At 38.5% G+C, this 144,179-nt stretch overlaps 8 protein-coding genes and 1 pseudogene across 9 annotated transcripts in view; 6 read left to right on the top strand and 3 right to left on the bottom strand.

Moving 5' to 3' along the window:
• The window catches only part of LOC127635803 (beta-adrenergic receptor kinase 2), a 68,886-nt gene extending 48,869 nt beyond the window's left edge, over positions 1-20,017 (bottom strand). Inside the window, exons 1-2 of the mRNA XM_052116034.1 lie at positions 17,787-20,017; positions 3,394-3,470 (exon numbers count right to left, since the gene is read on the bottom strand). Coding sequence (XP_051971994.1) covers positions 3,394-3,470; positions 17,787-17,899 — 190 coding nt within the window. The 5' untranslated portion in view covers positions 17,900-20,017. The remainder of the gene's footprint in view (positions 1-3,393; positions 3,471-17,786) is intronic.
• Positions 20,018-22,565: 2,548 nt separating this feature from the next.
• On the bottom strand, positions 22,566-26,680 carry LOC127635904 (beta-crystallin A4-like). Its single transcript, XM_052116189.1, has 6 exons — positions 26,608-26,680; positions 25,919-25,962; positions 25,486-25,604; positions 24,673-24,814; positions 24,169-24,311; positions 22,566-22,792 (listed from the first exon to the last, which is right to left on the bottom strand). Exons 2-6 carry the CDS (start codon positions 25,955-25,957, stop codon positions 22,645-22,647), a joined length of 591 nt encoding a protein of 196 aa, XP_051972149.1. The 5' UTR covers positions 25,958-25,962; positions 26,608-26,680; the 3' UTR covers positions 22,566-22,644.
• A 2,287-nt stretch (positions 26,681-28,967) lies between these two features.
• LOC127635870 (beta-crystallin B1-like) lies at positions 28,968-31,756 on the top strand. The gene is made up of 6 exons (XM_052116133.1): positions 28,968-29,112; positions 29,473-29,619; positions 30,083-30,201; positions 30,455-30,587; positions 30,691-30,833; positions 31,371-31,756. Exons 2-6 carry the CDS (start codon positions 29,494-29,496, stop codon positions 31,546-31,548), a joined length of 699 nt encoding a protein of 232 aa, XP_051972093.1. The 5' UTR covers positions 28,968-29,112; positions 29,473-29,493; the 3' UTR covers positions 31,549-31,756.
• Positions 31,757-33,045: 1,289 nt separating this feature from the next.
• Positions 33,046-39,342, top strand: LOC127635983 (short-chain specific acyl-CoA dehydrogenase, mitochondrial-like). Its single transcript, XM_052116315.1, has 10 exons — positions 33,046-33,097; positions 34,879-35,042; positions 35,139-35,288; positions 35,731-35,842; positions 36,083-36,234; positions 36,436-36,606; positions 38,035-38,172; positions 38,303-38,398; positions 38,687-38,743; positions 38,846-39,342. Exons 1-10 carry the CDS (start codon positions 33,070-33,072, stop codon positions 38,996-38,998), a joined length of 1,221 nt encoding a protein of 406 aa, XP_051972275.1. The 5' UTR covers positions 33,046-33,069; the 3' UTR covers positions 38,999-39,342.
• Positions 39,343-45,069: 5,727 nt separating this feature from the next.
• LOC127635715 (claudin-4-like) lies at positions 45,070-46,735 on the bottom strand. The gene has a single exon (XM_052115940.1). The coding sequence runs from the start codon at positions 46,580-46,582 to the stop codon at positions 45,935-45,937; it is 648 nt and encodes a 215-aa protein (XP_051971900.1). The 5' UTR covers positions 46,583-46,735; the 3' UTR covers positions 45,070-45,934.
• A 14,907-nt stretch (positions 46,736-61,642) lies between these two features.
• On the top strand, positions 61,643-77,493 carry LOC127636113 (septin-5-like). The gene is made up of 11 exons (XM_052116511.1): positions 61,643-61,736; positions 63,444-63,534; positions 63,986-64,072; positions 65,523-65,646; positions 66,001-66,135; positions 71,183-71,300; positions 71,473-71,574; positions 74,722-74,818; positions 75,048-75,183; positions 75,728-75,827; positions 76,134-77,493. Exons 2-11 carry the CDS (start codon positions 63,525-63,527, stop codon positions 76,194-76,196), a joined length of 972 nt encoding a protein of 323 aa, XP_051972471.1. The 5' UTR covers positions 61,643-61,736; positions 63,444-63,524; the 3' UTR covers positions 76,197-77,493.
• A 9,411-nt stretch (positions 77,494-86,904) lies between these two features.
• LOC127636045 (multiple C2 and transmembrane domain-containing protein 1-like) lies at positions 86,905-127,063 on the top strand. 2 transcript variants are annotated; one of them, XM_052116410.1, is made up of 20 exons: positions 86,905-87,550; positions 95,409-95,523; positions 95,731-95,873; positions 95,967-96,046; positions 96,226-96,349; positions 98,831-99,001; positions 99,321-99,451; positions 99,644-99,830; positions 101,144-101,237; positions 103,585-103,687; positions 104,891-104,993; positions 105,349-105,450; positions 105,600-105,674; positions 112,744-112,863; positions 115,775-115,894; positions 118,738-118,785; positions 123,535-123,644; positions 123,750-123,859; positions 123,983-124,080; positions 124,159-127,063. In XM_052116410.1, exons 1-20 carry the CDS (start codon positions 87,089-87,091, stop codon positions 124,228-124,230), a joined length of 2,568 nt encoding a protein of 855 aa, XP_051972370.1. In that variant the 5' UTR covers positions 86,905-87,088; the 3' UTR covers positions 124,231-127,063. The 2 variants fall into 2 exon arrangements, with proteins under 2 accessions (XP_051972370.1, XP_051972371.1); XM_052116411.1 differs by lacking the exon at positions 86,905-87,550 and adding an exon at positions 90,164-90,314.
• A 2,897-nt stretch (positions 127,064-129,960) lies between these two features.
• tlr8b (toll-like receptor 8b) lies at positions 129,961-134,643 on the top strand. Its single transcript, XM_052116421.1, has one exon. The coding sequence runs from the start codon at positions 129,961-129,963 to the stop codon at positions 132,982-132,984; it is 3,024 nt and encodes a 1,007-aa protein (XP_051972381.1). The 3' UTR covers positions 132,985-134,643.
• Positions 134,644-136,795: 2,152 nt separating this feature from the next.
• Positions 136,796-139,807, top strand: LOC127635768 (uncharacterized; annotated as a pseudogene).
• Positions 139,808-144,179: the final 4,372 nt, after the last annotated feature.

Raw genomic sequence — 144,179 nt, 5'->3', positions numbered from 1 at the left:
CCTGCAGTTCTTTCTTCTGATTGCAAAAAATGCCACCTGGAAACCCAGCAGGAATGGATAACTTAGTATCATCTAACATTCATTTGGTAATCCATTAAACTTGAAATGCCACAGCAAGCAAGGTTCAAACACAAAGACAGAAGGGAGGCATTTGATTATGCAACCAGCCCCTGAGTCATTATCTCCATCCACTGCTTTGATGCAAAACCGAGAAATTTGTCTTTCAAATTCGGCACGGTGAACTAGCGGCACTGCAGACAACTTTGGTTTGCTGCTTCGCAAGTCTCATCAAAGAGGACCTGGGATGTTAGCAATGCATTTCAGATATTTGCATTAGTGTATGTTTTGCTTTCACTTAATTCGTGTATTTTGTTGTTGTCATTTTGCCCCACTGACAAATGACATGTGCATTTGTGTTTATTGCGGCTTTCAAACGGACTTGCTTCCCTGTTAGAATCACGAACAGGATTCCCATATTCACCAGGATGGGAAAAGAACTCACTGTGGGTTTCCGATCCCATACTTCAACACAATGTTCATTAATATGGCATTCACAACCCTTATATAATGGGATTGATTTGCATTTACAATTATATCTTAATATAAGAATGTATGACTATTAATGAAATGCCATGACAATTCTAACAATCTGAATGTTCATTAACTATCTGTTATTTACAGAGAATCTGTAAACATTATTTAATGTTAAACTAGGTATCATGAACTAACAATGAACAACATTTTGTAATAAAGCATTCTCATTCTTGGATATTACATGGTGCTATGGAATACTCTATTCTGATTGTTCAGTGGCACCATATTGCGGTCTTATATCTCTGAGTAGCAACGCTTCCATTTGTTCTTTTTTGGTTAGTAACCGTGCAATAAGCGAATAAAGTACAGTCAGGCAGTTATAGCAAAATAAACCCCACTGCTTTGCGTTGGGGTCCTGATCAGCCGGTCACAGTTTAATTTGCGATAACAACCGGCAGACTGTACATATATACATATATATATAGATAGATAGATAGATAGATAGATAGAGCGTTCATTTATAAATATTCTATTGTTCAATGTTAGCTAAAAGTTAGTTTATATTGTTATCTCCTTTACACATACGATAAACTGGTGTGATTACACTAGGCTGGGCTCTGAGGGGTACAATCAAACTACTGCAATCTGCATGCATGCTTCCGTTTACCAGCAGAGAGGGACTGAAATGGTCGCCAATGAATCAGCTGCTCAAATAGTCTTTTTAGCATCACAATATCTTTATTTCTTATGTTACAAAGCTGACTGTTTTAATGCTACGCTGCAGCAATGTTTTCTGATGTCAGACGAAGAATACATAAACAAGTTTGTCCACTTGAGCCTTCTGCCATTCTGTCTGAAACTCATTCTCAACACTTCCAGGGCTGGGAATGTGGAAGGGCTAGTTTTTTTAGAAACTTCTATGGTTACACTGCAATGTAAACAATCTGGTAGCACGCAAACACGACAATCGCATTCGCGATTATCATAATCAAGCATTATAACCATAAAAAAAATCACATAATATATTTGATAATATATTGGTGCATCTGCTGTGAAGTGTATGGTGAATTGGTGCACGGGTAATTGAGTAATAGAGTCCTTGTTCTGCACCAGCTACTCGAGTATTAAAAACACTACTCTAATATCGCAAATACATTTTCCTTTACGCATTTGCCTGCCATGAGTACTGCTGAAATACACCCTTTCCCTCTGAATCACTCACCAAATCTCACCGGTGCAATCGAGTCACTTTTCATTCACACAGTTATTTTCTGGGATCCATTCAACTTAAATATTGTTATAATTTGTATAAAAATTATAATAATGATAATAATACATTATTATTATTATTATTATTGACTTTTAGAATTTTAAATACAAAAGTAATACATTTCAATTGAGCACCTTTAACTTGAAAACCCTCTGGCTTTTATTTTGACATTCTGAACTCTCCAGGAAGTCCTGTATGTGTCTGTTTGTAGACAAGTTCACAGTAGTTTAATTCTTATTCAAAATCTGGTAAAATGCTCCTCCGGTGCCATTCTAAATGCATATTATTAGTGAACTGAACTATTGAGCATCTACATCGGAGATGTTGTTTGTGAGTACCGCTCAAATATTGCGTACCGCTGTGAAGGCTAAAAATAGTTGCGAGTGCAAGCACCTTGCGCATGCTTATGTGTGTCAACAGAGCAGCGGCATTCACTAACGTGCTGGCGTTGCACGTGCATACTATATATTTACTTATTAAACACAGCCTTTTGAAATTCACAGAGTTATTGCACGTCTTCAAGTGGCTTTGAATAAAATGCATGAGTCATATGAACTACTTCAATGGTGTTTATATGGTTCTTTTATATAATTTTTAGAGCTTGACATTAACGAGCATGACTAACACAAAGTATCAGATTTGGATCAGGCTCATCGAACTGATAACCGATCAGTCTAAAACCGGCAGTATCGGAGCCGAAAACCGATCCAGGTATCAGATCGGTGCAAAAAAAAAAAGACAGCAGCAAACTTAACCGGAGTCTGGTTCATTTCCATCTCCCAACCATGAAACTTGGCTTTTTTAATTTTGTTGGCCACATAGCATTAAAATGAAAGCTGACAAGATTGTCAAGCAAGGTGCTATGTTGTAATGTATGTATGATGTATGAAGGATGAAATGTGATGTATGAAGGATGAAATGTGAAATGAAGCATGAAATACATAAAATGTGAGAGAAGAAAGTGAGCAAGAGATAGAGAGAGAAACCACTGTGCAAATCCTCACTTGGGACCTTTTAGACACAGAAGTAAGTAAAAATTAATGTTAATCAAAGTCTGGGGCTGCCTGCCGTGTTCCCATGGTGCCTTCACAGCTCATGCTTCACACTTCACAGCAAATGTCTTTTTTTTTTTTTCCAGAAGCTCAGAGTGGAAAAAACCTTGCTTTAACACATGTACCAGAGGTTATTTGGGTATACGCATTCATCAAAATACAACACAAGCGCATTTTTACAACATGTCATTTGAAAAAGTGTTAACTGTTCAGGTGACTAATAGAGAAAAGCAGACGTAGCTGCCAGTGATTACAAACAAAGTCGTCTTTGACTCCAACAGATAAATGTTAAGATCCACCAAGATCCTTATTCAACTTCATGCCGATTAAAATGTCCTTTGTAAGTGCCTGTGGTGCTTTCAAGATGCTTTTTCAAATAATTACTCTCACGCCCCCTGAATAATGGTAATTTCCAGAAGCTGTAACTCTTTTTGAACAAGTGAAAAGAAATGACAACAAGAATGTGTAATGTAACCTCTTGTTCACTGACAATACAAATCTTGTTCAAACAGTCATGTAGGATTCAAGAAAACTCACCAATCTTCTGGTTGAATATTTTGTCAAAGGTCAGTTCTTCCCTTTGCTCCAGGTACTTCTGCATAACACTCCGAATACTGTGAATACATAAGAAAAACAAAGAATGGATTTTGATTTTATCTTTATTCATAGTTCCTACATCTTGTATAAGAAAGGGAGAACTGGGTTTGAGTGCTCGTGGGACTCTTGGAGGTTTTGCGTAAAGTCATCCTCCCATGTTGCCCTTCCACCCTGATCCCAACCTTAGCTTTGGACTCTCCAAAACCACCTGCTCAACTCTCTGCCCGTCGTTTCCCAAAGGAGGGCACTGCCGATCTGCCCTGGGAGAGGGTGTTAATGAGCAGCAAGTTTGGGAGACTGAATCAATTAGCACCCCCTCCAAGGGCTCATTATCGCCCAACCACGGCCCCACAGTGTCAGGGTGCAGGTCAGGGGAGATAAAGCTGTCCCTGAACACACTTCTGCAGTCCTGGATCAGACACTGGCACCCCTGTAGTGAGTGACCAGACATTTTGTCGAAAACAGCCAGTGCTGATTTCTGGATTACTTACTATAAATAAAGTTAGTCGTTATATAGAATTTTCACTAATATATATATATATATATATATATATATATATATATATATATATTATATATTTGCATTCATTTTTCTAGCAAAATGAAACCATATCCATATGTGAAAGCACTAAAGGAATGCTCCAAGTTCAATCCAATTTATGCTAAATCAACAGCATTTATGACATGTTGTTTACCACAAATCATTATTTTGACATCACTCATTTATAATAATAATTTTTTAAAAAGCAGTTACATTATGGCACTGACAATGGAAGTGAATTGGGCCAGTCCAGAAACACTAAAATACACACAATTTCTAAAGTATAGCTACAAGATGTAAACATTATACAGAAAAAGAGATTTTAACACACTGAAATCATGTTCACAAGTAATATCGGGATTATGGTGTTTCATTGTCATGGCAATAAAGTTGTAATCAGGGTTGTGCAATATTCAGAATTTCAATTCATGAGTTGGAATTTGAATTGGCCACACCCACAGGAAGTTGAATTGAAATTTGAATGATAGGAAGTGAAATTTACTGCAATTCAAGAAATTCAGCAGTCACACTGCACAATTTCAATAGTCCAAGACACATTTCGTGACAAATCATTGTGTTTTAATTATGTAATATGCCCATTTATTAACTTAGAAATAGTATTTCTCTCTTAAAAAAATGAATAAAATCATTAGATTTAGTTGTTAAAATTAAAATAGCCATCAAAAGATTTAGTTGTTGAATTAATAAACTATGTTTAAGTAACACTTTAAGCAAATTAACTGAACTTAACTGTCAACCTACCATGACTTACATACTAGCTGTACATATTTTTACAAATGTATCTTCATTAATTAATTTAAATTCAGTAACTTTAAGAATATGTATTAAACTCTGTTGACTTCGTCCTGTAACAATTGCTTCTTTATTTACACCGTTTTAAACTTTTCAAAATTCGGAACATCTCGTGTCCATTTTTAAACATATATTTCATGAAGAGCAATGTGTTTGTGGTCTTAAAACCAATAGTAAAGGGCATTTTGATCATTTTGTGTAGTCAAGTACTCGTCAAGTACTCGGGCGAGAGGGGTGCATAGACATACATGTATGTACATATATGTTACATGTCTTTGGCTTCTGCATAGCGTGTCGTTGTTCCATTGTCTATTCATTATTACAGGCTGTTATAATGTAGTCTGTTACAATAAGTACAAAAGAGGTCATAAACAAAATATAATGCATGATATTTTGTCATTATTTAAAGACTCACTGACCAATTCATTGAAACAATGTTCACAATCCACATTCCCATGTGAAATAAAAAAAGAAAGTTTGATAAGAAATATGTAGAACAAGTTGTTTATTACCAAATATTGTTACATTGATTAAAATATTGTAAATCAATGCTCCTAAAAATCTTCTGGCCAAATACCATCTATTCAGGGGCCTGGGTAGCTCAGCGAGTATTTACGTTGACTGCCACCCCTGGAGTCACGAGTTTGAATCCAGGGTGTGTTGAGTGACTCAGCCAGGTCTCCTAAGCAAACAAATTGGCCCGGATGAAGGTAGGATACATTCACATGGGGTAACCTCCTTGTAGTCACAATTTGTGGTTCTCGCTCTCAATGGGGCATGTGGTAAGTTGAGCGTGGATCACGGAGAGTAGCATGAGCCTCCAAATATTGTGAGTCTCCGTGGTGTCATGCACAGTGAGCCACGTGATAAGATGCACGGATTGACTGACTGAGACTTGTCCTCTGCCATCCGGATTGAGGTGAGTAACCGCAGCACCCCGAGGACCTACTAAGTAGTGGGAATTTGGCATTCCAATTTGGGGAGAAAAAGGGGATTAAAAATAAAAATAAAAAAATGGTACCACCAAGTCACCACTAATGTTAACCGAAATATTTTTTCAGCATTCGGCAGATATACATTTTTAATGTAGTCTTAAGGATTGTGAGCAACATACACAATGCCATATTTGATTAATATCAATATTCCTGTAGTTTACACAATCAGCAAGAGTGTGTTTCTAACATCAATATTAACATATAGAAGTTTTGCAATCCAGTTCAAACAAACTTCTATATATATTTAGAAATTTGGAGCTTAGGTATTTGCTAGACCCTGATTTTCATCTCAGCCCCCATAAAATGATGCAGCTAGCATCACCCTTAAAAATATGTGATAATGCGCATGTGATTATGAAAACAGTGGCTGCAGTAAGCTATCTGAGGTTCACTTTCCTCTGAATCATGCCCTTACCAGTCATTAACTTTAAAACTGGTAAACTAAGTATTTCCTTCCCTCTAGTCATAGGTGGACTCTGACATAGCGGCAATGTTCGTCACTGCCTTGCGAACAAATGTCAGATGTGCGCTCCATTTCTCTGTGCCTCATCCGAGCAATCTTCCAGTGAAATCAAAAACAAAATACAGCCAAATACAACCCAGTGTCTGAGTCAAAAGCACTATTTAATATCATAGACTTCAAGGAAGTCTGAGAATGTGTAAACGGAATAAAGCCTCATTCGCATTACTATTTATTGTTCTGTTTTCTGCATTGGAAAAATATTGTGGTATTGTAGAGACATCAGCGCAGCAGAGCGCATCTAGAACATTAAATTTTTACATCCTGCACTGCCAATGTAAAAAAAAAAAAAGAAAAGAAAAAGGTTGGCTATCTTAAATACATATTATAATTGAAATTATACATTAGAAATAAAACATGGAGAACATTTCAATAAAATGTATATATCTATTTTTTTTTATGTAAATATCCTGGGCGTGCTGCGTACCACCTGAGGTCACTCTGTGAACCACTGGTTTGAGAACCACTGATGTAAATGAAAAAGATTAAATATTCTTTCTCTCATTCATTTAGTGAAAAACGGTATAGTAAACACCCCTTGATTACTTTTTAAAGTTTTGTTTTAAATCGTTACGTTTTTTTCTTTTTTTGACATTTTAATGTATATGGCTGCAAAGGTGTTTAGTTGAAATGATATCATCAGAGCAAATAGCCTACAGAAATATTGAGAAGGAGACATCTGATTATCTTCAAAAAGTCTAAAAAATATTATACAGATTTTTCTTACCAGGCCCTAATTATAAACCGTATACTTGAGTAGCTAAACCTCAAGCTCTTTTAAGAAATAAACACATTTTTCATTTATTCATGACAACATGTTTTACCCAGGCAGTGCATTCATATTTCATCACCTGGCCTACATTATTATGACACATTAACTGGCCTTCAGCATCTCAAAAGTGGTATCTAGTGCAAAACCTCTGACTAATGGATGCAATTTAAAGGCAGGATTGCACAGCAGCAGGAGATATTGCATTTGACCACAACATCCTCGACCCCTTGGTGCCTCACTCTCTCTCTTTCTACCAAATCAGACACATCCATCTCTTTGTCTGTATGTCTGAAATCCCATCAGTTCTGTTCTACGGTCCATCCGCCTTTTACGTCTACATGACTAAAACAATCTCCACTCTCTTCGACTCGTCTCGCTGTCAAACAATTCCGCCGGCTCCCCCAGCTCCTTAACAGTTACAGTCATGCTCTCAAAATCTCACCTCTCTGCCAGCGGGCTCAGGACTGGCCCGAGGAGAATGTAGCAGAGCCGCGCTATCTATTGCCGTCAAGGGACAAAGTACCTTCTATTAAATAACATCCTTCCCTTCTTTATTGCCACTATTGTTCTATCAGCTTATTTTTATGTGTACTATCATTTTAAAGGAATAGTTCACACAAAAATGTTGCTCCAAACTTGGATGATTATGGCCTGCAATTCACTTCTGATAGATCTGAGGTCATTGCATTCTTAGTGAGGAGCAAAATCCGTAATAATTTAACAGCCAAAATTTTACCAAATTCTCACCTCAAGGCCCCATCACTTTCATGGCAAAGTACTACTTCTTTGATTCTTCACTCAGCCAAAAAGAAGTCAGAAAAAGATGAGAAACAACATACTGTTCGCGAACATTCAGACACTGGCCACACCATGGTAGGGGGCGTTTAGAGGTCCTTTTGAAAAACATAAGGACACAAAGACTACAGGTACAGTATTTTCCATTCCTATGTTCCAGAAATAAAGTTGCACTTGACTATAAGTCGGTCCGGGTCAAAACTAGGTATTGTTGACAGAAATAAAACACAGATAAGTTGGATCTGTGGATAAGCTGCACAGACAGAGAATGCATAAGGCAGGCACTGGGACCCGGGAGCAGCCGCCAGACTTCCCTTCAGCCGCTCAAACGCACTCCATGAAGATTACAGTAGCTCAGAATCTACACATCGTATCACTGTATATCGGCTTGTTTTGAAAGGAGAATTTGCCGTTTCATGAAATAAATGCAACAGTGAGCCACATCTGTTTATTACATCAGTAACTCAAACAAATAAACAGCTTTTAGTCTGAGTAAATCCGAATGCTTGTTGTATTCTATTCCTTCATTAATGTTAGCGACTGTCTAACTGTGGATATTTCTGATATTTGTAACTCTGTTTGCAATCACACATTAATTATCCGGTTCACATCCTGAATATTTTTACTACAAGTGTGAGGAAAACTTATTTTATGGGCATGTGAGGAGTTGCGTTTGACAGCGGTCTAGAATTTGTTCTAAAAATAATGATGAAAAATATTTAAACTGGGATGCATAAAGTACTTTGTAAAGACAAAATACTCTGAATAGGCACCTTTAAACGCTAACTCCATCTCTATGATTGATGTTTTATTGCACGTTTGTTTGACCGGCCGACATCAGTTATGTATAAATTAGTCGATTCAGACTACAAGTTGCATGACCTTTCAGAAGATTCAATTTTGATTCATATTCCGGAAAATACGGTACATGTAAAACATCAAATAATATGATATTACAATGTGTTATCAATGACTCATTCTATTTTCGATTGCACTCTGTAACTTGTAATTGATGATGTCAATGATACTACTGCATAGATGGGTGTATAAAAGAGTGTTAACTATGCAGAATACAGACAAAAGAATGATAGGCATATCTCACTTTGGACAGATGAGTGAATGGCTTTCAGCTGCAGATGGCAAAGAGTGAATTGGCACTTATAAGCATTTGAGTAGATTTGATTCCTTTAGAGTCCAACAAAAATAAATAAAATAATTATATTAAATCACACAACATGTTTTTGGAAAATATCTCTGCGTGAACGATCCAACAAATGTAACTTAGTTTGCCCCAGCCCTCTAATAACTCTGCACGCCTGTATGTTCTTGTGACTGATCTTAAATAACTGAACAGAAATTAGCTGTCGGCCTCACTACCAATGACGTGACCAATGACAGTAAAAGGTGTTTAGCAGCCGGTAAGACGTTTTCCTGAAAGTTCAGCCTGGCAAGCCGTTATGAACCACAGAAACAAACTCAAAAACACCTTAGTTTTGGCCAGAAATGTTTTCCTAATGACGTCACACCCTTTTGTTCTTCGATTTCTTAGAAAGTTTGCAGGGGCCTTAAATCTCACAAGTGTCGAAGCTATATTTTTATTCAGATGGAAAGATTTTTTTTAAGTAGACAGCAAAAACCTTTTCTTCAGTCACTTACAATAATACAAGCAGTTGTGTCACGTACTACATTTCTTGTTGATGGCAAACACCTTTAACAAATACTTAAACAGATAGTTAAAATGATAATTCACCCCCAAAATTAAAGCTCTGTCATGTTGTTTCAAGACCAGATGATATTCTCTTGATATTCACAGTTAAGCAGAATGTTTGTCCCTGTCTGAGATTAGCATTCTGCCTAAAATCTTTTCAAATCCACTGATGAATGTAAGGCAAATAAGTTTGCAAAAATAATGTGAGCAAAATGTGGGCAAAATGATCAAAAACAAATTATAAATTACAATTTGTAAAATGTATATTTTAGTAAAAAAAAAAAAAAAAACAACTTCAGCTAATAAATCAATATCCAGCTCTAGTACAAAAGCTATTTTATTGTTCTTACAATAAATATTTCAGCTGAACAATTGAACGAATTGGATGTCTTAAACACAACGGATTTAGCAGCGATGCACTGATCGTACCAATATTCAGGGCCGATTTTAATTTTTATTGTAGCAAGCACTTAATCACACACTGCCACACAACAGCCCATCACACACCTGAATGAGCACACACTAGCTCAGCACTCGAAGCATGACACCGTGGCCATTGGCGGGTGAATTATTGGCATTTATAAGCATTTGCAAATTTACACTTTCAGACGTGCAGTAATTCAGATGAACATGCCACTTTATTTTATATGTATGAAAAAGGTGGATGAGTATTAAGGTGCCCATTTTCAAAAGTCATGGCAGTAATTCTGACTTGCTGTGCAGATAAAGACGCAATAATATTAAAATTTTAATGTCAGCTGATTCTTGAACTGACGTTGTTTTCTTAGTCTACAAGAGGGCTCATTAAATACATAAACCATACAGCACCAATATATTATTGCATAGAGCATGTAAAAAAAAAAAAAAAAAAAAAAAAAGAGCATTCCATTTTCAATTAATGTTCATAAAATAAATAAAAAGTTTTAGTCAGTTCCTATTCTCAAAATTAAACGTTCAATAAGCAGTCCACATGGTGTTACACTGGCACTGATGCCACATTATACTACCCCAGACTCGAGCTTCATAATAACGGTAAAATACCATATTGTTTTTAATTCATTACAGTTGTATGTAGAGTAGCAATATTCCCAGATAGCAGTGGTATTCGGCTGAACTCGATGGTGAATTGGCTCAGACTATGAGCACAGGCCAGGGGCTGTTCAATCACAGAATGGAACAGAATGTGAGAATCGAGACACACATTTCCAAGTTGAACATCTTTCCTGACAAAGCATTTAAAAAACTCATTGCTTAATCTGAGAAATGCTTATGAGTGAGCTAGATGCAACGGCCATGTACCTCCACCAACTTTAAGGGGCTGTTCACACCGTACACTTTTGCAACCATCCATTTGCTTTTCTATTACTTTTTAGCACAAGAACACGATCGATCTAAAGTCATCGTCAGTGCTTTGCACACATCCAAAATTCGAATACAGTTTTAGCATTAAAATGTGCATTTTTTTTCCTTAAATTAGACAAATATTCAAATTTTTATTTGACAGTCCTACTGTTAAGTAAACTGGTGGGATTCTCAATCAAGACATAATTGAATATATGCTACGGCAACAATCCAAATATATCCATCTGCTACACCAATGTTAATAATGATTCCACTGATTATAGTACTTAGCAACGCAAGTCACATTAAAAACTTCACACTAATTAATTAATTATGTTACCTGTCATCTTGGGCGTAGATGTCGCCTCTGTCAATCTTGTTGAGCAATGTTAGAACATTGGATTGCATTACGTTGTATGTTTAAATGCGTAAAAGCTGTACCCAAACACTGCAACGCTCTATGTTTGTTTGTGGGCAGGTGAGATAGTCAAGTAAAACTACCACATAGCTACATAACCTGTTATGTCACCATTCAGTTCTCAAGTCTGGAAAAGCGGGGCCAGTTTGCGATAGGCTCCAGATTGCCCCGGCCGTATATCAGCCGAGAACAGGCTTGGCACGAATCCATCACCATATCGGTGGAAAAAGGCTGTCAGTGTCATCAAACATGCATGCTGTGCTATCCAGGAGATCTCAATCTCTCATCAGTCACTCATCCCAGTGCTATTTTGTGAGAACCCCGATTTAAATCAGTGATAGGCCTATGTTTGTCGCAACACCAATAATAACTGTAATAACAGTTAAACCTTCAATAAAGGCACTGCGTCTTCAAGCAGTTGAAAGAAATGTTTTCAAATGACAGAATATTCATGACAAAAAAAAATCATGATTAAAATTGAGCAAATTTAAAAAGGGATTATCATTTTCACAATTATCGTGCAGCCCTACTTACAGTCCATTCAATACTGAAAAGTATCGATAAATAACAGTTTCATATGATACAAAACCAACTATTTTACCCAAAATGTGTATGCTCTTACCCAAAATGCATATTTATGCTTATTAGAGGATTGTGTTATTTGTCCCGCGTTACCTGTATTGAAATTAGTTACAATCGTGTCTCCCGAGTACTGCATGAGGAGCGCTACTTGAAAGACGCGAGGAGTTGGCACCTATGGAGAGCATTCCAAATCGCTCTCTCATGAGGCTCCATTCCAGTTAGGATGCTGCCATATAACACTGCCTATGTAGACAGGAGACAGCAATACAGCTCACTATGTTTTGGAACAGACCCATATCCCAGTATGTCACATTGATCTTTGAGAGTAAAAACCTAACTATTCATAGGCCATACTGTTTGTTTGTTTTTTAACCAAAAAATGTTTTTGCTTTCACAATTAATGCAAGTTAAATGTTATTTTACACTGTGGGGAATAAACATAACTGCAGCATATAACTTGTAAAGTGTGGCAGGGGGCACTTATTGGTGATCGGATCGGTATCGGCTATTAAAATATCAGTGATCAAATTTGCTGATCAGTGCACTAATAGCCTTTTGGATTTAATTTATATTGATACGTACATTTTTTTATTACACACAGAAAAAAATAAGCATCAACTTTATACAACGTGGTAAAATTAGGTAATTAAGTATAAACCATTGGTTTTCCATATAGGTGTTTTCATGCTTATGACTGAAATTCTGATGGCTAAATTTAATGAATGATTGGCCGAAAAATATTGGTGGCAGATACATGTGCATCCCTCCATCCATCCATCCATCCATCCATCCATCCATCGTCAACCGCTTATCCTGTGTACAGGGTCGCGGGGGCCTGGAGCCTATCCCAGCTAACATTGGGCGAAAGGCGGGGGACACCCTGGACAGGTCGCCAGTCCACATGTGCATCCCTATTAAAATAAAATCTCTTACTCCTCTAAGTTGGATCATTATTGCATTCACAGTGAGATATCAATAAGAAATAATTTAATAATGCTAACTGAACAACAGCAAACAAGTACTAGAATGTCAAACAAGGAGAGTTTGACGTTAAACGGCTCAACCGTTCCAGGGACATGTTAGTACGAAGGTGCAGCTTGGGCATGGCAATTATGGAGCCTGTAATAATGCTAATAATGGGGACACTGATGTCAACAGCTAATGCTTTCACTCAATCTGTGGTAATGCCGCCCTGCTGTGGACTACAGTAATCTTTCAGAGCAAACAGAGCCACTAAAGCAGACTAATCACAATGAGAAGCGGATGTATGGCTTTTACACTTTGCTGAATGGAAAAGCCAACTCCTCTTAGCGTTTCAGATTCGTAACCAACATCATCAGCGGAAGCTAAATAGCCCAACGGCATATGCATTACTTCGGCCCAGAGAGAGACATTTAGATTAGCCGTGGCATAGGAAGGAAGATGATTATCAATAAATTAATCTTGCCTCTAGTTTACTCTGCCTGTTTTCTGATGCTGGCCATCTCTGTCACACGCAACAAATGGCCTATACCGAACACTTCACACTCCTTAAAAAATGCATACAAATCATTCGCTGAATGTATTAGCACGTTTATGTAGTCTTATAACAAACAAAAAGAATAGTGATTAAATAAGGAATTACGGCCACCAAGGACACATCAAGTTCTTGGAATTGCAGATCATCCAAAAACCTAATAAAATCAAGCGCTTAAAATGTTGATGTACAGGATCGGCACCAAAGATAGTCTTGGTTCAAGCCATTTTAGACCTTTTACGTAATTCAAAAGAATTTCTTTGACGCCAAAGGTGGCATGATTTAAATTGTGTCTGCATGCAACAGAACAATCAAAACCATTAAGCCAAAGCCTTGATTGCTGACACTGAGGTTTATGTATGCAACTGTAATAAACAAGCAAAGCAATCTATAATAAAACAAACAAAACCCTTGCAATCTATACCATAATGCCAGGGAAGAGTACTCCGTACCACTGACTGGCCTACTTTAAACTTGTTTTGCCACTAAGATATACATTTGCTCAAAGCTTAAAAGCCTAAATTAAAGAACTATACTGAGAGATCACGAATCACTTTTAAGTGTTGCGTTATTTTAGAAACTTTAAAAGGAATATTCTACGTTCAATTCAAGTTAAGCTCTATCAAAAGCATTTGTCGGGCATAATGTTAATTAACACATTATTTTGGCTCATCCCTCCTTTTCCTTAAAATAAATAAATAAATAAATAAATAAATAAATAACTTACAATGGAAGTGAATGGGGCCGATTTTGAAGAGGGTTTAAAAGGCAGAATGTTGAGCTTATAATTGTATAAAGCACTTACCGCATTCATTCTGTTAAAACGTTTTAGTTGTAAAGTTGCTTACATTGTTGTTTTTATGGTCGTTTTAGGGTTTACCGTGCTGTCATCATTACTGATGTGCTGAACGACTAATTTTACTGACATTTAAATAGACATTTTGAAGTCGACTAGTCTAAAAAGAAACCAACCTTCAGAAAATATTAAATAAAAAGTGTTTACTGTATGTGACCCATTTAAAATACTTAATCTATTCCAAATCTGAAGCTAAATTCCACTGAAAAGGGGCATTTATCTGCAATGTGCTCGCCTTGCATTATGATCATTGTACATTAAATATAGAACATGACATGCATTCACTGAATCAACATTAGCGAATATTTAATGGGCATATTTATTGAATATTATTGAAAGAATAGTGCAGGACCAATAGAGCAACACAGTCTGTTCGAAATGGAATTCACCCCGTAAAAGTAACTTAACATATTTAAACAGTTAGGACATTGTTGAATATAATTAACTGGTAGATTAAACCAAATCTACAATAGAGGGGAAAAAAATACGGCGACAAGTCATGCGTATTTCCTGATGTGCATTCGTGCATTAGCCATTGATCTAATATGGCAGCTGTTTGGTAAATAACGTTAACTAATAACAGTTAATAAATAGGTCTATGATGTAGCCTTCAATAAACCTTATGTATTCTAAACATGACGTGCACACAGAATAAAAGATAGTTTAACCAGTTAAGCAGTCGGCACCTCATTGAAATTAAACAAAGTTATTAAAATAAAGTAATTTCCTAAGCTACTTACTCAAAAGCATAAATTTTTTGATGAGCAAAATTAAAACGTTGTGACAGGGCAGAGGGCGGCCTAGTAATTCCAGTGTCGACTAGCAGCATAAGAACCATTTAGTCCACTAGTCTCGCACATCCCTGGTCATCATCATGGCAAATAAGTTGTAAAATTGGATACAATTTCACACATAAATGACTATATCACACTATAATCATGTTAACATTCATATTGGTTACATCTTGTGGGGCTATACTTGTTAAACTGAGTTTTAAACATATTTTAGTGTGCTTAACTTGTATTGAACCCAAAATATTCCTTTGAAAACGTTCCAACTACTGCAATTCAAACTAATTTCCCAAAGTTCAAGCTATATTGAGACACATGCATATGTGTAAACTGTACAATAGAACCTTCTTTGTGTTGAACTACAGGCTATACATTGTAAACTGTCAGTTGTATCACCATAGTGATCCCATGGGATGTGCATACTATGAAATGAGAAATACCATTTCCGTTTGCTGGCCAACAGGCCCCAGTTTGTTACCAAAAGCAGGCCTTAAATTCATTTACAATGTGCAGGGCAGTAAACGGACAAATAACTACACAAACAGGAACAGAATAGTTGATTTATTCACCTTTACAGATTTTGGACTGTGCTAATAAAACAAAAATCCAATACCGGTACACACAAGGGGCTCTTTACATGATATCTGAGTAGAGGTACCATCAAACAAAGTTATTAAAAGTCAACATATTGAATTATCTCTGTGTGTGTGATAGCTGGAACACAAGCTAGACTATAAGATATTGTCTGCTTTATCCTTCACAATGCCTAACCATTAAAAATAAGCTCACAACACAGAGCATTTGTATGCCCTGTTGAGTATGTCAAGTCAATTTTCGACCTGTTTGCAGTGAATCTACAAATCTACAAATCTACAGGTGATAACAGCCATTGATTTACATTGGGAAACATTTCCCAGAAGGTCTCAGAAAGTGCTGAACGACCTTATAAAACCTTAAAACACTGCACAAAATTCTTGAAATTGGCATTTTCAAGAGGAAAACCCCAATAATTAGCATTTTTTTTAAAAAGTCAACCCTTACAAAAAAAAAAAAACAGTACTGTGGAGATATACACTGCAGCCAGAAGTTTTTAATAATGTACAGATTTTGCTCTTATGGAAAGAAATTGGTACTTTTATTCACCAAAGTGATCACAATGTATAGTCAGGACATTAATAACATGAAAAATTACTATTACAGTTTAAAAAAAAAAAAAAATTATATCTGAACTTCTGAAAATACTTGAATGTGTTCTCGTCAAAAAAATCCTCTATGTGCAGCAATGACAGCTTTGCAGATCCTTGCCATTCTAGCTGTCAGTTTGTCCAGATACTCAGGTGACCTTTCACCCCACACTTCCTGTAGCACTTGCCATAGATGTGGCTGTCTTGTCGGGCACTTCTCACACACCGTACAGTCTAGCTGATCCCACAAAAGCTCAATGGGCTTAAGATCCATAACACTCTTTTCCAATTATCTGTTGTCCAATGTCTGTGTTTCTTAGCCCGCTCGAACCTTTTCGTTTTCTGTTTCAAAAGTGTCTTTTGCTTTGCACTTCTTCCCATAAGGCCTCCTGAGTCTTCTCTTTACTGATGTACATGAAACTGATGTTGAGCGGGTAGAATTCAATGAAGCTGTCAGCTGAGGACATGAGGCATCTATTTCTCAAATTAGAGAATCTGAAATACTTATCCTATTTTATTTTTTTTGTACATCTGGTCTTCCACATCTCTTTCTGTCCTTGTTAGAGCCAGTTGTCCTTTGTCTTTGAAGACTGTAGTGTACACCTTTGTATGAAATCTTTTATTTGCAACTTCAAGCATTGCTGAATAATTTCATTCCTCAAAACAAAGATGGACTGATGAGTTTCTAGTGAAAGCCGTTTCTTTTTTTTGTGCCATTTTTGACCTAATATTGACCTTAAGACATGTCAGTCTATTGCATACTCTGGCAACTCTAAAACAAAATGTTAAGATTCATTTAATGAACCAAATAACTTTCAGCAGTGTTTGATATAATGGCAAGTGATTTTCTAGTACCAAATTAGCAATTTAGCATGAATACTCAAGATGCTGGAAATGGATCCTGTCTAGATTTGATCAAAAATGATGTTTCTGTTTTTTTTTTTTACATCAGTAATGTCCTGACTATACTTTGTGATCAGGTGAATGCCATTTTGGTGAATTAAAGTACCAGTTTCCTTCCGTAACATCAAAATCTGTACATTATTCCAAACTTTTGGCCACCAGTGTAATAAGTATAATGATGGTATCAGAACACATTCACCATGTACTAATATTGTACTTAAAAAACAATATTGACATTTTGTGTAATTATTATAATTAGAATAAAACGGTGTTTACTTTTTTTATTTTAAGAATTTTCTAAAACAGTACTAGCTATTATTATGGTACATGTCCACAAATCATGGTAGTATTACAGACATACCCCAAAACCAATACCTTATCAAAAAGACTAAAAAATAAATGGTAGTTTAAAGTTAAAGCAAGCAGTAAACAAACTATTCTATGATGACATAAGAACAGGCCATTGATGTGGATGGTGACTGAGAATTTCTGGCGAACAAACTGTTAACAAGATATTTATACTGTAGAACAAAGCGAAATGTGGCCAAAATTAACAAAGCATGTCTAAATTAAAGACTGGCCGACTCGTTTCGCTTACCTGGGTTCGGGAAGGATTATTTTCTTGCTCGCCCGGGCCGCTGGAGTCGATTTACTCTTCTCCATCGCCATCAGGTAGCTGACATCGGCGAGAACCGCTTCGAGGTCCGCCATCTTCAAGCTCTCTGGGTCGAACCAAGTCGCTAACGGTACCAGAACCAGCCGTGAAAGAATGCGCACGCGGGGCGCTCAGACGGGTGGATTCAGCACGAGACGAGCGCGGGAGCTGTGACGGAGGTGATGATGATGATGCGCGAGCGAGGCGCGAACATCGGGGGTTTTATTTTATTATTTCCTTTATTGTCGCGAGTCCCTCAGAAATCAGCCATCGTTGCTAATACAGGCGAAAATGGTATAAAGTAAATAATAATAAATAAAAACTCGAAATTTCTCGTTATCGATGAAGCAACGTCGCCCTCAGGTCCAGTCTAGCAGCAGAAATGGCTTGTTTCAGAGAGGAAGAATATACATGGCATGCCTTTCAGGTCGGGAAATATCCAAAACAACAATTCTAGATGCTGATAACGATAAAGCAATGCTTGCCAGCAGATGCCCACCACCACCTCCACCAACCCACCCCCTTTGGGTGAGTGTAACGCGAGAAACCCACCTGCTAGTGTAATGACCATCCAAAAAAAAATAATAAATGACAAGTTAATTTGAGGCACCGTGCATGCAAATGAGGTGGCACGTTAACTACAAATGCATGCAAACTGGCCTTATGTGTTGCAAATGAGATCAAGCCCCACAACGTCAAGAAAAACTACTAGAATCAAAAACAATTGCACCCAAAACAACGCAATCCCATTCAAATTAATACGCACATTGGTATAGCAAACAACGCCTATAAGGGAGGCTATTTATATATATGTGATATCTTTAAGATATTACAAAATAAAAAGCAAGCCAGCTCGCTTAAAAAAAAAAAAAGGAAAAATCACAAAGAGGTGAAAATGGACGACTTGTGTGCGCCAATGTTTTGCAGCGCTTCCCTGTTTAATCACATTTGCCAGCTGACAGCAGCACACGAACGCACCACAAATAATAAAGGTAATATGTATCTTCTTCTTCTTACAACGCGGAAAGATGGTGGAAATCTGAAGCCCAATGGTTTTAGGTGCGACACGGGTTAGACTATTTCCTGAATATAAAAAAAATGTTAAAGAAACCAGTTGAGTAGGTTTAGCCTAATATCCGTCAAGATCTAAACAGCATTTGTATATATATGATGTGCATGTAAATGTATATAGGCTATATCCTGGTCATATCACAATTTATGTAGGTTGATGGTTGAGATCTGTCTGTCCCTCCTCTTTCTTTTGCTATAAAGCTCTGATCCGATATGTTGCACTGATCTCACAAGCCAATTAAAGGGCCAAAATTAACGCCTAATAATTAATTAAATTGGCAGATGTTTTTGTTTGAACTCAAATCTGCATTTAAGCCCATTGCAGCGTTAAAATAGCTTGTGCAATGAGACAGTTTGCCTGCTTGTTTTTTTTTTATTAATTAAATGAGATATGTGCTATAAGCAAGAATGGTTGAAACATCGCTCTACTGTAACCTACAGACGAGAGGGGGGCGCTAGAAAAGGAAATAAGCAAATGTGAACGAAAACAATCCGAGTTTCCTTTTTTAAAAAAAAAAAAAAAAGAACAAATTAAAATCGTGATGGTGCCACAAAACGTTGTCCGATGAAACAGCAAGGCTGAAACATACACACAAACAGTTACTGTGATGTCGGTCCACAAGAAGTAAATAGAAAGAGTTTGCCCTGAAATATCTGTGCTAGATCATGCGGAACTTCACATGTACGGCTGTGCGTCTCAAACGCAAGCTTGTATGGACGAAACTGAGTTTCATAAGAACAACACGACGTGGCTTTTAACCCCAATATGTTTCTTCACGACCCGTTCTGGCGTTTGCAACGCACGTTCCTCCGGGAGACTGTTTTGATTTTGATTGATCGACGTTATTGCCGAAAGAAACGACTCTTTTCTTTTCCATCCGCGTTTGAGTCGAAGATCCAAGTGTTCGTCTCTTCCGACATCGTTCAACAAAAACACAATATCCGTCCACATAAAACCCTCCCGTCCGATTCAGTTCAGATCCACTGGGAAAGAATGCCTCTTGATATTTTCCCGTGATTAATCCAGATGGGAATATATTACTATTTTACAGTTTTTTTTTTAGTGCTTGGTGTGAGCTGAGCCCCCACGGCGCGTCGTGAAGTAAAATTCAGGCTCTTCTCAGAGCTACACTTCCTTCCAGTGGGGGGTTCGACGCAAAACACGGCACTGGAGTAGCAAAACACGGCACTGGAGTAGCAAAACACGGCACTGGAGTAGCAAAACACGGCACTGGAGTAGCAAAACCGACACTGGTGTAGCAAAACACGGCACTGGAGTAGCAAAACCGACACTGGTGTAGCAAAACCAGGCACTGGAGTAGCAAAACCGACACTGGTGTAGCAAAACCAGGCACTGGAGTAGCAAAACCAGGCACTGGAGTAGCAAAACACGGCACTGGAGTAGCAAAACACGGCACTGGAGTAGCAAAACACGGCACTGGAGTAGCAAAACACGGCACTGGAGTTGCAAAACACGGCACTGGAGTAGCAAAACACGGCACTGGAGTAGCAAAACCGACACTGGAGTAGCAAAACCAGGCACTGGAGTAGCAAAACACGGCACTGGAGTAGCAAAACACGGCACTGGAGTAGCAAAACACGGCACTGGAGTTGCAAAACACGGCACTGGTGTAGCAAAACACAGCACTGGTGTAGCAAAAACAACACTGGTGTAGCAAACCCAGGCACTGGAGTAGCAAAACACGGCACTGGAGTAGCAAAACACGGCACTGGTGTAGCAAAACACGGCACTGGAGTAGCAAAACACGGCACTGGAGTAGCAAAACACGGCACTGGTGTAGCAAAACACGGCACTGGAGTAGCAAAACACGGCACTGGTGTAGCAAAACACGGCACTGGTGTAGCAAAACACAGCACTGGTGTAGCAAAAACAACACTGGTGTAGCACACTTTGCACTACTTTGCAAACGCCAGAACGGGTCGTGAAGAAGCATATTAAAAGCCACGTCATGTTGTTGTTCTTATGAATCTCAAAGTTTCGTCCATAAAAGCTTGCGTTTGAGACGCACAGCCGTACATGTGAAGTTCCGCAAACTCTTTCTATTTACTTTTTGTGGACCGACACCACAGTAACTGTTTGTGTGTATGTTTCAGCATTGCCGTTTCATCGGACTATGTTTTGTGGCACCATTGCAATTTTTTTTTTTTTATAAAAAGGAAACTCGTATTGCTTTCGTTCACATTTGCTTATTTCATTTTCTAGCGCCCCCCTCTTATCTGTAAGTTACAGTAGAGCGATGTTTAAACCATTCTTGCTTATAGCACATATCTCATTTAATGGAGTAGCAAAACCCATCGCTGGAGTAACAAAACATGGCACTGAAGTAGAAAACACGGCACTGGAGAAAACACGGCACTGGAGTAGCACAACCAGACGGGACCGGACTCCGTTTGAGCTGGACGTGAAATGAAAACTCAAGCAAAGACGACTCTGGACTGTGAAAGAGTCTTGAATCTCTGTCCGTTTTATTTTAGAGACTTTTGTGTAAAATATAAGTTTAATTTTATATTTCCTCTCTTAAAATCCTTATATATGTTGTTAATAATTTTCTAAATACATTTTTTCTTCATTTTGTTTGCCTCTTGCTTTTCAATATATCTGTCTTTGACTACAGGCATCAAAAATGAAAAGCATATGAAATTTCGAATCCTACTAGTGAACGATTGCCTCGTGCATATTAATTAGATCGTGCTGACGTTGCTTAGTAACCTTCCTCAAACGCCCAGTCAGGTTACATTATTAATATTCATGAGCCACGCTTTACCCATAAAAGCATTATTTAATTCGCTGTCTGACAAACGCCCACTTACCTTGCAACGAATCAGTTAGGCATGAACGTCACATTACGTAATTAATATTCATGAGTCATGCCTACGTCATAGTAGGATTCTGTGAAGTGGTTATTGCTGGCTGCGAAATGTTATCCAACATATCCAAGTAAGCGCATCCCACCTCCTTTATCAACACCGCATCAACAACAAGTGTTTTATTGTTTTGGCATGTCTTTTTTTTTTAGTTCCTGCAACACTTACGATTTAAGTTGACCATTTAAACTTATTTTTAAGTGCAGATTAAGTAATGTTTTGGAGAGTATTTGTTTATTTATGCTAAAGAGTGCAATAAAAATATTTAGCTCCTCGTTAGACTTCATTATAATACTGCCGACCTGTCTTGGCTCTCATAGTTTGGCTGGTTAGTTTATTGCTCTCTCTGGCGGAAAATAGATGGAACTACATTGTTTCATTAAAAAAAGATAGCAAATGACCAAAGTACTGGCACAGAGCAGAGGCGCAAAACCCCTGTAGGCTATGTATGCAACGCATAGGGGAGCCATATAAGGGGGGGAAATTTAAGTGTTACATATACCTTTGAAAATGGGTAGTTGCGCCACTGGAACAGAGTATACCTGTATAGGTGCTTATTAGCTGGGTACTGATAAAAGGTTCCCTCTAACATCAATTTTAAACCATTTGTAATAAAATTGTAATTTTTCATTATCCATACAAAGATGCTTAATGGCCTGTTTGAAAAAAACGTCCAGTTTGGTTACAACATAAGCTTTCATCGCTGTAACTTTGAGGTTTTATTAAATGTACCCTTTTGGACACAGATCTATAACAGGAGGTCAGTGAAGTTTAAGAAAGACAATTTATTTAGCATGGGGCAGAAAGGGACATGAGAGTTTTGGCAGGGAGAGGAAGAAATCGGTTACTGCTGGATACGGCGGATGGACTGGATCTGAGGGGTCTGGGAATGGGAGCCAAACTCTCTGAACTGCTTGTACTCCCCACAGTGGCGATCACACTCCATGATGTACTGGTATCCACGATAACCGGGGAACTGGTAGCACACAAACCTGTTGCATGCAGATTTAAAAAAAGACAGTGGTGAACAATCAAATACTTGATCAGATGCTTAAAGGTGCACTCAGTCATTTTTTACCCATTAAAAAAGTTTCACTCCTAAAGAAATTAATTGTAATTTTGAAACATATGTAAGTGTGACGAACAGGAGGGCATAGCCAGGCCGTGATGGAGCACGGCCGGTGCTGAATCAGCTGATCAAGTATCGTCACTGTAAGTCCAAGATGACACAAGCAATGAGTTACTGAGTGCACCTTTAAAAAAAGAAAACAGATTTTAACCATAAGGAAAAGTGCCAGTGTCTCTGCATATTTAAGGTAAAGACTCTTTTAGGACTTTTTAATGTAAACGAAAGATCAAGTCATTACAAAGCTCTTTTTTTTCTTTCTGATTTTCTCCCCTTTTTCTCCCCAATTTGGAATTCCCAATGCGCTCTAAGTCCTCGTGGTGGCGTAGCGACTCGGCTCAATCCGGCTTGCGGAGGACGAATCTCAGCTGCCTCCGCGCCTGAGACCATCAACCCGTGCAGCTTATCACGTGACTTGTTGAGCGCGTTACCGCGGAGACATAGCGTGTGGAGGCTTCACGCCATTCTCTGCGGCATCCACGCACAACTCACCACACGCCCCACCGAGTGAACCACAATATAGCGACCCCATGTGACTCTATCCTCCCTAGCAACCGGGCCAGTTTGGTTGCTTAAGATACTTGGCTGGAGTCACTCAGCACACCCTGGATTCGAACTCACAACTCCATGGGTGGTAGTCAGCGTCTTTACTCGTGACACCCAGGCCCCAAAAAGCACTTTTTTTTTTTCTTTTTTTACATTTGACCTGTATGACTGGTATTGATAAGATGTTTTTTAAGCATTTTTATAATGTTATATATTATGAGATGGCTTAAACATCAGACTTTATGGAAAAAACATTATATGGACAAAACAAAAATTGCTGAAAAGAACAACAAACTGAAATAACAATAGTAAAATACTGTCTAGTTAAAATAATTAAGGCATGTTTTTTTCTAACAGGCTTTCACTAAACACCCCAAATACCATATTACTACATTAATGTTTACAGCACTACCATTAGGGCTTGTTAAAAAATATCTCAATATCAAAATCACAAGGTTGATAATTCAATTTCACTTTAAAGAGCAATTGATCCACATAGTTTGGGCATATTTTATTAATATTTTTAGATTGTACAATGTTAGAAGCTTCCCTGTGTAATTTACAACATTAGCTGAGAATATCATTAATGTGTAAGCAAAACTGATATTATAACTAAATTACACCTAAATTAATCAGAATCGGAATTTAACACTTTATTACAAATACTTTTGAAAATAGGTCCAATCAGATACTCACGCTCCAGACTGAACACGCAGAGAACCCACTTCGTTGTTGCACCATCCCATGGCCTGCAGAGAGGGGTAGTCATCACTGAGCTCTCCCTTACGGCCCAGGAAGTTCTCCTTCTCATAGATTGTCATTCTGCACTCCCTGTGGTTCTGTATAGAGTTAATTCAAAATTACTGTCAGTCAATGAAATGGAGAATCTGACCACAAAACAAAACAATAATAGTCCTATTTACTGTTTGAATTGACTGTTTATCACTTGCTGGTTTAAATATGAATAAATAATAATAACTTAATAATAACCCTACTGTACATTAACAATCAATAATGTCTGCTCTGGATATTGTACTGAAGATACTGTACTAATGTAACCGATACATTGCAAAAGAGGCTTCTGTTGAAAACAGGTTTATCAAGTAAATGTCAGAAAAGTCAGGATGGCTCTTTTTTGAAGTGGCCTGAAACACGATTCTAAAGTTGAGGACTGAAAAATGAGATGCTTTGTAAACCTACAGCGCAGGAAATAGGTCTAAAAGAGGTCATCCTCTCGATGTGGTAAGCATTGCTTCCCCCAAAGGCATCGCACTGAGGGTACTCTCCACGCTCCAGCACAAACTGCTGACCCTGGTAAGAGCCGTGCTCGTAGCCAACCCACCTGATGAAAAGCAAATGTTAAAGACAAGAGAATGACATGAATGATATTTCAAATCACATGGCTTGTAAGGAGGAGTATTGCTTTTAGTTTTCTCAGCCATATGACTTTTTAACCTGGGTGACAAATTCCCATGGACTAGACATTGAGGAAGGGACCCGAGCCATCTCGGCCAGAATATCATAGATACGTGGGGGTGGGCTCTTTCAACTTGGGCAAGTAAGCAACTGCCCTAAAATAACTTGGCAGCCATCTAGTCACCACTCAGAACCCCCTAACAACCCCGTAGCAACATGGTAAAACACTGAGTGCACTTTAGAATTCACATAGCAACACCTTGGTAACCGCTCACAACACCATAGCATCATGTCAAAAAGCGCCACTCGAAAATTCTTCAGATAATGTAAAAATCTAGTTCTAGACTCATCTTTTTGAGGTTTAAAACAGCAGATTTTCAGATTATCGACATTTTATAGCTTTTCATATTTATTGCAATACCAAGGCAAATCATGGTTTGTGTGACCTTTGCATACATTGAAGTTTAACAAAGTCACTGAACTCTTATTGAACACAAATCTCAAAATTAGGGGTGGACGCATTCTCCTCGACGACTACGGTGGTAAAAAAATGACCCAATGAGATATTTTGCACAGATTGGAAGAGAAAATACTCACGCGCCACTCTCCACTCTCAATGAGCGAATGGTCTCAAAACCGAACTCCATGACATTGCAGCACTCAGAGGTGAACTCGTGGTGGCGACCCTGGAAGCATTCCTCATCATACACGATGATCTGGAAGACAGAGGTTGGGCACCTTTAAATATTTCAAGGGCACAATTAAAGATTTGCATTTTAGGGAGATGACTAAATGGGATATGAACTAACTTGAAATACCAGAGGACGTTTATGGAGAGATTCATACTTTGAACTATTGCACAGAGACAGTTGTAGCCGAAAAAGTAGGAATTTTAGTGTCAAATTATGACTAAATCCAAAGGATATCCCAGTTCACAGTATTTCTGAAAGTAATTGCAAATATGTTTTGGACTTATGTAAGTTTTTGAAAATAAAACTTGTTTTGAGTGACAGCTCTTTGTCAAGCATACCTTCCAATGTCCAGAGAACTTGGTGCAATGGTGAGTCATCTTGTCTGAGTTGAAAACAATTGTTAAATTGGTAAAAGCAGTTCAAAGTTGCACAGATTAAATGTATAATTAGGCTATAAAACAAATTGCATCCCATTTCTTGCTATAACTACAAAATATAGTGATGACAAGCAAATGTCCATTGCATACCAGTGAACCAGCATCCCACAAAAGTTCACCAACACTAACATGTGCTCAAAAAAACTTGTAGAATGCATAAAATATCACAAACAAACATCATATCCTGATGGTGCTACCACCAAATATGGACATATCCAAAGCAAAGCATGCAAAAAGACTAAAACACAACTTCCCAGATGTTGGAAAAGCATGCAGGTGACCAACTAAATGGGACTATTTTTAAAGCAAAATTCGGCATGCATGCTATTTTGATAACATATATTTTGATAACATATGACCATCAAAGTCATTCTCAAGTTAACAGACCAAACAGGACTGTCTCTCTAAAAGCATTTAAAGGCAAAAATGAGGCCTGACACCTGATGTTGGTATCTATAACTCCAACCTTGCCTAGGAGCAGGACTGGTGGCAGTATAAATGTGTTTGAGGGAGGTGGGCACGGAGAACAGGGCCGGCAGTGGCTGTTTACAAGGGATGGGGAGCCGAAGCAAGAGCAGACAAGAACTCACCTCGCTTCGATGCCCTTGGGACGTCCTGATGTGAGAGTGAGAGCTGGCATGTGCATCTACCCTTTTAAAGCCTCCCCTGGCAAAGGGCCCAATGAAAGCCCCGGCTCAGCATCGAGGGAGGGGCCTGCCATTGTCCGGCTGACAAAGGAGGGGTTAAATCTATACAGCTGTAGAACTGCAAACACCACAGTATTCCCAGGGCCAATCTCTGCATCCAGGCCTATATTTGTGTATGAACCTGGGCTTACATTTCTTACACACATACAGTATATGTTTAGGGTTGGCACTGATCTGAGACAGTGACGTGTAGCAAGGGAAGGTGGAGTTGAAATGTGGTAGTTTTGTCTCCAATCCATTTTGATGCTGTTGTTTATCTCAGTAAATGCGAGTACTCGTGAGTGGGTGTGAAAAGAATGATTACCCGTAGAGGTTACCACCTGTTTTATTGTATTCCGTAATGTACCTGGAGGTTCAAATACATCATTGGATGTTATTAGGATATCATGTCCTAAAAGAGACTTTGTTTTGCTGTATGAAATATTTATACATTTCACAATGTGTTGTATGCAATAGTTTATTTTGGGAATAACAAATGTGCAATTAAACATGACATTGACATTTAGCATGAAAGCACTGCAGACCATCTAGCTCTCGTTTGGCAAAACAATAATAATAATACAATATGTATATAATAACTGTATGCTGCCCTCTAGTCTGGTGGCTCAGTGGGTAGCACTGTTGCTTCACAGCAAGAAGGTCCCTGGCTTGAGTCCCGGGTTTCCCAGGGCCTTTCTGTGTGGAGTTAGCATGTTCTCCCAGTGTTTGTGTGGGTTTCCTCCAGTTTTCCCCACAGTCCAACATGGAATCCACAAAAAAACATGCAGGTTAAGTGAATTGGAAATTCTAAATTGCCCATAGGTGTGAGTGAGATTGTGTATGTCTGTGTGTTGCCCTGTGATGGACTGGCCACCTGTCCAGGGTGTTTCCCTGCCTTTGGCCTAAGACAGCTAGGATAGACTCAAAATTGTATTATTTCAAATATTGAAGCAGTTTAAATAAAGATTGAAGTTGTCCAATCAACAAGTGTTGCTGGTTTCACATTCTCTACCACTGTTTTGCTATTTCCATGGACCTTGTTAAGGAAGTTGCACCAAAATAACTATTTAACATATTTAACATTAGCAAACAAATAGATAACCTTTAAATATCTTTAGGAAAACAAATAATTTGAGCCATTTACAAGCCTTAAATGTGATAGTAAACATTTGTGCTTGTGTGAGACAATATACAGTAGATAAGCATTCATATTTGTTGTTTTTATAAATAAAAATACAGAAATCTTATACGGTGTATTTATAAAAATTGTAGGCTGTCCCTCATATTATTTTGCTTTTAAACATTATGTATTATCATTCAGTAAATCAGTAAAGAGAGATGGACACAAAATACACTGAAGTTGTTACAGTGTTGTTGCAGCATTCATTTGGGAAGATCGTGGCTGTACATCTCAGATAGAGCCGGTTCAAAGAGTGCCTGTGAGATCATGTGGAATTCCATCTGGGATCTTTTCATTGCATAACAATGCCGTTCACAAACTATTTGCCATAAAACAAACAGCATTTAAAGACACAAAAACTATTTAAAATATACCACGGTATATGTCATATTAAATTAATTCTAAAGAATCATAAAAAATGTAATGATGGTAAACTGATGTTAGAAAGAGCATATACGCTCATGAAACATGAAACACATACATACTTTATATTATACCTTTTATATTATATTTAATATACTGTATATTATAAACTTTCACTTAGATACATTATATTTCATATTTTCACATAATCCTTAACTTTGTTGCTATCCTTTCATTTCTTTATGTTAGTAAGTTATACAAAAGCACAATTAAGGTGAGATACAGGTATAGCATTTCACTGCCACAACATGTATGTTTATGTGACAAATTAAAGACTTTTACTTGTCTTTTAATTGCTAAATAATATTGCTAAATGCTTGCTAAGTAATTTGTATCTGTTCATTCTCTTGCTACTTTGCTAGATTTAAACAAACCCATATAAATGTTGTTAGCATCAGTGTAATCCTAGTAAGGTAAACATGTAAAGACCATATTTCTTATGAAAGTCAGGCAAAGTCAGAGAACATGTTAAAAATCTCAGTAGAAATGATTAGCTTTACCTGACCTCTGACCTGTGAATACCTCTCGTTCATATGTAGCTTATAGCACAGAGTGCCTAGGAGGTGAAAGTGCTATTGTCAGGGCTTTCCATTGACAGTAAAATGCTTACAGGCACAGCAGGGAGAGCGTTCTGGACTATGCACTGACCATGCGGCTTTGGCACAGGCAAACTCTGATGACGGGGTGCTTCTATTGTACGCCAAGCCCCTCTATACTCACCTTGCCAGGGTATAAAAGGTTGGGCAGTGGTCAGAAGGGCCAGCACAAGCCAGCCAACCCAGCAAGTCACAGCTGTACTCAAGCAGGTAAGAGGCCAGCAAACACAAATGCATCCAAAAGGGATACAGCAAAAGTGTTCCCAACTTATTCTACAGCAGGGATTCCCTTTCGTACCTGCCTTGATCTTCAAGGCAATCACAACTTATGGATGCAGTAGGAAATCACCCTGGATTCACTTATTTTTCATGCTATTTTTGTATTTGGAGATTGATAGCAACCATTTGAAATATAATCCCAAAGTCCTACCATCCCTCACCCTAACTCCATTCAAATCTGTCAGGTCTTCAAACAGATTTCCCCACTCCCATCACACTGGACTTGTACAGATATTTTGAGTATATCCAAAAATGTCAAGCCTTTCCCACCCTTTGCTCTCTCTCCCACAGACATTCTTGAACTCTTACATCATGTCTCAGACTGCCAAGTCCGCCACCAACCAAGGCACCGATGCCAAGGACAAGGGAGCTCCTGCCCCTTTTGCCACCAGCAAGGCCTCCAAGACCGGAGATCCCGGAATGATGGGCAACTACAGAGTGAGTAGCTATGTCTTGACATAAGTTTTGATTGGCATGGAACCTTAAGTAGATGATTAAAGATTCTACTTCTGTAGAGGAATAGCCTACTTCTATATAATAATGCAACATCCAGTCAAATTACAATGACCTATTCGTAGAAAGCCACTTTCCAAAGTTTAATTCCAACACATCATGCTGTGAATTTTAAGTAAACCCAAAGACCTTGATTATTTGGTTCAGTTGCATTTGATTAGAGTTAGAGTTAAACTCTACAGGAAAGTGGCTCTCCAGGAGCATGAATAAGTAACCATGAGCTAAATTGCTAAATGGTGTTCTAAATGATAGTCTTGCCCGAGCCCAAATTGCTAAATGGTGTTCTAAATGATAGTCTTGCCCGAGCCCAAATTGCTAAATGGTGTTCTAAATGATAGTCTTACCCGAGCCCAATTCCAAGTGTCTTCATCTTCCTGAACTCTTGCAGATCTTCCTGTTCGACCAGGAGAACTTCCAGGGCAAGATGATGGAGGTCCAAAACGAGTGTATGAACGTTTGTGAACGCGGAATGGACAGAGTCCGCAGTATCATTGTTGAGTGCGGCCCGTAAGTCACTATCAAATGGATTCTATCTAATGTGGATGGGAAAAACATAGAGGCTATTTCTAAATGTTGGACATTCCCTGATGAATCATGGATGCCAATGGCAACATCTTTTTCTGACTTGTCGGTACCATCCTTTTCCTCCATACTCATGCTGTTATCCCTCCGTTCCTCTCTTTTTTTCCTCGTCCACGTGTTGCCATCTACTGTCAACATCTGTCTGGTACACATCTCTCCCTACTGTCCATGTCTTCAGCTTTGTTGCCTTCGAGCAGACTAACTTCCGTGGTGAGATGTTCATCCTGGAGAAGGGCGAGTATCCTCGCTGGGACACCTGGTCAAACAGCTACCGCAGTGATTGTCTCATGTCCCTCAGACCCATTCGTATGGTATGAACATTTTGGGGCAACGCAAATTCTGCATTACACATGTTCAATTTAAATGCACGACCTCAGCAAGCTGTATCATTGAAATTTGTTTTGATGCTTCCAGGATCCCCTGGAGCACAAGATCTGCCTGTATGAGCTGTCCGACTTCAAGGGCAACAAGATGGAAATCCAGGAGGATGATGTGCCAACCCTGTGGGCGCATGGCTTCTGTGACAGAGTGGGCAGCGTGAGGGTTCCTGGTGGAGCGTAAGTACCACGTCAAACCTTAAACACAGGGCCACTTCTAGTTGTCAATAATGTGTTTGATTGATGTACACTGCTGGTCACCAGCATTTGTTTTGGATGCTAGCCAAGACTTCTAAACTAGCTTAACCAGCAAGACGTCCTGACACATCATGAATTCCCATGCTGATTGCAGCGGGCTTATGCTAGTTTGGTGCTTGTTTCCTTTGTCGCCTACCTAAGCCATGCTCTCCACATCAGAAAAGGCTAGTCAACCAGCATGGCCTTGATGGTGGACAGCATGGCTAGCTAGTCCACCAGTTAGACTAGCACTAAACCAGCCTTAACCCACCTGAAACAGCATGGAATTTCATATTGGTGTAAGCTAGTCATTTCAGCAGGCCAGAGACTTTTAGCATGATTATTAACACAAAGTACTACAGAAAGCAGTGCAAAAGTACAGACCAATTTGTGTTAAATAATGAGTATGTAACAGGTAGTCTAATAACAATACTACGCTATCTTTTACAAATTCTAACATATTCTTTCTTTTTTTCGAAGTTGGGTGGGATACCAGTACCCTGGCTACAGAGGCTACCAGTATCTGTTTGAGTGTGGCGACTACAGACATTACAACGAGTTCTGCGCCTTCCAGCCTCAGATTCAGTCCATGCGCCGTGTGAGGGACATGCAGTTCCACAAACATGGCTGCTTCAATCTGACCACCGCTAAACAGTAAACTAACCTCACTGAATAGCGTTTAGCCTTCTCATGGGGTTTTTAACACAATATCCTTCCTCCCTTTCTCTGACTTCTCTCCTAAGAATAGATTCATTTAAATTGTTCCGGACATCAAACTGACTTTTTATGATGCCAATAATAAACATGTTTTGGAAAAATAAAAGCTGACTACTCTTTTATTTAAATTTTTTTAATTTTTTTAATATTTTATTAACCCCCCAAAAATAAATAAATAAAAATGCTTGTAACTTTTTGTACACTTTAATTAGTAACATTAAATAAATATATTTTATTATGCAGAAGTTTGGCTAAAAAAATAAAGTATGCTTTAAATGATTAAAATTCATTCTTCGTTTCATTCCTTTTACTCAAAAAAAAAAACTACTGGTACTTTTTTAGTAAACTTTAATAAGTAACATTAAAGAAATAAACACTGATCAGCCACAACATTAAAACCACCTGCCTAATATTGAGTAGGTCCCCCTCGTGCCACCAAACAGCACCAACCCGCTTCTCAGAATAGCATTTCTCACCACAATTGTAAAGAGCAGAACTCCTCTTATCTGAGTTACTGTTGACCTCTTTCATCAACAAGGCATTTCCATCTGCAGAACTGCCGCTCACAGGATGTTTTTTGATTTTGGCACCATTCTGAGTAGATTTTAGAGACTGTTGTGTGTGAAAATCCCAGGAGATCAGCAGTTACAGAAATACTCAAACCAGTCAGTCTGGCACCAACAATCATGCCACGGTCCAAATCACTGAGGTCACATTTTTTCCCCCATTCTGATGGTTGATGTGAACATTAACTGAAGCTCCTGACCCGTATCTGAATGATATTATGCACTGAACTGCTGCCACATGATGGGCTGATTAGATAAGCACATGGATGATTGTTGGTGCCAGATGGGCTGGTTTGAGTATTTCTGTAACTGCTGATCTCCTGGGATTTTCACACAACAGTCTCTAGAATTTACTCAGAATGGTGGCAAAAAAAAAAAAAAAACATCCAGTGAGCAGCAGTTGATGAGAGAGTACAATTGTGGTGAGAAGAATATAATTTCAGAATGCTATTCTCAGATGGGAGTTGGCACTGTTTTGGCAGCAGGAAGGGGTGTAGGTCCCCCCTATTAGCAGGAGGTTTTAATGTTGTGGCGGATCGGTGTATTTTATTACACAAGTGTATACTGTCTAAAGGAAACAGTTTATGCTTTAAATAAAAAAAATGTTTTATATACATTTAATATTTCATCCAGAAAAGAGTTTTTTCACAATGTAGAAATATATAATCTATATGACTATTTATAATATACATATTATATTTAAAAAATATTTTATACATTTCAAATTTCTCCTTTAAGCAATATTATATTTCATTTATGTTTTACCTTTACTCTTTTTTTATTACTCACTCAAAACAAAACAAAAGACCATCATCTTGACGTCATGATCACATGGCACGAGCACACGTTCTCCACTTCCTGTTTGCTGTTACGCAAGAGGAAATATTAGAGCCAAGATGGCGGCGCTTTTCAAAGCACGGAAAGGTCAGTGTCTTCAATGAATATTACTGCATGTTTACACCAGTGTCACTCACAACTCATCATTAGCAAGTGTATATCGCAGGAAGCATTTACAACTACTTTACTAGAGACAATGCAATGACAGCACAAAAAATTAAAGATACATATAATACTCATATGTTGATTTACTCTTTACCTGACAGCTGTCTGTTTTATTCCAAACTTAAGTATCACTCCGGTTGGTTCCCATCTTCATTAGAGACACACTCTGCGCACTAATGATGCATGTACACACACTCATTTTCTAAGTATAAAGCAGATTTGTTTTATTAAAGTTGTTTTCCCCGCCGGTATGATCAGAGGGAGTTTTACCGTGACCTTTCACCTACTTTTATTCTACAGGTTCTGCGCGTGTGTATTGTGCTCTAATATTGTGTGGTTCATACATTTTATTAACAACAAATTACCAAAACCCACCATGTTGATATGGTAACATGGTATTCTTTAAAGCATCTTAGAATATTATGCAAATACCACGGTATTACAGTGTGATGCCAACACTGCATTCATGTATACATGCTCTTGCTGATATTGTCCACCTTTCACCACTATACACTGGAGGCCAATAATGTACAGATTTTGCTGTTTCGGAAGTAAATTTGTACTTTAATTCACCAAACTGACATTCAACTGGTCACAAAGTATAGTCAGGACATTACTGATGTAAAAAAAACAGCACCATCACTATTTGAAAAAATAATAAAATAGTTTTTTTTTTTTTATCAAATCTAGACAGGCCCCATTTCTAAATTTCTCATTTGGTACTAGAAAATCAGTTCCCATTATATCAAATACCATTGAAAGCTATTTGGTTCATTAAATGAAGCTTAACATTGTCTTTGTATTTGTTTTTGAGTTGCCACTGTATGCAGTAGACTGGCATGTCTTAAGGTCAATATTAGGGCAAAAAGGGCAAAAAAGAAACAGCTTTATCTAGGAACTTGTGTCAATCATTGTTTTGAGGAATGAAATTATACAGCAATGCTTGAAATTGGCAAAAAAAAAAAAAATTAAGATTTCATATAAAAAGATGTACACTACATTCTTCAAAGACAACTGGCTCTAGCAAGGACAGAAAGAGATGTGGAAGGCCAAATGTTCAACTAAAAAAGGATAAGTACATCAGAGTCTCTAGTTTGAGAAATCGATGCCTCACATGTCCTCAGCTGACAGCTTCATTGAATTCTACCCACTCAACACCAGTTTCATGTACAACAGTAAAGAGAAGACTCAGGAGGCCTTATGGGTAGAATTGCAAAGAAAAAGACACTTTTGAAACAGAAAAACTAAAAGAAAAGGTTAGAGTGTGCACAACACAGACTTTGGACAACAGATAATTGGAAAGAGTGTTACTGATCTTAACCCCATTGAGCTTTTGTGGGATCAGCTAGACTGTAAGGTGTGTGAGAAGTGCCCGACAAGACAGACACATCTATGGCAAGTGCTACAGGAAGTGTGGGGTGAAATGTCACCTGAGTATCTGACAGCTAGAATGCCAAGGATCTGCAAAGCTGTCATTGCTGCACATGGAGGATTCTTTGATAAGAGCTTTTTTAAGTAATTTAAGTTAAATATTAATATTAAATATTTCAAATTGTAATAGTAATTTTTCACATTATTAACGTCCTGACTATACATTGTGATCAGTTGAATGCCACTTTGGTGAATACAATTACCAGTTTCTTTCCATAAGAGGAAAATCAAAAACGTAAAAAAAAAATCCAAATTCTTTATTTATTCATCAGCTCTGGTCATGGTAGCGGGTCATGGTGCTCGTTGTTTGACCCAGCTTGCAGAGTTGCCAGAATTGCATCAAATGATGAGACAGACATGTAGAGACTATGCTCAAAAGGAACTTGTGCCAATCGCTGCCCAGCTGGATAAAGATCACATGTTCCCAGCCAAGCAGGTAAAAGACACATCAGTTGCAAAGTTCTAAATAATTTAATTGGGCATGTAAGGTTTATTGTAGAAGTCTTTAGTTTTAAAGGTTTAATTTGTTCAGGTACTAGAGCTTGGCGCGATGGGGGTCATGGCTGTAGAGGTACCAGAGAATCTGGGTGGAGCTGGGATGGATTATCTCGCATACAGTCTCGCCGTGGAAGAGCTCAGCAGAGGATGTGCCTCAACTGGAGTCATCGTCAGTGTGAATAATGTGAGTTGCTTTTTATTCTGTTAATGAAAAACTTCATTAATAAATCCTGAACCTTTCGTTAAAGTTGTAGTTAAACAACAAACCGAGCAGTCACAAATAGGAAAGATGGTCAAAAAAAGAGTGGCAATATTCTTCTTTGTATTTCTCTCACAGGCCTTGTCTGGTTCATAATTCACTTCAAAAGCAATATTTTGCACAAACGTATGAAAACCTATTTTATGGAGCAGTAAGATACTATTTTCATGACAAATAACCACATTTTCTCATTTACAATTATTACTGCGCACAGTAATGAAAATGATCCAGTCCTTTTGAAAAATACATCCTCTCTTTTTCTAATTACCGTTATAATTCTATAGGCTTTGCAGCACAAAGCATCATCCTAACATATAGGATTACACATTTAACACAAAAGCAATCTGTTTACATTTCTGCGTTTTAGTCACTGTATCTGGGTCCGATTATGAAGTTTGGCACAGAGGAACAGAAAAAGCAATGGATTACACCCTTCACCACGGGGGAAAAAGTGGGATGTTTTGCTCTGAGTGAGCCAGGTAAAAACAACAGCATTTACATGAGCTGTGAAACACTATAAAGCACTGTTCTACTCCTTTACCCTACCACACTTTCCTTCTAATGACTCGGTTGTAGAGTCTTTTATTGGAATGATTTAGTTTATACGTCTATAGATCCAAAGAGTTGACATGTTTGCAATACCATCAATGACACATGCACAATTGAGTATGTCTGCCTCTATAAAGTGTTGTGCTAAACTTGTTTATTTTGTTTTAAAGGAAACGGCAGTGATGCAGGTGCCGCATCAACATTGGCGCGGAAGGAGGGAGACGAGTGGGTTCTGAATGGAACCAAGGCCTGGATAACCAACTGCTGGGATGCTTCGGCCACGGTTGTATTTGCTACAACAGACAAGAGCCTAAAGCACAAGGTGCGATTTGCATTTTCAATTTTGAATGACCTGATTTGAAAAACATTGATGATGTATAATTGTAATAGAATTGAGGAAAAATGCAAAGAGCTGCAGTTATTTGATTTGAATGTGCATAGTTAAACAGTGAAGGAGAGCTTTCAAATTAGAAGTAATAAAATGTTTATTCTGATTTTGTTTGTGAATGAATCTGAAAATCAGGGAATTAGTGCGTTCCTGGTGCCGATGCCTCATCCGGGGTTGTCTTTAGGGAAGAAAGAGGACAAACTGGGAATTCGGGCTTCATCCACTGCCAATATCATTCTGGAAGACTGTCGTATCCCACTCGGCAACATGCTGGGAGAAAGGGGAATGGGCTTCAAGATTGCAATGGTATGATTTTAGCACACAAGTAATTTATTCTCAAAAATGTAAAAATTGTTCATTAAACTCAATCTATATCCATTCTTACCATCTGCATTTGATCTACTGTAATTGTTTAATTCATGAAGGCTTTGATCCAGTGTTAATCTTGTCAACGAAATTACTGACAAACGTTTGTTGACAAAAGGTTTTTTGATTTTGTCATGAGACAAAAAAAAAGATGTATTATTACTAATCATATGGTTTTTAGGTCAAATAAACTGTTGAGAAAAAATACAATACTGCAAAGATATTAACAATGCACTGACACTGTTTTATACATGTATATTGAAATAATCCAGTCATAGTATGTTGGGGGATTTCCCCACTGAGCACACGTGCAATAAATTTTACTAACATTTTAATGACCTCAAAGTCGTTTCCTTAAAGGGATAGTTCACTCAAAAATTTTTAATTCATAATTTACTCACCCTCATGCCATCACAGATGTCACTCCCCACTTTCGCTTTTACTTCTACATTCTTTTGTTTTTGGTGATTTGCATTCTTCATGCATATCGCCACCTACTGGGCAGAGAGGAGAATTTATGTTAAAAACAGACTTAAATATTGATATTTTTCTCACCGACACTTATCATATCGCTTCTGAAGACATGGATTTAACCACTGGAGTCTTATGGATTACTTTTATTCTCCCTTTATGTCTTTTTGGACCTTCTGATATCAGGTCACCATTTACTTGCATTGAATGGACCAACAGAGCTGAGATATTCTTCTAAAATTTTTTATTTGTGTTCAGCAGAAGAAAGAAAGTCATACACATCTGGGTTGGCATAAGGGTGAGTAAATCATTATTTTTGGGTAAATTATTCCTTTAAAAATCGATCCCTTTAAAAATGGGTTCGATCCCCACAGCCACCACCATTGTGTCCTTGAGCAAGGCACTTAACTCCTGGTTGCTCCGGGGGGATTATCCCTGTAATAAAGGCTCTGTAAGTCACTTGGATAAACCCGTCTTAAATGTAAATGTAAATCATTAAAAATGTTCAACACGTCACAATATCCTAAACTATCAGAACATGAGGAATTCACAACAAAGTAACTTCTAAAAAGTAGCTAATACTTCAGTGTATTCATTATTTGCTCTTATTTCAGGACCTCAGTTTTAAGAACAGTTTTCTGATGCTGTTTTATGAAATATATAAAATTTTAATTTGTTTGATACATGTTCAAATAATTGTAAGTGGTTTATTTGGTTATGTGGTAGTTTTTGTCACTTTGCACATTATCGTCAACTAAAATGTTATTTTTGAAAGACTACAATTATATGACGTTAACATTTTTTACTTTAAAATTTTGATTTGAACATGAAAGTATTTGCTCATTTTCATCAAAAGACAAAACTTACGACAAAGTAAAAATGTAACACTTTTAACAGCAAACTCTGGACAGTGGGCGGATCGGTATAGCAGCACAGGCTCTTGGGATTGCACAGGCGGCGCTGGACTGTGCTGCTGATTACGCTCATAAGAGAACAGCTTTCGGTGCTCCGATTGGGAAACTGCAGGCAATACAGGTAACATACAGGCCATAAAATATCTCTAACACTTCCTTGATGTTTACATTGAGAAAAGAGTGTTTGTTTCATGTTTTAATTTAATATCTGGGATGATAAAGGTTTGCTTTTGTATAAATGTCTCTTTCAGTTCAAATTAGCAGACATGGCTGTAGCTATAGAGAGCGCTCGGCTTCTCACCTGGAAAGCTGCAATTCTGCGGGACGCAAAGAAACCTTTTATGAAGGTTAGTGCATCTTCTCAAGAAGAAATATTGTACTGCTCATGTTAAATGAACTGATGGTTTGGTGTTGGATCTTGTATCATCTAGGGAACAGAATATCTTAAACTCTTTTGACATGGGCCAGTTAAGAAGCAACCACATGGCATCCCACTCCAAAAAACTTAGCAACGGCATAGTAATGTCCTGGGAACCAGAACATCCCAGAATCATGCAACGGGCAAGCATCCTTGACATGTTCTTCTGAAAATGTGCAAATCATGTTTATACTGTATATTTTTCTGTGTTCTCCAGGAAGCTGCAATGGCAAAACTTGCTGCATCTGAGGCTGCAACATTTGTCTCTCATCAGGTAAACACCCTAAAGTTCTTAATGATATGTTGTTTTACTTTTAAAGGAGGAAATGTTCAAAGATCAAAGGTCCACTAACCTGATATTGCATTAAACATGAAGGCCATCCAGGTGCTGGGCGGAATGGGTTACGTAACAGACATGCCTGCTGAGAGACACTACCGAGATGCCCGCATCACAGAAATCTACGAAGGCACCAGCGAGATCCAGAGATTAGTCATTGCAAACAACATTCTTAAAGAATATCAACAGTAGGAGCTGAAGTTCATGTAAACAATGCTGTTACGTCTTTGTGCCTGGAATCTCTGATCTGATCTGATCAGCTACAGACCACCGAACTATGAAGATATAGCCTTGGAAATTTGTTGATCCTTGAGACTGGCTGATTGCAATTTCTTATTTATACCACAAGAGTGCAGTAGAGTGCCTGAAACTTTGCCTTTGGTTGCATTAGGGTGCCACTGAAATAAAAACCTCAGGATTTTGAGGAAAACTAACAAACGTAAATCTTGCTGATTACATTGGGAATGTAAAATGCATATTTGATTGTACATAAACAATGTGTATTTGTATCATTTAACATTTTAATAAAAAAATTTGATTTTGGTTATTAAAAGGAGTATTCCATGTTTGATACAAGTTAAGCTCAATCAACAGCATTTGTGGCGTAATATTGATTACCACAAAAATGTATTTTAACTCGTACCTCCGAGTACTTCTGAAAAATAAAAAACCGAGGATACATTGAGGCACTTACAATGGAAGTGAATGGGGCCAATCCAGAAACATTAAAATACTCACTGTTTCAAAAGTATAGCCTCAAGAAATAAACAATAGTGTGATAAAATCTTTACTAAACTTGTCTGTAAAGTTATAGCCATTTTACAAATTTGTTGCCATGTAAAAAAAAAATTTTTTTTACGGCTGTCGATTTAACGCGTTAATTCAGTGTGATTAAAAAAAAAACACGTCAAAAAAAATTATGCAATTAATCGCAATGCCCCCGGATTGTATTAAGGAAGATTCCTGAGAAATGCAAGCTTGTAGTACCACCTGTTTACTCCTGTAATTGAAATTTCAGCTCAACGCAGTTTATACAGTGAAGAAAGCAACCAGACAGCACAAAACAGACATTCGTTGCGTTCAAACACTTGATGGAGCACAAATTTGAACTAAGGGATCTCAAGATGTGTTCTAAGTGTTAAAGCATATTTAACTTGACACAGCAACCTAAAAATGTTATGTTTATGACGCAACTAGTCCGAGACGCTACACAAACATGTCTGACGCTTGTTGAAATGAATGGGTCCTTAAACAAGCCCTCATAATAAATCTCGAACTCATTGTCAAATTCACTTGTGTAATGGATTGCTGTGAACTGTGTGCCAATGATTGACTTATGATCAATAATATGGTAGTAAACAATACATTGTGTTCTAAAGCTGCTTTTTGTATTGTCTTATCAATGATGAACTCTTCTGCCACAAGAATGTAATGCATTTTAATTATCTGAATATAATTTTTAAATATATAAAGATAACTATGTATAATTATTTAATCACTATATATTTAATTATTGTTATACGAGGGGCTTTCTCAGCAAATATTTGTATATGCGATTAATCGCGGTTAATTAATAGGGACATCGTGTAATTAATTCGATTAAAAATTTTAACAGCCCTAATATTTTTGCATTGTACAAAGAAGGTCCCCTGTATAAGCAGCATTATCTGAGAGATTTATATGTATGCAAAAAAGACATACCTGAAAAAAAGACCAAATGAATTGGGCTTGTGAATCAGAATTGAACTGAATTGGGAATGCCTTATTTACTATTATTTTAAAATGTGGGAAATAGCAATAATTTTCTGATTAACTATTTTTATTGATTCACATATTAAACACAGAAAAACAAAACATATATACACAAAATCAACAATTAACCCCCACTATTACTCTAATATTCCCAAAAATAGTACAGAGCAGGTGGCACATCTGTAAATACCTAAAGAACTGAGATCTGGGAATCCCAAAACATTGAACCAAATTTTCAAAGGATCTCAACACTCAACTCTCACATAGGTCACCTCCCTCACAATCCACACTGATCAGCAGAAAGGGGACTTATTAATACATAGTTTTGGGTTCTGCCATATGCTCGAGGCAACATTTAAATAAATGTTCCACTCTGGAAACTTTTGTCCATACCGAGTGCAAATGTTAGATAACGGGCTGTAATTTAACTTCTCCGGTTAGTTTAATAGAAGGGCTTTGTAATGGCTAAATAGGGGCAAGAACTTCCTGTTCAATATAAAACCAGGGAGGGGCTCTCTCAAGTGGAAGCGACCAATGAGCCAAATGTCTGAGACCGAATGCATAATAATAAAACCCTATCCAGATTAAAGTAATCTGAAATTAATCAATTTGTTTGTACAGACCGACGCTACCAGGTGTCTATAAAGTAACTTAATCCATCCAATAAACATATTTCCAAACCCGTGCATTTCCAAAATCTTAAAAAGACAATCCCATTCTACCACATCAAATGCCTTTTCGGCATCAAGTGAGATGGCAGCGACCAGAGTCTGATCATTTTCCACTGACATTGATGAAATGCTTAATGTTATCAGAAAAGCTGCGGCCCCAAATGAACCCCACCTGATCTGTATGTATAAGAGATGTCTTAACTTTACTTAATCGGTTAGCCAATATTTGAACCTCTAGCTGGATCAGGGAAATTGGATGGTAACTTTCACACTCGCTTGGATCTTTGTCCTTATTAAGAATCAGACATGGAGGAAGCTTTCTATTCTTTAATGATTCTATAAAATCTTGGAGCCAAATCTGTAGCATAAGATCTAAAAAAAACTCCCCAGAGCCTTTCCTGAAGGCAAGGCCTTAATTACCTCGCCAAGCTCCTCCAAGATTATCTCAGAATCAAGATAATTGTTTTGCTAATTTGTCAGTTTAGGGAGTTCTAATGGTTTCACAAAATTTATTATATTTTCATCAGTAGAAGAAGATGTGGAACAAAAAAAAACAAAACAAAAAATCGAGATTAAAAGCATTATTAATATCAATGGCTGAGGTAAAAATGTCACCACCAGCAGATGTCACTGAGGGAATGGTAGAAAAAGACTCTCTATGCTTTGTATCTAGCCAAAAGCTTCCCTGCTTTGTCCCCTGACTAAAAGTAAGACTGTCTTGCCTTGAATGGGAAATAGCAATAATAAATATAGAGTAAGTGACTTTACTGGAAGTGTAGGCATATATGAGATTGCCAATAAAAATAAAATTATATATAGCATCAGATTAACGGTCTTTGGTTGTAATTATATCAGGGGAACCCTTAATAGAACCTTTTTTAGGTTCCACAGAGAATACCGGAGAAGATAACCTTAAATCTTAGCACAATCAACCACTCCAGCATAAAAGGTTTCTTTAGGTATTTGATCTAAACTGAGCAATTAATTTCTTAAAATAATATATTTTCTAATTGCACCATAATAAAGAGTGCACATTTGATTTGTATAATCAACAGTTGCAGTGCAATGTTAGTCTGTGCATCTGTTATTCTGGTGTCTTCTTCCTGAGCCTGCAGAGGAAATGAGTGCTTGACCACATTTGGCTTCACTCCCTCCTGCTGCCGGACTTTAATCTAACGGCCACATCACTGGAGAAAGAGGCGCCATCATTTTTTTAAGCATGTGTGTTTGTGGGAAACCACAGCAGTTTTTGTCATATCAGTGAGTGAGAACTCTTCCTCCAGGACCCTTAAGTAGGTCAAAGTAACAGAATTCCTCTGATCAAAAATTATTATGATGATAATGGCAATATACGTTAAAGGGAAAGTTCACCCAAAAATGAAAATTCTAACATAATTTACTCACCTTCATGCCATCGCAGATGTGTATGACTTTCTTTCTTAAGCAGAACACAAACTGGGATTTTTAGAAGAATATATCAGCTCTGTAGGTCCATACAAACTTTGTAACTCCAAAAATCACATACAGGTGAAACTCGAAAAATTAGAATATTGTGCAAAAGTTCATTAATTTCAGTAATTCAACTTAAAAGGTGAAACTAATATATTATATAGACTCATTACAAGCAAAGTAAGCTATTTCAAGCCGTTATTTGATATAATTTTGATGATTATGGCTTACAGCTTATGAAAACCCCAAATTCAGAATCTCAGAAAATTTGAATATTGTGAAAAGGTTCAGTATTGTAGGCTCAAAGTGTCACACTCTAATCAGCTAAACACCTGCAAAGGGTTCCTGAGCCTTTAAATGGTCTCTCAGTCTGGTTCAGTTGAATTCACAATCATGGGGAAGACTGCTGACCTGACAGTTGTGCAGAAAACCATCATTGACACCCTCCACAAGGAGGGAAAGCCTCAAAAGGTAATTGCAAAAGAAGTTGGATGTTCTCAAAGTGCTGTATCAAAGCACATTAATAGAAAGTTAAGTGGAAGGGAAAAGTGTGGAAGAAAAAGGTGCACAAGCAGCAGGGATGACCGTAGCCTGGAGAGGATTGTCAGGAAAAGGCCATTCAAATGTGTGGGGAGCTTCACAAGGAGTGGACTGAGGCTGCAGTTACTGCATCAAGAGCCACCACACACAGACGGGTCCTGGACATGGGCTTCAAATGTCAAACGTCTTACCTGGGCTAAAGAAAAAAAGAACTGGTCTGTTGCTCAGTGGTCCAAAGTCCTCTTTTCTGATGAGAGCAAATTTTGCATCTCATTTGGAAACCAAGGTCCCAGAGTCTGGAGGAAGAATGGAGAGGCACACAATCCAAGATGCTTGAAGTCCAGTGTGAAGTTTCCACAGTCTGTGTTGGTTTGGGGAGCCATGTCATCGGCTGGTGTTGGTCAACTGTGCTTTATTAAGTCCAGAGTCAACGCAGCCGTCTACCAGGACATTTTAGAACACTTCATGCTTCCTTCAGCAGACAAGCTTTATGGAGATGCTGACTTCATTTTCCAGCAGGACTTGGCACCTGCCCACACTGCCAAAAGTACCAAACCTGGTTCAATGACCATGGTATTACTGTGCTTGATTGGCCAGCAAACTCGCCTGACCTGAACCCCATAGAGAATCTATGGGGCATTGCCAAGAGAAAGATGAGAGACATGAGACCAAACAATGCAGAAGAGCTGAAGGCCGCTATTGAAGCATCTTGGTCTTCCATAACACCTCAGCAGTGCCACAGGCTGATAGCATCCATGCCACGCCGCATTGAGGCAGTAATTAATGCAAAGGGGCCCAAACCAAGTACTGAGTACATATGCATGATTATACTTTTCAGAGGGCTGACATTTCTGTATTTAAAATCCTTTTTTATTGATTTCATGTAATATTCTAATTTTCTGAGATTCTGAATTTGGGGTTTTCATAAGCTATAAGCCATAATCATCAAAATTATATCAAATAAAGGCTTGAAATATCTTACTTTGCTTGTAATGAGTCTATATAATATATTAGTTTCACCTTTTAAGTTGAATTACTGAAATTAATGAACTTTTGCACGATATTCTAATTTTTAGAGTTTCACCTGTAAAGGAAACATAAAAATAACCCCGATGACTCCAGTGGTTCAATCCATATCTTTAGAAGCGATATTATAGGTGTGGGTGAGAAACAGATTTTAAGTCCTTTTTACTCTAAATCTCCACTTTCACTTTTACACCTGAAATTCACACGTGGAGCCTGTTTAGAGTAAAAAGGACTGAAATATTGTTCTGTATATCACCCACCACTATCATATTGCTTCTGAAGATATGGATTACTTTCATGTTTCCTTTATGTGATTTTTGTAGCTACAGATGTCTGATCACCATCACTTACTTACAGAGTCTGACCTACAGAGCAGAGATATTTTTTCTAAAAATCTTCATTTGTGTTCTATAGAAAGAAAGTCATACACATCTGGGATGGCATGGGGGTAAATGATGAGAGTTTTCATTTTTGGGTGAACTATCTCTTATAGGTTCTAGCTTTTGTCATCACATCTTGAACAATGACAAAACTAATATTGAATCCAGAGGTGTCAAGTTTTGCTTAAAATGAATGCACAAAACAACAAGTTGTTGGATGATGTGTTTGTAGTTGTTTTGAATGATCTTGTTTCCTGAAATATCAGATCACGCAATAAGAGTGTAATTGTTAGTACTTCAGGAAGCCACATCTTTACATTGCTTGCTTTGTTTAATTTTTTTTCATTTAAATGTACAGTATTAAACATATCCTGGAATGTTGGTTTATTTTTAAAAAGGGAAATCAGATACAAATGCACTCATAAAAACAAAAACGCGCTGCTTGTACAATACTTTTATTATAAAAGTGTATTATTCAGACACAATGATACGAAGCTTGTTTTATTCAATGGTTTCTATATGAAAAAAAAATATGAAAAAGCTGTAAAAAAAAAAAAGAAATCACAGATAAAATAATGTACACTCAGGAGGTTTAGGTTATCAAATCATGTAGTCCGGAATCTATACGTAGAACAATAGGCATTATTCAGCGTCTTATTGAAGCACACAGACCGTGTCTAATTAGTGCACTCTCATTAAGCGGGACAAAAACATGAATCATTGACCCTCCCTGAAGCCCCATTTTAGCCACAGTGATTAAAAATACTATCATATATAAAGAGACAAAAATACCTGTGTACCTCTATTGCATTATCAACAAGACATAGCCTACAGAAAAATGAGCATATTTAAGTAGCACAAAATACTCTATTAAAACTATTATCAAGTATGTACAGTAACCGAATGCTTGCATGTAGTATGTTACAGCTTAGTACAATCTTGATGTTAGTGACCTGTTGCGTGTAAATGGGAAGTTGTCATGCTATACTTCATCTCAAACTGTTTGTAAACAGCGTTTTCTAGTTCTTGTACTTTTAGTATACATGAAATTGTTTTATGACTTCATATGAAATAAATAATTTATTTGTCACACTGCAGGACAAACTCTTTAAGTGAATTACAAAAAGGTGATTAAAAATGTAACAGAATCTAAAACATACATTTTGCATTAAGCACACATTTGAAACTAAAACCTTGATGTTGAATCTTCAAGTTCATGTCCATAATAAGGGCATGTTGTTGGTCAACTACCCACAACCGAAACAGATGTACAGCCTTCAAAGTCCACCACTTGTCCATTCTGTTGGTGATCACACGTAGTTTCGTTTGTTATAGTCTCCATTTATTGTTGAGCTCTTTGTGGGCACATATTTGAGTGGATACGAGGATTTTTCATCATGTGGACGGGAGAAACACAGAATCACTCCTCCAAACAGAAGCATGGCAGATGCTGCCCATCCAATGTAGAGTGCAGCCCCAATTTCTCTCTTCTTTGAAGGAGGAACATGAGGGTCGTAGAAGTCTGAGATAATGTTGTTGGCCATCCAACACAAGGGCACCAACACAAACAAGCCGGATATTATGAATATGACCCCTCCAGCATTCACCACTTTGGCTTTGAAGGACTCCTTGCTGATGCAGTTGGTGCATTGTGCGCCGGCTATGGTCACCATCAAACCCAGGACGCCCTGCACTGCTGAAATGATCGTCAGAGCCCGAGCAGTCTGCAGGTCTGTGGTCAGTGCCAGGACAGAGTCGTGGAACTTGCACTGCATCTGACCCGTGCTTTGGACCACGCAGGACATCCACAGGCCATCCCAGATGTTCTGCGCCACCACAATGTTGCCCTCAATGAAGGCAGACACTTTCCACATGGGCAACCCACACGCCACCATCACCAAAAGTGTCCCGGTGACACTCAAGCCAAGACCGACAAACTCCAGGCATGCAGAAATCATCTTTGCAACACTTTTTAAAAATGTTATATTTCTTAATGCAAAAGTTACAAAAAGTATTTTAAAGTCAAGCAACTAGATCACGTAATTCAAAACCACATGCAGGTGTTTTGAGCAGAAAAATCTCATTGCTTGGCAGCCACAGTTTGTGAGTAGTAGGAATGTTCTGCTTGAGTAAGCAGGGAGGATGCTGTTATAGTACACTTGTTGAACAAAAGAGTCAGATCCAGCCAATCAGAGCCCAGGAGGTCTCCCAACAGCCAACAGAAGTGAGAGGCTCTAGACAAAAACTGCATAACGGGAAACTGCTTCACTCTGAGTTATTATGGATGGAACATAATGGAAGCGTGATGTCTTTGCCTTGCTGGAATTCTTTGGGAAGAAAAGTTCCAAAAGTTTGTACCACAGTTATCATATGTGCATGTGTTTATCTCAAGACGATTTTCCCTAAAACTCTCTAGTAATTTTAGAACCAGTTTCATAGTGGCTTAAGACCAACGCGTCCTTGCGGAGGAAAAAGACTCCTCCTCCAAGAGACGATTATCGCAAGCCCTTTAGTCATTTCATCACGCGCAGGAGATGAAATATGAACAATTCAGTTTTCACTAGTTAAAAAACTTTTTTTTTAAATCAGGGATGGAATTACTACAAGTGAACGTGTACATTTGCACTAAAAAAAAATTATATATAAAATTACTTAAATAATCGTGGAAATACACATTCTTGATATTACATTTATTTATTTCAACTAGTAAAGTAACAATAAATAAATAAATACTAGTGGACAATCACTAGTGGAATTCAGACCCGTAGCCAGCATAGTGGAAGGAGGGATTCTTTTTTTCAAAAAGTGGACATTTTTGCAGTTTTCCCCTCATTTTGTATTTAATTATGTGACTAATTAATTGTGACTTTTTATGCACTCATTTGTGCTGGATTAGCTTGTCTGTTGTATCTTAACGAGCACGATTTTTGATGCACTGAAAATATTTACTACTATGTCAAATTGATTACCAAGTATAACAACCGTACCGTGTTTGGCAGTCTTTTTGAACACATGTCTCTCTGCTTTCTCTTCCGTCTCTCCTGCTCTTTTCGCCCCATACTCACTATACAGCTGGATGTCGTTGGCCTCACTGATTCAGCGCGGTAAAGTTTGACGTTCGACATCCATTGGACATTCGGGTTCGTAGATTTAAGGGACCGTCTAAAAACTCCACGCACTACGCTAAAACATAGGAGATGTCCACTCATTCATTTAATTCACGTGCAAGTTATACATGAAAACAAAACAACAACTGTAAAAATACATTTTCACATTCAGAATGTTCTAATATCTTCACAGAGGACAGACAGACATACTACAGGTGATATTATTACAATATGATCAATTATATAAGTACAGTAATCAATTTTAGAGGATAGAAGGACTTACTACTTAATCACTAAAATAAAAAAAAAATTAAAAAAAGAGAAAATATAATTTTGGTGAATTTTAATGATTTTTTTTCTATAAAATTATTGATTACTGTACATATATAATTGATGATACTGTAATAATTTTACCTGTAGTAAGTTCATATATCCTCTGGGAAGTTACCACAGCCTTTAAAATTAGAATACATAATTTTGGTGAATTTGAGTTATTATTGTTCTTTAATAAGTAACTGATTACTTATATAATTAAGCATACTGTAATATATCACCTGTAGTATGTCTGTCTGTCCTCTGGAAAGTTATTAGAACATTCTGAATGTGAAAATGTATTTTACAGTTGTTGTTTTGTTTTCATGTATAACTTGAGCGGACATCTCCTATGTTTTAGCGTAGTGAGTGGAGTTTTCAGACGGTCCCTTACATCTGCGAAACTGAATATCGAACTTTACCGCGCTCACAGATTTCAGTTGCTGCGCATGTAACTCCTGTAAAGGATGATATTAATGAATACAAAAAAAAAAAAAAAAAAAAAAAAATGGACTTAAATTCTGGACCTTTGGCATTCTGGACCTTCTTACTAGTAAAAATGATAAATTGTGATATACATAATTGCACTGTTACAAGTGCAAATATCCATTCCTAATATCCTTTGAAATGGCTAAATTCCTTTGATATTTCTAAATCCGTTTCAATATATTATATTTAGAAAAAGAACATTTGTTTTAAAAAACAATTTAGCCTATTTAATATTTACACATTTCAATTTCATAACAAAATTCAATCAAATGGAACTGCTTAATCTTTAACTAAATTCAATCAATAATTATGTTATATATTTTTATTAATTTAATATTGTTAAACTTCAATTTCAATTTGATGGAATTTTGTTATGAAATTGAAATGCGTAAATCTTAAAAAAAAAAATAGGCAATTTTGTTTCCAAAAATGCAGGTATCAATAAATTGGAGAGTAATCCATTATATATATATATATATATATAATGTATATATAAGTAAAACATATAGTTACAATATCATTACAGATATCCGAAATTAGCCACTAGTAAAAAGAACAAATTATAGATATCCAAATATTAGCATTTTTACTATTTGTTTTCATCCACTCCATTTTAATGTTTTCTGTTGTGTAATTCTGACACCTCTAAAACAACTTTTGATGTGAGTCAGAATCAAGAATTCAAAAATACTGTGATCAAATGATGTGTATTTACTTTATGTTGTGCTTTATTTCATTAATCAAAAGAAAAGTGTGTATAAAACCCTTTAATGTCTTTTTAACTCGCGTGATCCGGTTTCATCTACGTGCAATACTGTGTGACATGTGTAAAGTCATAATGTATGCTTAGATTTGTTTGTTCCTCTCCTAAAGCATGCAGAAAAGTGGTGCTGGAAAAACAGGAAGAGGGGGAACTGTCTCATATTTGTGATTGTGAACATGCAGCTGCTGGGAGAATGAGAGACGACTGAGACCACCTTGGATACCAGAGACTCAGAGACAAACAGTAGCAGCTGGTTTGTTCTGAATCACCAGTAATGGTATACCCTGTTTAACTATGTGACTCCAGAATGAAAGACATTTTTTATTATCATTATATTTTAATTAAGTTTTTATCCTTTTTTTATGAAGTGGCAGTTACATTTAGTTGGGTAGATAACATGAAATACCTTTGGGAAGCTGACATGTCTTATGGTGTGATATTCACAATCTAAAACTATTTCAAGCAGCAATTTGCTGTTGCTAAAATAACAGATAAGTAATTAACTTTAATCTCTAGAAGGGTGTGTTCAACGTTTCTGTTTCTCATCCTAACGTTTCTGTGATGCATCCTCCCTATGTGTTTCCTCCAGCTAGAGTCCGACCCAGGATAATTTACCCAAGGGGGCATTTGAAATTTTGGAGGGTCACAAATTTGCCACATTAACATAAGATTTAACATTGCTGAAAATGACGTTTTCAGAAAAATAGAAAAATGTGTTTAATAAATGTCTAATCAAATGATCCTCTGGAGAGCACACTCCAAAAACTAGCCTGTATTTCAGATTTACACATTTCAATTTCATAACAACATTCCTTGAAATTTAATTGAGTAATCTTAAACTAACTTAAACGAATAAAACCTCAATATATTTAAATTGTATTAATTTAATGTTTATAAAACTTACTCAATTCAATTTGATGGAATTTTGTTATGAATTTTGCTTGTTTGAATGAATGAAACCTCACTTTACACCTGAAATGTTGAATTACTCTCTACAAATAGTTTAAGGATTAATTAGCTTTATTTGTTTCATTTATTTTACAATTGAGGTGAATATTTAGGCATGCAAAAAAGTAAAAAAATACATTTTTATTTTTATTCCCTTTTCTCCCCAATTGTGGAATGCCCAATTCCCACTACATGGTGGCACGGTTACTCGCCTCAATCCAGATGGCGAAGGACAAGTCTCAGTTGCCTCCGCTTCTGAGACCGTCAGTCTTACCAAGTGGCTCACTGTGCATGACACCGCGGAGACTCTCAGCATGTGGAGGCTCATGCTACTCTCCATGATCCACGCACAACTTACCACACGCCTCATTGAGAGCGAGAACCACTAATCGTGACCACAAGGAGGTTAACCCATGTGACTCTACCCTCCCTAGCAACCGGGCAAATTTGGTTGCCTAAGAGATCTGGCTGGAGTCAATATTCGCTGAGCTAACCAGGCCACCCAAAAAGTAAAACACAGTTAAAAGATAATAACTAAATTATAAAAATTGGTTCAAATACAACATTTTGAGAGAGGGGACACAGTGGTCTGTCACATTATGAACAAAAATAAAGTAACCATGATCAACAGCATAAATGAAAACGAGGAAGACAGGGTTACATTTTACATTAGGGATTAGGTGTAATAGGACACAGTAGAAGCAAGTATTCTGCCATCTGCCATCTGTAAGTATTCTGCCATCTACTTTATTTATTGATATAGTTATATAGTGTATATATATATATATATATATATATTAGTACGTAAATTCGATGTTACTTCGTCTGATGTTAACATGCTCAAAGAGTCTTACATTATCTTGTATTTGTAATTATTTATTTAAAAATAAATGTATCCCCTTTTTTCCCAATTTGGAATACCCAATTACCAGTACTTAGTCCTCATGGTGGCGCGGTTACTCGCCTCAATCCGGGTGGTGAAGGACAAGTCTCAGTTGCCTCCGCTTCTGAGACCGTCAATCCGAGCATCTTATCACGTGACTCCGCGTGACACAGCGGAGACTCATAGCATGTGGAGGCTCAGGCTACTCTCGGCGATCAGCGCTCAACTTACCATGTGCCCCACTGAGAGCGAGAACCACTAATCGCGACCACGAGGACGTTACTCCATGTGACTCTAACCTCCCTAGCAACAGGGCCAATTTGTTGGCTTAAAAACCTGTCTGGAGTCACTCAGCACACTGGATTCGAACTCGTGACTCGCTACCCTGCCCCAGAGTCATATATTATCTTGAAAATAGTATCAACAGCTTAAAGACTGCATGTATAATTAGTGTGCCTTATAAGACAAAGATCACAACTATTATTTAGGGTTAGGGGTTTGAAAGAGTCTAGCATCCCTAGCAAGAATAATAGTGTTGCTTTCCTTAGCCAGCACCACTAAAAATGCTTAAAAGTTACACCATTAATGCTCAATATATTCAAGAAACCTCTTTGAATATTCAAGTTCTCTAATTCGTGTGTGTCTTGTCATTAACCGTCAATATCTGATTTTAAGGGTTGTTAATGTGGGCTTTACATTTGCTTTGCAAATGACCTGTTTTAGAAGAGTTTTTTTCTTGTTTCTGATGCACTCTGGTCTGACTATACAATTCCATTATGTTATCGTGCAAACCCCTTTTCCTTCCTCATGGTCATTTTCTTATCTGATGCTTCCCTATCAAATTAGGTCATGAGGGTAGCTGTTATTTTGCCACAGTATATAAGAAGACTTCAATGATATCACAAGTATAAATAGCTATAATTAGAAATCAGTAGTAATTTGGTGTGGCCTGTCTTGATCACCACGCAACATTTACTTTACAGTAAACACAGCTTGGTAAATAAGAGACACTTGAATCAGTCGCTGTCAACGAGCAATTAGTGTCATTCTGTTAATGTCTTTTTTTTCTTCCAAATAACACGAAACATCAGTTTGTGCATTTAAGGGTGTTGTTGTCACAAACTGCAAAACAACAAGGAAGTTTTACTGCCGATTCAACATTCAAATACAACTAGATTTTTACATTTTAGGAAGAAACTGTGTGTCCCGCTTGCCCATGCTTACCTCCAGTCCAGAAACTAGTGTGTTCTGGCTGTTTGCCAGGGTGTTTATGCAGTTCCTACGGTGTTCTGGGTGGTTCAAAATGTAGTTGATATTTACAACCTTTTTTAAAAGTGTAAAACATCAGCTTAAATGTACACAATCAAACAGAACATGGTCTTATTAAAACTGGTTCAGCTAAAAACCTTCAACATTTCCTGAGAACAATCAGCCCCTCATGTGCATGGAAGTGTAATTAGAAAGAACACAAAAACACCTTGTTAATCAAATGCTGATCTCAGCTCATGCAGATGTGCAGGCGATGGACATCCCAGCATTCCAAGAATGCGAGTTTTATAATTTCATCCAAACAGTGAACTTAAAGGATTAGTTCACGCAAAAATGAAAATTCAGTCATCATTTACTCATCCTCAAGTTGTTCCAAACCGGTACGACGTTCTGCGTTATGTGGAACACATTGTCTTCTAAAGCAACATAATAGCTTTGTGTGAGGAACTAACAAAATGTTAAATCATTATTCACTGCAAATCTTGACATCTGCCTTAGCTCTCTCTGAGAAATAGTGATTCGTGAGTGAATCGACATTCAATCTTTTTAGTGAATTCATTGAAAACCAATCTGAACGATTCTTTCATGACTTGGACTGATCCGGTTCTCAAGTTCAACTCTTTGACTCGATGATCCTGTCGAGGTTAACATCTCACTAAAGGCGAAGATTCTCAGTTAATAACAACTTAAATTTCAGTCGGTTTCTCACATTCTGACATCTCACAGAATTTCCTTTTTGGTGAGCTATTCCTTTAACACCAGAAGTGCAAAAAACTAAAACAAAAACACTGATGCTTGTGTTTTCCCCAGATGTTTCCTGCAGTCTGGGTAGTGGGCAGAGTCCACACCAGGTGTCTGGGATTGTGACACGTACAGGTCTCATCTGTAGCATTAACCAGGACATGAGTGCAGAAACAAAGTATCAAGGTCTCATTCTTTGGCACCGTGCATAACTTTGGCTTGTGGACGATGAAGTGGCTGAGGTGACCCATGTGGTGTCACGTGACCTGGGAAAGAATGGAGATGTATAGTGCGGACATCCTGTCCTGTCTTATTATTTCCGTCAAGACTATTGTTCTAGTGTGATGGTGAATCCAACCATTCAACCAGCCATCAGTTTTCATTTTATAAACCTTTCATTAACTTTCTAAACTGTTCTTAGTGTTCCATTGTAAGTGCCTCTCTGTAACCGCAATTTTTTAGTTTTTTAAGAAAAGACGAGTTAAAATACATTTTTGTGGTAATCAACATTATGCCACAAATGCTGTCAAGCTCAACTTGGAAAATTCCTTTTTTAAAAGAGTTTAGCAAAAAACGCAAATGTCCTGGCTAAAGACTTAAAGGGATAGTTCACCCAAAAATGAAAATTCTCTCACCATTTACTCACGCTCATGCCATCCTAGATGTGTATGACTTTCTGTCTTCTGCAGAACACAAACAAAGTTTGTCAGAAGTATATTTCAGCATTGTAGATCCATACAATACAAGTGAATGGTGACCAAAACTTTGAAGCTCCAAAAGCACATAAGGGCAGCATAAAAGTAATCCATAAGACTAAAGTGATATATCTCTAAAAGGACATAAATATTGATCTGTTTTTTACTCACACCTATCATATCACTTTTTGGAGTCATATGGATTACTTTTATGCTGCTTATTTGTGCTTTTTGTAGCTTAACAATTTTGGTTTTGTGAGGACCTACAGAACTGAAATACACCGATCAGCCACAACATTAAAACCACCTGCCAAATATTGTGTAGGTCCCCCTCGTGCCACTAAAACAGCGCCAACACAATTGTACAGAGCGGTTATCTGAGTTACCGCAGACTTTGTCAGTTCAAACCATTCTGGCCATTCTCTGTTGACCTCTCTCATCAACAAGGCGTTTCCGTCCACAGAACTGCCTCTCACTGGATGTTTTTTGGTTTTGGCACCATTCTGAGTAAATTCTAGAGACTGTTGTGCATGAAAATCCCATGAGATCAGCAGTTACAGAAATATTCAAACCAACCCATCTGGCACCAACAATCACGCCAAGGTCCAAATCACTGAGATCTCAGTTTTTCACCATTCTGATGGTTGATGTGAACATGAACTGAAGCTCCTGACCTCTATCTGCATGATTTTATGCACTGCACTGTTGCCACACGATTGGTTGAATAAATATTCACATGGATGATTGTTGGTGCCAGATGAGCTGGTTTGAGTATTTCTGTAACTAGATGTTGACCGATATTGGATTTAACCGATACGATAGCTAAGTTGGTCGGTACCTGCCCATAACCGATTAATCAACCAACTGAATGAAATAAATAACACCAATACTAAAATAGTGATGCATTTACTACAAAAATAAACAGTTCTGACTGAACCATGAAAATGTATTGTACTTTTTAAAATTAAATAAATATATAAATATTAATATGTGAACAAATATTCACATTTTAAAGTCAGCTGATTTTTAAATTGATGTTGTTTCCTTGGTCCACAAGAGGGTGCAGTAAATACATAAACCATTCAGCACCATTATATTATTGCATAGAACATTCTTATCCTGGCTGCTAAAAAAGAGCATGAAATGAAGGGGGGAAACGCTTCAATAGACAGTTCACATGAAATTACACATGCAATGATTCCTAATACTACAGACTCAAGCTTCATAATAACAGTGAAATACCACATTGTTTTTATCCAGTACAGTTGTATGTTGAGTAGCAATATTCCCAGATAGCAGTGGTATTCGGCTGAACTCGATGGTGAAGTGGCTCATACTATGAGCACAGGCCAGGGGCTGTTCAATCAGATGGAACACAACAGACCGAACACGAGAATCTCAAGACACACATTTCCAAGTTGAACATCTTTCCTGACAAAGAGTTTAAAAAACTCATTGCTTAATCTGAGAAATGCTTATGAGAGAGCATGACGCAACAGCCATGTACCTCCACCAACTGTAAGGGGCTGTTCACACCATACACTTTTGCAACCGTCCATTTGTTTTTCTATGTAAACTGAACATGCGCTAGATGAAAGTCTATGTTTTCCTTTGTTTTTGTTTATTTAGCGTCTTGTGCAGGTGTGCTGTTTTTTTGATAATGTGTCTAATTAAAAAGAAATTTAATAGCATATTGAGACACCTTATATTAAACTGTATTTGTTGCGCTGTGTCCAGCTTTTGTTAGCGCAAGAATGTGATTGCTCTGATCTCATCGTATTACAGAGAGAATAAAAAACTTAATAGAAATCAGATGCATTTCTGATTTGTTTATACGTATCTCATGGCTGGATGAAGATATTAATTTGATATTAATTTTTCACATCACTAGCTATTAATATGTAACTTAGCTGGCTAACAAATGCATAAATGTGACCAACAGGATATAAACTAATGCAAATAGATGGTAATTGATGGTAACAATCGTGACATTTAAAAATGTGGGTAGGACTAGCGTGTATTTTTGTCACAATGTTCTAACCGCTTGAGGTTAGCTTTAATGTTAGCATCCTCTCAGTCTTGCTGGCAAACACACTGCTGTTCTCTACTAATGCAGCATCTAGTCAACAAATTAATTACTTTATAATGATATGAAAACATGTACTGTAATGTACTGTATATATACCTTTTCATTGTTGATGTTTTAAGTCCGCATCTGAAGTGTTCTGCTGCATGCAGAGTGTAGTCTCACGTGTCAAAACAAACACCACAAGGCATCAGTGAAGTGATAGTTTTTTATTTCACCACTAGAGGCCGCTCTCATACTGTATAACTACAGCGGACCCTTCCCAGCCGCTCCAGCACCGGACACAATTGGGGAAAAACTATCGGTGTGGATATTTGCAGATAACCGATCGTTCTAGAAATCTGTTATCGGCGCCGATTAATCAGCAAAAGCAATATATCGGTTAACCTCTACTTAAAAGTCCAAATATGAATACTTTAATGACTAACTGTAAGAGGCGAGAGTTCCTTCTAAAAATGCACCCCACCCCATGAGCCATTGTAATGATTTCCTAGTTTATAACTGGCAGTAAAATGCATTTAATAATGCATTCCTCAAGTGCGGTAATTAAGTTTAAATCTAGGAACAGTTATCGTCAGGAAGCAGGTTTGATTGGTATAATTTTGCATTAATATTATGTCATTTCCGATGTAGTCAGAGTGAAACCATGAGTCAGCCACTTCATATACAGTTGTACACGAGGACGCAGTCATTTTAAAAGTATGACCATTGTTTGGTCCAATATTCTGCAGGGAAAAGATTGGGACGTTACTCATTTCTGTCCTCTGATTAACTGATTGTGCCCATTGCAAACCAGTTCTCACTGGCCTTATCATAGTGGTGAAATTCACTCATGTGACTCACTGTTTTGCTTCACATTTCCTTAGCCATTTTCCCAATCAGTCTTGAGATCAGCTGTCTTCTTTTAAGAATGAGGCCACTTCCTGTGTCCATATGATTCAAACATAAAGTAGCATTTATTGTACTATTTGTCCCACATACACTTAATTCTAGAGAAAGCAATTGATGACATTTACTGTACCGGTGACCAGGTTGCTGAATAACAAGCAAGTTCTTAATTGTAATGTCCATAGGGCTATTATATGTGATTTAATCCACTGAAATCCTCTTTAGAACTCTTATGAGGAAAGTCATACATTTTTGGAACAACATTCTCAGTTCGCTTTCGATTAAAGGGTCTACAAAATGCATTAATGTAAATGTAAAAAATCCATTGCCAGCTGTCAGTTTGAGTTGTGTTTTACATAAAAAGAACGACACATTTGCCATAACCCCCACCCGTCTTGTTTCAATTGTTCGTCATGAGAAGAGAAACAAGGAAACCATGAAGCATCCTGTGGTATGTTCTGTTTCGTGGAGCACCTTGAGATGTTCCAAACAGAACATAATAAGTTGCCTCAGCGGAGCTGCAACTGGCTGAAATCCATACATTTTGCGTTACACTTACATCATTTTCTCTGCTGCTTCTTATGCAGCTTGCAGAATGATTATAAAGCAAACTGTTTACATATGAATTATTGTTTTAGTTACTTTTCAGATATTTTGTTGAACAATGCCCAAACCCTAAAAATGTATTACATTTTGGCGCAAAATTCGAAGCAATCAGACCTTTTCGCCCTGTGGATGATAAAATCCAATATAGTTATTTCATGTCAAGTTGACCAAATTTCTGAATGAGATGTGGTCGTTTTGTCACTGCGTGTCACTGGCAGTGTGAATGCAACTTTAGGTGGGATGTCTGTGCCCATCATAGTAAGAAAGAATAAGAAACATATTTTAACATCCTATAAATCGATTTAAAAAAATTTATTGGCCCTTTCAACCACCTTAGTTATCGGCATCTGCAAAATCCACTATCAGTTGACCTCTAGTATGAACTGATAGCTAAACTTCAACAATGGCCTTTGATTCAGGGAAAGAAAAACTGATTGAACTATTTGTAAACACTGTTAAAATTGCGGGAAAGCCTGTTGACATCAGAGCCATAATATCAATTAAGAAACTGAATTCAAAATTAGCGCGGCCCTTGAATAAGGGAAGAACAACAACAATGCTTGAGAGTTTGCCAAGTCGTTATACTGCGATTGTTCAAATTAGGAGTCAGTGCAGAACTATAGCATGTGCTCATTACTTGCATGGACTAATACTTTTTGGCTGCTGTCTAATAACCAGCACTGAAGCACAGGAAGGTGAATGTGGCTTGCAGCTGAATCATTTCACTGTTTCTACAGGACTTTCCCATCATTGTTTGCCTTTGTGGCAGTTTGAGCAATCGTGACCGGCGCTGTCTTTCAGTGTTTATGATGTTCTTCTTGTTGCACCATTGTTTACAGCCAGTTGAGGCTTTCGTCAGACCAATAACACAGAGCTGATTACAAACTAGAAACTTCAACACACAGTAAGATCTAAACTGAGTCGCGCCCCAAAAAAAACAGGTTGCAGGTCTGACTGAGTGTCGTGGACCGAATCGAAAAAAAACAATGCTAAATGCAAATATTTTCTATCAACATATATTACTGTATTTATATAATTGTGAATAGTTAGGATAGCAAAATAATAGGCATATTTTAAATGGGATGAGAAAGTGCTTGCAATGTACTGATGATGTCACGAAGGCTGTGTTTCCAATCAAATTCTACAATAATCTGGCATAAATTCATCTTTTTCACTTGGTAAAGAACAAGCCAAATTACGCTGTTGCTTGACATTCCCAACACTATGAAAAATACAACATTAAAATAAATTAAATAAAACAATTTTGCCAACTGCATTGTGTTTTGTAATGTGAATTAGTTGCTGATGAGAGCATGAAACCATACAATTTCAAGAGACATTTATAAACCAACAATGTCCATCTTCATATTCAGCTTATATCATGTTAATCATTTTGCATATTTTTTGGCCAACATGTCTCACGACAACGCAGCAATTTGTACAAGATGGCAAAATTTTAAGATTCGTATGACTTGGCTCGTATGAGAAGAAATTACTTTTATTCCCATACAAACCAAACAATCAACAAAAAGAATTTCAAATTGATACTATACAGGAGAGGTAGACCGATATATATCGGTTTTACCGATTAATCAAGGCCGATAGTTGCTTTTTGGAACTATCGTTATCTGCAAAAATCTGTGGGGCGCGATAAACTCAAATGAGCCAGAAGCGTTACGCAGAAGGGACCACAAAACGGCGCAAACACAACCACCCCCCCCCACCCACACCCCGCTCAACAACTTTTGGATCACCATCTGCAATCTGCAACTCTGAAGGACCGCACGGTTGCTTACTTTGTGATGTCATGGTAATTTATTGTTTTAATCGACATTAATAATCAAAATTACAATATCAAGGGCAGATTTACATACATTCTAAATCATAAACATCTCAAAGACATCTGTGTATCTCCTTTTGATATCTGAGATTAAACATTTTATAAACGTATTGCAGATGAGCAAACAGCCTAAACAATACGTCTTCTAAATGAAAACACACACATCAAATAGACGTCTGGGTGATGCACATGTGCAATCAGGGAGTATTTTAGTGAAAACAGTCCATAGCTAGCCTACACTCCCTTTTGGGGTCCATCAAATCATCTAAAGTGATTTACAAGAAAAGTTTCCCGTGGACAGGATTATGAATCTTTATGAAAAAAGGTGCTGAATCAACAGACTACTGGCTGGTAACTCTATAGGTCTGCAAACCTCCTAATGGATCAAAGAAGGGCCTTTGTTTGAGGACAATACCCCCACCCCCACCCCCAAAGATCTCCAACTCACTGTATAGAAGAGGAATGTGACAAAAACAAACCTACTCCCTCATCACTGAGGCCCCTTAACTCAACTGTGATTAAAAAAAAAAACAATATCTAATAAGAAATCAAACTGTAAGCAATGAGAAGCATTCAATATTTTGGTCACATTGTGGAAAATAAAACATCTTTACAAGCATCACTTGTAAGCAGGGCCGTAGCTGGGTATTCTGGGGCCTCTTGACTGTATATTGCTTTGGGCCCCTTTCCTATTAAAAAAATACAGTTTAGAATTTGTTGTGGGGCCCCCTGGACCTGTGGGCCCTTAGAATCATTACCACATTTCCCCACTCTAGCTATGGCCCTGCTTGTAATTATTCCTCAAATTTAGCAACATAAGTTTCCAAAACAAATCTTATAACTAAGCAACCACCTTGAACACCATTGCAACTACAATACATGGCAACGTCCTGTCAACCACCAACAACACACTAGCAAGTTTTGGATGGGCAAGACTCTTTTTCAGAAAATGTAAACCATCTAGATTTGTTTATTATAACAGATGCAACCAACCAAATATGTTAATTAAAATATTGATTGTTTCTGAGAGTAAATGTGAAATATCAAAATTTTTCCTCAACACACATCAAACATTCAGAGGAAACGTCTCTCTCTAAAAATACAGGCCACATAAATACAAAGGCATGCATACTTAATTTTTTACCCAAGTAAAATTACAATGAAAGCATGTTCCAGAATTAACAATCCTTTGATGTGTGTTTTATTTATATTTTTTTAAATGGTCTCATTTCTGACACAGAGAGAAACAATTCTCTATACTTAACCTTGGTAGACTGTCAAAAGGTTTCCTGGGTATTATTTACACACCAGTCTCTCACCATTGTATTGCTCTCCGGACATCTTCCTGCATGTCCTCTTGTGTCAGGACAAATGCATGCATGACCAATAATTTATGGATAATTTAAGCACATAGTCTGGTTTACATGGCAAATGCCTGCACACATAGTCCAACCATTACTGAGATTCAATTTAGAATGACGTTACACTGCCACCTTGCGTCTTTGTCTGCGCACATCATCGTAAATATGACAATATATTAATAAATAATTGATGAATCAATCAGAAAATGAAAATTAAATGCTGTTTTTATTTTTTGGTGTGTTTTATGTTATTGTATTTATTTCTTTTATGTATTTATTCTACTGTATTATACATTTCACTCAGTATGAATTAAGTAAATCGTTTAAATATGCCTTTTAACTGCTATATTTAAAATTGATTCGTTTAGCCTATATTATCATTTTTGAATTAATAAATTAATATTTTTTGTATATATTTTTTATATTTACATTTATTAGTATAGTCTTCAACAAACTAAACAGCTCATATTTTATACATTTGTGTTTATAAAAAATAAATAATAGTGGGTTTTTTTTAAATATGTCAGTAAAATAATTGGCAAAAATATGCATATGATGAAACTAGAAAATACATAAATAAATAAATAAATAAAATATTCCTTGTTTTAGTTTGATCAACCATTAGCTCCGCATCCGGCAGCATCACATTATTCCATGGATTTATGCTGTTAATATTCCAGCTGTTCCCAACGCGAAAATTAAATCCTACTATGGCTAGACATTTGCTAATGAATATTAATTAGTTGATCCTACCATTTGCCATCCAATAGCGAAGCCTTGGCTCCTGAATAATGACTAGATCACGGGGTCGTTTCTTGGTAACCGTCCAATGGCGACGGCAAGTCTCATGAATATTAATGAGTAATCCTTCTTCATAGTAGGATCCGCGAATCAGTGTTCCAAAAGCGGCCGGGATGACGACCAGTGCCAGGTACAAGAGCCGGGCGGTGAAATCAGGTAAGGCGGATCAGGAATTACAAACATGTGTCTAAAATTTCTGAAGGATGCAATAGTGGAAATGTAATTAATTGGTTTGTTTGAATTAATCGCTCTGGTTTTCTAAACGCGTGAATGGGCGTCTGCATCCTTGGACCGCACCGCATCACACAACAGAGGATGGAGAGGTAAGCGCAAATTTAACTCAATTATCAATTAATGCAATTATCAATATGCACAGCATGGACATATTTCTATCGGTTTAACATAGTTCGATCCACATATGTGATCTGTGAGCATCCATAGGCTATTTCCGGGACAGTGAGTTGCATTGCGCTATCAATAACCCAGAAAACACCATTAGACTCATACAACGGTCCATCAAAATCTCTTAAATGAACAGAATAACAACATGTACAAAATTATGATATATGTTTCAACCTACATTTAGGAATTGCGAATGTAGGCTATTCCCCAACAAATTAATGGATCAACGTGTTCATTTGCATGGCATTAATCCTTGCTGCATACATTACACACACTGGACAGCACTGTGTCTCATATTTCATCACATCATATGTATACAGTAACCTCACTGTAAAAACAGCAGGAGAATTGCATGCATTGACTCTTTTGAGTTACAACAAGCAGTGTAACCATATAAGATGCTGATGCGGCTAATGGGGTCAACCTCTGGTCCTGAAGCAATTGATATGTTTTCAGTAAATCATTGAATGCAATAACATTGAATTACTTAATTATCTATAATAATGTTAGTCAGTCTTTCGAAGACATGTCTGGTTCATATTTCACACCAAAGTCAAATAAATGAATAATACACACACACACACATATAGGTTCACTTAAAATAAATTCACAATGCAGAAAAATGTAATGGTCTGAAAAAAATTCTCTTTAGTTGAAATATTTTGTAATTTTATTTATTAGATTTCTTTCTGGATGAAATATGACCTGGATTTATTCTTGAAAGACTTCAGATTAAGATTAGTACTTCATATTATAAAAACCCTTTACAAATTCAGGATTAACTGTACATATTGTGTTGTATTATTCTTCAGTTGTCATATTCCTCTATCTACAAATATCTATATTTACAAACCTTAATGCTTATAAATCTAAGATAAACTGATGTTCACGTGGCCTCCTCTGTGCAGGCTGACCTGGCCTAGAAAATGTCTAAATGTATGCTTGACTTTCCATTTGTCCACCCGAGGGCGTACTGTCAGTCAAACTGGAATAATGCTATTGTTTTTTCAACCACAGCTAGGAAACCTCCAATTCATTTTCTGTACTTTCGGCTGTGTGATCGCCCACGAAAAACATCTACAACATCCATGCCTTTAGGATAGGATGAACACTGTCCCTCAGAGACATTCCCAGACAGGCCAAATAGAGCTTGAGATGAAGCCAAGCAGGAGACTCTGTTGTACTAATAGGCATTTGGAGAGATACATTTTCCATGAGAATGAGTCCTGTCCTACAGATTCACATACAAAATGCATTGGCCCAATAAACACAGCTAATTCTGTGCATAGTCATGATGCCAACTGAGCATGAATATTTGACAGTATATGACAGTGGGCTAGTTTTATATAACAGAAAGAATTATGTAATATTGTAAATGTGGAGGCCTTTGAGCCGCACAGAATCTGAGCATGGCAGGAATTCTGGGAATGGCCTACTAATGTATGACCGCAGAGGTTTGACTGCAGATGCATTTTTATCCCTGCAGTTACACAGGATGTGGTTTGGCTTACCGATGTCCATTTTTGCATACTGTACTGTTGCCTTGATATGGAAAATAAAGTTGTGGTATATGCATTGCATTATTACGTAATGTGTGTTTCAATTGACTTTGTATTTCATTCTTTCAGGAGAAAGAGTATGTCGGTTTCGCCACCCTCCCAAACCAAGTGCACAGGAAGTCGGTTAAAAAAGGCTTTGATTTCACACTCATGGTGGCAGGTCAGCGTCTATTCCATATCACGAAAATGAATGAGTAAAATTAACATTTTTGTCCACTTTTATTGATGATAAATCGTGATTTTGTCAAGTTAGACATATTTCTGGTCCAGCATCTTTTATTGGTCCTGGACAACATTTACAAATCGTAACCGACCCCCAAGAATGGACCCTGATTTTGAACATGGAATAAACTATAGCGGGGTAAACTTCTATAATGGTGAATGGGAGACCAAAAGAATAAAAGAGAGCAGTGGATTATGGCAGTCAGATGAGAGAAGATGCCAATTTCTTTATATATATATATATATATTAATGTCAGGTAATATAATACAAAGAATAATGTTGTAAATTATTCATTTACTTTAAATAATAATAATAAAAATGTGTGCTATTTTTATGCTAAAAGTGCATTTTTGTACGTTTGTATGAGGTGTTACCTCTTGTGTTTCAGGGGAGTCCGGTCTGGGAAAGTCCACCCTGGTCAGCAGCTTGTTCCTCACAGATTTATACAAGGACAGGAAGCTACTGAATGCTGAAGGTGACTTGTATTATTTAATTCAGGGGTTCCCAACCTTTTTGTCAGCTTGAACCCATTATGAACTACATTATTTATTTAATGTAGACCATTAGATTTTAATTAATGCTAAACTATTGATAAATACGATGAATATACCAACACCTTTGCAGGTTGTTATTTGGAAATATTTAAAGGGATAGTGTACCCCAAAAACAAAATTCTCTTGTCATTTACTCTCAGCCCATCCCAGATGTGTATAACTTTCATTCTTCTGCAGAACGGAAATTAAGATTTTTTTAGAGGAATATTTCAGCTCTTCGCAATGCAAGTGAATGGTTACCAAAACGTTGAAGCTGCAAAAAGCACATAAAGGCAGTATAAAAGTAATCCATATGATTCCAGTGGTTAAGTCTATATCTTCAAAAGTAAAATAAGTGTGGGTGAGAAACAGATACATTTGAAGTCCTTTTTACCATAAATTCGCCTCCCTGACCAGTAGGTGTCAATATACATGAAGAATGCAAATCGCCAAAAACAAAGAAGCATGTAAAAGTGAAATTGGAGATTTATAGTAAAAAATTACTTAAGCATTAATCTGTTTCTCACCCACATCTAATGCTTCTAAAGACATGTGGCTGTACCAAAAGGTACATAAGTATCTTAATTATGCCGTCTCTCTTAAGATATCTCGTTTTGGAAAGCCCGGGAGCGTTCCAAAGATGGCCGCCAGTGGACTTACTTGCAGGAAAGACTTTGGTGCACATAATTTTTAACAGATTAAAAAAAAATGCTATTCTACAATTACTAATTGTGCATCCCAAACCGCACACTTCTGCACAATTCTACGTCATTTTGTAGTGCAAGTAGTGCGAGTAGTATGTTTGCTACGTGTAGACGGATGATGCACTTCTTCAATTATCAATAGAGTGTACAATTTTGGAAACCTCATGCACTCGTTGTACGTAGCGAAAGGGACGGAGTTACCTGGCTGCGTTGCTGGTCTGACTAAACAATTGTAAATAATGGATAATGTAACAATGCTATACATTACCCCATGCAGTGAATACATACATTGTTTGAGATAAAAGTGTTGACCTGAGGTTTGCTAACGCGCTGAAGCTAGTGTAACCAGTCCTGGTCGCCCCGCTCCGAACGGGACTCGAACCAACGTCTCCGGTGTGGGAGGCGGGTGCTCTAACAAGGAGGATAAAGTCTACAGCCTCTAGGAGAGTGAGGTTTTACACACTGCACAGCTATCTACAAGCACCAGCTGGCTCCCATTACAATAGCAGCAACACATAAGATACATTTTGATTAGACCATTTGATAGTTTTAATATTGTACATTTTTCATATACACTTTTATTACATTTAATTTGGTAATAGCATTTTTATCATAATCTCTTAAACGCTTAAGGGGTTTGGGCAGATATAATATAAACATTTTCTAACATGTATTTTTGTATCTTCAGAGCGCATTAATCAGACAGTGGAGATCATCAAACACACTGTTGACATTGAAGAAAAAGGTGTTAAGCTGAAATTGACCATTGTGGACACACCGGGTTTTGGAGACGCTGTTAATAATACAGAGTGGTACGTGCATACAGCTCTACATTAAATAAAGAAATATTCTGTGGCGTTCTTGTGATTCCCAGAAATAATGATGATTTGCCCATCAGTTTGTTTAAAAGGACGGAAAACATGCACATTTAAAATATAGCACAGTTAATGTTCACATTTTACCTTTATATAGTATAAGTTATTTAAAGCTGGTTAAATAATAATAATAAAAACAATGAATAACATTCAAGCTTGTCTATTCAATCTAAACAAACCCACCTAAATTGGACATACAGTAGCAACTCCAACAAACAACACCATTCAAATTCAAATGAATACTTAATTGTATTTTATTCTGCTAATCAAGATTGTATTCTCACTCCTCAGCTGGAAAGCCATTACTGACTATGTCGACCAGCAGTTTGAGCAGTACTTTCGAGATGAAAGCGGCTTGAACAGAAAGAATATCCAGGATAACCGTGTACATTGCTGCCTGTACTTCATCCCTCCGTTTGGACATGGGTAACCAATCCCTGACCTTCTCATAACTATACATATAACTAGACCTACATGGAATCCACACTTTTTGACATATTTGCTTGCACTGATTGTGCACTATGGTAAAATTATCGCATCCAAAATTTCTGTCATCATTCACTCATTCTCATGTTGTCCCAAACTGTATGACTTACAGTCTTCAATGGAAGACAGGTGTTAACCAAAATGTTAACTTAAGTCACCATTCACTTTCATTGCATCTTATAATGATAGTTAATGTTGACTAAAGCTTTTTTTGAGCTTTTGTTTACCACAGAATAGAGGTAAATAAATGTCAGAATTAAAATAATTCTATTATGTGTGATTCTCACGCTCGGTGGGGCACGTGGTGAGTTGTGCATGGATGCCGTGGAGAATAGCGTGGGGCTCCTCACGCGTTAAGTCTCACCCACATTTTGCATGCATACAACCACAGTTAGCACAAACACTGCCACGCATGGCCACTTGTGCTTTGCTCTGGCACGAAAATTGCCGAAGATAGCACACGGTGGTTGCACATAGCACTGCCCTTTGCACATTTGTGAAAACAGAGCCTCAGCCCCATGTATTCAAAACAATTTAAACATTTTTATAATTTTTAATCAATAATTTACATTTTTATTAGGGCTGTCAATTTAACGCGTTAATTCAGTGCGATTAATTGTATTAAAAATAACACGTAAAAAAAATGCCCCCGTATTGTAATAAGGAAGATTCCTGAGAAAAGCATGCTTGTAGTACCACCTGTTTACTCCAGAGGGCAGTAATCGAAACTTCAGCTGTGTGGCAACGCGCAATTTATACAGTGAACAAAACAACACTTCAGCAGACAGAAGAACACAAACATGTGTCACGATCTTGCATTCAAACACTTGATGGAGCACAAATCTGAACTAAGGGATCTCAAGATGTGTTCTAAGTGTTAAAGCATATTTAACTTGACACAGCAACCTAAAAATGTTATGTTTATGACGCAACTCGTCCGAGACGCTACACAAACATGTCTGATGCTTGTTGAAATTGACGGGTCCTTAAACAAGCCCTCATAATAAATCTCCAACTCATTGTCAAATTCACTTGTGAAATGGATTGCTGTGAACTGTGTGCCAATGATTGACTTATGATCAATAATATGGTAGTAAACAATACACTGTGTTCTAAAGCAATCTGCCCTTTGCACATTTGTGTTTAGCAATCTTTTACCAATCAGTTTTACCAGGGACGAACTGCTGAACATTCAGCAGCACATACCAGATAATCTTTTCCCGGTTTTTCAATATTCGGACGTTTTGCTGGACATTTTAGTTGGAGGCGCTGCTGTGTTGTTTAGATGCGCTACGAGACGCAGGCTAGGAGACGAGCTGGCGCGCTGGTTAAACTCCGCCAGCCGGCGCTCGAACAGCACTGCCGAAAGCATTCATCTCGCAATCTCCGCTTCTTCCCAACAAAACGGATCTAACTACATCTCCTCACACATACTAATAAGGACTTTTCAAACTCTGCTGCACTGTGCTTCACTGAAACCTGGTTGAGTGAAGCCATTCCGACAGCGCATTACATCTGCCGGGCTTCCAGCTGTTCAGAGCGGATCGCATCGCGGAGTTAACGGGAAAACGAGAGGTGGTGGAACATGCTTTACATCAACGAAAGTTGGTGTACAGATGTAACAACACTAAAGAGGATGTGCTGTCCTAATCTGGAAGCGCTTTTATTAACTGTAAGCCGCTCTACTCGCCAGGGAGTTTTCTTCGCTTATTCTGGTGAGTGTTTACATTCCTCCAAACGCGTCTGGGAACTTAGCGCTGCAACAGCTGGCTGATCAAATCTCAGACACAGAACAACAATACCCGACTCAGTCATTATTATTCTTGGGGACTTTAACAAAACAAATCTCACACGCTAACTGCCCAAATACAGACAGCACATTACATGCCCCACCAGAGACAGGAATATACTGGACCACTGCTATACTACATTAAAGGATGCATATCGCTCTGTCCCACGTGCAGCTTTGGGTCTCTCTGATCACTGTCTGGTTCATCTTCTCCCGACCTACAGGCAGAAATTAAAATCAACCAAGCCAGTTGTAAGGACTATAAGGAGATGGACTATTGAAGCAGAGCTGGAACTACAAGCCTGCTTTGACTGCACTGATTGGAGTGTTTTTGAAGCTGCAGCTACAGACCTGGACGAGCTCACAGATACTGTTACATCATACATCAGTTTCTGTGAGGATATGTGCATCCCTACTAGGACATTTTTGTCATTCAACAATGATAAACCATGGTTCACAGGAAAACTCAGACAGCTTCGCCATGCCAAAGAGGAGGCTTACAGGGTGGGGATAGAGTCTTGTATAATCAGGCCAGGAACACACTGAATAGGGAAATCAGAGTGGCTAAAAGAAGTTACTTTGAGAAGCTGAAAACAAGTTTTCAGCTAACGACCCAGCATCAGTGTGGAGTGGCCTGAAACAACTTACTAATTACAGGACTCCTACCCCCAACCCTGTGGCGGACCAACGACTGGCTGATCTACCTGAATGTGTTTTACTGCAGATTTGAAAGGCCCGATTTCACACCCCACATGCACTCGGACCTTCATTTCACACAACCATTAACACCTCCTGCAACCCCCTCCTCCCTCCTGCTACACTACCTGCACTAAAGATCTGTGAGGACGATGTGTGCCGTGGTCTTTCGGAAGCAAAGGACAAGGAAGGCTCCAGGACCAGATGGCATCTCACCAGCTTGCCTTCGCTCCTGTGCTAACCAACTGGCCCCCATCTTCACTCAGATCTTCAATAGATCACTGGAGCAATGTGAAGTCCCATGCTGCTTCAAACGCCAGTCATTATCCCCGGCCCCTAAGAAACCAAAAATCACAGGACTTAATGACTACAGACCTGTCGCCCTGACATCTGTGGTCATGAAGTCATTTGAGAGACTGGTGTTGGCCCACCTGAAGGACATCACTGGACCCTTTCTGACCCCCTTCAATTTGCTTATCGAGCAAACAGGTCTGTGGATGATGCAGTCAACATGGGTTTGCATCATATCCTGCAACATCTGGACAGACCGGGACATACGCTAGCGATCCTTTTGTGGACTTCAGCTCGGCTTTCAACACAATCATACCAGATATACTCCGGACTAAGTTAAACCAACTCCCTGTTCCCACCTCTACCTGTCAGTGGATTACCAGCTTTCTGACGGACAGGCAGCAGCTTGTGAGGCAGGAAAATTCACTTCCACCACCTGTACCATCAGCACTGGTGCCCCCAGGGATGTGTGCTCTCCCACTACTCTTCTCCCTGTACACCAATGACTGCACCACCAAGGACCACTCTGTCAAGCTCCTGAAGTTTGCAGATCTACACCACTGTCATCGGCCTCATCCGAGATGATGATGAGTCTGCGTGATAGAAAGGAGGTTGAACGGCTGGCTGTCTGGTGCAGTCAAAACAACCTGGAGCTGAACACGCCAAAACAGTGGAGATGATTGTGGACTTTAGGAGGAACACCCCAACATTGTCCCCCTCACCATTCTAAACAGCACTGTGTCAGCAGTGGAGTCATTCAGGTTCCTGGGCACTACCATCTCACAGGACCTGAAGTGGGAGATACACATCGACTCCATTGTGAAAAAGGCCCAGCAGAGGTTGTACTTCCTTCGCCAGCTGAGGAAGTTCAACCTGCCACCAGTGCTGCTGAAACAGTTCTACTCAGCGGTCATTGAGTCTGTCCTCTGCACTTCAGTAACTGTCTGGTTTGGTGCAGCCACGTAAATTAGACATCAGAAGACTACAAAGGACAGTTCGGTCTGCTGAGAGGATTATTGGTTGCCCCCTGCCCTCCCTTCAAGAACTATACACTTCCAGAGTGAGGAAAAAGGCTGGTAAAATCACTCTGGACCCCACTCACCCTGCCCACTACCTTTTGAACTGTTGCCTTCTGGCCGGCGCTTCAGAGCACTGAGCACCAGAACCGCCAGACACAGGAACAGTTTTTTCCCTCAGGCCATCCATCTAATGAACAGTTAAATTACCCCCATTGAGCAATAATTATGTGCAATACACAGTTTAATTTTAATTTAAATTATATTATCCAACTTATCCACTTCTGCCATTACTTACATTGCTCTGTACATAATATACTGTTTTTTGTTCTTTATATACAGATTGTATTAGGATTTGAACTCACGTGTGTGTATGTGGGTATGTATGAAGGTGAGTTTATGTACGTATATGTATAATTATTTATTTTGTGTTCTTTTTTGTTTTTAATTACCTATGCCTTGCTGCTGTTTTTTTTGGTATTGTTTGTATTGTTGTTGACTGGAAGCTCCTGTCACCTAGACAAATTCCTTGTATGTGTAAGCATACTTGGCAATAAAGCTGATTCTATTCTATTCTATTCTATTCTAAAGCCGCTTTTTGTATTTTCTTATCAATGATTAACTCTTCTGCCACAAGAATGTAATGCATTTTAATTATCTGAATATCTTATATATATATATATATATATATATATATATATATATATAATTTTTTATATTTAAAGATAACTACAGTATGTATAATTATTTCATCATTATATATTGAATTATTGTTTTATGAGGGGCTTTTTCAGCAAATATTTTATATCCAATTAATCGCGATTAATTAATCGGATTAATGTAATTAATTCGATTAAAAATTCTAATCGATTGACAGCCTTAATTTTTATATTATAATAAGGAAAAACATATAACAACATTAAATAAGTTTTAAAAAATGCTGTAAATTATTGTTCATTATTACTTCATGATGTCTAACACATTTAATAATGTTAAGAAATACAGCCTTATTGTAAAGGGTACATGAAATATATATTTTTGAAAGCAAAGTTAATATAATCTTAGATAGAGTAGGACAATTTGATTCTGTGAATATATGTTTTGCCTTTCTTTGTCAATTTTATGAATCAATTAAAAGTGTTAATCAGAAAAGTGTAAGACAACCTAACTCACTGTGTATTCTCTCTTCTATTAGATTGAGGCCAGTGGATGTGGAGTTTATGAAGGCGCTACAGGACAAGGTCAACGTGGTTCCACTCATTTCCAAGGCTGACTGTCTGACACCAGCAGAGATGAGGAAGATGAAGGACAGGGTGAGTGAATCCACCTTCACCAGCTCCAGTTTCTTTTTTCATACATGCAAACACTGTGTTGACATTCGTAAGCTGACTGCGTCCTTGCTTGATGACGAAGACAGATGCTGATGTAACAAATAAACAAATGTAACAAATAAACAAATGTGCTCTCTCTATCCTTCTATTCAAGGTGAGAGAGGAAATTGAGAAGTTTGGAATCAAAGTGTACCAGTTCCCAGACTGCGATTCCGATGAGGATGAGGAGTTTAAACAACAGGACCAAGAACTGAAGGTCAGAATTATTACTCAACATTCAGAAAATGCTGGGATGCTTGAGTACTTAATGACCCAAGGCATGAAAACGAGTGTATTTGATATATTTGGTGTTGCCATTCAAGGTTGTTGCCTGGTTTGCAAGGTCCAGGGAAAAACATTATAAAATTTGGTTTTAAATTAAAGGAATATTCCGGGTTCAATAAAAGTATGAGCATTTGTGGCATAATAATTATTATCATCAGAAAAATAAATTTTGACTTGTCCCTTTTCTTTAAAAACAAGCAGTTACAGCGAGAAACTTACGATGGAAGTGAAAGCGGGTCAATTTCTTAAAGTTAAAATACTCACTAAAATACCTTCCTGTAACATGATCAATGGAAAGGAGGAGGCGAGAACCGGCTTTTCAATATACATAATAGTTTAATGATAAACTTAAAAGACAACATAAACACACACATGACGGAATTGTCCGCAAACAATCTCTCTCTCCCGCATGATCCTCTGCAGTCGAACTTTAACCCTCACAGAGGCATAATTAGCCTAATACGGGACCAGGTGTGTAGGATCACGACCCGGCCCCGCCCTCCGCCCTGCCACACTTCCCCTCTGGTTCGATCCCACAGCCACCACCATTGTGTCCTTGAGCAAGGCACTTAACTTAATTTTGCTCCGGGGGGATTGTCCCTGTAATAAGTGCACTGTAAATTGCTTTGGATAAAAGCATCTGCCAAATGCATAAATGTAAATGTAAGGATTCTGTCCGGGTTGACTCTGGGTAACCGCTCTGTTGCAGACTATGCTATCGATTTCTGCACTCTCACCGCTTCCGCCGACTGGAATGAGGCAGCCTGTTGGAGTAGGTTCCTGGATGGCTTGTCAGACATGATCCATGATGAGGTTTACACTCTGGATTTGTCTTCCTGTTTTGATGATCTGATCGCTCTAGCCATAAGGGTTGACCAATGCCTTGCTCTCCAACGCAGCCGATGTCACTCCTCACCTCCTAGGTCTACTGACTGCTACCATCCTTCCTCTTCTGTGGATGGGGCCTCAACAACACTGCTCTATCCCAATATTTTGAAGTCGAACCTCCACCACCCCTCTGGATACCATCCTCCCCACCTCCCGGGTATGGTGTCCTGGGTCGTGGATTATAAAGTCCGTTCCGTTCCATGCTGTGTAACACCACCTCGCCCGCTGGATGCCCGATGGGTCTGTTATTGGTACCAAGGTCAGCCCGGATGCACGTTCTCCAGTGGGACCACTCGTCCAATGTTGCCTGTCATCCAGGGGCTGCTCGTACTCAGGCGCTTATTAGACTGCGATTCTGGTGGGCATCGCTTGCACAGGACGTTTGCCATTACATGTCCCCTTTCCCTGTCTGTGCCGCAAACAAGACTTCCTATCAGCCTCCGGCATGCTCCTCCAGCTGCTTCGAGACCCTGGTCTCACATTGCCATGGACTTTGTTACCAGTCTCCCCCCTTCCCATGGCAACTTCTTGGGGCTCTCATTTGGCCTGGATCGAGTATGCCCACAATTCCTCTCCGTCGTCTATGGGGCTTTCGCGTTTTCAGTGTTGCCTAGGTTACCAGCCCCCTCTGTTCCCTGCCCAACATGCTCAGGTCCTGTCTGCTCACACTTTATCCAATGGTGTTGTCGCACCTGGCGAATAGCCAGAGAAGCCTCCTCCTGATTGGCTCATATTAAGAAGTCGGCAGATCGCCACCGGTCTAAACCTCCTGCATATGTCTGTGGGCAGAAGGTCTGGTTGTCTACTAAAGACTCCGACTCCCCTCTCGTATGTTGGGGCCCTCCTTTCCTTAGTCGTGTGTACCCGGTGTTCCATGTTTCCCACGTTAAACCCCTCATCCAGTACTTTTCTGCTTCCGTCTCACCCCCGCCTCATTGGTGGAGGGTTCCCCGGCTTATTCTGTCAAATGGTTACTCGACATCAGGGGCAGAGGGGTACCTGGTAGACCCCTCCTACCATAACCTGAGAGGGTTATGGTCCTGAGGAGAGATGCTGGGTCCTGGCACCTCGATTTTTAATTTTTTTTTCAATGAATAGGAGGGACGAGTCAAAATGAACTTTTGTGGTAATTAACATTATGCCACAAATGATGTCGATCGAGCTTAACTTGTATTGAACCAGGAATATTCCTTTAAGAATGAATGTCTTTGTATTTGTGGCCACATAAAACAGTAAGTTATTCTTAAAGGTGAAGTGTAGAGTTTCAGCGCCACTAGTATCAAAAACGGAATTGCAAAAATAATTATTATTTTTAAACAGGTTTCCCAAACACTGCCCCTGTTATACATTGGTCTGATGAACAGATAGTCCCGCCCCAAAATCATGCAATTTGTTGAGCCAGTGTTGCTGTGTCGGGCAGGTCAGGATGCTCAAACAAACGGAGCAATGTTTTTAAAGCGGCACAAAGCCAGGATTTTTTTAAATTGCCAGGATTTTAAAAGATTTAATAGTAATTACTTAAAATAAAATATTGCTGTAAAAAATAAATAACATTATTGCATTGCATTGTGGGATAATTGTGTTTTGTTCGAAGTCACCATTATGGTGTTTAGTGTTCCCTTTGGATGGGAACTTTGACTTATATGAAGTTAATACATTTTCTCCTAGCTGATACAATTGCGTATCAAGAACATTCATTGTTCTTTACACTGCCTCAGGGAGAAAATTAGTTCAGTTTAGAGATTGACTAAGTCTGATCAAGATGTAATTCTTGCAATGACAGGTTGTGATACGATTGATCTGTTATATTATGGCATGTAAACTTTTAGAAGAGTTGGCAACTAGCTACGCACAGATAGCGACTCTCAGCATACAATACTCAACCATGGTGACAATTAACACACATTGCACTTTTTAAAGAAATCAACCTACAAATGGCTTACTTATGGCTGTCTCTGTTCATCAAGCTAGAATAGGAGAAAATAGTTAACATTGACGACACACTTCACCTTTAATGAAAAGTCTTTAACTGAAGAAACAAAAGTAGACATAAAATAGAAAACTGGAACCCTTGCTGTTGAAAAAAGTCAGCTGAGTGAATGGAAGGATATCTTGGTTCATAAGACTGTTTGTAAGACTAAGTTTTATATTTAGAAGCAAGAAACTCAAAACTATTTGTTGTGTGTCTCAGGAATGCACCCCATTTGCCGTGATTGGGAGCAACACAATAGTGGATGTCAAAGGTCAACGTGTGAGAGGGAGACTTTACCCATGGGGCATTGTGGAAGGTAGAGATCTGCACTTTTGGATAGGTCAAACTCTATGCTGTCCATTAGAAGAACATAAGAAGTTTCCAGTTACCATGAAGTTTCAAATATCAAGTTTGAAACTTGATGTTAACTCTTAAGTACCTTATATGACATAATGCATATGTTAAAACAAACCCTAACCCTTTGGATAAAGTTTGCACTGAGGTGGCACAAATGGATTTGTGTGCATGCTTTTGTTTTGCCGCAGTGGAGAATCAGTCCCATTGTGATTTCGTCAAGCTGAGAAACGTGTTGATTCGCTCACACATGCATGACCTGAAAGACATTACATGTGACGTGCACTATGAAAACTACCGGGCACAGTGCATACAGCAAATGACAAGGTAAATCTTTATCTCACTGTTTATTCTTCCTTAAAGGAATTGATGCCATCCCAGATGTGTATGACTTTATTTCTTTTGCAGAACACAAATGAAGACTTTTAGAAAGATATCTGGTCACACTTTATATAAGGAGGCCTTAACTGCTATATACTAACATTAAATACATACAAGTGGAGATCTAGAGTTAAAAAAATGACTTACATTTTTATCTGTTTCTCACCCACACTCACTTCTGAAGACATGGATTTAAACACTGGAGGGGTATGGATTACTTCTATGATTCCTTTATGTGATTTTTGGAGCTACAAAAGGTCTGATCCCCATTCACTTTCATTGTATGGACCTACAGAGCTGAGATATTCTACTAAAAATCTTCTTTTGTGTTCTGCTGAAGAACGAAAGCCATCCCACACATCTGGGATGGCATGAGAGTTAGTAAATTATGAGCGAAATTTCATTTTTGGGTGAACTATCCATTTTATGTAATACTTTGAAATTAAATGTATTACTTGCTAAATATAATGAAGTGTTCGGTTTTCTGCAGCAAACTGGCCCAGGACAATCGTGTGGAGAGCCCCGTCCCTATACCACTGTCCACCCCTGATGTAGAGACAGAGAAGCTTATAAAGATGAAAGATGAAGAGGTCAGCTGTCCTGACTAATCAATTATTTCATATATTATATAAGATTTATGGCAAAGTAATACATTTTAGTGATACCAAACATATGGAGCAGTCTAAGTACTATTTATGGCCTTTTAAAACATGAAAGCTGTGTTCCAAATGGGTTAGGATGGTACCTTAGGGGCAGTTCAGAATAACCTTAAGACATTTTTGAAGACAGGTTTGAAAATAGTAGTTTTTTATGTTATTTTATTACTCACAGCTGAGACATTTGCCATGATAAATGCCCACTTTTCTACTAATTTCTCTGTGCTTTGTTTCACACAGTTGCGGAGAATGCAGGAGATGCTTCTGAAAATGCAACAGCAGATGCATGAACAGGACCTGTGAACGAAGCCCAATCAGCAGAGATTTAACTTCTGCTTGTCGACAATTTTACACAAGCAAACATCACACTTCAACAACACACTGAAAGTTAAGAGAGATAGGAGATGGGAGCAAATACAAATTTTTGTATGCAAGGGTGTAGATTTGGATTATACGCTGTTTTATAAGCATTTGTATGTTTCCATTGATCATGGTATAAATATTGGTTGGGGGTTGTAATTGCTTGTTTTTATTATTGGGGGGGTGTTACCTCCCCCCGTCCCCCAACGGAATCTACGCCCCTGTTTGTATGTTAGGACGCAGTACACTGATATGAAAGCATGGGTTGAGCACTACAGTTTCAACAGGGTCTAGATTTCTAAAGCAAGTTCTAAGTTGAAATATTTAGTCACAAAAATCTTGTGATCAATTTGAATTGTTTTCACACTTTGTACAGACTACATGGTTCTTTATGACTGTTTCCATGGCAATGACTTCTTAATGCACAAGTAGTCATCAGACATTAGTCTTGTTCTTTTGCTTAGAGTTTTTGTTTACAATTATGTGTGTTACCCAATTTTTGTATGCTTAGTTTTTCATGAGTGTGCGTGTATGTGTGTGCATCTGTGCCGATTTGCTTAAAACTAAGTATTTAGGTGATTTTAAACATTTTGTAGCTGCAACACCAACAGTTAATAATGATCAAAATATTGTAGCTGTATTGTAGCAAAACTACTATGCTATGGAGCATCGTTAATCAGTAATATATACTTTCTTCACGAGATGTATTTATTTTTATTGTGGTCTTTAAAGGCCTTATCAGAGCACGCTTCAGTTGCAAACTTGAATTGGGAACGATTACTGCACTAACTCCAATTTTAGAGTTGCTGAGAATTGCTAAGATTTTTCTCTTAAAGAGACAACCTTTTCTCTGCTTTCTTTAGTATATCATTTATAGATGGTTTAGTCATAATAGGCCACTTATAAGAGCAAAATGCCTGTCCTAAAATTCAAAATTATTCATGACATTTAGCACTGATGTAACATCAAATATATAATCACAAAACCAGATACTGGACCATCTTTGACTAGGGAGGCTCTTATGTTTTTTTTTTATATCACTTGAATGTGTAGTTTTAGATGGATGCAATGAGGTTTCAATATGTATGCCCTGTATGTGTTTAGTCAAGCTATTCCCATGAGCATGATAAATACACCATAAAAACCTTGTATATCTCTAGAAATGTATGTTTAATTTCTCTTTCAGGAGGCAAATGCAGCTATTTCACTGTTATTATTAATTAATTGTGATAAACGTTTCCTCCATGGTAGATCCTGCGTGTTCTTTGCATACTCTCTTCACTGTCAAGAATTTGTATAGATTGCGCGTGATATCCTAAATGTGAAAATTAAAAGAAAGTTCAGGGTTAAATACAAGTTAAGCTCGATGGACAGCATGCTGTTGATACTCGCAGAACATTATTTCAACTCGTCTCTCAGTTTGTAAAAACAAACAAAAATTGTGCTTAAAGTCATTGGGGCAAGGCATTGCACCAGGATAAATGTTAAAATACACAGCTTCAAAAGTTTAGAATAATGTACATATTTTGCATATTTTTACTTTAATTCACCAAAGTAGCATTCAACTGATCTCAAAGTATAGTCAGGACATTACTGATTTATAAAACATCACCATCACTATTTGAAAAAATTCCATTTTTGATCAAATCTAGACAGCAGCCATCACTCCATCATCTTATCCTTAATTAATCGTGCTAATGATAATTTGGTACTAGAAAATCATTTGAAAGCTATTTGGTTCATTAAATGAAGCTTAACGTTGTCTTTGTGTTTGTTTTTGAGTTGTCACAGTTTGCAATAGACTGGCATGTCTTAAGGTCAATATTAGGTCAAAAATGGCAACAACAAAAAAATGCTTTCTCTAGAAACTCATCAGATGCAATGTGCCATGTGGACGTATGTGTATATATTTTCTTGGTGCAGTTGTGTTAGATATGGTGCTTGTTTCAGCCTGTGTTGTGTGTTTGTGTTTCTCTGTTGCTCCTCCTACTATCCACTTGACAGGATCATGAGTGTCACCTGATCCATATTCCAGGTCCTTAAGGAGTGACTGGATGAGTATAAAATAACCAGTGACGTGCGGTGATGTCTTAAAGAGGCTAGGCACTGAGTTATGAAAGCCAGATTACCTGATTTATTGTTTAAGCTAATAATACGTAATAACAGTGAACGTTACACACAAGCGCGGCATATCAAGAAATGTACAAATCAGGATGTATATCGTGTACTCACTCTCTCTCTCTCTCTCTCTCTCTCTCTCACGCACACACACACACACACACACACACACACACACACACACACAAGTGCGTAAACAGTGAACGTTATGCATTTATCAGATCCTTCAAAACCTCTCGGTTTTCCTTTACCTTTTCATTGTGGTAGGTTATATTCAGCTTCCTTTGCTCGTCAAGTGCAAGGTCGATCCGAGGTTTTCCAAAGATTTTCAGTGTAATTTGACACTGGATGTGAGCTGACGACTTTTCATGCTTGGTTAAAGCTGCGGGCAGGTTGTTCAAATCACAATATCCCGCTGAAGTCCAAACAGTCTGACTGGTTGAAAGAAGCAGGCAGGGATAGCAGTACAGCCGCTGATTGTTAGCGCAGCCACATAGCCAATCTTTTCTTACATACCAATCAGTTTGAAATGATCGGATAATTTTTGGGCCCCATCTAAGGCTGGCGTAGACCTCCCTCTTGCAATTAACTCCTATTTGGAATTAATAAAAAAAAATTCTTAATTCCGTGATAACGGCTGGTGCTGTCATTTTGAATTTTGCGGGGATTAGGCATGTACACTAGCTGTGGTGTAATGACGTTAGCTACGCAAATGTCCAGGAATATCTCGATTTTAATTGGTCCATGTCTGATACGTAACGGAGATGATTACGGGCATAACATATTTACGTCAAAAGGCACAGCAGATTTGTGCTTTTTGCCGTACATGTTAAAGAATACAGGATCGGCGCGCATGCGCAACATGGGTTTTCCGCTTGTCGTCTGCAATGAATGGACCGTAAAAGCACTGCTTATTCTACCATTTGTTTTTAGCTGATTATGCGTAACTGCTACATTTGTCACCATAACGTCTAAACAATTGGAATAACACACATATTGCATGTATAAATCACAAGAATAAAAAGTAAAAATCCAAATACAAGTTTATTATGTAATAAACATTTTATTTTTGAATTTTGGCAGGGTAGGCAGTGCCTAGTTTGCCTACCCAGACCGCACGTCAGTGAAAATAACCCAGTTATCTCCAGACTAGGAGAGAGACTGAGATTATTCCTCTGTGAGAAACTGTCGTCTTCTGGCCCCAGGGTTTCATATGTGTTACCTGTAGCATTAAAGTGGACACTGAAAAGGTGTGCTGTGTGTTTTCTGCTAACCCCTGTATGTGTTTTTATTATTTTGGCCATTTCCCCTCCTGAAGCCTTGTTTGTTTATATTCCACAATTTGTTAAATAAAACTTGTTACATTTTTCATACTTTTAAATCTGGTATCGCTTTGCGCCTGACCTGGAGACGGGAGTCTCTCACGTTCTTTTTTTTTTTTGTTACCCTCCTTTCCAGCCCCTAGATGTAGAAAGGGGGCCCGTAACCCAGTCAATCATTGTTTTGAGGAATGAAGGCTATACAATGCTTGAAATTTAAGATTTCTTACAAAGGTGTACACTACAGTCTTAAGATGATCCATTTTGATTTGTCCGACATCAGTTGTTATTTGTTCTCTTGTGATTGGTCATGACTTCATTTGCCCTGCCCCTGCCCGACACCACAGTCTGCTTTCTCAAATATTGATTAACAAGTGCACAAGTGAGTTTTGCAACAGGTTTATTGCAAAAGTAGTTGCAAAAGTCAAGACTTGAAGATTTAAGTGCCAGATTTGAGAGGTTGTAAGTGCCGATTTGTGGTTTGTTGCAGGGGTGGGTAGAGTAGCCAAAAACTGTAATCCAGTAAAAGTACAATTACTTCAAAAACATAATTACTCAAGTAGAAGTAAAAGTACTAACATAAATAATTACTTGAGTAAGAAAGTATCCAATTAAAAGAGTACTCAAGTAGTGAGTAACTCGTTACTTTCACAAATGACATAATAGACGTTTACTCCCCTATATTCCATTACATAATGCACATTTAATATGTACTACAGAATTATTATTAAAGGAAATTCTGTCATAATACACTATCATGTTGTTCCAAACCCGTATGACTTTCTTTCTTCCATGCAACATAATAAAAGAGATATTAGACAGAATGTTTGCCTGAGTCACTATTTACTTTCAGTGAATGTTTATATATATAAGTCCCTAACATTCTGTCTAACATATTTTGTGTTCCACATAATACATAGCCTCACACTGGTTTGGAACAACATGAGGGTAGAGAAATTATGACAGAACATTAAATTATGGCTGAGCTATCACTTTAAAGATATAGTTTACCCAAAAATGAAAATTATCTCATCATTTACTCACCCTCATGCCATCCCAGATGTGTATGACTTCCTTTCTTCTGCAGAACTAAAATTCAGATTTTTAAAAGAATATTTTACCTCTGTAGGCCAAAATGTTGATGCTGCAAAAAGCACATAAATGCAGTATCCATATGACTCCAGTGGTTTAATCCATGTTTTCAGAAGACAGATGGTAGGTGTGGGTGAGAAACTGATCAATAGTTGTCATTTGTTGCTAGACAGCAGGGGGCGATATGCAGAGAAGAATGTGAATCACCAAAAACACAAGAAAAAAAGAATGTGAAAGTGATCTGTTTCTCATCCACACCTCTCTCATCTCTTCTGAAGATACTGATTTAACCACTGGAGGCTTATGGATTACTTTTATGCTGACTTGTGTTTGTTTAGCTTTAAAATGTTGCTGCCCATTCACTTGAGTGGCGACGTGGTGCCACCCATACTTCTATACTACCTACATTAACAATGGGTGCATATACTAACCCTCTCTCTGCATATACCAAGGAGGGAGACAACAGCAAACCTTCTGGTAGAGAGTTTTCTTCTGGCCCCAATGGTAACCGCAACCATAGTCAATGGTACCTGCAGCAACACAAATAGGGGTCTTCCCCTGCACTCTCACCATAAATACAGAAGGGGAACTCGACACAGCCTCAATTTTTTGACAACAACGGAGTGCCTGTTTCCATACCGGGGCTACTGATCGCATTTGGGGAATCTGAAAAAGCTCAGCACCATGTTCATTAAATAAAGTAGCATAACAGTCCTGGATAATATTCATACCCAACACAGCATTCATACTGGGAGAACAGGTATCTTTTACAATTAAAATCCCTTTCCTGGGTAATGTAACCCCAAAAAGGCTAACGTCTAGTTCTACATACCCCACACATGGTATATCCATCCCATTGGCAGCTTTCAGTGCTAACCATGCACAGTCAGAGAGACCCCTTTTACCAAAATCAAAAAAATGATGGTTAAAATAACTCTCGGTTATAGTAGTCACCATAGAGCCTGTGTCTAATAAGCATAACGCATCAACAGTTCCCATTTTAACATTCACTGTTGGACAAGATCCTACCAAACCAGAAAAACTTGAGAATCAACTTCTGAGCCTACTATCCCCATCTCCAGTGTGTGGCTCTGCACCCTGGAGGGTTCTAGTTTTCCACAACGAGACAGACTCAGCACCTGCCTGAACACTAGAACCCGAAGCAGGCAAGGACCTAATTTGAATATTATCAGCACAGTATCTAGCTATATGACCAGCTTGATTACATTTGATACAAATAGGTTGGCCATCAGTGATCGGCGAAATCTATTATTTCTGGGGATTCTAGTAACAGTACTTGCAACCCCTTCTGCAGTATTTAAAGTTTTAAGAATAAAATCCAATTGTGCTTGCTGTCGTAGGAACATATCTTTCAACTCCGCAAATTCAGAACTAATCACTCGATTTTCTTCACGCGTAGCAATAACCTGAGTTTCAAATGAGTGAGGGGCTACTACTCTACCGGGCCTATTTCTTTGTGGCTGTCCCTCCTCCACCCAACGCATTGCCTCTTTGCGTAGGTCAAGGAGAGTTAACAAAGAATTCTGCCTCACCAACCTTTTTAGTTCTCTACGAAGGGTATGGTCTTGAACATTTTCACAGTACTGATCTCGCAAAACCACCTGATAGTCAGACACAGCATTAGGATTAGCTTTTCGTACCTAAGATCCATTAGTGCATGGGAAAACTCTTGAAAAGTTTCCCCCTCCTTCTGTTTTCTGTCAAAAAAATGCTGTTGCAAGATACCATAGGAAGAAGAAGAGCAATACAGTTCACGCAACACTAAAAACACCTGAGCAGAATCCTCTTTAACTTCCCTAGCGCTAAACTTAATTTCCGTCCGAGCCTCCCCCTCTAAATGATCATAAACTAACATGGCTTTGTCTAGTTCAGACATGTGTCTCTCCCTAATACAACTCTCCACCTCCTCAATCCATTCTTCCAGAAGAGGAGAGCCAGGGGACACTTTACCAGAGAATTTAGAACACTTTCTTTCTCTAGGTAAATATATAGCTGGTTCTCTCCGTTGTCCATTTCCTTCGGAGGCTGAACTTGATACAACACCTACTAGACCTCCAATTTTTGGCTGCCATCTTAGTCTTTCATTTTCTACATGCAGTTGCTCCAACTGCTCTTGTAGTTGCCGCAGCTCCTCCGTCATAACTGCAGCAGGCCAATACACTGTCGTCAAAAGCAATCGTCCTCCAAGCTGATCGCTGTTCCTCCTACCACAAAAAACAAACAACTACTATCCATTTCCCAGCCTTAAATATCACAAAAAAGTTTTGGTCGATCCTGCCGACTACGCCAAATTGTAACTTAAGGATTCTTCCTTAAGCCAAGGTGACACAACAAAAAATACCTTACTTGACACTCAGGTTTATCATAAAAATAATAATATATTAATACAAATAAATAAACCTAAGATACAATAAACACATGTAATGAACAAACAAACATACAACAAAAACTCATTCCCACTCAAATATTAATAGCCAACCAACACTCCATAAACCTCAACAAAACCCAAGCTTCTTCATGCAGAATCATGCAAATTAAAGAAACATAATCAAAAATCACATCAAATATATAACCGGTTTACCAGACAACCTACTCCAAACCAAATTAATTCCACAGCAAACATAAACCCCATACAAATGAAAAGTTCATGTGTTTCGAAGCATCGGGAGTATGGAGGTTGGCTGGCAACACAAGGCTGGGAAGGTATAGACTAACAAACAAACAAACAAAAACATCAAAACGCCCCACAAGCCAGTCCCGTCTACAACAACCATTAAAGATACCAGAGCTGGAGGAACACAGTGTGCACATACAAGGACAGGCTAGCGAGGAAATGAAACAAACAAAAAACACAAGAAGAACAGTGATCAACTTAAACCTAAAAAGAAAAACCACCATAAACAAAAACACAATTAAAAATACACTTAATACATAACCAGAACTCTATTTTGTTTTAATTCCATTAAAATAAAAAAAAAAAACGCTCAAATATATCAGTTATATAAAAAAACTCTATGATTACCCGAAACACAGCTATCTCCATACTCAACTGCCAAGATGAACTGAGATCGGGCGTGACCAATGGCCTACCAGACCATCCACAACGTTTGCATCTGCATTTTAATTACAAAACCCTAATTTAGTGAAACAAAGCTACATCCTGTGAAACCAGATAACACAATAGATATTCACTTGGACTACCTGCTCACCCAGATCATGTCCATGCAAAAGCAAACAATGAAGCGCTATCGGACAGCACGCTTCAATGCATAAAAGCGGACCCCATCTCAATGTCTCCTTTCGGCGCCTGCTCATTGCCACGCCCTCTACTGGTAACCACCTCACCGGCTACATTATGACATGCAGGACAAAGCACACTGATTTATTGATGCACTGATTAAAAAATGTACACTTAAAAACTGGTGTCATAAGAGCCCGGTTACAGAATCACCCTGAAAATGACCATCTCATTACGCAGAAAAGCCCACGTTAGAATTAGAGCCAAAACTTCATGTAATTGCATGACCAAACTATTCTTTTTTCACTGTGTGGAGTGAAGAAAGTGTTTCACTTTGAAGAGTTTGATGCTGCAGCAGTGATGACTTGAGTGACAGTTTGTGACACGCGTGCAGCTGTGTGAACTTCCGCTCTCGTAAAAGTCCCATTCAATAATCTCTCAATAAATTACACATGAATTCAAATTAAACCCAGTAATGTAATGACATAACGCCACACATTGTAAAGAAGTAAAAGTTAAAAAAAAATAATTAGAAATGTACTTGAGTGAGAGTAAAAAGTACCCACTTTTAAACCTACTCTAAAAGTACATTTCTCCCCAAAAAGTTACTCAAGTAAATGTAACGGAGTAAATGTAATGCATTACGATCCACCTCTGGTTAGTTGAATGCGAAAGTGAATTAAAGTACAAAAGTTAATATTTAATACATGTTCGTGTCTGTCGTTGTATTTATGTGAATGCCATTTTACACATTTATGATTATTTGTCTACAACTTTGAATTTAAAACACAAGTTTTTGGTTATTGTCTGTAGTGCAGATTGCAACATTCAACTTCAGATTTTAATAGTACAAGTATTCCCATCTATGAATGTAAATTTCAACATACGAATACAAATATTTATTGTACAAGTTCTCAAATGAAAATCTACAATTAAAATTTGTTTGAAAAGTATAGCTCTACATAAAAATATTTTTTTTAACTTAAATGCACCTGTGATCGTGAACTATAGGCCTATAGTGAGCTATGTGGCCCTTCCACAGGTTTGTCTTGTGGTATAACTATTTTGAATACATATTTGCAATTAAACATTCTTTGATAACGTTGAAGGCTTATCTGATTAACATATAGCAGGTAGGATGAATTAACAGAAGTGCATGTTAATACAGGTGAAACTCGAAAAATTAGAATATCATGCAAAAGTTCATTAATTTCAGTAATTCAACTTAAAAGGTCAAACTAATATATTATATAGACTCATTACAAGCAAAGTAAGATATTTCAAGCCTTTATTTGATATAATTTTGATGATTATGGCTTACAGCTTATGAAAACCCCAAATTCAGAATCTCAGAAAATTAGAATATTGTGAAAAGGTTCAGTATTGTAGGCTCAAAGTGTCACACTCTAATCAGCTAAACACCTGCAAAGGGTTCCTGAGCCTTTAAATGGTCTCTCAGTCTGGTTCAGTTGAATTCACAATCATGGGGAAGACTGCTGACCTGACAGTTGTGCAGAAAACCATCATTGACACCCTCCACAAGGAGGGAAAGCCTCAAAAGGTAATTGCAAAAGAAGTTGGATGTTCTCAAAGTGCTGTATCAAAGCACATTAATAGAAAGTTAAGTGGAAGGGAAAAGTGTGGAAGAAAAAGGTGCACAAGCAGCAGGGATGACCGTAGCCTGGAGAGGATTGTCAGGAAAAGGCCATTCAAATGTGTGGGGAGCTTCACAAGGAGTGGACTGAGGCTGGAGTTACTGCATCAAGAGCCACCACACACAGACAGGTCCTGGACATGGGCTTCAAATGTCAAACGTCTTACCTGGGCTAAAGAAAAAAGAACTGGTCTGTTGCTCAGTGGTCCAAAGTCCTCTTTTCTGATGAGAGCAAATTTTGCATCTCATTTGGAAACCAAGGTCCCAGAGTCTGGAGGAAGAATGGAGAGGCACACAATCCAAGATGCTTGAAGTCCAGTGTGAAGTTTCCACAGTCTGTGTTGGTTTGGGGAGCCATGTCATCGGCTGGTGTTGGTCCACTGTGCTTTATTAAGTCCAGAGTCAACGCAGCCGCCTACCAGGACATTTTAGAGCACTTCATGCTTCCTTCAGCAGACAAGCTTTATGGAGATGCTGACTTCATTTTCCAGCAGGACTTGGCACCTGCCCACACTGCCAAAAGTACCAAAACCTGGTTCAATGACCATGGTATTACTGTGCTTGATTGGCCAGCAAACTCTCCTGACCTGAACCCCATAGAGAATCTATGGGGCATTGCCAAGAGAAAGATGAGAGACATGAGACCAAACAATGCAGAAGAGCTGAAGGCCGCTATTGAAGCATCTTGGTCTTCCATAACACCTCAGCAGTGCCACAGGCTGATAGCATCCATGCCACGCCGCATTGAGGCAGTAATTAATGCAAAAGGGGCCCAAACCAAGTACTGAGTACATATGCATGATTATACTTTTCAGAGGGCCGACATTTCTGTATTTAAAATCCTTTTTTTATTGATTTCATGTAATATTCTAATTTTCTGAGATTCTGAATTTGGGGTTTTCATAAGCTATAAGCCATAATCCTAAAAATTATATCAAATAAAGGCTTGAAATATCTTACTTTGCTTGTAATGAGTCTATATAATATATTAGTTTCACCTTTTAAGTTGAATTACTGAAATTAATAAACTTTTGCACGATATTCTAATTTTTCGAGTTTCACCTGTAGAAGAAGGATATTTTCTAAGATCATGGAGAAGATTGTAACTGTGTTTTTTAATAATGGGCGTGTATGAGCAAGACAACAGACTGGGGCGGTCTCATTTTATTCGTAGATGAATGCTTACAGATGTTCAGAAGGTCTTGCTTTAGAAAAAACTTAATCACCGTACTTCCGCGTGAACCATGGTTTTAATGCGCTGCATTTTCTGCTGAGCACAACACTCGAGTAAATGTTGTTTCTTTGCATTGATTTGCATGTGTTTAACATTAACTTAACCTCCCACAAACATCCAGACCAGGACGCAGCAGCAGACTGTTGATTCGGAGTTCAAATGGAGGGGAAACTGGACATGGGAGAAGTTTCTCCGACCCATCAACAACATCAGCGGGGCTTGTGGAAATCCTTGCAGGGCAAATCAAAACTCACTTTGAACCCCAAACTGGGCAAGAAAGAACGGAAACAAGAGAGCGGGTTTTGGATATTTAAAAAGAAAAAGCCAAATGGTTTGGAACGAGCGATGTCTTCGTCTCAGCCAAATCTGCACAGCGCAGCGGCTCCGGAGGGGAGTAATGGGGGTGAGAGCGGGAGAGCGCGCCGCGGCACGCCGGAACAGAGTGCAGGTAGAGCGGCAGCATCGCTCGGAGCCGAGATCCAGACGCTGAAAAGGACCATGAGCGCTAAACCGATCATCTCGCATTTGGTGCAGTCCCAACACAAACCTGTTCAGCAAGAATCCACAAGCAAAGAGGATGCTGTGGTGGATGGTAACGAGGAACAGATCAGTAAAAGCATGGTAAGATGATTTGGAAGGGTTTGGATCACAATGCATTACTTAGACTGCTACTGCAGTGTAATGACAGAATTATACAACTCTATTACTCTTGTGACTCACCTAACTTTATCTGCATTAAAGGTATAGTTTACCAAGAACGAACTTGACAGGAGATGTTTGACAGAATGTAAGTTTCAGTCACCATTCTCTGTCATTGTATGGAAAAAGAAAGCAATGCAATGAATGGAGACTTATGCTGACATTGTGACTAACATCTCCTTTTGTGTTTCCACGGAAGAAAGTCATATGGGGTTAAAACGAATGAGGATGAGTAAATAATGACAACTTTTTTGAATGAGGGACTTTAGCCATATCTAGGGACCAGAATTTCACAGATACTAGGGAGTGGGCTCTTCTGACTTAAGCCAGCAACCACCCAGAACACCTTAGCAACTGCATAACAACCTCCTGGCATCCATTCACAACATTCTAGCATCATGTGGTGATTTTTGCACCATGAAGCACCACTCATATTTATTTATTTATTTCAGAAAATGTAAAACCCTAGTTTAATAAGCTATTTAATAAAGCCATTAGTCATGCCTGCTTAAAAAATAAGCAAACAAAAAAACAAGAACAAAACTCGAGGGCTTCCTCTCTGGATTGAATGGCTTTGGCACTATTCTGTGGTTATAGGTGCTTATTGTGCATATTGTATGATCAACAGCACTCACAAAGATTGCACACAATTGCATCATGAATCCTACAAACTGAAAAGAAAAACTATTGCACAATTGGTTTATCAAAACATGCATTACACTTTTGCAACTTCCAAAAAGTGTGTATCACACCATGTGTTACATTTACAAACTGGCTGCAAATTTGTTAGTTCTGCTTTGGTGTCAGAATTATCGGATTTAAAAAATCATTTTGCATGGTTGCATGTGTGTACATGTGAAGGTCCTCATCCTTATGCTCATTTTTGTTATTTGACATTTGCCATACCAAATTGTACCTGAAACAAGTGTCTCTGTGTCTGGCCCTGTCACCATGCAAAGTGATGTGTTTGCATAGTCAAACTCCTTGCTGTTGAGGGAAATCTAGACCCCCCCCCCACCTAGACCTGGCCGGGTTCCAAGTTCAATAAAAGTTTATCTCAATCGACAGCATTTGTGGAATAATGTTGATTACCACAAAAAAGTATTTCGACCAGTCCCGCCTGTTTAAAATTATTGCAAAAATCTGTATTACAGTGAGGCACTTACAATTGAGGTGAACGTGGCCAATCCGTAAACTTTAAAATACTCACTGTTTCAGAAATATAGCAACAAGTCGTAAACAATATTAAAAGGATTTTAGTTTGATAAAATCACTTACTAACCTTATCTGTGTAAAGTTACATCCAATTTTACAGCCTTTTAAGTCTTGCCATGAAGACTTAACGCCGTAAACCCTTAAAATGACTGCAAAACGTCCCAGCTCAAATAATACACAATTTCTGAATATAATTAATGTATGCTTTTAAAAACTTACAAGCTTCTTATTTCTGCCTTTAAACCTTCCAAAGATTGTCCCCATTCACTTCCATTGTAAGTGCCTCACTGTAAACACGATTTCTTATTTTATATTTTTTTAAAGAAAGAAAAGGAGGGACAAGTCAAAATAATTAAATAATAAGCAACATTATGCCACAAATGCCGTCGATTGAGCTTAACTTGTATTGAACCCGAAATATTCTTTTAACACCAAGTTGTTGGTTATTTAATCTTTTTGTTAATTTTATTCAACTTTAAATCTGTATTTGTTATAAAACAAAATTAGAAGGCCCCTCCCCCAGAAACTAGGGGTATTAATAGATTAAAATAACTAATAATTAATTTAGTGATTCCAGAATATTTTGGAACTGTCAGTTTATATAATAATAGTTTTATATTTACTAATATATATATACACATACATACATACACAGTATATAATATTAATAAAATATTATATTAAATACATCTGGCCTAATATTTAACATTTTAGACAAATTATAACAAATTATAAAAAATAAAAAAAAGAGAAAAAAATGTAAATAGCTTGTGAGACCTTCTTAATATCTTTATTTCTCATAGACAGCTGTGAGATCTCAAACTCAGCTCAATTTACCATCATCTGCAATCAGCAGTCAAAGATTTCAGTATGAACTCAATTTCTTCCAAGACCAAATACATTTTATAGCTCTATATTATTACTGTATGTATACAATACAAAGTTTTATTTATTTCTAATTTATTTCCTCTAAAGAATTTTAAGACAAACGTTTCAGATAACGATGATACTATACATAACTGAGAACTCCATTAAGATCTCCTGAGCTATGAAAGAGGTCTGAGTTGTGTTTGGTAAATCATTTAATTAAAGTATAGTATGCGTAGTAGCTTTCCTATGTGTACTTCCGTCCCAGGTCATTACATCACTGGCATAACAACTGCAAGAGTCAATCAAACAGCACTGCCTGGAGCTTTAGAGTTCCTGAGAATATGTCTGAGTTTCTTTTTAACTGCATGTCTGGACTTGATGAACAATTTTGTAATGGAGCTGCCTGAGCTGCCTTTGTTGTTACATTTTTGAAGAGGGGCCTTAGAAAGGTTTAAGAATTCAAAGCCAGCAGCATGACTGACATATGAAGGTTTTCAGTCTTTCAACGGAGATGCTCTTGGCCTTCCGAGGGCTTCTCATGACTGGATTGTCTCTGGATGAGTCCTCTACGCTTGGCGTGACTTGTAGGTGTTTGATATCGGTGAGGATGTTGATTTAATATACTTTAGATACTGACAGTTTTAACTAGAGGATTTTTTTTTTGTTCTGAAGTTGCTCTTTAATAGCTCAGGAGGCTTAATGGAGTTCTCAGGTGTGTTTCATTGAAGTATGAATTGACTTTGTCTCAGATGATTCTCCTAAAATTCCAGAAGAGGACTGCAAATATAAACAATTAATCAAACTTCGACCTACAGTAAAAGGATAGAGCTGTAAAATGAATGTTGATGGCATAGTTCAAACACAGCCTGTTATCATATAATCAATTTACCAGACCTATATTTAAATTAAATTATTTTTACGTGGCTTGTCACATATTTCGCAGCAGTTTCCTGGTGAAATAAACACTAGGCGAGCTAAAGCAACGACTTGTGAAGCTACATTTACAAGCTTGTTCAAATCCGATAATATTTTGTGGAAGCTCAACACTGCAAGCACACATCAGTTTCTTGACTTAGTTTGGTGCCGTCACTCGCTCTCAGTGCAGACATGATGTAATTGTGTCTAAAGATGATGAGTGGTGTTTGGACTGTAACACTTACACCATTTGTACCTAATGGAGAAAGAGGAAGCTTATTACGGGAGCTTGATTTATAAGCACAATCAACATTGTGAAATCTCAGTGTAGACTTTCTTTGGCGCTCACTTTGCTAACTGGCATTGTTCCACATTACTGTTTCTTTCTTCTGAGGGGACCTGCTTTTGTAATTACCTCACAGTGGAGGTGATAGTGTGAGGACAGGAAGTGTCTTTGCTTACAGAGTCACTTTAAAGCATAACAGATGAAGGTGAATTAATCTTAAATTGAATATAGGGGAGGGTGAAAGCAATATATTCTAGATCTCACTGTTTATTCTGCGACAGTAGGTCGAAAGTTCTGCTGCTGAAATGAGAATGTCTATCTGCATCCTGCAAGACAAGACATGCCCACAACAAGTTATGCCTCCCTTCAGATAACAAACAAACCAAAAAAATGCTTAAAGGGTTAGTTCACCCAAAAATGAAAATTATCCCATAATTTACTCACCCTCAAGCCGTCCTAGGTGTATATGACTTTCTTCTTTCAGCCAAACACAATCGGAGTTATATAAAAAAATATCCTGGCTCTTCCAAGCTTTATAATGGGAGTGAATGGTACCTTAGATTTTGAAGCCCAAAAAAGCGCATCCGTCCATCAAAAAAGTAATCCATATGGCTCAAGGGGGTTAATAAAGGCCTTCTGATGCGAAGTGATGCGTTTTTGTAAGGAAAATATCCATATTTATAACTTTATATACTCACCGGAGCTTACGCTACGCCTACGTCATATGCCGGAACTTGACTCTCTTGTGAGCACGTGGACGGCCGTTACCGGATGCTAGTGATTATAGTTTATAAAGTTATAAACATGGATATATTTCTCACAAAAATGCATCGCTTCACTTCAGAAGGCCTTTATTAACCACCTGGAGCCGTATGGTTACTTTTCTAATGGATGGATGAGCTTTTTTGGGCTTCAAAATCTAAGCTACTAAGGGGGTGGATACAATGACACCCGGGACGGAGAGGTGCGGCAACCTTGGTGTGCGCACATGTAAAGTTTGTGCATTTGCACAGAGATGATTTCACCTCTAAAGAAATAAATTGTGCAAAAAAATGACAAAAAACAAATAAAATGTACTAAAACAGCAATTGCGAGTGGGGTGGCCAATGGGGTGGCCAGGTTTCGGTCCATGGTGGCAACGGCCACCCCTTGCCACCCCTTAGCTCCGCCACTGGACATCGAATATATGCAATCCAGTATTTTGTTGAGCATTGAAACGACTAAAACTTTCTGTTTTTACGGCATAATTGAGCGGAAAAAAATAAGTGCGTGGCAGCATTGCGACCCCGTAGCTTTATGATCCAAGGCGGGGTGTTACTTAGAGTGGGTGTGTCGAGTAGTGGGTGTTCCTTTTCATCTTGTTGTATCAGGGGATCAATAATTGGCTGGTTAGCAGGTCCCTGTTAGCACCTGCTGGTAGATGTTTGAACTACACCACCTGATGGCAATTAGCATGTTTCTCCATAGACAGCCATTCAAAAGTAGCCTGCACAAGGAGCTAATCTATTAGCATCCCCATTCATCTCTATGACTGTGCTCAGCTCAGTTCCGGGATCAGGTGCCAAGTGATTGACCACTCGTCAATGGGTATAGAGAGGGAAAAATCATCATTAAATTTCACGCTTTTAAGAGCCCTTTGAAAACAATTTCGCCAGATGACGATGTGCTATAATGTAATGAAATCATTTAAATTGAAATAATTCTTAGAATTGTGTTTTATTTCATCATAAGAGATGAATGGGGATGCTAATAGATTAGCTCCTTGTGCAGGATGCAGACAGACAGATACACTTGGCTGAACTCACTCTGTGCATACATAAATTCAAAGCACTACCCCTAGTGGCCAAAGCTGAAAGTGTTGTTGAATGTACTGGGCACAGATGAGCTCCGTAAGAAATGTCCACAGAGAGGCGCCAAAAGAGAGTTATATTTTTAGTTGTAGTCAACGGGAATACATATTTTATTAACTGTACATCTTAACCCAATCCCCAACCCTAAACCTAACTGTCAATGGAGGGAAAAAGCAACCTCAGAATCATGCTTGTCAGTGATTATGCAAACGTAATAACCCATGTCTCTGAGGCTGCTTGCGCAATACAGAAAAAGGTAAACATTTGAATTGATGCAAAGATGTCTGATGGGAGATAGCAGTAGTCAATAATGCTGCAGAATGGGGTCGATGTCAGCAACATGTCAGGTTCACAAATGCTATCATGTTGAAGCACAGAACTTAACCAACCAAAAATGACAATTTATGCTAATGTCGACTATAGCGCCCCCTGTGGCATTTACTCAGAATGCAGTAAGTTAGAAACTGCGTTCAGACACAATATGGAACACAATGACATGTGTAATCTAGCTTGCGTACTTGTGTAGAGTACTTGGCCTTATTCTTTGCACACAACAAACTACAGTACTGTAAGGTGTTATCCCAGAAATTGTAAATTTAAATGATGGATAAAGTTAAATATTGTGTCTCTGGATGGATACCAGCTATTATAACTTACTGTCACAAACAGAATACCAGGATGTTTTTAGAGGAATCACTTATCCAACAATATTTCCTTATGTCACTATTATTTACAATCCTGTCGCTAATGGGATTAAACAGGATGTTAAACAGGCCCTAAAGGTGTTTGAAAGCACGCAGATGACTGATACAGATCTTTTGCTTTCAGCTGGAACTGCAAACAAATTTAGTGTGTTGAAGAAATGCGTTTCTGTCCTTATCTGCACTTAATAGTGAAAAAATAAAGTAGAAAGTTTAGTGTGTATCATTCACTTTTAGATACAGCCAGAGAGGAGCCCTTCAAACATTGCTGTGCCTTTATATGACATATATATGAGTACCTAAAATACTGAATGGGAAACTGCCCCTTTTATAAGTGTACTATTTATAACTTTGGATAAAAGCATCAGCTAAATGACAAATTAGTCATTAGTTTTCCTCTTTTCAATGATGGATGCTCTGTTTGTTTCTCCTATACGGAGAATAGCGTCTGCTCATTCAAACTTTGTCACTGAGAGGATTGCCTGTAATCAACACTTAAAATAAGTCCCCAATGAGATGACGTAGATACAGCAACCTCTCCGTAAAGTCCCCTTTTCAACTGGATTAAAACACTCAGCTGAGGATGTGCTGCTCAGTAGTGTCATTTGAGTTAGTTATAATAGACATTATAGAGAGCATTTTTGAGAGGTACTCCTTTATGTACTGTAGAATCATGATAATTTTATTGACCAGGGTGGTGAAATTGAATAAAGAGGACACTTTTTAAAGCATTCAAAGTTTCCCCCCTATAACTTGTTTATAATGTTAGTAACATAAAAAGGCCTCTTGCACGAAAACATGTCAAAACGTGACGCATGTTTGTGTTGTGCTGTCTGAAGTGTTTATTTCTTCACTGTATAAACTGCGCGTCGCCACACAGCTGAAATTTCAATTACTGCCCTCTGGAGTAAACAAGTGGTACTACAAGCTTGCATTTCTCAGGAATCTTCCTTATTATTATCCGGGGCCATTACGATTAATTGTGTTACTTTTTTTAACACGTTAAAATGAATTGCACTGAATTAACGCGTTAAATCGAAAGCCCTAATATACACTCACCTAAAGGATTATTAGGAACACCTGTTCAATTTCTCATTAATGCAATTATCTAATCAACCAATAACATGGCAGTTGCTTCAATGCATTTAGGGGTGTGGTCCTGGTCAAGACAATCTCCTGAACTCCAAACTGAATGTCAGAATGGGAAAGAAAGGTGATTTAAGCAATTTTGAGCGTGGCATGGTTGTTGGTGCCAGACGGGCCGGTCTGAGTATTTCACAATCTGCTCAGTTACTGGGATTTTCACGCACAACCATTTGTAGGGTTTACAAAGAATGGTGTGAAAAGGAAAAACATCCAGTATGCGGCAGTCCTGTGGGCTGAAAATGCCTTGTTGATGCTAGAGGTCAGAGGAGAATGGGCCGACTGATTCAAGCTGATAGAAGAGCAACGTTGCCTGAAATAACCACTCGCTACAACCGAGGTATGCAGCAAAGCATTTGTGAAGCCACAACACGCACAACCTTGAGGCGGATGGGCTACAACAGCAGAAGACCCCACCGGGTACCACTCATCTCCACTACAAATAGGAAAAAGAGGCTACAATTTGCAAGAGCTCACCAAAATTGGACAGTTGAAGACTGAAATGTTGCCTGGTCTGATGAGTCTCGATTTCTGTTGAGACATTCAGATGGTAGAGTCAGAATTTGGCGTAAACAGAATGAGAACATGGATCCATCATGCCTTGTTACCACTGTGCAGGCTGGTGGTGGTGGTGTAATTTGTGGAAGTTAACTGCTGTGTGTACCATGTGTGGGCATTAATTGATAGGGATGTATTGTGTGTTTGTGTTTGGAGGAGGTGATATCTGAATATACAGTTTTGATCAATGAATACATACACAGACACTGACACATTTGTAACAATGTCTCTGCTTTCTATAGGGCATTGATTCAGTGGGTAATGGGAGTACACAACCATCACTACCCATTTCAGCAATGTACCAGTTGGACATCATGCTAAAAAGAGGAAACAATTTAGCCATTCGAGACCGAGGTGGTAAGTTAACTCCTCTGATATAAGACACATTACTATAAATTTAAATAAAAATTATGTGTGCACAGAGACATAGAAACTGGAAACTGGAAAATCATGTTTTTTGTGCCAATAGTTTGAGTTTTGCTTAAAATTTGAATATGTAGATATTAGGATAAAAAACAATGCTCTGAGAAATGTACATGTGCAATAGTTTGTTTCTTGTTTTAGGGACAAGCGACCCATATGTCAAATTCAAAATAGCTGGTAAAGAAGTTTTCCGTAGTAGGATCATCCCCAAGAACCTTAACCCGGTTTGGGATGAACGAGTTTGCCTGATAGTGGACAATTTACAAGAGCCTTTGTATATTAAGGTAAAAAAAAAATATTTACTCACCTGCTGTTAGTTTTAGAAGCACAGAGTTAATCTGACTGTGAAAATGCATGAGGTTTACTCTCTATTGCAGGTGTTTGACTATGATTTTGGCCTTCAAGATGACTTTATGGGTTCAGCAAACTTGCACCTTGATTCGCTGGAGCACCGGAGGTATTTACTTTGTGTTTATAATGTACACGTATGTACAGAAAAGAATAAAGCTCAAGATCGCAATTTAGATATTTCAGCTGATATCGATAGCTGATAATAATTTTTGTTATAGCTGATAATTGTTATGAACTAAAAAAGTCAAATTAGCTCATGTTTACCTGTGTCTGTCTCTTCTGTAGACCACTGGATGTTCGGTTAGACCTTCAAGACCCTCACTGCCCTGATCAGGACCTGGGCTCTCTGGAGCTGACGATCAGTCTGTTCCCCAGAGGTCTGGTAGACAGAGAGGCCCTCAGACTAGCGGTATGTGATGTCAGAGTGATGCTTTATGTGTCTTAAAGGTGTCACTTCACATGTTACATATGTACAATCTGACAACAAACGCACAATATATATCCAGAAAGACTTCATGTGACATGTTTTTATACCTCAAAATTATTTCACATAGTCCACCCAAAGACAATTATGTCTGGTGGTCAATCGATATTGATAATATAATTTAGCAACAGCGAATCAAATGTTCTAATATACAACAAATATTATTTTATACAATATTTATTCAAATTCTCTTAAAATAAAATAAAAAACCTTCTAGCCTTTGACTACTCTATTGGTAGATTTGGGAACCAACACAAGGGAAAGTTAACACTTTTGTTAATCCTCCAGGTGACCACGGTTATTAGCGATGCGATAATCGCAAAAAGGCCAAATATCGGACAAATTATCGGCCTGGCTGATATATCGGTCTGCCACTATTATGTCATGATATATTCACCCTTAAGTTGCTTAAGTTGGCTGTGGCTCAGGTGGTAGAGTGGGTTGTCCACCAATCGCAGGGTTAGTGGTTCAAATCCCGGCCCACCCAACTCCACATGCTGAAGTGTCCTTGGGCAAGACATTGAACCCAAAGTTGCTCCCAGTGGTAGACTAGCACCTTGCATGGCAGCTCTGCTGTCATTGGTGTGTGAATGTGTTTGTGAATGGGTGAATGAGACGCAGTGCAAAGTGCTTTGAATACCGCTAAGGTTAAAAAGGTGCTATACAAGTGCAGACATTTACCATTCAACTAAATTAGGGTCTTATCAGCTTTACTTAATCCATATGCATTGGGAAAACATGAATATTTGTTTGGTTAACTGACACTGGGGAGAGAATTTCTAGTTCCCAGCAAGATTTGCATGGGACACGATAGGCAGATAAAATATGTGTTCTTTTATGTGTCTTTGTACAAAAATATAAAGGTGGAGACTTGTTAGTGTTAAATGTTTTGTTATGTTGAGATTTAGAAGAATTGTTACAACCATTATGTTGTAGTTTTGGGTGTTACCATCATGGTGAAGAGTGGATTTTGAGCCGAGGTTAGGACCAAAAAATTGAGGATTCTGCATATTGCTTTATACATGGAGCAACTGTTGTACTAACCATAGCATAGTGACCAGGTTGCACTCAGTAATGCGTACATCAGCATGTATACACCACTAAATAAAGTTGAATTTCAGAATTTTAATTTGATTTAATTGATGTAAGAACAAAACAAAATGTGTACGTAGACCGCAGAAATATACCGGTCAATCATTTTGCTTGTTCTCATAGTGTTGTATTTGAAGTGGATAGTTGAGCCTATGATTCACAATGTTTGTCAGTTGAGGGCGCTATTGTGCCACTGTTTAATTTGACAGCCACAGGAAAAAATAATGCTGCTCTTTTGCTCTGTTTTGGTCTCAACATTTTCGACAGCAGGGATTTGGAATCAGGGAATGTGTGGTTTCTGTGGAAATGCAGTTGTATTGCAAATTCATGGATATTTATAATTTGATAGTAACTCCAATTAATGAACTAGTACCTGTTGCAGTGGGGTTTGGTACCTTGATCCATAAGACCAATGTGTGGGTGCTTGCTTTGGTGTTGCCACCCTTCATATGGCACTTTTCCACTCCACGTTAATGTTCGACTCACCTCAACTCTACTCGTTTTACTTTTCTGAGCTTGCATTTCCACTGCAGTTTAGTGCCGCATCAACGTGGGTGGGATTATAGGCTGATCATCATAGTTGCGCCGCCTCTACTGCCTTGACATCATTTAACATCATCATTTTTTACTTTTCCCTACACTGTTGGTAGCCGTGTGCGGCCAACAGCTGAGACACTTCCTGAGAGACTTTTTCGTTTTGCTCATCGCTAATGAGCGGACCATCTGCACCTCGTTTATTGACCACGGCGTGGTTTTGCGCTCAGACATTTCTTTTTTCACAATTCGAAAATCACGTGAAAAAATGATACTGTTATCACTGTTGCTAACTTTAAAATTAGCGGGTTGATGTCGCGTGTCTGAAATCCAGTGATGCTGGTATTGACGATTCTCCCTGACTAATCAATGATCTGCAGAATTTTGACGTCACATTTAGTATCAGCTCGGCTCGCTTGCAAACTCGACCGAGGTAGTTCTAAAAAAAGTATCAGATACCAGGTACTATCCACAGTGGAAACCCCCCAAAAAGCGAGCGGAGTCGAGCTGTACCGTGCAGTGGAAATGCCCCAATGGCCTGCATGCCACCTCCTTGCCAACCCATGAAAACATTTCTAGATCCGCCATGACATCCAGACATTTTTAGATCTGACTCAAGTGTCCCAGTACATTTTGGGGTTACTTTAAATCTCCGTTTGTGTTCCATGGAAAGAAGGAAACCATCAAGCTACATGAGGTTAAGAAAACATAATGACAGAATGAAAAATTTTCGGTAACCTATCCCTTTAACGTTCTGTAATGTGTGTTTATGTACAACAGCAGCAGCAACAGAATCTGCGGCTGTCTGACCTGCACAAGAAGTCTCAGCTCTGGAGGGGCATTGTGAGCATCCACCTCATCGAGGGTCGCGACCTCATCCCTATGGACCAGAACGGCCTCAGTGACCCATATGTCAAATTCAAACTGGGCCATCAGAAGTACAGGAGCAAGGTGTGAATGACTGCTGTGACAACACGACCAGTTAAAGACACCTGAAATCTGCCGTCCCTGTTCTTATTACGCACAATGAATCAGTTATTCTGAAGGAAAAAAAGTGTCTTTTCATAATCAAAGTGTAATAACTTTCTCTGCCTCTGAAACAATGTTTTTGTCTGTTGATTTAACTAACCATTAATTAATAACCGTTAACATCCATGATCTAAACAAAACATAATGGATAAAATGAGGTTCCACCCTACAATATATAGAGCTGAAATGCAAAACAATACAGAATACAAAATACAAAAATGCTTTTCTCTGGTCTGAACAGACAATTCCCAAAACCCTGAACCCTCAGTGGAGGGAAAAGTTCGACCTGCAGCTCTTTGATGAGGAGGGTGGTGTTCTGGAGATCTCCGTGTGGGACAGAGACATGGGCAGGAGAGACGACTTCATCGGCCAGTGAGTCTAATCTCAGCTCTGATCCATCCTGATATCAAATGCTCATTTTTGTGTTTGGCATCACACTATGTACATTTACATTTATGCATTAGCTAAAGTGACTTAGAGTGTATGGAATCAAACCCATGACCTTGGTGTTGCTACTTCATCAGCACCCATTGAGATGCAGATGTTGATTGTGGGGTGTTTCAGGTGTCAATTGGACCTGTCACAGTTGAGTAGAGAGAAGACTCATAGAGTGGAACTGGAGCTGGATGAGGATAAAGGTACAATAGTACTACTGGTGACCCTCACCGCCACAGTTGCTGTCCCCATCTCTGACCTGTCTGTCAATATACTGGAGAACGCACATGAACGACAACAGATCCTAAAAAGATATGTAAGTTTGTGCCTGTGAATTGAGCAACTATGTTCTATCAGGAAGACTTGAATGAAATTGAAAATTACATTTATTTGATGAATATAAAATAGAAATGTAATGTCTCTCTTTGGCGTAAGTCCCGTCTGGCGGTCTGAAGTTGTAGTACTTGGTACCGTCATATCCTGCCAGAGATAGGAGGCAGGGGCGAGGAGCCTATCCCCGTGCAGGATGGGACTCAACTGGTGGTGGTGGGGTGGTGGAGGTTGCCATGTTAGCACACTGAATCAGCAATGTGACAGATTGTGAGCAGACTTTTAAAGCAATGGCTTACATGTGTGTGATTGGCTGGGAATTACCCAGCTAATGATGCGATGATGTACAGCTGCTAGTTTTCCCGCTAGAACTACACTGCGCTTACATTTCCTGCCAAACGGTCTAAATCTCTGTAAAAAGCTCCATGTGGCCCCATCAATGTTTTTGATATTCAGTTAGAAATTACAAAGTAAATATTAACAGTTTATTTAAAAAAAGTCTAAATTAATTAAGAGTGTTACCTATAACTTTAAATAAGCATCAAATAATTATGCTTAGAATAAAATATTAGAACACACGTCAGATGAAATTCATTATGAGGGCATTTTTTGCCCCTACATTCTGAATTTTGTGGTTAAATTTGTCACATTCAGTAACTCAGTATTAATTTCAGTAAAAAATCTACAATGTAGTTCTAATTGCCATTCTATTTCTATAATGAGGCAACGCTTGCGGTTTTAATAAAAGGATATACTCTGCAGTACACTTGTATAACCAAAAGGGGGCGTTAGATGACCATTAACCAAGTCCAGTAGTAACAGCAGTAACATGTTCTCTCTCACAACTGAATAACAGTGGGAACTAAAGCTGTGAGTAACTCACTCTGAACAAAAACAGACAGATTGAGAGAGAGAGAGAGAGAGAGACATCTCCCTTTCCTCAAAGCTGTCTCTCCATGCTATTCACTGTTTGCCATTGTCCTGTCACTGTCCCCCGGAGGGCCGGTCAGTGAACCGCTTACAGAAAGCCACCATCAAAGCACACTGACCTTCTTTCATAACAGCTGCATAATGAAGATGTATTTGTGAGAACCACCACGTAATCTGGTGTGGCGACTCAATAGTTTTGTCTCAATGTCCACAGTAGAGCGGCTTTGACGTGGACACAAAACTGCTCACAGACTCTGATGGGGGATTAGAGAAAGTTAGGGCTCAGATAAAGCTGTCACAAATGTATGGATGTATTAGGGAGGCAGGTTAGTTGCTGTGGCTTTCTTATGTGTTTTTTGTCTTTTTCAGAGTCTTCTGAGGTCACTCTTTAACATGAAGGATGTCGGAATCGTGCAGGTGAAAATCTTGCGGGCGGAGGGACTGATGGCAGCTGATGTTACAGGTAAAACCAAAGAAAAGGGACACGCTGAGATATATAGAAAATGTTAAAATGTTTTAAATGCCACGAGTCAATTCAGGCTTCACAAAATTATAATGTCCAGTATAAAAGATGAATTGTAAAATTGTTCAAAGGTATAGTTCACCCAAAAATGAAAATTCTGTCATCATTCACTTACTACGGAGCCCCTTAGAGGACAGGCTGGGACATAGTTTTGCATTCCCTCTCAATACCTTTATCCATCCCTTATGAAAATGAACCATGGTGTTACTACAGTAACCATATTACAGTGTTACATGTACCATGATTTGGTTCCTGCCTTAAAAAAAAATGTAAATAAAAAATTTACCTTGAAAATGAACCATGGTTTCACTATAGTAAAACTGCAGTACCCATAACTGTACTGTATTTTTTATGAAATTTTTGGGATGTTTTTAAAAGCCATGGTACCACAAATTAACCATGGTTGTACTGTAATAAACTGCTGTAATCTCGTTTTTATTTTGCAGAATAATGATATAGCCATAATTGTTGTTTTCCTGAATTATTACTAAGGTTTTACTGCAAATATTAGGATTAAAATATGGTTACTGTAGTAAAACCATGGAGACTGAGACAAACATACTTGCACTTCAAGGAAAAAAATCTAACGCTAAAAGTGTATAATATAATAACACCCTCAAACATCTGATATATTTAATTGGGCCTGTATTAATCATTAAGTACAGATCGGTATTCACTTTCTAAAGAGATTTTCTGAATGTTTTGGTGTTGGGAGCAGTCATATCAAACTGTCCATAGAAGTTTGATAGAAAGTTGACCGTATGAAAGAGAGGAGAGTCTTAATTTCACTCCCACACTCTTATAAATTCATGTAGTTCTTGAGGTTTGAGGTTCTCTCAGGAGCGGCCCACCTTGTGGCTTCTGATTTCACGGTTCTTCTAATAGCACACTATGGTGGACGGACAAAGCCTTTTTAAAAGCTTTTACACACACACACACACACACACACACACACACACACACACACACACACACACACACACACACACACACACACACAAGTTGGTGCGGCTATCCTTATCTGTCCATAGACATAATGATTTTTATCAAATGTTCAAATTCAGTTTCTACCCCCAATATTAATATAGACTTTGCTCATATCTTCTACACAAAATGTGGGAAGCTTTGCAGACTGATTTAAATATGGTAAAATGTGCTAAACTAAGATGAGAGCACTACAGTCTTATTAGTAAAGTACTGAAATTTTAAAGCAGGTAGCAGGTCAGAAAGCAGATCTCGGTCCTAATAATTAAAGACAAAATAGCCCATAGAAATAATAATAATAATAATGGATGCTGGATGCTAATAGCAACATTCACAGTACAATCACCATGTATTAATACATACTAAAAAATATATATATATTTTTTGTGTAAAATGTTGCATTCTTGTGTTTCCCTCCCAAACACTTTATACTTTGGTAATTTAAAGCCATGTTAAGGCAGAGGCTATTTGCACTAAGTGTAAATAGCAACAAAAAGCATCTTCTGTGCACCAAGTGCAAATAGTGTCAGATGCTATTTGCACCCTATTAAATACTAACAGTCCCACAGACACCCTACACCAACCCCTACCCCTAAACCTAACCCTAAATTAAACATGGCTACTATATTAACACAATGTTACTGTAGTAACACCATGGATAATTGTATTAAAACTATGGCTTACGCCAAAAAACATTGTTACTACAATATTACTATAGTGAAACCATGGTTAATTTTACCCAGATCAAACCTGTCTCAACTTCCAGCCCAAATCACTGCGAGGAAATCATCCGTTATATACATTTATATTTAATATTAAAAGTAGTCTTGAAAGGAATTATTAAGAGTGGAGGCAGGAAACAGGATGGGAAAAAGTGGGACAAAGGCGGAATCTAACCCGGGTCGTCCGCACAAGCACGCTCACACCGTCGTTACTCCCTACGCCACTGCAGCGACACTATAGGGCGCAGTTTCTCTTCAATTTCTTTGTTTCCACCAGTCTATTGGAGTGCAAATAGCCGCATTGTGTGGCAGGTGCTATTTACACCTAATGCAAATAGTCGAGTTTTTTTAAATACTAGCCAGAATAATAAAAATTACTTAATACTAATTTTGCTTCTGACACTGAAAATATATATAATTCTTTCTTTTTTTTTTTATTGTTCATTTAGAAAACGTATTTTTTCTCATTTTGATAGTACAGTTCAGTATGTTATAATTGTTTGCTTATAGTTACAAAGCTATTATTTTAAATAATAAGGTATTTTCATTTAATATAATTGTATTATAATGTTGTGTTTCAGGAAAGAGTGACCCGTTCTGTGTAGCAGAGCTCTGTAACGATCGACTGCAGACACACACAGTCTATAAGACACTGAACCCGGAGTGGAATAAAGTCTTCACCTTGTGAGTTTCTCTTATAATACTGTACACGTCCACTGGTGCTCCCAACAGATGACAAATTCAATTACTAATGAAGTTGTTCTATCAGCTGGACTCAAACATGCAAACATGCTCGTGGACCGAGTTCACAAAACCTAAACTCAAGTTGTAATTTGGCTTGATTGTGTATTATGTTACATGAAATCTAAACAAATCTTAAAAAATTTCTGTGCATGATTCATCAGTGCATGTTTTTCTAAAGAAAAAAAAAAACATGTTCATTTTCGTAACTTGCACCACTTATGCAAGAAAACACAGGTTGGATTAAAAAAAAAGTCCCTCCTAAATAATCCATAACTTTAATTATGCTGATTTAAAGAATGCCATTCATGTTGTCTTTAATGGGAGAACCCTTTAAAGGGTTCACCCAAAAATGAAAATTCTCTTATCATTTACTCATCTTCATGCCATCACAGATGTGAATGACTTTCTTGCTTTTGCAGAACACAAATGAAGATTTTCATGAGAATATCGCAGCTCTGTAGGTCCTTACAATGCAAGTGAATGGTGATAAGACATTTGTAGCTCCAAAAATCACATAACGGAAGTATAAAAGTAATCTATAAGACTCCTGTGGTTTAATCCATGTCTTCTGAATCAATCTTAATGGTTTTGGGTGAGAACAGACTCAGACTTTTTGTTTTTTTTCACTGTACATCTTGCCATTGCAGTCTCTTGGCACGATCATGATTTCAAGCTCGATTACACTTCCTAGTGCTTGACGCAGGCACATAGCACTAGATGGTGCAATAGGAAGTCTATACACGATCGCCAAGGAGACTGTCGTCAAGATTTATAGTGAAAATGGAATTACATTTTGGTCTGTTCTCACCCAAAACTAATTGGATCACTTATGAAGACATGGATTTAACCACTGTACTGTAGTTGATGGATGACTTTTATGCTGCCTTTATGTGATATTTGGACCTTCATAGTTCTGGTCACCATTCACTTGCATTGTAAGGACCTACAGCGCTGAGATATTTTTCTAAAAATCATCATTTGCTTTCTGCAGAAGAAATGAGGGCGAGAAAAGGATGAGAGACTTTTCTTTTTGGGTGAACTATCCCTTTAACATATTGATTTATGCTATAAGAGCTTTTTGTCCTGCATATTTTGTGTATGGTTTCATTCTGAAAAACTCTCTTGCTCTTTTTCACTTTGCAGCAATGTGAAAGACATTCACTCTGTGCTGGAAGTCACCGTGTACGACGAGGACCGAGACCGCAGTGCAGATTTCCTGGGTAAAGTGGCCATCCCTTTATTAAACGTAAGCTCTTAATTTCACCCCATTGAGTTCCTCTGAATACTCAGACCCACATAGTTTTAGCACTTGTATAAATGCGTTTTGAAGTAAATAGACTCGCCAAATGGCAAGATTGATTGCGGCAATTCTTTAAAAGCGCACACAGCTGTGCCTCCCGGTGGCTGGGTAGTGTCTCGATGACAGAGGGATGCTGGTAATGAGCAGGTACTTGTCAGAGTTGGAAGTGCTGGAAGGAGGGGAGGGGCGGGAATGTGCGGCTGGCTGTTTGATGCTGCCACTGGGAGATCAGGGGTCAGCCAAGCGGGGGGGTCCATTGGGGCTTTGCCAGACAGCAGGCTGTCACGTCTTCTTCACACAGATTCGCAACAGCGAACAGAAGGCCTACGTCTTGAAAAACAAGGAGCTGACAGGGCCAACAAAAGGGGTCATCTTTCTCGAAGCAGACGTCATCTTCAACGCCGTAAGTGCATTGCGCCCGAAGCGCTGGTTGTTGTCTCTTTTGTTTCTGTGGTGTGTTATTTTTCACACCATCAAATATGCAATAATTACTGATGCACAGAGAACTGGAGCGCTAATTAAAACAAATCATACGTTTTGTGCGTCTCCAAGGTGAAAGCAAGTTTGCGGACATTCGTTCCACCAGAACAGAAGTACATTGAAGAAGAGTCCAAAGTCTCTAAACAGGTAGTATGATATTCAGCTTTTTTTTTAAAGGAATAGTTCAGCCTAAAAATAAACAATTACATACCATCATGTTTGTTCCAAACCATATGCTGTTAGTTTTTCTGTGGTACACGAATTGAGTCACTTTCCAAGATTTTTTATGCAGCTCTTACAACAGTTCGTAGTGATCTGTGCGTCTTTTAAGCTCCAAAAAGTACAAATTAACACCAAAAAAGCACTATGCACGACTCATGCGCTATATTCCAAGTCCTCTGAAGTCAATCGATAATTAAAATTGAAGTCATTATTTTGTGAAAATCTTTGCTGAAGCTCGAGTCTAGCCCACATTTGCGTCCAGAATTATTACATACGTGAGAACCAATGCTGATTTGCCATCAATTGACGAGTCATTTTTTTAATCTATATGAAACTATGAGTGAAAAATAATTTTTGTAAATAACTATTTTAATTTAACTTTCCAATCGCCTAGGGTGCTTCAGTTCGTCCAGGAGAAAAAGTTGGGCTTCTTCCATTGTATAATATAATATAATATAATAATTCCACATTTTCTCCCAATATGGAATGCCCAATTCCCACTACTTAATAGGTCCTCGTGGTGGCGCGGTTACTCACCTCAATCCGGGTGGCGGAGGACAAGTCTCTATCGCAAGTCTATACTTACTGGGCGAACAGGCTTCTTTTCGTTCGCCTAAAAATTATGATGATGGTCACAAACGTAGGTTTGTTTTGAAAGTTGGTAGGGACATGTTGCAAGAAGGATTAAGTTCATATTTTTAGTATTAAGAAAATGTGAGAAAGTCAGTCTGGTAATATAGGAAAAATAACATTTTTCAATAAATTCCATTTCCTATTTCTCTGCCCAACCATTTTAAATATTAGCCCTTTTTTCTTTAAAGAATAAACAGGTTTACAACTGACCACTAGGGAAGCACAATATGGGAAAATGTGATATGCGATAAACTTGCTGGACAATGTGACCCTGGAGAGAAATGTAATTATCCTTAAATGCATTTACACTCAAAATTGCCTTTTCATTAATCGACCCCCTTACCTGGCACAGTCATTCAAATTCAAAGTCGTCTTCTTTAAGAGGGTGGTTACTGGAATCTTCCATTGGTTTCATGCTAAACTCAGAAGGTATTTTTGACTTGAACAGAAAATGTGTACATGGAAAGTATGCTTGTTAAAATCTATCTATCTAAGAATTGGACCTAAGATACAAAATAAATCTTCAAGTGTAATCTCCAGAAAATTATTTGCAGTAATCTCACACGACTGTGATTGGTGCATCCTGAATAGCACAAATGGCATGAATAGCAATTTATGTGCTGCTTTAGAAGAGGTTGGACAATAATTTACACATCAGTAACAATATTGAGAAACTTGAATAGTCATTAAAAGGAAAATAAAATGTAAATATTTTTTAAGGGGTAAAATGGTCCAAATGTTGGTCGGGACATTTCCTATTTTCTGACATGTCCCCTACCATTCCTACCTAAATCTACACCAGTGGTTCATGCACATGGTTAAAATGCTTGACCTAGGTGAACTTGGCTAATCAAAAAGCTTTGATAACTGGTTGAAACTAATCGTGGGTGTGGTTTGGACATGATATTTTTTATTTATTTATTTTCCTCAATTAACTCATTTTAAAATGACGTTGCATGTAGAATAATAGCAGTTTTTTATTTAGTTCATTTTAAAATGTAATTTAAAAATTAATTGACGTTTTTGTTCTGCGTGGGTGTTCATTTTGTGATATTTGTGTTTGCGGACACATCCCTGAAATTCTTGACCTACTGATTCTGTACGACCGAGAGTTCATAAGCTTCTGCAGCGTCACCCTCAACGAAATCCCTCCACTATGCACCGCGTGGTATAAACACAGACTTTGTTCGTCTAGGTTTGTTTAGTTCATTTTGGAGAAACATTTGGTTTCTTTCTTCAAATTAGGCTTTATAATATTAAATATAACGTAGCACTCTAGTTGTGGGGCTTAGTATCAATACAGATTTTGGAATTTGATTTGATTCACTGATATATATATATATGTATATGTATATGTATATGTGTATATGTCTCTTTAAATGCAAATGAGCTGCTGCTCCCCGCCCCTTTCCAGATGAGGGCTGTGCCTTTACAGCTCTTTCGGATACTACAGCAACAACAAATCAGTAAATACCTGAGTTCAGCCAAGAATATATGTATGTATATCTGGTCTCCGTGAATACAATCAGAGACAATGGTAACTTTAGCTGCATTAGCCGTGGAATCGGCTAACAAGCACATTCGGAAAGGCGAATTGCAAACATTCACAAAATATAAAATTAGATACTTACATCTTCAGGATATAAAGCTGGAACACGAACAATTGGTACTGATCCATGATTGAGAATCACATTTTTTGAAAATCCTGCTTTATATTGACACTCATTCACAAAGCAGTCCGGTGTAAAATGCTTTGCACAAACATCCACACATTTTTGTATGTTTTGAGGCACATTTGCTTCAGAAACAAAACTTGTTTTCCACTGCGTCTTCAGTGGCTCTGATGCCGGGAGTACAAGAAGACTCTTATGTTCACTTTTACAGCCAACAACAGAACATTTATGACTCTTATGAAGCTGAGACATTATTCTTCCACTGTATCTGCTCCAGCATAGAAACAAATGGCACACTGTGTGTAGATCACTCAGGGGAGGATCTATGATAATAGGGTGGAGTCCATCACCAGTCGTGGGCGGGGCCTGCTCTAACGTAACGTCACTTTAGATCAGAAGCGAAAACCGTTCATTTTGACACTGTATTTGATTAATCGAAATATAAGAGGAGTGGATGGACTTTTAACATTGTAGGGTGGTTGTGTACACACACTGCCGACTCACATTTATGTACATAATAGGTCCCCTTTAAAAAGCAAACAAACACATATTTATGACAAGTATCCACGTATGATTACAGAGAGCACATCACTGTAAAAACACGCAAATACCTGGTATTTAAGGTATTTAAGACTTTTTTTAAGTCCCTTTCGGGGGTAAGGACATATCGTTACCTTAAACAAGCAAATATTACAGCTTTTCCTACCTCCATTAGAACTTGTGGGCAGTTTTGCTGCACTGATAGACTGAACACCTGACAGCGCAATCCGTGTATATCTTCTCCCTCGTAATAATATTATCCATAATGAGCAAATTAAACATTAAACATGATTGTCAATAGAGGGCGAAATGCAACTGTTGTATCCGCAGGTCGGAGATGGTGAATCGGGGGTGTTTTAGCCTGTCAGTCCTTGATGCTCTATGGCAGTTTGGGTGTACTAAGATGGCCGTTCGAACACTTCTGATGGCTTTACCAAAAAATTGCTTTTTTAAAAAGACACAAAAAAATATACACATGCAGGGCAGCTGCCCGTAACTCTCTCTCTCTCGAACTGCCAACTCCGGTCGCCTTTATCCCTCTCCAGGGCTTGATTAGCCTGAGGGGCTGGGTGTGCAGCACAACCTCCATCCCTGCCACATCCGTACCTATGCCATATACATGTATATATATGTATATGTATATGTATATATATATATATATATATATGTATATATATATATATATATATATACACATATATATCTATATATCTATATCAGTGATTTGATTCCATTTTGATTCACTAGCTCTTGATTCGATTCTGATTCATTGGGATATATTTCAGTTATAATGTCCAGTTTGCTTACATATGAAAGACATTCTATCAGCTAATGCTGTAATTTATACAGGGGACCTTCTAACATGATATATTACAAAAAATGAATTTCAAAAATTAACAACAGGGCCCAAACTATTCAGTTTAATTTATATTTATCAGATATAATAATCAACGCAAACACTACTGTACGTAAACTTTTAAGGGTTAGTTCCACTCAAAAATGAATATTATCCCATAATTTACTCACCCTCAAGCTGTCCTAGGTGTATATGACCAGCCAAACACAATCGGAGTTATATTAAAAAAATATCCTGGCTCTTCCAAGCTTTATAATAGGAGTGAATGGTACCTTAGATTTTGGAAGCTCAAAAAAGTAATACATACGGCTCCAGGGGGTTAATAAAGGCCTTCTGAAGCAAAGCAAAAAGAAAAATATTCATATTTATAACTTTATTAACTATAATCACTGGATTCCGGTAACGGCCGTCTGCTCGTTCACAAGAGAGTCGAGTTCTGGCGTATGATGTGGGCGTAGCGTAAGCTCCGTCGAGAAGTGACAAACGCGGAAGTTGTTTAGAGCAAAGGATTTTATCCAGCCCTAACAAGTTGTGTGGACTAATTTTATGTTGCTTTTGTGGTGTTTGTAACTTTATGAGCTTGACATTTGTCATCGAATGGGAACGAGCTGAGTGAATATTTCCTTCAACGATTCTCTTTTTGTATTACGCGGTTTAAACAGCATATCGGTTTGGACCCACACAAGGGTGAGTAAATGACGAATGGATTTTCATTTTTGCCTGAACTATTCTTTCAATCCAACTGGCTCAAATCAAAGTCTAAATGTTTTGAAAACCACCCTAATGAGGGCCGACGGTCCCAGGGCCACGCACAATAGACTGACGTGTTTGGAACAGGGGGCGCAAGCGTTGAATCGAAGCGTTTTCCCCATTGCCCCGCCGCTCTAGGTGTTGAATAGAAATGTCAAGCGGGCCCTCATGAGAGGAGAGGGGCCACCCCAGAGGGCCCGGCAGCGGCTCTACGGTTGTGCCTGCTCATTGTGTTCTCTCTCAATGTGCCTGCGTGACAAAAGCGCTGAATTGGAGGGGCTGGGCTGAATCAGACGCTGTCACAAAGCTGTGCATTGAGCAGAACAGACCAATCCTTCAGTTCTTTGTGCACGTCTCACTGAAGAGTTCAACCACAGATTCGGCCCGTATATCTAACCTCAGCTGTCAGTCACACCATCACGTATGGAAATTATTACATTTGCTTGATTTAATGATATGCCATGATATATTTTGTGTGCTTTTTTAAGATTAGATTTAGATTCTGTATTTAAATTACATGAATGCCCTGTTTTCTTTTGTTTGCCAGTAAAGGGATCATTCACCTAAAAATGAAAATTCTGTCAATCTCTCGCGTCCAGATCAGTTTGCAGTGAAAATCTTGACATCCGTTGAACGTTCACGAGTGCTATGAGAGAAGCTTGTTGTTTTTATTGCTAGATTAGAGGAATATTTAAAAAAAAAAACACAAACATTGTTTATTGTGTAAGATGGATTTGATGTTTCAATTTCTGTTACTTTGTTTTTAATTTCTAACTATAACATTACATAATAAAATATATATTTTTAAATAACAATAATTATGTAACTTTTAATTTTGTAATGTTATCCTTTTTTTTTATGGAGCATCTCAAACATCCTGACACCGCAACACTGTTTTAAAGTGATAGTTTGCTAAAAAATGAAAATTCTCTCATAATTTACTCACAATTATGCCACCCCAGATGTGTATGACCTTCTTTCTTCTGCAGAACACAAATTAAGATATTTCAAAGAATATTTCAGCTCTGAAAGTCCTCACAATGCAAGTAAATGGGTGCCAAAATTTTAAAGCTCCAAAATCCACATAAAGGGAGCATAAAAGTAATCCATACTCCAGTGGTTAAAAGCATGTGTTCAGACATGATATAATTGGTGTGGGTGAGAAATAGATCAATATTTAATTCTCCTCCCTGTCCATTAGGGTGTGTGATATGCAAGAAGGATGTGAATCTCCAAAAATAGAAGGTGAAAGTTAAAGTGGAAATTGACTGAGCAGGGAGGAGTATTTATAGTAAAAAAAAAAAAAAAGGACTTGAAATATTAATGACACACATATATCATATTGCTTCAGAATATATGGATTTAACCACTAGAGTTGTCTGGAGTACTTTTATTTTGCCCTTATGTGGATTTTGGAGCTTCAAAAGTTTGGCTCCCATTCACTTACATTGAATGGACCTAAAGAGCTCAGAAATACTCCTAAAAATCATCGATTGTGTTCAGCAGAAGAAAGAAAGTCATACACATCAGGGATGGACTGAGGGTGAGTAAATAATGAGAGAATTTTCATTTTTGGTGAACTAACTAACCCTTTAACCAATTACATGCATTTGGGGACCAATGGCAAACGGGGGTTCAGGTATCCTGTCTGACACATTAGGAAGACATTATTTTTGCAGTGCCATTTGGTTCCGCAGAAATGATACAGTTCAACTTTAAAGTTTTGTAACAATTTTTTGTTTTGTTTGTTGAACTTAATATAGTGTAGTTTAATTTTATTTAGTTTGGCATTAAAGGGATAGTACATCCAAAAATAACAATTGTATTCTAATTTACTAATTCTCATATCATTCAAATCATTTTGCAGTGAAAATCGTGATGTCCGTTGCACTTTCATGAGTGCTTTGAGAAAAGCTTGTCCACAGTGGTTTGTGCATTCATGCAAAAACATTTGGCTTGAAGAGAGGACAATTTAGAAAAGTACAACTTTTAAAAAGTATTTAAACACGTTTTTTGCTTAATATGTGTGGTTTTGTTGTTTCCCATGGTCATAGAAAACCTGGAAATGTCAGGACATTTTTTAATTGGTGTTTTCCAGGCCTTAAAAAACTAGAAATAGATAAAATCTTAAGTCATGCAAAAGTTATAGAGATTTTTTCAGTGAATGCATTTTTTTCTTGTTTTCATCTACTCTAAAAATATTTTCTAGATATTGCCTCTTTGTGGAGTAAGGTGATGTTCATTCTGGACATGTTCTTGTGCAAAAAAAAAAAGCTAGAATATAACTACGAAGTGTTTTGGAAAACCTCTATGAAACCTTAAAAAGACACTCTTTTTGGAAATCCATTTGGTGCCACAGAAAAGACGCAATTCACCTTTTAAAGTTTTGGTAAATCAGTTCAAAGTGTTTGTTTGTTGGAGTGTAATCACATTTTTAACATTATTTTTATAGTGTGTGAATTGTGTTTTATGGCTGTTAGCAACATGGTTGTACTTTCCATTTATTGGTTCAGCGTTACTTATATTCTCTTACTTTTCTCAGTTGTTGCAGCAGAATTTTAACCGAGTGAAACACTGTATCCTCTTCCTCATTAATGTGGGCTCATACATCAACAGCTGTTTTCAATGGGAGTCGCCTCGCCGGAGTATATGTGCTTTCTTGGTAGGTGGCAAACTCACAAACACACTAGTTGACACCCACAGAAAATGTCATATAATTCAATTTTGAGCAAGATAGACAGGCACATAGATATTTGTTTTTCTATTGTGGTGGGGACTTCTATTGTTTTTATACTGAGATAAGTATATTCTACACCTTAACCCTAAAACTATCCCTAAACCTAAATCCCACAGAAACATTTTACATTTTTACATTATTTAGTATGTTTATGAATCTATTTTTTTGCATGGGGACTGTTGGTTGGTTCCCACAATGTAAGGAAAACCTGACCACACACACAGACATGAACATCCATACCTTACCTCAAGGGAACTTTAGCAGCCACACACATTTCAACACATTCTCTCTGTATATATAATAGATGTAGGGTTTTGTTTGAGGGTGTTTGGTGACTCTTGTGTGCTGAAGAGCTGTGATGTGAAGTGTACTCATAGTTCAGTGCTGAAGAACCCTTAAGCTAAAACGAGTAGAGCTGATCTCTTAGACGTAGTCCCACGGTGACCTCTCGCCTGAACTCACCCTGCACCCCCTTCTGTCCTCTGAACATTACTTCAAGAGCTCCCACACAACTTTCCGTCACAAAAGGAACAACTCTTCCTCCTTTCCCTGAAGGGGGCACTGTGGACTCTGAGTCTTTCTCACAATAGCTCTGCACATCTCTTTTGGATCATTTCATCTGTACTTTTTATTGAAACTGAACCAGTGAAAAAAAGCATCCTTTCCAAGATTTGATGTCTCTATTTTGAAGTTCAGTATAGCTTTACAGTTTATAGATATTTTTAGGTACTGTAACGCAAACCACTATAGTTTCAGCTCTGAACACATCAACTGAATTCTACAAGGCAACCATCAGTTTTAGGGTGGGAATATCTGTTTTTGTTTTGTTTTTTTACCAATGGAAGAGAAGGGGAAGTTTGAAAATGGTCATAATGATTGCAACTCCATTTGGAAATGCTACTTGGCACAGAATTTACTCACTACTTCCACCAGCAAGTTGCAATTAGTTGCATTTTAAACTGTCAACTGATATCTAGATTATAGCAATTTATAGTTACACTTCATTTCCACACAACTTCTTGTTCAGTCACTTGTCATAACTAGACTGGACTACTGTAACGCTCTCATTGCAGGCTTCCCTGCATGCGCAATTAGGCCCCTAAAAAAGATCCAGAATGCAGCAGCACGTCTAGTCTTTTATGAACCAAAGAGAGCACATGTTACACCACACCTTGTCTCTCTTCACTGGCTGCCGGCGTACAGAACAGTCACTGGGTCTGCTCCAGCATACCTAAAATAATTTCTGCAAAGTTACGTTCCCACCAGAAGCCTGCGGTCGGCTAATGAATAGCGCCATTTCATAATGTTAATTATTTTCCTGAGTCTTCAAATGAAAACTGATCAGTCTGGACCAGGGGTTACATTAACCGAAACAGTTTTTCTGAAACATTGACAAATTATTCAAAATGTTGTCAGTCCTTTTGAGATGCGTTTCAGACGATCTGATCACAAGAGAACAGGACATTTACATACACATCACCATTTACACCTTATCGTTATGTCTTTCAACCACATCTGTTCCAGCCTGGTCTCATGAAATATATGCGATGAACATGACAACATTTTTGCAAATTCAAAATCTACTTGCTGTATATCGCGTTTGGCTGCAGTCTTCCAGTGAAATGTCCAGCTGGGGGCGCCAAAAGCAAGTAAAATGGGTTCGTATTCAGACACTGTTTTAAGGTGAATTTTAAGTTAAATAAAAGTTTAAAACATACTCCCCAACCTAGAACTTTAGCCTGAACCTAACCAATAGTGTTTTAAAATATATATGAGACGTTAAAAAACACACCCTTACCTTATCAATGCCTAAACATAACCATTAGTGTTTTAATATGCAGAAGCAAAATGAAAAAGCAAATTTTCTGATGCAACCACCTAATTTCCTGCCGTTTCCATGACCATGTCATGTCACGTGCCAGCTTGAGTTTATGGCTGGACTTGAACTGCAGTCTTCCAACTCAAAGTCCAAAGCCCTATCAGCTAAGCTATCATGCAAACTATTCGCGTTAGAATAAGTATATATATATATATTTAGGTGAATCTGTAATACAAACATTAATATTTAATGTTTTTCAAAAGATGTGTCGATAGCATTAAATACCAGGTTCTGAGTAACAGAGCGAAAAACAAGTGTTTATACATCTTGCTGGGGGTGGCACGGGTCGCCAACAAAAAAAATAATAATTGGGCAAACAAGTGGGCACCCTGAAGTCAACCAGCCATCTCATCTCCACCCACCAACAACCACCAGCGACAGCCACATCCTCCCCCTCAATCCGCCCCATCAAAAAGGTAGATTCAACCAGTTTCACCCCATCAAAAAGGTAGAATCACCCAGTTCCGCCCTGTCAAAAAGGGAGTTTCGCCCAGGGCGCCATACAAGCTAGAACCACTACTTGTACCGTTTTTAAATCAACTTCACATGTGCTTGCTTCTCATCAGTGTCACTTTAAGTTGACATCATGCACATGGAAGTTTCCTGAAGTCTTGTGCATACATATGCGCTTAACAATTTTCAACTGCACGGTTATACCCCTGAATGTAGCCATATTACTTATGAAATGAAAACTCGTATGATGGATAAAAATACACTAGTGCAACCTCAGGTCTGGACATTTAAAATTGCATTTAATTTGCTACGTTTATGTCTCTCCTCCACATCTATGCAGCGTTTTCCTCCACCGAAAATGAAGACTTTCGAAAACCTTTTTCATAATCGCTTGGGGAAAAGAAAACAATGAAAACAGAAAACAGAATTATTAACCTAAAACGGAGTAGTCATTGAGGTACTGGGCCTAAAGCCCCCATATCCTGCTTTCTCTTGGTTGGCCAGGTCTTTGTGGTGGTGGTTTGGAATTTCGATATTTGCATGATTCCACTGTCCTTGCTGCTTCTCCTTACCTGGAATTACTTCCTGTTGGCCTCCAGAAAGGAACCGCGTGAGGGAAGTGTGGTGAGTGTCTTCCTACTTTTGATTCTATAGTCTAAAAATGGCTAAATATGTGACATTTAGCTCTACCTCATTTGAAACACATTGTCATAATGCAGTTCTGCAACCATCTAACCCAAACCTTGCCAGCATACAGTATATTCTTGGTTGATAAGCATCGTTTTGTCATATTTTGACAAAGATGTGTGCACAGCTGGAATTACATATATTTTTCCCAATTACTTTTGGTAATTAAAAGTTGAAAGGATATATCAGTACTTAAAGGTGCTACTCCACTTACCTAGTGTAGTTACTTATCACGTTTTCCAATTAAATTTTGTCAAAGTAATTTCATGCCATCGTAAAATGTTGCCAATCATGTTGCCAAGTGTGTGTGCAAAACGTCCTGAAAATTGATTCCATTTTAATTGTGGAAATGGCGTGGAATGAGTGCTGATGGAGAGCTTGTTCACTTCCCAATTAAGCCATCGAAAATTTAATTAAAATGTGTATTCTGGAATATCCAGTCAAAGAGTCGGTTGCGATATACATCAGATGAATCTCAAAACAATCAATTTGATAATTTTCCACTACCTTAAAAATTAAAACATAAAATTATCAGTGTCTGCAAGAATCTCGATTTTTTTATTTTTTTATTTAGTCCTTTGTAACTTGGATGTAAGATGACAGACACATGACAGAGAGGCAGAGAGAATTTTCATTACGTATCATCATTTTCACATTTAGATGGATATTGACGCCAATCTACAAATGTAAATGTCAATCGTGTATACTCTTGCGTTCCAATCCCGCTTATGTACAGATGGGCATGAAATGTAATTACTGGCATCACATTTTATGTGATGTAACACTGATACTGTTTAGGTGAGTGTTTGAATGACACATTCCTTGGTCCTTTCCAAGAGGAAAACTGTATTACTAAGAGGTTGCCCTTTCATATCTCAGGAGTTATAATGGAACTTTCTGTCATGTTTCATTAAAGTATCAACTTTGTCTCAAATGTTTCTTTTTAGATATCTTAGGAGAAATACAGATACAAATTAGACAATTGTTGACATACACTAACCTTGCGTTCAGAGGCAGCGAGAGCATCAAAATTCGCTCTGGCTGCCATGCCAACAACGCTATGGAAGATTCGTGGACACTCTGACATAGTTGAAATAGGCAGCAATGTTCGTTCAAAAATGATTGGTTTTGTGAACTATATTTGAAGGGGCCACAAAACATCCAGACATGTCGACCGGTATCTTTTTGCCAACATATCACAAGTAGCGTATATCCTCATGAAATATTTTTAATATATTATTATATAATATATTAAACATAATATCCACTTCATCAACTCACCTGGCACACTAACAATTTCAGACACCTTTGTCCACGCATCGTTTTTTTTTTTTATATCCCTGTAAGCAAACATCATATATTACGGGAAAACCCGCCACGGCAATAATCAGTTTCTCCACCAGTTTGTCTTCGGAACTAATGTTTGGTTCGCTAGAGCGGGGCACTTCTATACACCAATAAGTTGCCGCCGAACCACGTCAAAGCTCATTACCTTAATGTTGCCCGCACTTGAATTTTACTCTGACGCCCACACCACCCTAGGCGCGCCGCCGATAGATGCTGGCTGCCTTAAGCTTCGTACACACTGCCAGCGACTTTGTCGCTGCAGGTAGCCAGTGGCTGGCGTCGAAGTCGCTAGTGGGCATTCCCAGTACTGGTTGCCTAGTAATGTTTATAAATGACATTCACGGATGTCATTCCATTGCTGTTGACAGCGAATCTCTTTTCTTTGCTCTTTGCCATAGCGGCTGTTTATCTGCAGGGAAAACGCAAACGCCGGTCTGTCTGGGTCCACCAAACCATTCAATCTCGGAGTCAGCACGGCGAGTACCACCGGCTGGTGCAAGAGCTGCGGCTGGATATACCATATCCATATCATAGAGCAATGGAAATTTGCTAACAAATTTGTCTGTCGCTTCTGTAAGTCGCTCTTCATTTGAATAAAGTTGAACTTGTCTCAACTTTGTTGCGTCGCTGGAGACGCCCACATATAGTCGCCAATGTTCTCGACAGCTCGTGTCGCCGGAAGTCGCTGTGCTCTCATTGAAAATGAATGGCGCGGTGTCGCTGGCAGTGTGTACGCAGCTTTACAGTGTGTTCAGACCAGAGGCGTCGAGAGCGCCAAATCGACCGGAAGTCATACATTTTCTATGACAGCCAGCATCTCTCAGCGGCGAGAAGCGGCGCAGCGTGTCTTGGGCGGTGTGGGCGTCAGAGGAAAGTTCAAGTGCAGCCAACATTATGGTAATGAGCTTTGACGCGGTTCGGCGGCAACCTATTGGAATATAGAAGTGCTCCGCTATAGTGAAGTCTAGAGAACACAACCGTGTAAACTTTGGTTCCCACCAAACATTAGTTCCAAAGACAAAATTGAGGAGAAACTGATTATTACCATGGCGGGTTTTCCGGTAATATTTGATCTGATCTTTTGAATATATGAATCCTCGAATATTTCATAGCTAGAATGACTTGAAATTGCTCTATTTTTTGTGCTCTGTCTGTCTGTCTGTCTATCTATCTATCTATCTATCTGTTCTGTCTGTCTGTCTAGTCATCAAAAAAGACAATGAAAGTCTGGTGAAATTGATATGTGGAAACCCTGATAGGGCAATACAATGAATGTGGATAGCATAGCTCAGATGATAATAATATGAGCACATTTGACAATTTGAGACATTTTAAAGATCTCACCTGAAACTCTAGAGAAGACGTTTGAGAGAACGGGTTTTTGCTGTCCATTTAATCTTGTAAAAAATATATATTTGATTGTTTTCTCATAGCAAGCGATGGAGGACCTTCTTGAAGATGAGGATGGAGATGATGACAAGGTAACCATACATTATAACTTGGCACTTTAATCTCATTAAAGGGATAGTTCACCAAAAAATTAAAATTGTCATTCACTCAGTAACATTCATTCACTCATGTTGTTACAAACCTGTATGACGTTCTAAAGCCCCATTCACACCACGAACGTCATGGTCACTAGTCTGTACTATGAAGTCCCTAGTGGGCTTTCCTACTGCTGTCACTCTAACGTTATTGGTGGATTGGACGTCTGGCCATAGTAGCTTTTGAAATGCTGATTACAGATGATACTGCCAGTAAAACTAAGATATCCATCTAATTTGACATGGATTTAGTACTCTTGCCTCTAAAAAAAAAAAACATTCTGCAAGGAAGGGTGTTTTATATAACCTGCAGAAGTGCTCGTTATATCATATCATTAAACAAGACGAACAATGGGTTAAAATATGAATTCAACTCACTCAGAATGTGACAGTTTCTGACACGGTTTTCCAAGCATCATTTTATTATATCTATGCATGTGGTTACAGACAAATTATACAGAGCAGTGAAATCCCTCATGACATTATAACTTATCTGTCTTGCCTGCATGCGACACCAGTGTCTTCCAGGAGACGGATGACGTGAGCTCCACGGTTTTCACTTCCATTGGTAGTCGGTCCAAAATGTCCCTCATCATTTGCATAAAGTTAAACTTTTCTCAAATTTGTTGCTTTGCTCACCATCTTGTCGCTGTCGGTCACTTTCGCTTGTGTCGCTGGAAGTCGCTGTGCTCTTATTGAAAACAAATTGCATTTTGTTGCTCTGTCTTTAGATGGCTTTAGAGTTCGTAGAGTTTGATTGGACATGCAGCCTCTAATGCCAACAACAAAACATATGGGAAACATAAATTTTTTCTGACCTAACTAGCCACAATTATATGGTTGGTAACTTTTTATTATTTGCATTGTTTAAAACATGGCACAATTTTTATGACAAAAACATTCTACGGCACACCACCCGGGGGTCGCTGTCCTTTTTCTGCATATCACTGGCCCATTTGACATATCGCAGCACCATGTTGTGGCCCGTTCTGCATAACGTGGCGGCTCATTTCAGCTTAGTCCTGGTTTTTCCGATGGCCAGTCCGCTCCTGATCCGCCCAAAGTGCGTCGGCCCATAGGGAAAATGCCCGGTATGCCAGATTATCAATCCAGCCCTGCACACCACTCTCCTACATAGGCTAACCATTGCCAACATTTTTCCTTTTCAAGAACTTGTCCATGTTATCTGTCTGTCTTAGTAGCATGTTTACTAGTAATGTTTGAAATTTGGCTATGTGAAAAAAAGAAAAACATAGGTAGGCTAACGCTGTGTGAGATCACAGGTGGCAAGAGCGCTAAATGGGTAATGAAAAAACAATATTTAATTAAAAGAAATTGAGACATTTAATGTCTCTTCACAAATTTGGACAGAAGCAAAAACGTGTGGAAAAACACTTTGGTGTAAAGTGGCGTCACTTTATAGATTTCAATGTATTCTGCAGCTCTGAAGCGAGTCGTGTGAAAGGCCCTTAACGCGTATAAACATCACTCACTTTTGCACATTAATCATTGCTCTTCACAATCACAAAAGTGACCGATTATGGTTTCAAAACGGCGAATTTCTCCGAAAGGTGAGGAGTTTGGATCCCTGAAATTATCATTTTTTTCATGCATTTATTTTTTTGTGGAATTTGATCATTTTCCAAGGCACACATGACAAACCTTCAAGGCTTTCAATGGGTTGTCCATGACCCCATAAGAACAGAACCGGTGGGTCGCAACCCAATGCTCGATGGGACAGCTGAAAAGTCGAAGTAAGGACACAGCTTAATATATGTGTCAGTGCTTTAGTTTTATTGTACCTGAGACTTGCTCTGCCAAATATACTCAACATATCCCAGATGTTTAACTCCGACTGTTCCTTGCGTTCCCATACTCCTTACATACACCACAAGGCAGCCATTAGCGGGCTGACCTTTGACCCTTGGTGCTAACTCGTGTATTTTGTCGAAAATGACCCAGACACCTGTTTTCCATTCATGAAGACCCCTCATAGACCCGAGCTATGCCTGGACATATGTCTGCACTTAGCGCAACAACGGCTGGTCATGAAAATGGGGCAAGGGTAGATATCACTCTCAAAGCTTTCAGAAATGGTTCCTGCTAATTTATGGGGACAATTGATTTGTTGAAGCTGTCGGGGGGAAAAATAACACAACTTAGAGCCCAACCCATTGATTTTCCATCTGCACACGTCGCAGGTGAGGTCTGGGGTCAAACTAAATACTTGGTCATGTAGTAATCAGTGTCTGGCCACAGTTTCAGGTTATTGATGTTAGTTTGTGGGGATGGCCAATTTTAAGGCCCCTGGAAAATACTGTAAACCGAAGAATTTCAAATGAGTGCGACACAAAATAACAAGGTAGTTGAATCACACATTCTTCAAAGAAAATTTGTTGTTGTCCTAAAAAAAACCTTTCTTATTTGTAAGAAAGCTGATTTGTATTATTTCACACATTTTCTGTAAAATAAAAAAAAACTTATGTTCGGGTCATTTTTGACCCATTTAAATTTTTATGATAGTTGTTTATATTTCTGGAATGTCAGGCTGTTTTGGGTGATTACTAGGATGTTGCTAAGACATTACTAAATGGTTGCAAGTTTATTGGCCGAAGCCAAAAGGTACCATCCCTGATAGGGACATCCTGATCCCTAGACATGCTTGGCTACATTTTCAATGGGATTCTATTGGATAAAGTGACGTGTTTGTGTCTTATCGAAGGGACTTGTCCTTTTCAGGTAGGCTGTGGCTCAGGTGGTAGAGCGGTTTGGCCGATAATCGCTGGGTTGGCGGTTCGATTCTTGGCCCACATGACCCACATGCCGAACTGTCGTTGAGCAAGACACTGAACCCCAAATTGCTCCCAATGGCAGGCTAGGGCCTTGCATGGCAGCTCTGCCATCATTGGTGTATGAGTGTGTGTGTGAGTGGGTGAATGAGTCACAATGTGTAGTGCTTGCTAAGGTTAAAAAAAGCACTATATCAGTGCAGACCATAGCCAGTTGCCTTAAGTTCATGTCACAGGCTGACAAAACCATGATTTGTTGCATATTATTGTTAGCCATGATGGGTGGTACTAAGAAAAAACTGTATATGCCCGAGTTTAGATGAAGAGTCATCAACATTTTTTGTTTGTTTTCCTGAATAAACACTATAAATTGCTCTCAAAACAAGTTTTTATTGAGTCTTAAGGGGCTGTTCACACTGAACACATTGTTGCGTTAAGAAAAGCTAGACGCAGCACCACAAATAGTCACACCTGCCAACCTCCTGGTTTTACCGGGTTTCTCCAAATTTTACTCCCGATTTACAATTTCTCCTGATAAACTCACAATTTTCTGCATCCACACTTCACTCATATGCATCGTCCCTTATTTAAAATGAAATGGTGCATCCCGTATCGAATCAGTACGGGACGAGATTTGGTCAGATCATCACAGGTCATTAATTTAACAATTATATAAGTTGGACATTTTTAAAATGTGGAAAGGGGTCATCAGAAAAGTTCACACAATGTGAGGTAAGGGACCGTCTAAAAAATCCACATATTGTGCTAAAAATGTGGATTATTATTATTCATTTTTTTAAATAGAAGTTTCAATATAAATATTCAATAAGATGCACAAATACAATTATTGAGTCATAAAGACAAGATGTACAGGTGAAGAAAAAAAATTAAAGTACATATATATAAAAAAAAGTTTTTCTAAATATGTACATATCTATACATATAAAGATGAATACATAAATAATTGAAGAAAATATTTTTTATAAGTCATGGGTCAGAATATAAGATAAGAAAGGATTTAATGCTCAAAAAGCATTTATTGCTAAAACTGTGATGGATATGGGAAGGGACCATCTGAATACAGAGTTAATTTCTTGATCTTCAATATTGTATTACTGACCAGTACTGTCACTCCCTATACATATATTACACACCCTGCATGGTTTACCTACTCCCTATGGGGGCACCATAATACCCCCCCCACCTGAAAAAAAAAAAATCTCACTATTTTTCAAAATCCGATTTTGGCAGGTATGCAAATAAGGCAGAAACCAGGTGTCTCAAGACACACTTTTTATCAGTTGAAGTTCTTTTATATATTTACAAGGACTTTAAAAATTATCCTCGTGCAAGACGCTGCACAATGGTCAAAGACGTCCATCTAGTGCATGTTTACATAGAAAAACAATTAAAAACGGACTGACCCAAAAACACATTCTGTGTGAACGGACCCTTATACCACTAATAGCAAGTCTAATTCACAAAACAAGCACCAAGATATGGCAAGCATCGGACAGTTTTTAAATTTAACTAATGACGTTAATACACATTTCTGTCTGCTTTTAAGGAATCCTGTGGTTAAAAGCCCCTCTTTTGATTTTAATGAACCGTGTTGGGATTGGAGACTAGTTGCTTTGTGTTAAACTACACCAACTAACCTTTTAGTCTAAAGAGACACCAGCCAGCAAACAAAAGCTCCCCACCCCCACGCCGTGGTAGTTCGTTTCTCATGACGTAACTAAACCCACATTTTGTTATTACAAGAGGCCTAAATGGGACATAAGTAGGCCTGAACAGGATATAAACACAACATAAGAAATGTGCAAATATTGTATGTACAACTCTAAAATAATTCTCTGGAGTAACTCACAGAGTGTTTTGTGGATTCAAACTACAGGACTCCGAGAAAAAGGGCTTCCTGGACAAATTCTATGCGATTCAAGATGTGATCGTTTCTGTTCAGAATGCCTTGGATGAAGTGGCCTCCTTTGGGGAAAGAGTGAAGAAGTGAGAAGTTTTGATCTTATTTTGTATGTTTGTAGTTTTCTTTTCTATTCTTATGGATTTAATGTTTTATTGGTTTTACAATCTGTCTGTGTTTCTCTTTCTCAGCACATTTAATTGGTCCGTGCCTTTTCTGAGTTGGTTAGCCATAACAGTTCTGTGTGTAGGTGCAACTCTAATTTATTTCATCCCACTACGCTATATTGTGCTGGCCTGGGGTGAGAAATCGCTGTACTTTTTGTATATTTAGACTTTCTCAAATATTTATCATTCAAATTATGTTCTCCAGTTGTTGAAATGAACAGGCTCAAGTAACCATCATATTAACATGCTTCATGCAGGTATCAATAAATTCACCAAAAAACTTCGAAACCCTTACCTCATCAACAACAACGAGCTGATGGACTTCCTATCCAGAGTTCCGTCAGATGTTCAAATGGTAAGTGACGTAACAATAAGATGTTTTTTCATTCATGTGCATTGACTTATGACTCTTTGTGCATAATTTACTCATCAGGCTCAGTATAAAGAATTCAAACTGGATTCCACACATAGTCCCAACAAGAGAAGGAGAAACAATCCCGGCTAGTTCCTACCGTGCAATTTCACATTTTAAAATCAACAGCCTCCAAAGCTCTGCGTGTGTGTACAATACACTATGAATGTTACATAGACTTAAAAAGGGGATTTAAAAAAATGGATATTTCTATTGTTCCTATCATTGTAGTTTATGTAAACCTGCACAGCTACAATCAACCAATGGTAGTAATATTTACATGGCGCAAATGTTTTTTTGTTCATATAAATGTACTCTTGAGATATTAATACGGCCATTCTGTTGCGCTGACTTTTCATTATGTCAGTGTCTTTTACATTTGGGCTTTTTAATGAAAGTTTTAGCCTTTTGCCACTTTTATTGAGAGATGATGGGGAAAGAGAGGGGGAAATGGATAACATGCACCAACTACTAGGCCATGGCTCCAATAAATTTGTCATTTTAAATGGTTACGCTTCTTTCTGCCACAAAACACATCTGTATAAATTTATAAGGGAGTTTTTAGTCTTTACAGATATATGCAAAATTATTTATAAAATATGCTACAGTTTTAGCTTTTCTTCAAAATACAAACCCTAATGGTGCACTTTTTCCATCTGAGCTCACAGTTCATGTCATTCGCTTTGGGTTTGAGTGTTGAACTTCATCTCTCTGTAACCATGTATTTTTAGGAGAAATTGCATGCTGTGCATCCAAATCCAAAAACAATGTGTGTTTTGAAAATTTTGTTGTAAATATACATTGTGGAAAGATTGCTTATATTGTTCTAGACACGTATATGACCACTTTCATATGAGGTTTCAATATATTTTGCTTTTCCGTTATGTATGCCATGACGAATGACGATACAGTGTTTTATTATAACATTTGTATATTCGTGTTGCACGTTAACAAGAATGGCTCTTCATGGTCTATAAGCATATACGTATATGTATAACTGTTACAAAGGTTTTTTTCCTTGAGAAATATTATTTTTTGAAGTATGAATGATTTATAAATTTGCCTTATGGAATAATTCAATCAGAAAAATGTTGCATACTCTGAGAATAAGTGTAATAGCCTTGAGCTTGCATGTTCATACAGAGCTGGAACCAACCATTGAAAACCTCTTTGGTCATGAACTTTTGAGTTTTACACAAAAATAATGAAATTATAAATATGTGTATAACTGGTCTTCAGAAGTACAGACTGTTCAAAAATACTTCTGAAAGTTATTATGAAATGGTATATGCTACCTATTTTACATCCATAGTGTAATTGTTTTTTTTTTTTGTTTGTTTTTTTGGTTGTATCTTTCTGGAACAAAAGACAAACATGCTTTCTTTGAAATAATATGCACCAATGCATTACTCAAAATAGGAGAAAAATGTGCATTAAGAAAGTAAACAGGGTCAATTTTGATTTATTTAAGTTACCCTTCCCCCCAAAAGAAAATAAATTCAATTATTCAACAACAAATTAATAACTGCAATTAAACAACTGCTTGATGTCAGGGGGTTTGCGTTGCATGATCCAGTATTCTCTTCTCCTTGTGTAAAATGAAGATTGTAAATCATTTGTTCTTCTAAAAGCATCCAATTAACTAATCCAGATTGGAGATACAGTATGTGTGAACTGTGAAGGCAGTTAGTGTGATGTATATTGGGGGAGCGACAGTAAAAGATAATGAATGAGTCATCAAGCAGTTTTGTGACTACATCAATGCTCATATGGGCTACTGGAGGGTCCATCTCCCAGTTAAAAATTAAAGGTTTATAATTAGTTTCTTTAATCCCTGCCTTATTAAATAAATGCTTCTTTGGGAATCAGGACAGACTAATTGAGCTATGAAGGGCATCTTTTTAAAGTAGCAAAAGATCAGTCTCTCCCATGGCCTGAGCTTTTAAAAGAGATTAATGAGAATTTAAAAAAGGTTTTGGGTTTCCCTTCTCGCATCAATAAAGACCAATGGAATTCGCTGCAGTGCTCCAATTGATGATTTAAAGAACCAAAGGACACTTTTGATTTTTTTTTTATGTTCATGTTCATGACTGTCTTTCTTCAGCAGAACACAAATTAAGATTTTTAGAAATATATTGATGCTTATAATGTAAGTAAACGGGTGCCATTGGGCTGCTGGCTATTTGACAGTCCAATGATTTAAAGCAAGGATTTAAATTTAAAACTTTTTAATTATCAAATTTATTTTTTACACAAACCTATCAATTTGCTTCTGAAGACATTAATTGATCAACTGGAGTCATGTGGATTACTTTTATGCTGCCTGAATATGCCTTTTGAACAGCACCTGTATACTTATATTATAAGGACCTACAGAGCTTCGATATTTTTCTAAAAATCTTAATTTGTGTTCTTCTGAAGAAAGACAGTCATACATATCTGGGATGGCATCAGGGTAAATAATAAGATAAATGAATAGTTCTCCCAAAAAATTTACATAAAATTTCAAAAACAAGAGAAAACTAAATCTAGATAGCAAATATATTAATCAGTACCATTTGTCAATCAATTTTCAATGTTGATTCATATTAGTATATTCACTATCTGGAAACTCAGTCACACACAATACAAAAAGCTCTGCTCTTTTCCTGTGCGAACCAACAATTGTGTCGAATTGCTTCTTGTCCATTATTCCTCAAGAGCTCAAAAGTCTGCCATAAACTCAAACACAATGCCCGGGAAGAATTCTACACCCTCTTAGGCTCAAATACCCCACTTGATCATGATGGCTGTGAATGGGTCTAAAGTGCGGGATGCAATCTGTAAATCATTTGTAATTTTGTATTTATTTTGATTCAACTGATGACTTGTATTGGGATAAGTCTAAGCCCGATAGTGAAAAGGCTTCTGTTTGAATTTTTCTAACTGAATAAAGCTTTTTTCATTACAATTTAACAGCATAACATTTTGAGTGCAATGGTGAACCGAAGCATTTACATGAATTTCAGAAATTCATGATATTTGGTATGTTCCTCTATTGTTTTAAATGGCAGCATGTACTCGAGCAGGCATGAGAACAACCTGACGATACACAATATCCAGCATGATTTAAAAATGTTCCAAAGAGCACCTTATTTGCTACAATTTAAGGAAGCAATGAAATCTGACCATCTCTAAAAAGTAAACATGGCTAATACAACAAATGTGCTTACATTTTATTAATGGTCAACAAATAGTGCAGAATCTTAAATATTTTTTATTCACTTGACATATTTATTTCCAGGTTAAAAGTAGATGATTAGATCAGATTTTCAAAGTGGTCTCAGACTTTTGGACCCCACAGTAAATTGGATGAGGGCGAAACAAAGTCAGTACTGTCTTAACATTGTAATCTAACTATTCTACATTTGATGTCACCACAGACAATGACAGCCAAACATTTGCACCAATAGGTCACACGGTACTGGATTAAGTAAAACAACAAATAACATAAATAATGAACCATCCCTTGTTCATCTCCATACCTCCTCCCTACTGACTGGAAAACCAAAGAGTGTGGCATGGATACAACACATTTAAAATTAATAATGGTCCAATCGGTATGTGGAACACATCGCAGCGGTTGGAAAAGCAATGCATGAAAGTTGCCCCCAGGTGCAGAGCGGAATATGAGCACTGGCACCTCTGTGGGTTCACTCGGAGTGCTATGCATCTAATTGCTGGAGTGTCCACTCACAGTCACTGCGTTTCTCTGCTGCATACTAATGCATGATCTGCTCAGCATGCGAGGAGTGCCAGTCTAGCCTTGCGTACTCCCGGTGGCTCTAGAGCTGATTAGGGGGGTTTAGGAATCGCTCGAGTGCTGTGCAAACAGAAGAAACAGACTGCAGTCTGTTTGCAGATCGGGACATTGTTTAGATCTGTTGGCAATGGTGATGTTAATGTGATGATGAATTGGACCAATAAGGGATTAGAGGGATAAATAAGGATTAGTTTTGACATTGAATTGAGTGTTCAGTTTGTTTCATATTACAATGTATCATCCACGTTCATGAAACCTGTTTGAGAACCGTCATAGTATTTGTTATTTCATTGGTATAAAACTTGGAAAACAATACAATGCCTGTCTGAGGTTATGCAAAAGGTAAACTAGTTGCTGAAGTAACTCTCTAAAAGGCAGACTTATAGAGGAACTGAACTCTGAATGGACTTCCTCATGGTCATTTCTTCCTCCATGGCGCATGCTTAGATTTAGATTGTACCTATGTGATGTTTGTTTATGAACCTACATCATTTCCCTTTTCTCAGATCCACAACTCATTACAGTTCTATTTTTAAATTGGACTTTTGGAGTTGTATTTCCTTTTTTATATCAAGCCACAATGACAACATTTTCAGGAATTCATGTTTTTTTTCTTTAAAGTTAAAAATCATCCTGAATACTGAATGTGCTGTCATGCACATACTGCTACTCAAAATACACTTTGTGCACGTATGTCTGTTTATGTGTGTGTGTAGACAAATAGATGAAGTAAGATAATTCCTGTTTTAAATATATTCCACATAAATCATTTTAGAGATATACAAAGCTATAATTAATGTAATACAGTAAGTCGGTGCCTGTAATCTGAGAAATTAACTAAATAGAATTAGAACTAAAGGAATAACTAAACAAACATGTTTATTTAGACTACTGTAATTACTGCATACAATGGGCATGTGAGTACTTAATTCCCATACTTATTTTAATTATAGAGTTGACTGTTAGAAAAAACATTTAGGCAAAAATGTCATTATAAAATATTTTTGGTTGCAGACACCTAAGACACACAACAAAATAAAACTTTGTGTCTATTGTTCTTATTCATAATAGGGGAAATAGTCATTCTGACACATTCTGAAACTTGAAAGGGGAAACTGCAGACAGGTTAAAAAAGACTTACACATTAGCTGACAGATATTCCTTGACCATGCCTTTACTCTCCGAGGACCATTCTGGTAAGTTCTATATTATTTTGGATACCAGCAGACATTTCACTGTCAAGTCAAATATGTTTAACATAGTGCATAGGTAATAAAATGCTTGTGCTTCAAGTCATCTAAACTGTGCTTTTTTAAAAATGAAACTAAACTACACTAGCAAATTAAGCATTAGAACAAGGAGTGGTGGTGGCGTAGTGGGCTAAAGCACAGGACTGGTAAGCAGAAGGTCGCTGATTCGATCCCCTCAGCCACCACCATTGTGTTCTTGAGCAAGGCACTTAACTCCAGGTTGCTCCGGGGGGATTGGCCCTGTAATAAGGGCCCTGTAAGTCGTTTTGGATAAAAGCGTCTGCCAAATGCATAAATGTAAATGTAAACAAAGTTAACGGTTACTTTATTTAACAGTACATTTCTGCATTTACGTACTATATAATTACAACAACTACGGTACTTACTAGGTACTAACCCTAAACCCAACCCTATCCTAACCCACATTAAGAACATGTGGTTACCAAATATTACTCATTACGTTCTTGGGGAAGCACACTGTGAGTATACTGAAAGTACATGTACTGTAAAGTAAAGCGCAACCAATTGAAGAATAATGAGAACAAAAATAGCAGTATCAGAAATTAAATTTTACCTTTGGAAAATTAACTTTTGCATAACCTAAAATGTTTGCATTTTGTGTAAATCGTCTTAGCTAATTACATTGTCAGTTTCGTTTCCATAATTACTACACTTTGAATATACATTTTATATTATACAGTGCAAAGGAAAATAACTTATATAGTTACAACATATTTTCTCATCCACAGGAATCTCCACAATCCAACGAAAATGATACTTGTTCTCATTTTGATATGTTTTGTCCACTCATCTCATGGCCTCAACTGGGCTTTGAGAAAACTTCCATGTGACGTGGCATTTTCCAACAGCTCTGTCGTCTTGGACTGTTCTAGTAGATCCTTAAAAATAATCCCGAAAAACTTGATCTGGAATGTGACTGAACTGAACCTTTTTGATAATGAAATAAAAGACCTTACAAAGGATGCTTTCTGGAATCTAATTCATGTTACACAGATAAACCTGAGGAAGAACTGCCTTGAAAAAGACAGGGGGGTTTTTTCGAGATTGGCAAAACTGAACACTTTGCTACTTGATGATAATAGGATCTCAGAGTTTCCAAAAGACCTTCCTCCTGGACTGCAAAAGCTGAGCCTGAATTCCAACCAAGTTAAGACCCTTAGACCTCTAGACTTTGCAGGAATACAGAAAATTGAAATTTTTTCATTAAATAAGAACTGCTATCATAATATCTGTCATGAATTGATCATTCACAATGAAACGTTTCAACATCTGAACCTGACTGTGCTAGAATTATCAAAAAACGGGCTGCAAAAAATACCTTCTGCTTTACCCAGATCCCTCCGCCATCTCTCACTTCTCCTAAATAGGATTGAGCGCATTGGTGCCTTTGACCTAAAGAACCTAACAAGCCTAAAAGTACTTGATTTATCTGGAAACTGCCCTTTTTGTTTCAATGCTCCTTTTCCATGCACCCTCTGTGGGACAAAAAATCATGCCCTTCAGATTGACTCAGAAGCTTTTAGTGGACTATCCCAACTGCAAGACCTTCGACTGTCTGGAAATTCTTTACAAACAATTAACCCATCCTGGTTTAAGACTCTTACTATGTTAAAGTACTTGTATCTTTCCTTTAACTCTTTGGTAAGTGAGCTTGAAAGTGGACAATTTTTCAGTGTCTTACCACATGTGGAGGTGGTGGATTTCTCATACAATAATCCATCTCAAAATTTTTCCCCAAGACTGAAACTCTCAAAAGGTTTTGCTAGTTTAAAATCATTGCAAACACTTCACTTAGAAGGCTACATTTTCAACAACCTTTGTGAGGAAGATCTAAGACCTCTCTTCAGTTTGGGAAACCTGTCCGTTCTAAACTTGGGAGTTAACTTTCTCCAATTCGTCAATCTATCTGTTTTTGGGAACTTTCACAACATATCTTTGATTTCCTTGATTGACAACAGGCTAATATTCACAGGACCGGTTCAGAGATGGGAGTGTGAAAGTGAGGTTAATTCTGAGAGAGACCACCGTCAAGGCCCCTATATTCACACAGATCAACAGTTCGGCCGTTACCCCCCATTTACCAAAGCCGAGTGTCTGGCAACAGGACCAGTACTGGATCTAAGCAGGAACAACATCTACCACATCAATCCAATTTTCTTCACTGGAGCTGAGAACATCACTTGTCTCAATCTGTCCTCCAACTTCATTGGTTCATTTTTCAATGGAACCGAGTTCACTCACTTTCCCAAGCTAAAGTACCTTGACTTGTCTCATAACAGGGTCTATATGCATTCAGATTTAGCATTTAATGAAATAAAAGAATTAGAAATTTTGGATTTAAGTCACAACAAACATTACTTTGAGGTGGCAGGTGTGAAGCACAGTCTTATTTTCCTTAAAAACCTAGAGTCCCTCAAGGTCCTCAATCTCAGTTGGAATGAGATAAATACACTGACCAACAAGACTCTGTACAGCAACTCGCTAAAGGAGCTACAGTTCCAAGGGAATCGGTTGGATATAATGTGGAAAAAGGAGCATGGCTTCAAAAATCTTTTTACATTTCTCTCAAACCTGACACACCTTGATATATCATATAACAAACTTTCCCAAATACCGGCAGATATATTCAGTTATTTCCCACAGAACCTGAAATATCTTAGTATAAGCAAGAACACTCTAGCCTTTTTTGACTGGGAAAAACTAAAATATTTACCTCAATTGGAGACTCTGGATCTAAGTAAGAACAGACTGAATTATGTAGCTAAACAACTGTCAAAGCATACAAGTTCATTGAGGTTTTTAGACTTGAGCCATAATCTGATCTTTAAGTTGAATCACTTTCTAAAAAATGACAGAAGCCTGTTGACCCTAAATCTTGCATTCAACCATTTGAAGCACATCAGTGACACATCCTTCCAATCAGGGAGTGATCACTACTTACACACGTTGCACCTGGAGAGAAACCCTATCCATTGCACTTGTGACCTTCTGGACTTCATTCTCTGGTTAGAGAAAAGTGACACGGTCTTACCTCGTCTAGCAACAGAGGTCCTGTGTGACCTTCCAGAATCTAAAAGGGGGCATCCCATGGTAAACCTGGACTTTAAAAATGCCTGCATCAACAGCAGCATTGCCCAAATCCTATACATACTCACCTCTTCCATAATCATTACTGTTGTGTCAATTACCATCACATTACATGTGTACTATTGGGACATATCATATATCTATAATTTCTGGAGGGCCAAAATAAAAAGTCACAACTTGAAGGCTGGTGACTGTACCTACGATGCCTTTGTTATGTACGACACCAAAGATCCAAAGACTGCAGAATGGGTACTGAACCACTTGAGGTTTGAGCTGGAAGATAGAGGCAGACGGATTCATCCACTCTGTCTAGCAGAGAGAGACTGGACTCCTGGTACACGCATCATGGACAACTTGAACCAGAGTGTACAGCACAGCAGGAAGACGATATTTGTGTTGACAGAGACATTTGTTCACAGTGGGATTTTCAAGATGGCGTCTTTCCTGGCACAACAAAGGCTATTGGAAGAGGGTGTAGACGTGATGGTGTTGGTCTTGTTGGAGCCGGTACTTCTGCAATCTAGAATCTTGAACTTGCGACGATGCTTGTGTGGACACAGCGTGCTAGAGTGGCCTAGGAACCCGGCAGCGGAAGACTGGTTCTGGCAGAGCCTCAGAAACGCTGTCAGGTTTGAGAGTCAGGCTGTGCAAAGCAAAATGTTCACAAATTACTTCAACGGGAGATGAACTGGTAAAAAATGTGACTTTTTTTTTCCAGGTACTTCAGTTTGCTTTTGGGTTGCTAAAGCCAGGTGCATACTGTATGAATTTGAACTTCCTTTACTATTAATGCTTGTCAGATTGTGCAAAATGATCCCAGTGCAATCTTGGGTAATAGTCATGCCACACTGTGCAACATTATGTCAGGCTATGCAACTCACATTATCACATTATAAGGGTTAACTGGGTGTTTTATTTTCATCTGTGCAGGATGGTGATGCAACATTTCTGACATTGCTTTGTAAAAGGCTAAGATTCATTGCAAAGGCAATCAATCTGTCATCAGTGAACATGCCACACAAAGTGATCAAAGACTGACGATTTTGCCCTACAACAAGAAAAATCTTTTAAGATCTCCAAAATTGGTCTCAGATTGAAAAATCATGGGCAAAATCATACAGTGTAAACCCTGATTTTCTTGATTGTGCAAGTAGACCAGCACTTAAAAGACCAGTACTGCTGGTCACCAGCATATTCAGTGTTTTGGATGCTGGTATCCCTACCAGTCTTCTTAATTAACTTAATCAGCAAGCCTCCCTTGGTTGACCAGCATTTTTTTGCTGGTGAACAACATGGCTATGCTGCTGATCCACCATCTAGACCAGCACCAAACCAGCTTGGACCAACATGGAAATTCAATCAGGTCTGAGCTTGTCTTATAGCAGGGATTTTCATTCTTTTCTCATTAAAGCATGTTCCATTGTTATGCTGCCTAACTGCTTTGAATCGTGAAATGTTTCAACATTCTGTCTAAAAAGAAGAGTCACTTCACACTTAAACTAATTTTATCTGCGACTTCCCATTTGTCAGTTATGGTGCAATCAATCACATTTCTATTCTCAGAAACCCAGGAAATACTTAGATGTACTTTATCACTCTAGAGAACCACACGGTGTGGTGATAGATTTTTATCAAAGTTTATAATGGACTCAAATAGTTACGATACACAACCACAGTTATTTCAGCTCTCTATGTCCTTACCCTTTTTCATCTTTTATTCATCATGAAACCAGTGATGAAAAATTCATGACTCTAGGCAATGAAATGAATGCAAAATGAAAACTGTGGGCGTATATAAAAGGGGTGAAATGAAGAACGTCTCTATCTAAGGTGAAGCAGGCACTAGGTGCAGATCACATCGAGGGCAGTGGGCTCTCTTGAGCAACTTTCTGATTTGTTAATGAAGTAGATGAACTTCTGATAGACCTACATTTCAAGAACCTGGGTTGTTACATGGTGGACTCACTCACAGAATAATACTGTAGATTACTGTGAATTTAATTGAACATAATGTATGGTCACACTAACTAATGACCAGCCATGTGAAGCAATGCAATAATAACCTATGGCATTTGGCTTAAACCACAAAATGTTTATGAAGTGTATCATTAGTATTATAATCTTTTCATGTTAATGGATCAAATGATTAATGCATAAGGCTAGGAAAAATGTTTTAGCTCCAAAGTATCTACAATAAACTGTGCAAAACCCTTCTAAACTTTGTCACCAGTCAAAAACCATCAAACTTTACCTTAATATGTTAACAGCCACCAGAAGCATAATCACATTTAACTGTATAAATCACATGTATTTTGTTGTACAATTTTCACTTTGTGTGTAAGATATATCAAGACATGCTGAAAATGTATATAAGGAAGGTTAAATACAGAATGACATACTACCATACTACTATAGCATGCAATATGATGCGCACATTTTGTATGCATGGAAACCCCAGATTTGCCAAACAGCAGATGATATACTACCATACTACTTAGCCTTTTGTTTCGGCTGTGCTGCATACTACCATTTAAAATTCAACTCCATAAAAAAAAAATGGATAATACTTTTTACAATCCATGCAAAACAATATTGTATTGAGCTTTATAAAATACAATAAAAATGTTTTTTTTTTGTGCATGATGCATGCTGTCTTTAATGAATACTAGCCAGTAAACAATGTAAACTGTGCAGTGAACAGTAGTCTAGTATTCCATTTCAAACAAAGCCCTTGATTATTGCTGCTTAATGCTTACCTCCTCTTATTGAGATGGATGGGCCTGGATGCTTGCACAAAGTTAATTAGAACTGGGGGATATGGAGCACATTTGTGTTCCCAGAATGTTTGGTCTTCAGTGACGTCAGTGTAAATAGTTTCACCTCAAATTTGTTGGAAAGTGCATCGACACATGCAGTGTCATTGGTTGGGTCGAGAAATCAAGCATTCATTTTTGCTAGTAAGTGTATGTGGTCTACGAGATTCATAACCATCAGCTTGCGCACGATGCGCTTAAGGACGACGATACAAGTGTTTATCGGAAATTTAAAGGAACAGTAATATGTTTTTTTAAAAGACTGTTTGAACGAGTGCTATTATAAATGCTTGTAATGCGAAATTTTTATTGTTAAACACTAACATCTGTGACATCAGGCCACCTATTCATAAAGAGTTTACAAAGACTAAAGGTGCCTCCCAAACCGCACAGGTCTGCACTATTCTGTGTTTTCATGGGTAATGTAGTTGTTTACCATGAATTCCGCTATCAAACGCGATTTTTAAACAATGAAGTTGAGATGACGCGTTAACGTGGCTTTAACGGAGGCATATACCATCAATGAACAACCTCGTAGCTCACGATATGTCTTTCTTAAGTTTTATAAGTTATCGTTGAAAATCAGTTTGTCTATGGGATAAATTAATGGGATTTTTACTTCCGGAACCAGACTGTTGCGCTCTGTTGTAAATAACGAAGAATGTAGTAGCTGGCAAAGCTTCAGTGGATACAGCACCTTTCAAATGTGAGTTGAATGCTTTACCATCACCCTTAAACATTGTGAATATGCATGTTGTTTAAGTTACAAGTGATAAATTTAGAAAGGCAGCTGAAAATCCCAACACACATCACCCAGTCCAAATTGAGACCTGACATCATCTTGGTCTCTGAGGCCACCAAACATCTGATCTTGTTAGAGCTGACAGTGCCCTGGGAGGAGAGGATGGAGGAAGCTCAAGAGAGAAAAAGGGAGAAATACCAAGAACTGGTGGAGGATTGTCGGAGGAACGGTTGGAGGACCAGGTGTATGCCAGTAGAGGTGGGCAGTAGGGGATTTGCTAGTTACTCCCTGAGCAAGGCCTACGGTACCCTGGGCATAAAGGTGCTAATCAAAGAAGAGCCATAGGCAACAACGTGGAGGCAGCAGAAAAAGCATCCAGATGGCTCTGGTTAAAGAGGGAGAGCAGTGGGGGCAGTAGAATGCCACTTGGACACAGGCCAGGGCCTGATCAGCCTCGGTCGGGTCAGCCTGGACGAGGGTGTCTGTTGTAAGACCGAAACACCCAGTGACTCCTGGAAACAACACTGATGATGTGTCCAAGGTTGTGCATCAGTAGATGTTTCTGTAAACTGAAAACTCTGGGAGCACCAGTGACAACCAGGAACAGACTGGGTGACAACCACGAAGAGTGTGGTGACATCTGGAGAGACAGACGACGGCCGGAGAGACGGCAACCCGGGGTGGAGAGGGTTGGCAGCCCAAACCACTTCTTCCGTAAGGAAGAACCCAATAGCAAGCTACTAAACCTACAAAAGAAAAATACCCCCAGGGGTGCCCGAGAGGGGGGGAGGATGAGCACCCCAACAGGACGGACTCAATGACAACGACACAGAACAAAGGAATTATGACATCGACAATTCAGTGCATCTGCGGTAGGATCTGCAAGAACGAGAGGGGTTTAAAAATTCATCAAGGCAGAATGAAATGCTTGACAGCGGCAACGATGACACAACGCACAGAAGCGACTTCTGGTAAGACGCAGGAGGAGCCAGGCCCGGAGGCAACCCACAGTGCCCAGAGCCTCCTAGTGTCGCCAATACCTGCTGTCAGCAGCTCACATGCCACTATAACCCAAAAGTCAGCATCTCCCGACAACATACATGGCCTCAGAAGCCAGCAAGCTGCAGCCATAACAACTGGCTGTGCCCCTGCGGTCCAACCAAAGATCCAGTGGCCCAAATCCCACAAGAGAGTTGAGTGGCAACAATTTGATGAAGATGTAAGCCAGGTCCTGGAAGTGACAGCTAAGGGTGACGTGGACCATCGATTGAGAACGATGACCACCCTCATAGTGAATATCGCAGCTGAGTGATTTGGAACTGAGGCACCCAAGCCTGCTCCATCTGCATATGCTCCAAGCCAGCTCCTTAGCCAAAAGAGGGCTGGCCGCCTTACTTGCTCCAAGGATGCTATAAACGACCACCTGAAGGCCACCTATAGTGACTCCATCAGAGAACAAGCGCTGGGTCCAAGCAATGCACTGATAACACCACCAGAGCCTTCATTAGACTTCGACCTGAAGGAGCCCCGCCTAAGGGAAGTGGAGGAAGTGGTGAGGAGAGCAAGATCGAGCTCAGCACCAGGCCCAAGTGGAGTGCCCTACAAGGTGTACAAGAACTGCCCAAAGCTATTACATCGGCTTTGGAGGGCTCTGAAGGTGATCTGGAGGAGAGGGAAGATCGCCCAGCCATGGAGGTATGCGGAAGGAGTGTGCATACCAAAAGAGGAGAAGTCTGAGAACATCGACCAGTTCCGGGTCATCTCCTTGCTCAGTGTGGAGAGCAAAATCTTCTTCAGCATCGTGGCCAAGAGGCTCTCCAACTTCCTGTTGAGCAATAAGTACATCGACATGTCTGTGCAAAAGGGAGGAATACCAGGAGTTCCTGGTTGTCTGGAACACATGGGCGTGGTAACCCAGCTTATCAGAGAAGCAAGAGAAGGCAGAGGGGACCTGGCTGTACTGTGGCTAGATCTCACCAACGCCTATGGCTCAATACCACACAAGCTGGTGGAGGTTGCACTGGAGAAACACCATGTACCGCAGAAGGTGAAAGATCTCACCCTGGACTATTACAGTAAGTTCAGCTTGAGAGTCTCCACTTGCCAGCTAACATCTGACTGGCACCAGCTGGAGGTGGGGATAATCACTGGCTGTACCATCTCAGTGACCCTCTTTGCACTGGCAATGAACATGCTGACAAGGCAGCTGAAACAGAGTGCAGAGGCCCCCTCAGCAAGGCTGGAGTAAGGCAACCTCCCATAAGAGCATTCATGGACGACCTCACAGTGACAACTACAGCGGAACCAGGAGCTAGGTGGATCCTCCAGGGGTTGGAGAGACTCATGTCATGGACACGCATGAGCTTCAAACCTGCAAAGTCCAGGTCTCTGGTCCTAAAGAAGGGGAAGGTTACAGACAAATTCCGTTTCAGACTGGGAGAACACCAGATCCCGTCAGTTACTGAGAGACCAGTGAAGAGCCTTGGGAAGGTCTTCAACTGCAGCCTGAATGACAGAGACTCCATCAAGGCAACCGGTGCTGACCTAGAGGGATGGCTGAGAACAGTGGATAAGTCTGGGCTCCCTGGAAGATTCAAGGCCTGGGTCTACCAGCATGGAATCCTCCCAAGAATCTTCTGGCCTCTGCTTATCTATGAGGTCCCCATGACAGTGGTGGAAGGTTTTGAGCAGAAGGTGAGCAGCTATCTACGCAGATGGCTGGGCCTGCCGCGTAGCCTGAGTAACATCGGGCTATATGGGAACACCAACAAGCTCAGGCTCCCTTTTAGCACAGTCAGGGAGGAGTTCATCGTTGCACGGACACGAGAACACCTGCAGTACTCTGGATCCAGAGATACCAAAGTGTCCGGTGCAGGGATTGTTGTGAAGACAGGGAGGAAGTGGTGGGCAGCCGAGGCTGTCCAGCAGGCAGAGGCGTGGCTGAAGCACAAGGCAATCCTTGGAACAGTGGCGCAAGGCAGAGCCGGACTCGGGAGTCTAACAGCGACCCGATATGACTCTGCTAGTGGAAAGGAGAGGCAGAGGCTGGTACAGGAGGAGGTGCGAGCTTCAGGAAGAGCGAACCAGCAGAGCAGTGGCCATGCGGCAGCAAGGTGCCTGGATGAAGTGGGAGCAGGCGATGGAGCGGAGCGTCACCTGGAAGGAAATCTGGAAGTGGAACCCCCAGAGAATCAAGTTCTTGATTCAGGGGGTCTATGACGTCCTCCCAAGTCCATCCAACCTGTGCACATGGGGCAAAATAGAAACACCTGCCAAACACCTGTTCCAAAATAGGAACATTAGAACACATCCTGAGCAGCTGCTCCAAGGCGCTGGGTGAGGGCCGGTATCGATGGAGGCACGACCAGGTCCTCAAATCCATCGCTGAGGCAATCAGCAAGGGAATCAAGGACAGCCGATACACCCAAGCTTCAGCCAAGACAATTCACTTCATCAAGGAAGGACAAAAGCCAGAGAAAACATCAAGAAACTGCTCTGTAGGTTTGCTCTCCATGGCCCGAGACTGGGTGATGACAGTCGATCTGGAAAGGCAGCTGAAAATCCCAACACACATCACCCAGTCCAAATTGAGACCTGACATCATCTTGGTCTCTGAGGCCACCAAACATCTGATCTTGTTAGAGCTGACAGTGCCCTGGGAGGAGAGGATGGAGGAAGCTCAAGAGAGAAAAAGGGAGAAATACCAAGAACTGGTGGAGGATTGTCGGAGGAACGGTTGGAGGACCAGGTGTATGCCAGTAGAGGTGGGCAGTAGGGGATTTGCTAGTTACTCCCTGAGCAAGGCCTACGGTACCCTGGGCATAAAAGGTGCTAATCAAAGAAGAGCCATAGGCAACAACGTGGAGGCAGCAGAAAAAGCATCCAGATGGCTCTGGTTAAAGAGGGGAGAGCAGTGGGGCAGTAGAATGCCACTTGGACACAGGCCGGGGCCTGATCAGCCTCGGTCGGGTCGCCTGGACAAGGGTGTCTGTTGTAAGACCCGAAACACCCAGTGACTCCTGGAAACAACACTGATGATGTGTCCAAGGTTGTGCATCAGTAGATGTTTCTGTAAACAGAAATACTTTGGTTGAACTGATGTTGGCTAACCTGATAAAGCTAGCAGGTTGTGCTAGTGTTTGGGACGATACTACACTTTGAAAATTTATACACTACATGGCTGACTGTATAGTATATTTTAAAAGAGCATAGTGTAGAGTGTGTCGTTTGGGACACAGCTTATATACAGTATGCTGGTGACTGCCACAATTGACCCTTCGCTAAGCCCTGCCTTAAAAGCGCTTCTGACCAAACCTGTCTTAGCAACTGTTGCCCTTCCGCCATTACTCTGACATGTGCTATTTTCCAATGAGGGCCTATGGAAGTAATGTGTGTTTATAGTGTGTTTAAGTACTTATAGCCCTTGTCCAACAATAAAAATAAATAAATTACTCTGTGCGAAACACTATCTGACATCCATACCAGCACACCCACACAATTTTAACTGTATCATTTATTCAATTGGCCTGCAGTGCTCTATAATACAGCAAACAGAAATTAGGAAAAAGCATGTATTTGCTCCATAGGCTGAACATGAGAAAAATGGCACCATCTGGTGGAAAATATAAACAATTAAAAATTTTGAAAGCATAATATTTCATGATATTCATGATATAATGCTTTAATGGCACTGGGATCAAATATTGCCGTTTTAATGTGTTTCAATGAGGACATTTTTGTCCTGAAGATCCTGAGTGTAGCTATTTTGTGTAAACGGTAGATGTATCTGAGGTTAAAATATCAAAATTCCCCCAAAAATACACACCTTTGGCAAATTGTATGCCATTGGCATAAAGAGTTCAATCAAGTGTTCATTTTAATTTTTAATTGTAAGCTTTGATTTTGAAAGGGATAGTTCACCCAAAAATGAAAAATCTCTTATCAATAACTAACCCTCATGCCATCCCAGATGTTTATGGCTTTCTTTCTTCAGCACAATTCAAACAAAGATTTTAGAAAAATATATCTCAGCACTGTAGGCCAATGCAATGCAAGTGAATGGTGATCAGACCTTTTGTAGCTTCAAAAATCACAAAGGTAATCAATATGACTCCAGCATTTAAATTCACATTGCCAGAAGCATTATAATAGGTGTTGGTGAGAAACATAACAATATTTAAGTCATTTTTTACTCTAAATCAACACTTTGAAACTAAAAAGGCACTACATGTGACTCAGATGTAAAAGTGAAAGAGGAGATTTAGAGTATAAATTCTAATCTGTTTCTCACCCACACCTATTTTATCACTTCTGAAGATATGGATTTAACTGGAGTCTTATGGATTACTTCCGTGTTTCCTTTATGTGATTTTTGAGCTACAAAATTCTGATCACTATTCACTTGCATTGTGAGGACCTACAGAGCTGAAATATTATTTGAAAAATATTTGTTTGTGTTCTGTTGAAGAAAGTAAGTCACACGCAGACTTAAGTCATAGACTTACCATCTCTTCAATGCCACACATGTTAGAAAGCTGTTTAAAGCTCATAGATCACATCTGATATTCCTCAACTCATGTTGTCTGGAGTTTCTTGTCTACTGAATGTTCCTGGAAAGATATTTTTAAATGTTTTGTCCACGGAATGATCCAAACTGCAGTACAGCCCATTGAAGAGATGTAAGTCCATCCCTAGAATAATCAAATAAAAATAAAAAAGGAGGCCTGATGTTTCATTGTCATTCCTGTTAAAAATCAAAGATTTCAAAAATCAAAGAGCTGCTGTGAATAAGGTCTATTAAAAACTAACATACAGTATAGGTGTGGGGGGGTGGGTGCACAATGGTCATAGTGAGAGGGCACAGCCCCCAGAGGCCCCCCATAGCTCCGACACTGGTAGGTGCTATTTACACCTAGTGCAAATATTCACTACAATAAAAATAACTTTTATTTTTTAGTTTAATTTATATATGAATTCTGAAACCACTCACATTTTACAACTTTTTCACAAAATCCTTTTTATTACCTAAATAAATAAACAAATGAAATAAAATGCATTAACAAAATAAAGAACATAGAGTTTATCAGTTTATGTTAACATCTCAATAATATCATTTCATGCCTACAGTTCAGAGGAAGTCTGTATCTTGTCTGCATATTGTCTGCTTATGTTACTGTACAGCAGTGAGTGTGTTCTTACCGTCACACGCTCCCTTGAGCCCGGGGCCAGCTGTCAACACACAGATGTCGGCCCCACAGGAATCCACGTTGGCCCCAATGCTAGATGCAGAGAGCCAACTAGCGGACAGCTTCTGTGTAATGAGATGGGGCATTTCCCTTGACAGTCCATCCCTGAGTGAATACTTCTCCTGGCATACAACCACAAGCATTCGACAACTGCCTCATCACAACAGTGGAGAGTCCATTCAAAATATAAGCACAAACAAAAATTAACTATTCATTGCTATTGTTCTGTGAATCGCTGAGACTACTTTTGTGCATGTATCATGGAATTTTGGGGCCCACTTTGATTTGAATGACAATGAACCCCACTGTAGTGTGGACGCGTGTGTCTGTGTGTGTGTGTGGTCCGCCTTGCTTTTTGTTGCTGCATTATTAAAGAGAACATGCTAGCTAATTAGGAGTAGTTTGATGCGCTCCATCCTCCTCAACGCTGAGTTAGCCTCTCTGGTAAACTGATTGCTTGCGTTGAGTTTCGTGCCGTTTCGTTGACATTGACCCTGCCACAACACTCCAGATGCCACAGAGAGACGTGACTGGAAAGGCAGAGCAGGAGCCCTGAGCCTCCTTTCCATTTCATTGGTGGATCCTCTGCCCAATGAAATATCAGAAACCCAAATGCATAGCTAATTATACCTTATTTTGCATCACTATTTAGAGTTTTTCATTTCTCTAAATAAAGGTTGTAATCATTTTCCAGTCCAACTTTGACAGTAGTTACATACTAAGTATGTTTACTTTTTGTGCTCAAATCAAATTAACAGATTTAAATTAAAACTTTTTCCTATTTAAGGCTGGATTTGTCTACTGGGAGAAATGGTGTTTTCCCATGGATATTGAGGTTCACAGGAAATTGAGCATGTTTTAGATATAGCCAGTGGCACAACAGTCGACTCTATTATAGATTTAATATAGTGGGCATTCCTGAGAGACACCCAAGATTTCTCTATTTCTTTCTCTGTCTTGAGTGTTTTGAATATCCTATGGTGCCATGACCTGAGAAAGTATAAATGGCATCAGTGCCATTTTAAGTGGGTCATTCTGAGGTTCGGCATATGAAATACTGTTCCACACTGGGGCAAATCATTACTACATGTGCATTTTATGGTATGGGATGCATTAGGATTGTACCAGACCAACACTGCAACAGATTTGACATTGCTTTTATATATCTGTTTAACTGTTGCTGATATTTAATAGTTTTACTCTGCTGACCAGTGAGAGAAAGAAAGGAACATGTGATTGAGAATAAACATGTTCTTCAAATACTCATTTAGTTGGATATCAGAATTACAAACAGAATGAGCTTTATTGCCAGGTCTGCTTATGCATACAAGGAATTTGTCTAGGTGACAGAAGCCTCCAGTGCACAAACAATACAACAACAAGACAGAGATAATAATAAAAAGTAGAATAAAATTAGAAGTGAATAGAAAATATAAGTATATATAGAAATGCACACTAAGACAATATATATGTATATACAGTATATATTGGACAGATGCTAATCTGTTATATACAGATGCAACTGAATATGGTAGAAGAGGTAGGGTTGGATACATTTAAATAGACTAAGCTGTGTATTGCGCATAATTATTGCTCATTGGGGCAGTTTTAACTGTTCATGAGGTGGATGGCCTGAGGGAAAAAACTGTTCCTATGCCTGACGGTTCATGTCTTCAGTGCTCTGTAGCGCCATCCAGAAGGCAACTGTTCAAAAAGGTAGTGGGCTGGGTGAGTGGGGTCCAGAGTGATTTTCCAGCCCTTTTCCTAACTCTGGAAGTGTACGATTCTTGAAGGGAGGGCAGGGGGCAACCAATAATCCTCTCAGCAGTCTGAACTGTCCTTTGTAGTCTTCTGATATCTGATTTCATAGCTGAACCAAACCAGACAGTTACTGAAGTGCAGAGGACCGACTCAATGACTGATGAGTAGAACTGTATCAGCAGTGCCTGTGGCAGGTTGAAATTCCTCAGCTGGCGATGGAAGTACAACCTCTACTGAGTCAATGTGTGTCTCCCACTTCAGGTCCTGTGAGATGGTAGTGCCCAGGAACCTGAATGACTCCACTGCTGCCACAGTGCTTTT

Source organism: Xyrauchen texanus, chromosome 43 (genome assembly GCF_025860055.1).
Source record: "Xyrauchen texanus isolate HMW12.3.18 chromosome 43, RBS_HiC_50CHRs, whole genome shotgun sequence".
Taxonomy (NCBI): domain Eukaryota; kingdom Metazoa; phylum Chordata; class Actinopteri; order Cypriniformes; family Catostomidae; genus Xyrauchen; species Xyrauchen texanus.
Note: the sequence above shows the minus strand (reverse complement) of the source record. Positions and strands in the feature narration are given on the sequence as shown.

What these genes read in the sequence shown, in the direction of transcription:
- LOC127635904 (XM_052116189.1), bottom strand. Translation starts at nt 25,957, where the DNA reads ATGACTCACCATTGCACCAAGTTCTCTGGACATTGGAAG. An exon ending in TTAGACCTATTTCCTGCGCT is followed by an intron (nt 24,312 to 24,672) that starts GTAGGTTTACAA and finishes AACTCTATACAG; the next exon opens with AACCACAGGGAGTGCAGAAT. An exon ending in CTGCGTGTTCAGTCTGGAGC is followed by an intron (nt 22,793 to 24,168) that starts GTGAGTATCTGA and finishes TGCATGCAACAG; the next exon opens with GTTTGTGTGCTACCAGTTCC.
- LOC127635870 (XM_052116133.1), top strand. Translation starts at nt 29,494, where the DNA reads ATGTCTCAGACTGCCAAGTCCGCCACCAACCAAGGCACCGATGCCAAG. An exon ending in ATCATTGTTGAGTGCGGCCC is followed by an intron (nt 30,202 to 30,454) that starts GTAAGTCACTAT and finishes CCATGTCTTCAG; the next exon opens with CTTTGTTGCCTTCGAGCAGA. An exon ending in CCCTCAGACCCATTCGTATG is followed by an intron (nt 30,588 to 30,690) that starts GTATGAACATTT and finishes TGATGCTTCCAG; the next exon opens with GATCCCCTGGAGCACAAGAT.
- LOC127635983 (XM_052116315.1), top strand. Translation starts at nt 33,070, where the DNA reads ATGGCGGCGCTTTTCAAAGCACGGAAAG. An exon ending in ACAAGAGCCTAAAGCACAAG is followed by an intron (nt 36,235 to 36,435) that starts GTGCGATTTGCA and finishes TCTGAAAATCAG; the next exon opens with GGAATTAGTGCGTTCCTGGT. An exon ending in CAAAGAAACCTTTTATGAAG is followed by an intron (nt 38,399 to 38,686) that starts GTTAGTGCATCT and finishes TGTGTTCTCCAG; the next exon opens with GAAGCTGCAATGGCAAAACT.
- LOC127635715 (XM_052115940.1), bottom strand. Translation starts at nt 46,582, where the DNA reads ATGATTTCTGCATGCCTGGAGTTTGTCGGTCTTGGCTTGAGTGTCACC.
- LOC127636113 (XM_052116511.1), top strand. An exon ending in CCCATGGGGCATTGTGGAAG is followed by an intron (nt 74,819 to 75,047) that starts GTAGAGATCTGC and finishes GTTTTGCCGCAG; the next exon opens with TGGAGAATCAGTCCCATTGT. An exon ending in TGCATACAGCAAATGACAAG is followed by an intron (nt 75,184 to 75,727) that starts GTAAATCTTTAT and finishes GGTTTTCTGCAG; the next exon opens with CAAACTGGCCCAGGACAATC.
- LOC127636045 (XM_052116410.1), top strand. Translation starts at nt 87,089, where the DNA reads ATGGAGGGGAAACTGGACATGGGAGAAGTTTCTCCGACCCATCAACAA. An exon ending in GAGAGGCCCTCAGACTAGCG is followed by an intron (nt 96,350 to 98,830) that starts GTATGTGATGTC and finishes TATGTACAACAG; the next exon opens with CAGCAGCAACAGAATCTGCG. An exon ending in CAGACGTCATCTTCAACGCC is followed by an intron (nt 105,451 to 105,599) that starts GTAAGTGCATTG and finishes TGCGTCTCCAAG; the next exon opens with GTGAAAGCAAGTTTGCGGAC.
- tlr8b (XM_052116421.1), top strand. Translation starts at nt 129,961, where the DNA reads ATGATACTTGTTCTCATTTTGATATGTTTTGTCCACTCATCTCATGGC.